Here is a 142,422-nt window from a genome sequence, read left to right as displayed (position 1 = left end):
GCCCTAGCAAACTGATACAGATGGTTTTCAGGACTAGTTCACATTGTGGAGCTTGACAAATTACCTTATAACCCTGACTTGTGACCAAATTATTTGTAATCTCTAGATCTAAGTCTTTTTTTTCCTCAGACAGGAGTGGAAAAACACTCCCCAGCCGGGTGCGGTGGCTCACGCCTGGAATCCCAGCACTTTGGAAGGCCAAGGTGTGTGGATTGCTTGAGATCAGGAGTTCGAGACCAGCCTGGCCAACATGATGAAACCTTGTCTCTACTAAAAATACAAAAAATTAGCTGGGAGTGGTGGCAGCCGCCTTTAATCCCAGCTACATGGGAGGCTGAGACAAAAGAATTGCTTGAACCCGGGAGGCAGAGGTTGCAGTGAGCCAAGATTGCGCCGCTGTACTCCAGCCTGGGCAACAAGAGTGAAACTTTATCTCAAAAAAAAAAACCACTCCTCAAATTTTGGTCTCTGGATTTCCTTTTCCTAAATCCAAGATCTTCCTTTTTCTATATCTACATCCTTTTTTTCTGATGTGCAAACTTTTTTTTTCTTTTTGTGGAGAATGGGGCCTTGCTATGTTGCCCAGGCTGGTCTCAAATTCCTGGGCTCAAGAAATCCCGTCTCCCTAAGTGCTGGGATTACAGGCACAAGCCACAGCTCCTGGCCTCTTCTGATGTGCTAATACCACTTATTATATCTCAGTTCTCTTAGTCATATTCCAGTTATGTCTCACAGCACGTCTGTGTCACTCCTGCCAAGGCTTTGCATACAGTCCAGGACTATTTTCAGTTTTAGTGACTAGAAGAATCACCTGGGGGCTGCTGGTTATAAAAAAGAAAGAAAAGCAGACTTATGACCCCTGTCTCTAGAGATTTTGATTTGTAGGCCTGTGGTATCCAAGGTATCTATGATATCTTGGTATCTTGGATACCTGTGGTATCTTGTGTGATCCAAGAATGATCACATTAACTAAGCACCACAGGTACTATTAACCTCCTGGATTATCTGTTGATTCTTACCAGTTTTTTTTCTTGAGCAGAATCCAAATTCCAAGCTCTGGAGACATCAAGCTTGGTCTTACTTTGGAAACACTCCCAGCATTTCGGATTTAGGCATTTCCTCCCTAAGCATACAGAAATAGAGTGGGTGTCCTGAGCCAGTCTCATTCATTCATTCGACAAAACTTTTTGAGTATCTGCTAGACCCTGTTCTAGGGTCAGGGAAATGTCAATAAAACAAATAGACAAAAATCCCTGCATTCTAGCTGGGAAAAACAGTGAGTTAAATCCATAAACATACTAGGTAAGCAGTACTATGGGGAAAAAATAAGCAAGATAGAAGATGTGAGTGTGGGGAACTGCAGGCGTCACAGTGTTTTATTTTTTAATTTCTTTTTGTAAAGATGAGGTCTTGCTTTGTTGCCAAGGCTGGTCTGGAACTCCTGACTCCAGTGATCCTTCTCAGCCTCCCAAAGTACTGAGATTACAGATGTGAGCCACCACCCTGGGCCAGGTTGCAAATTTTAAATGGGGTGTTCTAAGTAGGCCTCACTGAAAAAGTGACTGAAAAGTGAGCAGCGTGGCTCTCTAGAAAAGTGTCTCATGCATAGGAGACAACTAGTGTAAAGTCCCCAGTCAGAGGGTGAACACACCTGGTATGTTTCCCAGGAACAATTTAGAGGCCAGGATGGTTGAATTGGAGTGAGAGAGGGAGAGGGTGGCTGAGCTAAATTCAGAAAGGTTACAAGGGAGCCACATCATACCCTTGGAGGCCATTGCAAGGTCATTGGCTTTTCCTGAGTGAGATGGGGAGCCACTAGAGGGTTTGAGCAGTAACATGCTCTGACTGACTTTTTTTTTTTTTTTTTAGATTCAGAGCGTACCTGTGCAAGTTTGTTACATGGATATATTGTCTAATATTGTGATCTGAGCTAGTGAAACCGTCACCCAGTGAACATTGTACCCAATAGATAATTTTTCAACCCTCACCACCCCCCACCCTCCTCACTATTGGGCTCCCCAGTGTCTGTCGCTTCCAATCTTTATCTGGCTTACATTTTTGAAGTATGACTCAGGCTGCTGTAAGGGGAACAGGTGTGGAAGCAGGGAGACTGTTTAGGAGGTGACCCACTAAGCCGGGTGGGAGACATTGGTAGCTGGCAGTAGGCTAGTAGCAGCTGACTTGAATGTGAGAGAAAAGGCTAACAGACTTGAATGTGAGAGAAAAGAGATGTCAAGGAGGATCCTCTTCAAGATAAACCTTGGAATTCTGGCTTGGAATGCTGAGCAGAAGCATCCCCAAATGATATAGCATATGGCCTGCAGGTTTCTGGCCACCATCCTACACCCAGAAGCAGAGCCAGCCTGACGGTGGAGCCAGTGCTGCATGTGGCAGGGCAGAGTGGCAGAAACTGGTCCTGAGGACAGCGGTGAGCCGCTGGATCGACACCCGAAGCCTGATCTACCTCTGCACTTTCAGTTACATCACCAAGGAGCTCCCTTGGTTATTTTCTGTTACTTGCATCCAAAAGCATGCTCACTGCTATTCTGATCCGGAGTCGCAGAAGTCTCTCAGATGCAGTTTGCCAGAGAAACTTTTGGAAAGACTTTACTCCTACATACACAGTCTTGATGGACTTGGGCAGATAATTGGGAGAATTCCCCAGGTTACCAGGCAGAGTCTCTTGCTCTCTACCTTCCCTTTCCTTCAGTCAGGAGTCTTTCTCTGTACTGGCCTGCCCAGTGTTGGAGGTGGGTGACACAGGCACTCCTGTAGCCACCACAGTTGCAACTGTGCTGAGTTGCATCTGAAGCCCTGAAGACCAGCACAATATTGGGGCTCACCCAAGGGCCATGGCCAATCTGCGTGACTGCCACTGATGGTTATTCAAGGCCAAAGGCCACTTTAGTTGCCCAGGCGGGAGTGCAGTGGCACGATCTTGGCTCACTGCAACCTCTGCCTCCCAGGTTCAAGCGATTCTCTTGCCTCAGCCTCCTGAGTAGCTAGGATTACAGGTGTGCGTCACCACACGGAGCTAATTTTTGTATTTTTAGTAGAGGTGGGGTTTCACCATGTTGGCCAGGTTGATCTCGAACTCCTCACCTCAAGCGATCCACCTGCCTCAGTCTCCCAAAGTGTTGGGATTACAGGCGTGAGCCACTGTGCCTGGCTAAGACTTTTTAAAGAGCAGTTTTAGGTTCATAGAAAAATTAAGAGGAGAGTACAGATTTTCCATATATCTCCTGCCTCCACACATGCACAGCCTCCCTTACTATCAACATCCCCTACCAGAGTGGTATCTGTTACAGCTGATAAACCTACATTGACACATCACTATCATCCAAAGTGCATAGTTTACATTAGGGCTCACTTATAGTGTTGTACATTCTAGTGGTTTGGACAAGTGTATAATTATATATACTTTGTATATTATTATACAGTAGTATCATACAGAGTATTTTTAGTGTCCTAAAGATCCTTTGTGTTCCCACCTATTATTCCTTCTTCCCTCCAAACCCTAGCAACCACTGATCTTTTTACTCTCTTCAAGTTTTGCCTGTTCCAGAATATCATGTAGTTGGAATCATACAGCATATAGCCTTTTCAAATTGGCTTCTTTCACTTGTTAATATACTTTTAAGGTTCCTCTATGTCTTTTCATAGCTTAATAGTTCATTTCCTTTTAGTGCCGAATAACATTCCATTGTCTGGATATATACCACAACTTATTTATTCATTCACCTACTGAAGGACATCTTGGTGGCTTCTAAGTTTTGGCAATTATGAATAATGCTGCTATAAACATCTGTGCATAGGTTTTTGTGTGGACATAGGTTTTCAACTCTTTTGGGTAGATACCATGGAGTGTGATTGCTGGATCATATGGTAAGAGTATGTTTAGTTTTGTAAGAAACTGCCAAAGTGTCTTCCAAAGTGGTTGTACCATTTTGCATTCCCACAGCAATGAACAAGAGTTCCTGTTGTTTCACATCCTTGCTAGCATTTTATATTTTCAGTGTTCAGGAGTTTGGCCATTCAAATAGATGTGTAGTGGTATCTCTGTTGTTTTAATTTGTGTTTCCCTGATGACATATGTGGAACATCTTTTCGTATACTCATTTGCCATCTGTATGTTTTCCTTGGTGGGTGTCAAAGTCTTTGGTCCATTTTTTAATTTGGTCATTTGTTTCCTTATTGTTGGGTTTTGTGAATTCTTTTTATATTTTGGATAACAATCCTTTATCAGATGTGCCTTTTGCAAATATATTCTCTTTGTCTGTGGCTTGTTTTGTCATTCTTATTTTTTTTTAATTATTGTAATTGAGATGGGGTCTCACTATGTTGCGTAGGCTGGTCCTGAACTCCTGGCCTCAAATAATCCTCTCACCGTGGCCTCCCAAAGTGCTGGGATTACAGGCATGAGCCACTATGCCTGGCTTATTCTGTCGATAGTGTCTTTCACAGAGCAGAAGTTTTAAATTTTGAAGAAGTCCAATTTAGCAATTATTTATTTCATGGATCATGCCTTTGGTGTTGTTTCTAAAAAGTTATTGTCATACCCGAGGTCATGTAGGTTTTCTTCTATGTTATCTTCTAGGAGTTTTATAGTTTTGCATTTTACATTTAGGTCTATGATCCCTATTGAGTTAATTTTTGGTAGGAGTATAAAGTCTGTATCTAGATTAATTTTTTTGCATGTGGATGTTCTGTTGTTCTAGCACCACCTGAAGAAGCTTTTCACAGTTGTACCAGCACTAGACCTCAGACCTCAGACCTCAGACCTCAGAGACGACTTTTCCAAAACATTCTTTCTTATGCCTCTCCCATCTCACTGAATTGGTCTCTTGGCAAATGGCAAACTCCTTAGAGCACTGTAGCAGGAGCAGGGCCAGACCAGCTCAGCATGGCAGAAAGCCTGAAATTATTAGCACAACATCCCCATGTGATAGGTAGTAGTTTATTGCCTGTATTCTACAAAGTTGAAAACAGAGATTAAGGGACTTACTCAGGGTCAGAAAAGTCTTCTATTTCAAATCTAAGATTAGTCTGTCTGATTAACTAATTGCAATCCATCTGTCACATAGAAGAGAGTAGGGCTTTTCAGGAGGAGACAATCTGGCTGGCTGCTTCACTGATTGGCAATTTATTGATACAGACACCACAGATCTGATCCTCAGCTTTACAGATACAATAACTACTGTGCCCTGTGCTCAAGGAGATTAAACTAGAAAGGATCAATTCATCATAGCCAAACTTATAAGAGACTGATGTGTAAATCAGTTTGTCAGATTATTTATAATAGGAAGTGTTTCTCACACGTGAGAATCTGTAAACTCTTGAATATGTTCCAATTTGAGAAACACTGCATTCAAACTTCCATTAGGAGACTTTAGTTTAGATCACTTGACCATAACAGTCATGAATGCAAATCCAGCATGGGCATTGATGTTATGTGGCAATACTCTGTAAAAAGGTGGTGACACTTTTGTTAAAAATTTTATATTATCTTTAAAATGAAAATGCCACATTTAAAAATTCTTCTAAAGAATTCATGGACCTCTGAAAATATTATTTAAGAATCCAATTTTAAAAACAATGCAATAAGACAAAGGCGTTGCTTGAAAACTGTGGCCGTTTATAGATACAGGATGCTCTAAAGCAAGCCCACTCAGGAAACTGAGTTGCAGATTAGAAGGTGGGCTGGTGGGAGTAGAAAAAGAACAGAGGGAGTTTGCTGTCCCCAAGGAATACGGTACTCAGACAAGGGCAGTTACTTATCCTGTCTGCATTTGTGGCACAAGTATTTCTGTTTAAGATTCTACCAGTTGGGCCAGGTGCAGTGGCGCACACCTGTAATCCCAGCACTCTGGGAGGCCTAGGCAGGTGGATCATTTTAGCTCAAGAATTTGAGACCAGCCTGGGCAACATACAAAAATTAGTCAGGTGTGGTGGTGCACGCCTGTCATCCCAGTTACTTGGGGGGCAGAGGTAGGAGGATTGCTTGAGCCTAGAAGGTTGAGGTTGCAGTGAGCCAAGATCATGCTACTGCACTCCAGCCTGGGTGACAGAGTGAGGCCCTGTCACAAAACAAAAAACAAAACAAAACAAACAAAGATTCTACCCATCATGGAGAACAGAGCACCATCTTTCTTGCATTATGGTAAAGAAGCACCAACAAATTATTACTCACTAACTTCCATTTTCCTAGACTTCATTTTGAAGCTGTGAACCCTCCCTGCCATTGCATCATTTCTTGGTAAATAGGATGCCCTTTCACTTGACAAGGAAGAGACTTGGACCAGATCCGTGAACTCCAGAGCCCCTGGCTTTTCCAATTAGCATGTTGCTAGTTTCTCTCATTGAACTAAATCATGAGGGATCCTTAAATACTACAGGAGACAGGAAAAGCAACCTTCTATCTCTTTCTCCATTTTATCCACAACAGTCTGAGAATCACTCATTCTTCTCAAATGACTTCTTCCAGTATTCTCGACTTACCCCTTTTTCGGCATCTGCCTTTGACTGACCCTCCCCTTTCCCATCTACAGGCTCAATGGAGTCAGTGCTAGGAACTAGGGAGCACCCACCGCCCACTGCCACATACTCCCTCCTAGCTCAGGAGCCGGATTGGACTAGAGCCAGACCCAGCACTGGGCTGCCTCCAAGCAGCCTGGGAGAATGCCTGCTGTTCCCAGGCAGTGATTCTGGGCACAGCCTTCAATTGCCAACTCTTCCCAGGCCCCTCAGAGCCCAGAAAGGGCATGTAATCCCTTACACTGCTTGGCAAGTGTCTGTTCTCTAGCCTGGTCAGAACCAGGGAGAAGGGTGCCTGGCTAGTTGTGGAAATGAGAGTACTGCCCAGGAGTGCTGCTGGGGAGCTTGTGGTTGGTGGACCCCACTCTAACCTGTCTGCTATACCTACTCAGTGCTTACACCTGTGCAGGTGCCACCAGTGTGCTCTTCAGTCTAGCCGGGCTGGACTGCTGCTATCACCTTTATCTGCCCTATCACTTCCTACCTGTGTATGCGGCTCATCTTCTTCCCACAGCCTGGACTGCTTGTCCATTTTAGCTCCTCCTCACCAAATCCTCCCCACCCTTGAAGAGCCACAGCTGAAATGAGCCCTCCAGGAAGCCTTCTATGATCTACAACCAGAAAGAATCCTTCTTTTTTTTTTTTTTTTCCAACTGCCATACCCATTTTCCTGGACCTGTCTTCAAAAACAAACAACATTCTATTATAGCTATTTCAATTACAGCTATATTTCAATTATAGCTATAATCTATTTCAATTATAGCTATTGATGTACATTTCTTATCTATTATTACCAGGAAATAAAGTAGGCATAAGGGCATGTCTTACTGACTTTGTTTTTCCCATAAGGTTCTAAACATTGTAGGTACTTAATCAATATTTGCTGAGTGAATAATAAACGAGAAGGGTTGTGCATATGGTGCACAAATGACAAAAGCCTGGGCCCTTCACGAGTTTCCCTTCTGAAGCTGCCTCTAAGCAGGGCTTCCGGGGATTCCTCTGACTTCCCCACACACTTGCAGCTAAGGGGATCCATTGCAGGGGGGAAGGGAGCCTCCAGCTCCTTGATCCAGCAGGAAACCAGTGTTCCTTCCGATTGGTCAGTGCTTAGGCCACCCAAGTTGTGAAATATTTTGAATATCAGCCCTGCATGCAAGGGAAGGCAGCACTCAACCAGATGACATTAAAGAGACACTGGATACAAATGCGTGTTACGGCAGTAAGACATTCTCATTGAAGGAGGTGAGAGAAGATGGGGAAGCCGGGTGTTGGAAGCTGGAAAGCAGGGGAAATCATTTCACCTTTTGTTAATTACTTGTGTAACTTTGGACAAAAGAGTACTAGCCTGGAGCCAGAGACCTGAGTTCTAGTCTGGTACTGACACCTGCACTTGGGTCTTGGGCAAAGTCACTTCATCTTGTCACAGTTAATTAGCCTACACAGTAAAAGAGGATGGTCAAGGTTACGGTGAGATACAGGGCTGCTTGGTGAATGTAGAAAGTCATGAAGCCTGGAGAACGGACAGGTCAAAGGGAAAGTGTTTATATGTTGAGCTTTCCTGTGAAAGAAAGTGTCCATTTTGTGTGTGTGTGCTGTACTTTAACAGGATACGTTGGCTCTCCACCAAGCCTTGGAATTGAGCATCTGCCAAAAGATGGAGAAAATAAACAGGAGTATTCAGTGTTAACCTGACATTTCAATACCTAATGTGCCCAGTGGTCCAAAGTATTTTCGCTTGAAACAAGAAGTACTTCTTGTCAGTTCAAATCACAGTTAAACTATGCTCTTTTTCTTTATAAAGATAGTTTAAAAAAATTTAAGTTCTTTATCATTTCTCCTCTGAAAGGGCTCACAACACATTGCCAAGTGTGCCCGTGAGCACAGAGTAGGTTCTGTAAAAGTTTGCCATCATTTATTTTATTATCATTGTTTTATGCTTTTGCTTAAGAAAATCACTTGTTGATTATATTTTTCTGTGCAAATAGAATTGCTTAATAGAAGAAAAGGAAATAAAGCAACTGTCAGCAAATTACCCAAAAGCAGAAGTTGAGTTTCTTTCACGTGAGTGTTCAAGTGTTTCAGCCACACACTCTAGTCTTGGCAGCTCATGATTGGCAAAGGCCGGAGCTGTGTTGAGCAAAGTCAGAAGTGCAGACAGCTGAGCAGCCAGAAGCATGCAGGCGGTAGACACGTGGGGTGGTGTTGGGGATGAGTCTTCATTTGTTTGTTAAGACAGGATCTGGCTCTGTTGCCCAGGCTGGTGTGCAGTGGTGCGATCTCGGCTCACTGCAATCTCCACCTCCTAGACTCAAGCCATCCTCCTACCTCACTACAGGTGCACACCATCATGCCTGGCTAATTTTTCTATTTTTTTGTAGAGATAGGGTTTCACCATGTTGCCCAGGCTGGTTTTGAACTCCCAAACTCAAGCAATCTGCTCACCTTGGCCTCTCAAAATGTTGGGATTACAGGCATGAGCTACCACACGAGGCCTGGGGCAGAATCTTTGAGCAAGGCCACTTAGTAGCAGTGAACACCAACCACTCACAAACTCAGTTATAATCCATGTAACAGAAACTTGCTGTGGACTTTCTAATTTCTCAGACATGTGTTGTAGTTCAGGAATCTTGAAAGCCCCCCATGGGAACTTTCTCTAAACTGGTTCTGTTCAAGATCAAACCCTGACCTGCTGACTTGTAAGATAATTTTCTGCATTTGAGAAACATTGGAATCTGAAAGTCTTAAAAATAAGTATATGATAATAGCTTACAATCTGGAATAGAGATTTACAGTTTCAACAATATGCACTTAAGCTTGAATTGTTCCCAACTTCTTTTTTTCTAGATAGGAGCCATAAATATAGTACCTAGTAGGAAATAAAGGCTGATAGGTGAGCAGTGAGAGAGTTGATTGTTTTTCTGGCAAAGAGAATTTTTATAACTTATTCATACCCTACTGGATTAATGCTTAGACTAGCTGTTGGCTGTTTATCACCAACAAAAATTTGGTTTCTGTTTTTAATCTTGATAAGAGAGCAGTTGTTATTGTTGTCTTCAGAGAAAGAATGGTACCTGAGAGAGAGTGGCACCAACAAGTAGGGCCAGAGTTTTTACAAGGGGAGCTTTGTTACACCAAAAGGATTTGGGGGTTGGTATTTTAACACATTCTGCCTCAGAAAATTAGGTTTTCTAATGGCTTTTGTTGTTAAATGCAAGTGGATAAAATATGTGTCTGATTAGTTTCATGATAAGAGGGCAAGTCCCCAACTTTGCTTATACCAGATATAAGCTGATGCATTGGTTTTGCCTTAAGTCTGAAGTTTTAGGAAGGACTTTAAATGTAAGTATAAGTAGCAACATAGACACTTGTCTCCTTCAGGTCTTTCATCAATGTCACATCTCAGTCAATGCCTACTTTGACCATCTTATTTAAAATTGTGATATCACACGCAGCCTCTACACTCTATTGCTTTTCTTCATTGCACATATCACTTTCCAACCTATGAATTTACCTATTTGTTACATTTGTTAGCTATTATCTGTCTCCTTCTACTAGAAGGTAACCTCCACAAAGGCAGGGTTGCCTGTGTTATTCACTGACATATTTTTAGTGCCATAAACAGTGCCTGGTTTGTAGTAGGCACACAGTAAACATTTGTTGAATGATTGGATGGACATCTAAATATCTGCACTTTCAAATCCTCTTCAGATCATAGAACACTACCAACATCCAACAACCCTAAGGTGCATTTCCTTTTATTTTTATTATTATTATTTTTAGGTGCATTTCTTAAAGACAAAATCCCTGTGGGTGTATGTGATCAAAGTATAGTCCGAGTACTGATGTTGGAACACAAATGTTTGGAGTTCCAGTCATTCTTTGAGCATTTATGGAAGCAGCTAAGTGTCAACTTGGTTTAGGACATACGGAGGAAGCTCTCTCAGTTACTAGTAAGTCAAGGCAGCATGTATTTGTGAACCACTCATTTCTGTGTACCTGATGCTGAACTCACTGTGGCACTTCCCAAAAAGTAGTGCACTCTGCCATTGTTCTCACCAAAGTTTGCCATGTGGCTGGGGAAGTTTCCATGTAAGGGCTGCCTTACGGATCTTGACTCTTATTAGCAAGAGGATGCACCTAAGTTTGAGAAAGGAACTGCTCTAATTTGAGGGTTTTTTTCTCTAGGCCAATGAAGATCATTAAAAGCATTTGCAATCACTTGCTTAGACCAGTGGCTGGTTCCTTTGACTTGATGACCAAAAATTTTTCAAAGTAATTATTTGTGTAGTGAGACTGAGCTGAATATTTTCAAATTATCTCTGTATCCAGGTGCTCTTGTGAGGAAGATAGCTTGCATGTTTCCCTGCTGTCCTCTACTTGCTGTAAGTGATTCAGTCATAATTGGATGCCCAATTCTCTTGTCTCTTTAACGAAGACACAAGTCTGTGTTTGACTCTTACCCTGGCTTACCAATCAGAGCTCCCCAGGTCCTCCCAGGCATGTTCCCCTGTGCTCTCACCTGATCAATACACTCATTGTCTAGTCCCGTGGTCTCTGGTCCCTCCACTTCTAGCCCCCACTGCATGTCAGAACCAGATTAATCCTTCTAATTCATGGCTTTCACCTTATTGGGCATCTCTTTAGAAATTAACGTGACAACAATCCATAGAACGAAATCCAGACTTCTCACCCTAGTGTCCTAAGCCTTCCATCAAGTGGTCCATCAGGTTTAGGTGACCTGAGCTCCTACTCCCAACCAGAATGAACACTGTGCTTCAAACTGGTCTCTTGACTCCTCTTTCCATTCCAGGTTCTCATTTTCCCTTTCCCGGCCCTTGCTCTCCATCCTGGTCCCATCTCCATGATTCTGACCCCATCTCTATGACTCTATTGATGCTTCTTTTCATCCATCCACCCATTCATTCATTCAGTAGATATAGAGCTCCTACCATATACTAGGCAGTGTTTCAAGCTCTGGGGATATAATCTAGGCAATTTGAATGTCTCTCCTTTTACCTCAATCCAAGGTGATCCAAACCATAGACTGCCTTCAAGAGCCAATTCAAACCTCAACTTCTCAATGGTTCCCTGACTCTGCAAGGCAGCCAAGTGTACTGGTTAAGAGTAAAGGCTTAGGAATCAGATAAATTAGTGTGAGAATTTTGCTCTGCCACCGAATACTTGTGGAATATTGGGCAACGTACCCAATCTTTCTAAGCCTCCCATTACCTCATCTATAAAATCAGGATCATAGGTACCTCATGGATTTGTTGTGAGGATAAAGAGAGATAATCAATAGTGATATTGCTGTTATTAACTTTTCTTTCTCTAAAAACTTACAGCAGAATAAATGATGCCTGGCTAACTAAGAACGAGTGAATTTTGCTTGTGATGTATTTGTGTGTCTCTTGAAACTCCTTCCTTGCTCTGTAGTACTTAACAAATGCATAGTGAATGCATGCCCAGTAAGAGGACACTTCGCTGTCTCATCTCTCCTATTGGATCCCCAATTCCTCAGGGATACCAGCTTCTGGCTGTTCTTTCTATACCCTCTCCCAGGCCAGATGAACTCATTCTGTGAACTGAAAGCCATTAAGATAGAAAAGGAGATGCCTCTATCTAATCTGAGGCTAATAGGAGAGGAAAACTTTTACAAACTGGAGGGGGCATGAATTTCCAGATAACGTTAAGTGGCCATATCAAAGTATAACCCACGGCTTCAATTTGGTCTGTCAAAGATGGAATTAAAAGTAAATTTGAAGTTTCACAACATAGTTCTCTCTATTATGGGTGCTTCTGTGCATTAAAATCATCTGTATGAGGCTCACTGGGATGGGCAGAGATTCAATCACTGCTAATGGCTTAAGGAAATGGGGTGGTGAGAATTAGGGTCACCTATCCCAATTGGGGCAAGAAGGAGAGCTAGAAAATGTGTTTTTCAATCTTGACATCTTGCCAGCTGGAGCTGAAGGGAAATGTTTTTCTGAACTCATTGAGCAGCCTACTCACAAATCATAGAGGTAGCTGCATTCCATGAGAATAGATATGATTTTTATGTGGTCTAGTTAAAGACTTGTACCACCCACTCAGAGTTGTGCAGAGCACTCCTCAGGGACCCTTGAAACTACACCACACCACGAGGTAGAAGCCCACTTTAGCAAATGCCATGGTCATGGGTTTTATGCAGTGAGGCTATTTGCATATCCCCAGTAACAGTTTGGAATATTACAAGAAAAATACAACATGGCAGATGCACCCACCAAATTCCGCATATTTAGTCATCAGTAGATAACTAAGATATTGTCCATAGGTATGATATTTAGGTGTGGTATCTGTTTTGAAATACCTATTTGGTGTTAAGTAGTCTTAATAAGAATAAATATTCTAAATAGGTTACAAATGAACTTTTTCTCTTCAAAAAAACTTTAATCCTACAATCTCGTCCGGTTCATTTTTTTTTTTTTTTTGAGACGGAGTTTCGCTCTTGTTTTTCAGGCTGGAGTGCAGTGGCGCCATCTTGGCTCACTACAACCTCCGCCTCCCAGGTTCCAGTGATTCTCTTGCCTCAGCCTCCCATGTAGCTGGGATTACAGGCACGCGCCACTACACCTGTATTTTTAGTAGAGATGGGTTTTACCATGTTTGCCAGGCTGGTCTCGAACTCCTCAGGTGATCCACCCGCCTCGGCCTCCCAAAGTGCTGGGATTACAGGCGTGAGCCACTGTGCCTGGCCTCGTCCTGTTTGTTCTTAAGACCAGCCTGGGACAAGGGCAGAACAGATAATTATGACAATGTTACGATGTTACAGGTGAACAAAGAGAAAAGGTAAATGACTTGCCCAAGGTCACAAAGCCTATAAGGAGTAGAAGTAGGACAAGAATCCTAGTGGCCATTACTATTATTGTGATGATTATTATATTGACTCCATGACATACTTCTCTGATTGCTCTGCTCTGCTGTCCTGTATGAAGAGATTTCAGTAATGCATGTGCTCCAGAGCGGCTTTAGTCTACCCTGGGCTGAGGAGTAGGGTGGCACTGATTGGGTCCTTGCCTTTGGTGCAGATATGGGCTGAAAACCTGGTCTTACCTTCCTGGCCCATTTCTTAGTTTTGTTTGTGGCCAGGTATGAGTAAGATGGTTAGAACTGGCGCCCTTTTCACATTTCATGTTTTTCTGGTTTCTAAAAATGAAAATGGCAAGAAATCCCTGCAGCAGGAGTATTTGTTCTAGGCAGGGTATTTCCTGCCAGTTTCCTCCAGGAGGAAGATTTACCTTTAGGGCAGTCACGCTCCCCATCCTAGGTATGTGATTGCTCTGACACCTTTTGAAGCTACATCAGATTCAGCCTTTCAGGCGTGTCCTGGTCTGACGATTGGATTGGAGTGCAAATGCAGTAGATTGCATGAATTAATTTTATTTAAAAAAAACAAAACAAAACTGTTCTTAAAGCTGGGAGGTGCACACATTTGCCAATATTATCCTGAAGTTTTAAGGGCCCTCCCAGCCCTAGGGGAGTTGGGCTGGCTGGCTTGACTGCAGTAAGAAGCTGTGGTGACCAGCACGGACTGACGCATGCTGGTTTGACGGTGGGACAGCATCTGGCACAAGCCCTGGCAGTTCATTATCTGAGATCACTCACTTGCATTTGGTCTTTGCTTGAATTTCTTTTGGAAAAAAAGAAGAGAAACACACCCCAAATTCCAGGTAATGGAACATCATTAAATTGGAGGCACCAAGGTTGTGAGAATGGGGAGGATTTTCACTGGACAAGAAAATGTAAAACACCCTTGTTCCTCCATAGCTGGAACTCAGCCATATTGCACGTCTGCATTAATCTGGCTGCTGATGGTTGTTCTGAGGGCAAGGACCTGAGTTTTGGATGCTCACGAATCAGAGAACGGTGCCAGGGGAAACCCAGAGTTGCATTTAGCAACTCTACCCAGAGAATGCAAAATACACCTTCCTGTTCAGTCCCCTTTACACATTACTTAGACGTGGTGGACTCCCAAAGCTGCAGGGGAAGGCATGACTTCGAAAGTCTCTAACAGGCTCTACGAACATGCTTTCCCACATAAACACTGAGACATCTGGGGAGAAAGGGGGGGAATAAAGAGGGGTGGAGGCAGGGAGACCTCTAGACAGAATAAGCCAAGAGCGCAACAGCAGCTGTGAACGTGCCAGAGGCAGGCAGGCAGAGAGCCAGGATTCTCTGAGCAAAAGCTAAGCAGCAGGGCAAGCCACTCTCCCAGCAGAGTCACTGGCCTGGAAGTGTTGGATGGTGCCCACCAGTTGCCTAAGCAACCAGGGGGTGTCTAGAATTTCTGGGGGTTCGTTTAAGCTCTGGACCCCAAGAGGGGACTTCTTTATTCTTTCCTAACTGCATGGAGAACAGTTGGAGGGTCTGAAGGGACCATGTGGGTTGGGCTCTGAGAGCTGCTTCCTCCTCGGCTAGCAGAGTCTCTGGCCGTTGTGGATGCGTCAGTGCAGTAGCTTTGTGGCTCTCAAGCTGGGTTCTGCATGGAAAATCATATTCGTTACTGTATCCTAATAATTTGGCATGGGTGGGACTTAATTTTTTAGTTGTTGACTCAAGGTCTCTGCTGCACAGGCTGGAGTGCAGTGGTTCAATCACACCTCTCTGCAGCCACCAACTCCTGGGCTCAAGCAATCCTCCCACCTCAGTCTCCCAAGTAGCTGTGACTACAGGTGTGCACCACCTTGCCTGGCTAATTTTTATATTCTTTGTAGAGATGAGGTCTTGCTATGTTAGTTGCAGACTCCTGGCCTCAAGCAATCCTCCTGCCTTGGCCTCCCAAAGTGCTGGGATTATAGGTTTGAGCCACCGCACCCAGCTTAATTTTTAAATTGTCCTTTGCTGGCTGGGGATCATGTTCTTCTCCCTAGAGTCTCTGCATCACAGTTCTCGAGTCTCCAGCATCCTCCAGCACTTATGATTTCCCTTTTCCCACCCCAGCAGGAAAGAAACTGAGCATGCTGACACTTACAGTATCTCATCCTCAAATCCTCGGAGGCCCAGTCCTCGAGAGAGGTGGTAGCCTTATCTACACCAGCTGTGTGCAGCCCACATCCACAGAGGGGTAGGGAGAGAGCCACAAACACAGCCTCCTCCACTCCGTGGCACCCCCTCTCTTTTCAACCCTCTTCTTTTCTAAAACTAACTGCATTCCCTAGGCCGCCTTATTTTATTTCCTGGCTCCCAGAAATCTTTAGTGTGAGAACAGGCAGAGGAATCTCCTGGGGTGTATTTGGAAGGAAGAGAGTAAGCTCGGGGTTGGATAACTTCCACAAGCGGAATCTCAATCAGTGGTTCTTAACCCTGCTGCACAATAGAATCATCTGGGAGCTGTTAAAAAAATTGCAACGCTCAGGCCGAGGCCCAGAGATTTGGTTCAATGGGTCTAAATAAAGGTTTTGTTTAAAAATTTTTTTTTGACAAAGATATTTTTAAAAACAACTCTCAGAGATGAGAAGCACCGACCTAAAGGTGAGTAGCTTGGGCATAAGCACAGGAAAGTTTCCTGTGTGCTGTGTGATGGGTCTGAACCTTATTCATCTGCAGGAAGCCTCTCAGTTTGGGCTGGTCAAGCAGCTGTGCTTGTTGGCAGAGACAGCTTGCTTCCTCCCTTTATCTACCAGATACACCCTCTTCCTTGGCCTAAACTTGAGGGAGGTGATGTTGGGTACAAAGACCCCAATTCTGTGGCATCATTACAGCAAGAAAGTTTTTGAGCAGTCGGCAGAGGAGAAATACTACTTCAGAGCACTGGGAGGGAGGGGGATGGCTGACTTTTTTTCTAGGTCTAAAATAAAACCCAGAGGATGGGCGGGATGAAGACAAAAGGAGGGATGAAACAGAAGTGAAACAGCAGATAGAATCATGAACGAAAATGAGAGCATCCAGAAAGACTAAAAATTCTCATACACCTGTTCTTTGAACATCTCAGAAAGTTGGTCTTTTGACTCAAACAATTAAAATTACAAGTGGCCTTCCTTGGAAATCTGTCTCAAATCTCTGAATAGCTATAGCTCTGGCAGCTGCGTTGGGACAGTTATTTCAGTGTCCCAGAGGAAAGATATTTTGGGGTTTAGTCCTTGCCAGAAATAAGAAGCCAAGGGAAAAGGAGAAACATTACAGAATTTCCAAAAATATTTTGATAGCAATGCAAAACTTTGTAGAGGCTTAAAGAAAAACTAGAATACACTCTTATTTTAAGGACGCCTAGTGGACTGGCTCTGTATTTTGGCCAGTAGATTATTATGTTTGTCAGATATTCGGAAGGGCCTGTAAGTTCATGGATATACACATTTGAGTGTGTGTGTATACCGTGTGTGTGTGTATTTGTATGTATGCGTGCATTGGTTTATAATATATGTTCTCAGTCACTGTTGTGATTTGTATATATGGACTAGATTAGTTTTATTTAAGTTTTAAAATAATATAGGCCTTTTCCTATTTAGGAAAATGAGAGCGATAACATCAGGTAAGTCTGGTGGGAAAGTTAAACAGGGAAGTCTTCAGTTAGAGATTTAAAGTTGGACTATACCACTTAAGCATCAAATAAGACCTGACCCATCTGCAGTCATCAAGGCAGTTCTGGCTCATTACCGTACTCAAGAACCTTTTGTAGGTCTGGCTGGGAAATCATTTGTTCCTAAGAAAGCTTGCTGTTTTTCTCCTCCAGCCTTTCTTCCCTGTACCAGCTCCTACGTCCCTTGCATTGCTTAGGAAAAGTCTCTTTCTTTCTCTTCTTTCCTTTTTTTTTTTTTTTTTTTAGAGATGGGGTCTAGCTCTATCACCCAGGCTGAAGTGCAGTGGTACGATCATAGCTCACTGCAGACTCTAACTCCTGGCCTCAAACTATCCTCCCACCTTAGCCTCCTGCACAGCTAAGACTGCAGGCACGCGCCATCCTACCTTGCTTGGAAGAGTTTGTTTCTACTGTGTCCCAGTCTTAGTGGCTAAAGGACTTTGCTTCTCCCCAGCAGTTTGGCAATAAGACTGTTTTATGGGTTCTCATTTTTATTAGCGAAAACTATTATTGTTCTGTAATATTTTATTTGTTACAATGTGTTCATTTTCTCCACTAACACCCAAGGGCGGTGTTGTACAGGGTACAGTTTTGAAAATAAAAAATAAAAATAAAACAACGTTAATTATGCCTTAAAGGTTGGCAGATGTGGATTTAAGAATTATTACATTGTACAGGTATCCCTCAGTCCTGTGCATGTTAATAAATATCTTTCCATCAGTCAACTTGTCTGGGCAGCCAAATCTGTAGAATCAGTTTTTGATTAAAGCTACCAAAAGTGGCAAAGCTTTGCTTATCTCAGCAAAGAAGGTTTTCATGCAATTTGGGACAGAGGAATAAACATTTCCATGGTAAAAAATAAAAGTACAGGGTTTGAAGGAACAAGATTTTCTTAGTCATCCAAGTGTGAGGCCCTGAAGGATAGGTAGCTAATACTGAGTAGAATTCAGATTGGAGTTCTCCTCCAGAACTCAGCAATTGAGTAAACGATACGTTATCTGCTCCATAAAGTGTGTAAAACAAACTCACCCTAGTGGCTCTCTTTTTAACTTTCTCTGTGATAAGGAAAAGAAATTGTATATTTATTTAAAAAGAATGAATGAATGAATGAAAGACTGTTTTCATTCACATGATTATACCTGAAGGAATTTGTTTTGTTTCTTTGAATTTTAAAATATTGACACTGGGGCTGGGCATGGTGGTTCACACCTGTAATCCCGGCACTTTGGGAGGCTGAGGTCAGGAGTTTGAGATCAGCCTGGCCAACATAGTGAAACCCTATCTCTACTAAAAATACAAAAATTAGCTGGGCATGGTGGTGGGCGCCTGTAATCCCAGCTACTTGGGAGGCTGAGGCAGAAGAATTGCTTGAACCCAGGAGGCGGAGGTTGCAGTGAGCCGAGATTGTGCCACTGCACTCCAGCCTGGGCAACTGAGCAAGATTCCATCTCAAAAAAAAAAAAATTGACATTGGTAACATGTAAGCCCCCCAAAGCATAGTTTCAAGTTCATATTGTTACTAAATTTAAAATTGAGCTTAATTAAGGAAGTTTTATAGTTAAATGCTAATTGATAATGATAATTAAAATTTTACAGTGCTGTACAGTTTATAAAAAGTGTTCATATGCTTGCTTATTTAATTTTCACAAACCTAGAGAGGAAGATCAGAGAAGTTTTATTATCTCCACTTCATGGGTAGAAAAGCCTCAGGAAAGTTAAGGAACTTGCCCCAAGCCATAAAACTGGTACCCTGAAGAAATTAAATCTAACACGAAACCCATGGTCTTGTTTAATTGCTAATGGATTCATTGGTAAGGACAGTTAAAAGCTAATGAGTGTCGGTATCTTGGATCATATGGTTTCTTATTAAAGTTTTAAATTTTGTTAAGGTTTTCTCAGATGGTAAGCAAGCTTAAGCTGCCCATGGTTTCAGTTCTCTCTGTCCCATATTCATCAGAACTGTTGGCTCAGGCGGCTGTTGTTCCTGGTCCCAACATTGAATGAGATCTAGAAAAATTCTTTCCTCTTAGCATAGTCCAGCCCAGCTGTGACAACATTGGACCCTTTCGAAATTGGCTCATCCTAGTAAACTGGGTAAACAATTACGAAAACATATAAATGGATGAGTTGATGGAACAAAGTTTTTAAAATTCTAACTTAACTATTGCCTGGCCTATATCTGCAGCAGCTTTCAGGACACCCAACACCAGCTTCCTTGCCTTGATTTCATCCTGTTTGGGGTGATGAAGAAGATGTGATACCAAAGTACTCAAGATTTCCCATCTAACAAGAAATCAGTCCTCTCTATTGTTACTCTTAAGCATGAGCTCTGTCTGACCACGCATCCTGCTGTAGTCACTTCTGTTCTTCAGCCACCTTTGGCACTTCTGTTAGACCTCACAGGGCATGTCATCTAATGTGACAGAAAAGCACTAGGCTGAGAGGAAGGAAGCAGGGGACACATCTACATCTCTCTGTGTGACACTTGCAAGTCACTTTGCATTTCTGGTCTCAGTTTCCTCATCTAGGAAGTAAGTGGGTTAAGCTGGACCCACTCATATTTTCTCAGCCTCTGTCCTAGAAGTCTCTGGGAGAAGTCAGAGATCCCTGAGGGCCAGAGCCTAACAAGCCCCTAAAGGCGGAGGCCTAAGAGCTTAAGAAGCCCCTGAGGTAGTAAGGAAAGGGGCCTCTTTAACACATAAGAGAGGATTGGGTTGGACCTGGGGCCCAGAAATGCAGAGACCCTACTTCTCCAAATACCCAAGGTGCTGAAAACAAAGTCATTTGGGGCCCAGAGATACAAATACCAGGGACAAGCAAGGTAATAACCTCCAAGAATGGAGACTTAGAGAAAATGCAAAACTACCACAGGATTGACAGATGATGCCCATGTGGGACTCTTCTCTGTTGGAATGTAAACTTCATTCTAATAGGTAGGACTTTTGTTCCATTTAATGATGGTTTCCACACATAGGCACTCCATACCTGCTTGTTGAATGACAAATAAATAAACTTGTGATAAGCTAAATGAGCAATGTGAGATTATCTGACTTACCTAACTGCATTCACTCTAAAATCACCCTGAGTCCTAGGGCTGATCTCTGTGTAGTTGTGGTGTATTTAGAATCACTAGCTAAGCTACTATCCATGTAGCCACTAAATGGTGTAGCCTTGTACCACTTGCATTGACCCTTGCCTGTGGAATGGTTGGCCTGACATTTATGACTCTGCCCATTATCAGTTAATCAACATCTTGTGTATAATCATGCTGTAATACAATTCAGTCAGTAAGCTGAAATGGTCGCCAAGCTCATATTGACCTTTGGAGACACTGATTGTACAGAACTAAGGGTGTGTTGATATGTGAGTGGATATGTAAGTAACAAATAGTAAACTGTGAAGAAAAGGAGAAAAAGAGAAGAAAGCCACCCTATCTTTGTGCCTCTGCGGCTTTGATAATCAGGAATGTGCTCGGATCAGTTTAAAAATACTCTGTGTTCTACTTTGAAAACAGAGTACATAAAATGATTTTCTTAACATTTTACATGTAATAGCGGCAGTCAGGTCTTTTTGAACACAGGAAAAGCCTGACACAAATATGGAACAAACCAAATATGGTAATAGGGTTAGAAAAAACCTGGCAGCTCCTGCAAAACCTGCACAGGGCCAATTCCAAAGCTCTGAACTGTTGCTGAGCTCTACCCCCTGAGGCTGGGCTGCCTTATCGGCCCTCTCCTTCAGACAGGTTCAGGCTTCTCTTCATTTGGTTTATCTGCAACCCAGTTCCATAACCTGATGATTTGCCTCTTTTGCTTAATTCCTCCATTAGTAGTTTTTTTTTTTCGTTCCTACCAGCCTCTGTTCTGTCTGTGTTTTATGAAACATTTCCTCGTGGTGTGTCTGTACTGTGAGGCACATACTCCAGGATATCAGACATGTTGGTTAGCCCTGTGCGTTCTTCCCAAGAGGCATGTAGGTTTCCATAGTTTGGGTTATATGGGATCCTGTTCCTCCAAGCAGTGTGCAACTGAGTAAACAGATAAGGCAGGCAAACATTGGACGATGTGTAAATAAGTAAATAAAAGAACTAGGACAATGGAGGTTATAAGGAATATATTTAAAATACATAATTTACAAGGAAATAAGATTTGTTGTTTTTAGGCCAGGCGCAGTAGCTCATGCCTATAATCCTAGCACTCTGGGAGACCGAGGTGGGTAGATTGTCTGAGCGCAGAGGTTCAAGACAAGCCTAGGCAACATGGCAAAACCCCGTCTCTACTAAAAATACAAAAACATAAAAAAAATTAAAAAAATTAGCTAGGCATGGTGGCGCACACCTGTAGTCCCAGCTACTCAGGAGGCTGAGGCAGGAGAATTGCTTGAACTGGGAGGTGGAAGTTGCAGTGAGCAGAGATCTGGGCGACAGAGTGAGACCCTGTCTCAAATAAATAAATAAATAAAATAAAAAGTAAAAATAAATAAATAAGATTAGTTGTTTTTAGTAGAGAGAGTAAAAAGGTCTGGCAGATGGATGGATTTATGACTTGTTCATTCCTCATCCAATGATAACTAAGTAAATGTGCTATGCTAGACACTGTAAGATAGAAAGAAGATGGATAAAACATAATTCCTACTCTTAAAGGTTATACTTTGGCCAGGCCTGGTGGCTCCTATCTATAATCCCAGTACTTTGGGAGGCTGAGATGGGAAAACTGCTTGAGCTCAGGAGTTTGACACCAGCCTGGGCAACATAGTGAAACGCTGTTTCTACAAATAAAATAAAATTAGCTAGGCATGGTGGCACATGCCTGTAGTCCCAGCTACTTAGGACACTGAGGCAGGAGGATTGCTTGAGCCCAGGAGTTCGAGGCTGCAGTGAGTCACAGTCATGCCACTGTACTCCAGTTGAGTGACAGAGTAAAACCCTGTCTCAAAAAAAAAAAGTTATAGTTTGTAGAAGAGAGATGATATATGTACTCATACTAGGTAAAAAGTGTTATTACAAAGGAGATACACAAGGTTAAGGCAAGGAAGCAATGATTTGGGTTAGGGAGGAGGTGGAAGCATTTAAAGTGGGCTTAAAGCGTGGATAAGATGGGTGCGATTTCACGTAATGAATGTTTTGCCAGGTCACTGATGCCTCGAGGTAAAAATAAGTCACATTAGATGAAAAAGCAACATTTTTCTGGCTTTGGCCAAGATTTACCATCATAGCATTCTGAGAATCTTACAAAATCTGCTCTCCCCAGTATGTTTTTGGCAGTTGCCAGGGCAGTAGTTCTCAACCTTTTGAGGATTACATTCTCTTTTGAGAATCTGACAAAACCTATTGAATCTCTTCCCAGAAACACAAACATATACCCAGTAAGTTGATGTAATTTTCCAGAGTTCATGGACCCCTGCAGCCTGTTCTTGAACTCCCAGTGGTCCATGGTTTCTAGTGTAAGCATCCTGGTGCAGACTGTACCTGAGGCCCTGAAGCTATTGGTGTTCACAGCAACGTAGCAAGGTCACACTGCCAGTGGCTTGGGAACGCTTGCTATGCACAGAAGCCACATTGTTTTCTCGGAGCTCTCAGTGCCTCTAGTGCAGACTGATCTGCATAACTCTTAGGGCCAATTTTGGTGCTAAAGCAGGGTTCCTCACTAGAGTGTTCCCACATGTACACACACGACCAGAATGAGGAGTGTAGTTTGTAGGGTACACGCATTTTTTAATGTTTTCCTGGTGATTCTGATACCTGTGATGCATCCCTCCACACCTACTGACTTAGGATGTTATTTTCTATGGGCCTCCTCCATCCCTCATGCTGAGATACTCCTGGCAAGCCCATCAGACATGCCCAGACGAATCTGTATCCTGGCTTGGAGCCCGGCTTTGGCTCAGGCTAGGACATCCCTCCCACTCCCCTTCCGTGCTGCATTTACACTGAAACTGGATGGCAAAATAAGGTCACCAACAAGGAAACTCTAGAAAAAAGGCAGTTTACAAGTGTTAAAGAAAATATTTCTATAACACAGCTGCATTGAACAGGGCTAGGCTGCAGCCTTTTGAAATTAAGGATGTGACCTGGGGTTGCTGACTGAATGTTGAGTTGTTCTGATTTGTAGTTTTAGAATTAGACCAACTTTTGGGAATAGTGAGGAGGTGGGGGTGAAAACCACATCCCTGTTACTATTTTTTATACCATTGAATATCAGTGTGGTAGCTCCCTCAGGACCAAAGCTGGATTACCCAATAGAGAGGGTAAACATGTGTTTAAGGCACCAGCAGCACCTCCTCCCATCATCATCTGCTCCCACCTTAATCAAGGCCATATGGGCTCTCTTCTCTACCAAGACCCCCTTTCTCAACTGGAAAGCGCAATCCAGGCAAAACTATGGGTACCATTTGTTTCCAGAGGATAATCTGTATCTCTGAAGACTTGAGGACAGACATCTAGTTCATACACCTCAGTTCTTTCCAAGAATTATTGCAGTTACTCACACATACCCACTCTACTAGATACTGGGTCAGACACTTCAGAAACAAAACATTTATGGTGAGTTTGTGGAAGGGAGATATTCTGGGGAAAATGTGAGAAGGCGACCTTCCTAAGATCCCTTGATTCATAATACAAAAGCAAGCTATGTTCACACCTGTCAGAATGACTCTTATTCAAAAAGATGAAAGATAACAAGTGTTGGCAAGGATGTGGAGAAAAGGGAACCCTTGTATACTATTGGTGGGAATATAAATTAGTACAGTCATAGTGGAAAACAGTATGGAGGTTCTACAAAAAATTAAAAATAGAACTACCATGTGATCCAGCAATTCCACTTCTGGGTATCTATTCAATGGAAATGAAATCAGTGTGTCAAAGAGATACCTGCACTTCCATGTTCATTGCAACATTGTTAACAACAGCCAAGACTGGAATCAACCTAAGTTCAACCTAAGTGTCCATCAGTGGATGAATGGATAAAGAAAATGTGTGTGTGAGAGATGTATATGTCACATTTCGTTGTGTGTGTATATAAATATACACACATACTGGAATACTATTTTGCCTTAAAAAAGAAGAAAAGTCATTTGTGAAAACATGGATAAACCTGGAGGATATTATGTTAAATAAAATAAGCTAAGCACAGAACAAATACTGCATGATTTCACTTATACGTGCAATCTTAAAAAGTCTAACTTAAAAAGTCTAGAAACAGAATAGAATGGTGGTTACCAGAAGCTTGGTAGTGGGGTGGGAGTGGGGGTTGATTGGGAAGATGTTGGTTAAAGAATACAAAATTTCAGTTCAACAGGAGGAATAAGTTCAAGAGATCTATTGTGCAACATGGTGACTAGTTAATAACAACATATTCTATACTTAAAATTGCCAAGACAGATGTTAAGTGTTCTTATTACACACACACATACATCAAAATAAGTGTGTGTGGTAATGCATATGTTAATTAGCTGGATTTAGCCATTCCACAATGTATACAGATTTCAAAACATCGTGTTTTGTACAGCATAAATGCATACAACTTTTGTCAATTATAAAAAAAAGAACCATACCATCTGTGAACTAGGCCTGCTTTTTGCCTCAAGTTTTATTTATTTATTTATTTTTCCTTGCCTAAATTTAATGTAAAGCTTTTGCTGTCTTAAATGTTTTCATTAAGAGGAGTGGGGGAAAGAGAAGGCACAAGGCTTTTTTAATCTTTTAATGTTTCTGGTTCTTTCTCTTTTTTTTTTGAGACGGAGTCTTGCTCTGTCACCCAGGCTACAGTGCAGTGGCGTGATCTCGGCTCATGCAACCTCCGCCTCCCGGGTTCAAGCGATTCTCCTGCCTCAGCCTCCCAAGTAGCTGGGATTACATGCCTGCCACCGTGCCTGGCTAATTTTTGTATTTTTAGTAGAGAAAGGATTTCACCATCTTGGCCTGGCTGGTCTTGAACTCCTGACCTCATGATCCACCCGCCTCGGCCTCCCAAAGTGTTGGGATTACAGGCGTGAGCCGCCGGTTCTTTCTCTTTTTTTTTGCAGAAAATTATGAAACTTTATTGCAAGACATTATGAAAATCTAAATAATACATACCCTATCTTCATGGCTAGAAATACACAATATAATAAAGACGTGAATTCTTTCAAAATTGATCTATAGATCTAGTAACAATGCTAATGAAAATTCTACATTTTTCATGGAGCCTGACAACTGGCTCTAAAATGTACATGTAAGAGCAAATTTCAAAACAACAACCACCACCCAAGACATTCTTGAATAAAAAGAATAACAGCTGGGTTCAGTGGCTTATGCCTGTAATCCTAGCACTTTGGGAGGCAGAAGTGGGAGGATCACTTGAGCCTAGGAAGTCAAGGCTGCAGTGAGCTGTGATCATGTCACTGCACTCCAGCTTGGACAACAGAAAAAGACTCTGTCTGAAAATAAATTTAAAAAACAGATAAGAAGGGAGGACCTTCTCCACAAGGTATCAAGTCTCACTATAATAAAATACTTAGGAGTAATTTTTTTTTTATTTCTAACTTTTAAGTTCAGGGGTCTATATGCAGGTTTGTTACATAGGTAAACGTGTGTCATGGTGGTTTGCTGCATAGATCATCCCATCACCCAGGTATTAAGCCCAGCATCCATCAGCTATTGTTCCTGATGCTCTCCCTCCTCCCACCCCTTTCTGGTTCTTTCTAATAACTTTCAGTCCTGACATCTGTTCTGAAATTGTCAGGACCTTAAAAGTTCTAAAATGGAGGCAAAGAGAATGGGAAACAGGAAAGAGAAATCCTGGCCTCCCTGAGCAGGACTTAAGAGTCCAGGCTCCTGTTTCCTGTTCAGAGACAGCCGAAGCTGTAGGGAAAGACTCGATGGCAGGGATGCTCACAGAGGATGCTGGGAACCCCTATTCTCTACTGTACCAAAGCCTTTACAACAGACTGTTTTGGGGTTTTGGAGCTGAATTATGTTAAAAAAAAAATATATATATATATATATATTTTTTTTTTACTGTGGTTATTACTATCTTTGGAATTTATTTCCTTGGAGGTCAATGGCAGCCTGAATTTGGCAGCTTTCAGGGCAGTGTGTTTTTGAATTTGTTTTTGTTTCTTTTTTATCTCCTAAAGCTTGGGACTGTGAGGACTCAGGGGTATTGCCTCACTAGGAAGGAGAGCACTGTCCATATGTGATGAGATTGCTGTGCTGCAGGTCTTGAAGACTCATGTGAGCTGCCTGGGAACAAGCAGGATTCAGAACTGAGCTCCATATTAAAATCAAACCAACACCAAATCGAAAAACAAAAACAACATCCAAAGGCAGAAAACAAATGAGAGTGGTTCACACCTCTGAATATCAAGACATTATTAAAACACAAATGAAAATCTGGAAAAAAATTGGAAACCTATTGAGAGAAAATGTTTAACATCATTAATGTGCACTTTCTAATCAAAAGAAAATGATGAATGTCTCAATAGAAAATTGGATAAAGGGTATAAACAAGAAACTCATAGAATAATATGAATGGCACTAACCATGTAAAAATGCTCACTCTCACCAGTAATCAAAGAAATGAAACTTAAAAAAGCATCATAGTTTTGATGATCCAATTGGCAAAGATTAAAAATAAAAATGAAAACTAAGTGTGTGGAGAAATGAGTACTTTTATAAATTGTTTGCGAGTGTATAAACTGGTAAATTTACACACTTACAATAAATACAAAAATTAGCCAGGTGTGGTGGCATGTACCCGTAGTCCCAGCTACCTGGGGGGGTGATGTGGGGGGATCAATTGAGCCTGGGAGGTTGAGGCTGCAGTGAGCCATGATTACACCACTGCACTCCAGCCTGGGCAACAGAGCAAGACCCCATCTCAAAAAAACAAACAAACAAAATAAAAATAAATAAATAAATAAGAGCCTGATGAGGTGGTGGGCACCTGTAGTCCCAGCTATGCAGGAGCATGAAATGGGAGGATGGCTTGAACTCAGAAGTTTTGAAGCTGCTATGTTTGCACCTGTGAATAGCCACTGCACTCCAGCCTGAGCAACATAGCAAGACCTCGGTTCTAAAAGTGAATGAATGAATGAGTAAATACATAAATAAATAAAATTAGGACCTCAAGCCCCATAAGACCAGTCTACATGTCAGAAAAACATCAAACACAAATTGAGGGACATTCCACAAAATACGTTACCAGTACAATAGCACCTCCTTATCAACAGTTTTACTTTCTGTGGTTTTAGTTACCTTCAGCAAATTGTGGCAAAAAATATTAAATGGAAAATTCCAGAAATAAAAAAATTACACATTTTAAATTGTGTGCTGTTCTCAGTAGCTTGATGAAATCTCAGGCCATCCCACACCATCTCACCCAGATGTGAGTCATCCTTTTGTTCAGCAGATCCACACTGTCAATCCTGCCCACCTGTTAGTCACTCAGTAGCCCCTTCATGGATTCTGTCACAGTACCACAGTGCTTGTGTTCAAGTCACTCTTTTTTTTTTTTTTTAGATGGAATCTTGCTCTGTTGCCAGGATGGAGTACAGTGGCGAGATCTCTGCTCACTGCAACCTCTGATTGCCTGGTTCAAGGGATTCTCCTGCCTCAGCTTCCCGAGTAGCTGGAATTACAGGCACGGGCCACCACGCCCAGCTAATTTTTTTTTTTTTTTTTTTTTGTATTTTTAGTAGAGATGGGGTTTCACCATGTTGGCCAGGATGGTCTCGATCTCCTGATCTCGTGATCCACCCACCTTGGCCTCCCAAAGTGCTGGGATTACAGGCGTGAGCCACTGCGCCTGGCCTTCAAGTCACTCTTATTGACCTCATAATGGTCCCAAAGCACCAAGAGTAGTGATGCTGGCAATTCAGATATGCCGAGGAGAAGCCATAAAGTGCCTTCTTTAAATGAAAAGGTGAATCTTCTCAACTCAATAGAAAAAGAAAAAAAATCATATGCTGGGGTTGCTGAGATCTAAGACAAGAACAAACCTTCTATCTGTGAACTTATGATGAAGGAAAAAGAAATTCCTGCTAGTTTTGCCATCACACCTCAGATTGCAAAATTTATGGAGACTGTGCGTGATAAATGCTAGTTAAGATGCAAAAGGCATTAAGTTTGTGGGTGGAAGACATGAACAAAAACGTGTTCCGATTGATGGCAATTGGGTTCAGTACTAGCTGAGGTTTCAGGCACCTACTGGGGGTCTTGGAATGGCCCTCACAGATAAGGGTGGCTACTGTACTCCTTAAAAGAGTTAAAGTCATAAGAAACAAGGAAAGACTGAGAAAGTGTCACAGGCTAGAGAACACTAAGACATGCCGACTAAACACATGAATGTGGTATCCTGAATTAGATCCTATAATAGAAAAAGGATGTTACTGGAAAAACTAATGAAATCCAAATGAAGTCTGGAGTTTAGTAATAATGCACCCTGTTGGTTTCTTAGTTTTGACAAATGTACCATGGTAAGGTAAGATACTAACATTGTAGGGTGACTAACCATTCCAATTTGTGTGGAAGAGGGGTTTCTTGGGATGTGGGACTCTCAGTGCTAAAACCAGGACAGTCTGTGCAAACTGGAATGACTGGCTCTAATCTAACAATTGGATTAGAGGTATATGGGAATTCTATATTATCTTTGTAACTGTTTTTGTAAATCTAAAAGCATTCCAAAATAAAAAGTTTATTAAAAATAATAAGACAAATTAAAAACAAGTTAGGAATAGCTGACTAATAATGAGATAATAGGCCTAAAGAAGTTAAATATCACTTTAGTCAAATAATTTATTAAAGTCCTACTAGATGCAAAGTTTTTTGATGGTTCCTGCTTTCCAGTGTACAAAACAGATATATATATGTGTGTGTGTGTTTATATATACCATTTTTCTTTCTATAATCTTGCTGTTATATTTGCAGAAATATATGTGTTTGTGAGGAACTCTGTGGGTTTATTCATTTGGCCTTTTTATGCATTTACTTTTAGCATACATTAAACACACTTTTAAAAGTGTGCATTTCTTTTCTTTCTGTCTTTTTTTTTGAGACAGAGTGTCGCTCTGTCATCCAGGCTGGAGTGCAGTGGTGTCATCTTGGCTCACTGCAACCTCCACCTCCTGGGTTTAAGCGATTCTTCTGCCTCAGCCTCCCAAGTAGCTGGGATTACAGGCATGCACCACCACACCTGACTAATTTTTGTATTTTTAGTAGAGATAGGGTTTCATCATGTTGGCCAGGCTGGTCTGAACTCCTGACCTCAGGTGATCCGCCCACCTTGGCCTCCCAAAGTGCTGGGATTACAGGTGTCAGCCACTGCGCCCGGCCTAACATGTGCATTTCTTGCCATTCCACTGTTTATCCATGGATTTCTTTCTTTCAAAATATTCATTTCTAAGCCTTTTTTCATATACTTCCATCTCCTCTTCAAAAAAGTTTCCACAATTAAATTAGTCTATGTTAAACCCCCCACGTACAGGAGCCTGGACCATCCCCTGTGCTATTCTCACAGAGTTTCACTTTCCGTATTTACTAGTTTTTTTTTTTTTTTTAAATGAAGCTTCTGGCTAGGCGTGGTGGCTCACACCTGTAATCCCAGCACTTTGGGAGGCCAAGGTGGCTGGATTACCTGAGGTCAGGAGTTCTAGACCAGCCTGGCCAACGTGGCAAAACCCCATCTCTACTAAAAATACAAAAATTAGCCGGGCGTGGTAGTGGGTGCCTGTAATCCCAGCTACTCTGGAGGCTGAGGCAGGAGAAACACTTGAACCCTGGAGGCAGAGGTTGCAGTGAGCCAAGATGGCGCCACTTCACTCCAGCCTGGGTGACAAAGTGAGACACTGTCTCAAACAAAAAACAAAACAAACATAAAATGAAGATTCTATTTACTTTTTTCTATTTATAAAATAAGGTATAATTTACATATAGTAAAATTCACCCTATTTAGGTATACAGTTCTATGAATTTTGACTACTCCGATACATTTTCACTATTGTAATGCGAATAGTTTCTTCTTGATTTTTTTTTTTTTTTTGGTTTGTTTTTTGAGACAAGGTCTTGCTCTGTTGACCAGGCTGGAGTGCAGTGGTTCGATCACGGCTTGCTGCAGTCTTAACCTCCTGGACTCAAGCAATCCTCCTACCTCAGCCTCGAGAGTAGCTAGGATCACAGGTGTATGCCACCACGGGTGCAACCACACCCAGCTAATTTTTTATTTTTTGTAGAGACAGCATCTCCCTATGTTGTCCAGGCTGGTCATGAATTCCTAGACTCAAATGATCCACCCATTTCAGCCTCTCAAAGTGCTGAGATTATAAACATGAGCCACCATGCTTAGCCTGCTTCTTGATTCTTAATAGATGTTTAAATTCATCAATAAGGAGAAAAGTGACTTGAAATACTTTATCTTTGACTAGGTCTATGTCAGTTTTAATAAGTAAAACCCTCATTAAATTATTGTTCATTCCCTAAATATCCCTTTTTCTCTTGAGCATGAGATTCAGAAGTATTAAATTCTGTAGAGAAGATGACATTGGTAAATTTTGTAGGAAATCAGCAAATGGAAATATCAGAAAGTTATGATTTAATTTAAAAAGAGTCAGCATGGATTCACATCTTATCTGCCTCAGTGATATGAAATAACTTCTGGGTCTAATAACAAGTATCAGCTGAGGGAAGCCATGAACCAATTACTTGTATTTTAGGATAAAATACCATGAAAAGAATACCAGACAAACAACTAATCTAGAAGTTAGATAAGTAGTATAGGGATGAACTACTTAAGTAAACAATGACTTTGATATCAAAGTGTGGAATAGTTTGGAATGGATGGGTTACAATGCTCCAGGGATCAATATTAGGACCAACTTTGTTCATTTTTATATGTCAGTGATTTGGAAGAAGTAACATGCAGTAAGCTTGTTATACAAAACTAGAGGGAGGGTCAGTCAATACAAAGAAGGAATGAAATGACTTGAGTAGACTAGGGACATAAGCAGATAAGTGGCTTATTCAATTCAGTGTGGAGGAAATATGAAGTAGAAAGATTATCTCATGGTAGGCTGGGCTCGGTGGCTTACGTCTGTAGTCCTAACACTTTGGGAGGTGGAGGCAGGTGGATTGCTTGAGCTCAGAAGTTCGAGACCAGCCTGAGCAACGATGTGGTGAAACCCCATCTCTACAAAAAATACAAAAATTAGCCAGATATGGTGGCTCATGCTTGTAGTCCCAGCTACTTGGGGGGCTGAAGAAGGAGGATCACTTGAGCTTAGGAGGTGGAGGTTGCAGTGAGCCAAGATGGCACCACTGCACTCTAGCCTGGGAGACAGAGTGAGACCTTGTCTCAAAAGAAAGAAAGAAAGAAAGAAAGATTATCTCAGTAATGTGAAATCAGAATATTCAAAATAGAGTAAAAAAGTACAAACTCATGAGTTAGCAAGCATGCCAGAAACAAAATAATTCCAATGCAATGAGTAAGACAGGAATATTGACTATAGAATTTAAAGAAATGCTTTTTTTTTTGAGACGGAGTTTCACTCTTGTTGCCCAGGCTGGAATGCAATGGGGTGATCTTGGCTCACTGCAACCTCCACCTCCCAGGTTCAAGCAATTCTCCTGCCTCAGCCTCCCGAGTAGCTGAGATTACTGGCGCACACCACCACACCTGGCTCACTTTTGTATTTTCCGTAGAGATAGGGTTTCACCACGTTGGTAAGGCTGGTCTTGAACCCCTGACATCAGGTGATTCACCCACCTCAGCCTTCCAAAGTGCTGAGATTACAGGCGTGAGCCACCGCACCTGGCCAAGAAATGCCACAGTTTTAATATACTAGACTAAGAAAATAACTCAGTGAAATATATGTAATTAGAGCAAAAATAAAGTCATTTGCTGTTAAAGGTAACAGAACCTTTAAATTATGGGTGTTGGCCAGGTGCGGTGGCTCACACCTGTAATCCCAGCACTTTGGGAGGCTGAGGTGGGCAGATCACCTGAGGTCGGGAGTTTGAAACCAGCCTAACCAACATGGAGAAACCCTGTCTCTACTAAAAATACAAAATTAGTCGGGTGTGGTGGCGCATGCCTGTAATCCCAGCTACTCGGGAGGCTGAGGCAGGAGAATCGCTTGAACCTGGGAGGCAGAGGTTGTGGTGAGCCAAGATTGTACCATTGCACTCTAGCCTGGGCAACAAGAGTGAAACTCCGTCTCAAAAAAAAAAAAAAAAATTATAGGTGTTAATCAGTTCCAGAAATCTCTTAAATTAGGTGACTTCACCATCTATTATTGTTTTATACTTTATGTATACATTGTGCACATTTTATATATCAAATGGTTCATAACAAAAACATTCAAACATATCCTTACGTTTTTAATAGTTGGTTCAGCTGGTGAGTACCAGTTTTTTGGCCCCTTTACAATCAGCAGGTCATATTACTAACAGTTTCTCCATTAAAATAAGAAGTCTGAATGTTTAATTCTAAAAGAATCCAAATTCATGGCTTGTTGAAATCAATGTATTGTTCAACAGATATCTATTAATTATCTTCTATTTGCTCAACACTGAAAAATTGTCTCCTTACTCTTTCATTACACAACATGCCTCTTTTGATAAAGCATAAAAGTCTCACATTTTCCTTTAATATTTGAAATTCCAGTAAGTTAAGTGTTATAGCTTTTAAAAACATCCCTATGGGACAAAGAGCTGTTTTGTTTTCAAATGATACCTCTCCTTCCTTGGAAATCACTGCTTAAGAACCATAGAAAGAGTAAGATAATGCTTGTGCACAAAGTGCTTATCATTTAAATCGTGGTGACAATACTAAATCATGAATTAAGAGTAATATTAAGGGGTATACTCTAAGGTTAATGGAAAGTTAGAGATGAGGGAATGACCAATAGCTGGAAGCAGTCGCTTTTTAAATTTTTATTTTTGAGACACGGTCTCTGTCACCAAGGCTGGGGTGCAGTGGCACAATCAAAGCTCACTGCAGCCTTGACCTCCCTGGGCTCAGTTGATCCTCCTGCCTTAACCTCCAGAGTAGCTGGGACTACAGGTGCACACCACTATGCCCAGCTAATTTTTGCATTTTTTGTAGAGATGGGGTTGTGCCACGATGCTAAGGCCGGTCTTGAATTCCAAAGTGTTGAGATTATAGGTGTGAGCCACCACGCCTGGCCAGCAGTGGCTTTATGGAAAGAGGTTAAGACTTGAACTGAAGCATGGGGAGGGGAGAAGGAAAATCCTGGTGGCAGAGGGCCAGTAAACTTTGTGGTTAGAGTGACTACAGGACAGTGAGGAGTTGGGAGAGATGACCTGATATGCATTAGATCATTTGAATCACTCAGGTTTTTTGAGCCAGGTTAAGGAAGATTAATTTGATGGTAGATATAGAACAGAAAGGAGCAGGAAAGTCTGGAGGCCTGTCTAGGGCAGCAGAAGTGGGCCAGGGCAAAGCATGCTCCAGAAGGAGCTGACTGACCCCCCAGTGATTTCTGAATTCGGAAAGCAGTCCTTTGGCAAAGCATCTGATGTATTGTAGGCTTTGTTATTTCTCTTCTCTATTATTTGAATTTGTGTATGTTTACATTTTGCTTCTTGCTCTGTGGCCCAGGATGGAGGGCAGTGGTGCAATCATGGCTCACTGCAGCCTTGACCTCCTGAGCTCAAGGAATCCTCCCATCGCAGCCTCCCAAGTAGCTAGGACTGCAGGCATGCACCCCCATGTCTGGCTAATTAAAAAAAAAATTTTGTAGAGTTGAGGTCTCAGTATGTTGCCTAGGCTAGCCTTGAACTCCTGGGCTCAAGTGTTCCTCCTGCCTTGGCCTCCCAAAGTGCTGGGAGGCATGCATCACTGTGCCTGGCCTATATTTTCTTTTTTTTTTTTTTTTTTTTGAGTCTCGCTCTGTTGCCCAGGCTGGAGTGCAGTGACACGATCTCGGCTCACTGTAGGCTCCGCCTCCCAGGTTCATGCCATTCTCCTGCCTCAGCCTCCTGAGTAGCTGGGACTACAGGCGCCTGCCACCATGCCCAGCTAATTTTTTTGTATTTTTAGTAGAGACGGGGTTTCACTGTGTTAGCCAATACGGTCTCCATCTCCTGACCTCGTGATCCATCTGCCTCGGCCTCCCAATCCACCCGCCTTGGCCTCCCAAGGTGCTGGGATTACCGGTGTGAGCCACCGTGCCCAGCCCTATATTTTGTTTCTTAACTGGATATCCACTCCTTGAGGATAGGGACCATGCAGCATCTTGTAGAGCAGGGTTCAATAAATGTGATTTCAATGAACAGGTAGCTGAGAGTGTCTGCAGGAAAACTGGGCAGCCAGCATCTGGTAAGTGGCTGCCTATGGGAGAGGGAAGGGAGGAGATGTGTCAAAGGTAATATCCCGTACGGGCTTCTGAGAGAATGATGGCCTCACTGTCACAGACAGAAGCATCAGAGGGGAGGAGGAGCTGGTTGTGTAGAGAAAGTTATGAGTTTAGTTTTGAACATTCTGAGTTTGAGGTGAAAGTGAGACATTCAAGAGGAATTCACAGTGCTTAAACATATAGAACATGGCCGGGTGCAGCGGCTCACACCTGTAATCCCAGCACTTTGGGAGGCCGAGGCGGGTGGATCATTTGCAGTCAGGAGTTAGAGACCAGCCTGGGCAACATGACGAAACCCCGTCTCTACTAAAAATGCAAAAAAAAATTAGCTGGGCATGGTGGCGTGCACCTGTGGTCCCAGCTACTCTGGAGGCTGAGGCAGGAGAATCGCTTGAACCCAGGAGGTGGAGGTTGCAGTGAGCTGAGATCATGCCAGTGCACTCCACCCTGGGCGACAAGAGTGAAATTTTGTCTTTAAAAAAAAAAAAAAGGATATAGAACAAGAACTCAGGTGACAGGAGATAGAGATTTGGGAGTGAGTTTGGAGATGAGGGCTGACATTGCAGAATGCTGTGTTTCCAGCTTCTGAAGAAAAGCTCAGGGAACCAAAAACAAAAGAAACCCTAAAGCGGCACTGTCTGATAGCCACTAGCCACATGTGGCCATTCACATTTAACTTTAATTAAAATAAAAAAACCTTCAGTTCTTCAGTCATACTAGCCACATTTCCAAGTTCCTAATGGTCACATGTGGTCAGTGGCTATGGTAATAGGCAGTGCACACATAGAATATTTCCATCACCACAGGTAGCTTTTTATGGGACTGCACTGTAAAGATACAGAGAAATATATATTTGAGAGAAAACCAGAAAGCTGATAATGTTCAAGGGAGGGGAGAGTGTTAAGGAGGAAATATTTACAGTGTCAAATGCTGAAACTGGGTGTAGAATTATATTAGGAAGGCAGTAGGAAGACAGCAAGTTACTGAGACTTTGGACAAGGAAAGGGAGGAAAGAAAAAAGATAGTAGCTAGGGACAACCACAGTCACATGGAGGATTTTTAAAGATAGGAAGGAATGTTTATCTTCAAACATAGCTATGTTTGAAGACAAATGGACAAAGGCCTGTGAAGATGGTAAGAGTCCCCAAACCCAAGCCTGCCCTTGCTTCTCTCTGTGGCTCTAAACTCAATTTGACAACAGTCTGTTGGCTATCCATCTCATGGAAGTCCTGCTAGCACCTCCAGCTCAGCACATCTAAAAACAAACTCATAATGGCCCACCACTTACTCATGCCCTTTTAAGATCCTTTACTTCAGTTCATCTTTCCAGTTACTAAAAGCTGGGAAACTTAGTATATTTGAATCATTCTCTTTTGCCTCCAGCCCTTTGATCAGTTACCTGGGCATACTTACTGCAGTACTTCTCCTGTCAGTTACTTTTTTTTTTTCTAGTTTAAAATAATGCTCATAGTATTTCAGGCAAAGAGAACAATATATAGAATACAATAATAATACACTCAGCCTAGCTTAAGTAAAACTTGCAAATGTAAACAAAGCCCATGGGAAACTCATTCAAATGCCATTCTCCTCTTCATACCAAGGGTAATCACCATTTTAAATTTAGCACACCATTCCTTTGCAATTACAGTGTTACTACATATGTATATATCCATATATAGTATAGAATATAATTTGGTACATTTAAAAACTTTATATAAATACAGTAGTAGCATAACATTTATTCTTCTATAACCAGGCTTTTTTCACACAATATTGAGATTTATCCATGATGGTCATCTCTTTTAATTAATTATGGATTGTTCTGTTTATATATTAATGCATATATTATACATATATACTTATGTGTGTATAGATTGTACATATATATGTGTGTGTATAATTGCATTTTTTATTCCAGCTGTTTGGTTGGAATGGAGTGATGACATGGTGCAGCACTCAGCCATTTTAGGGAGAACTGGAAAAATTCTGTTCCTTAAAGCAGGTAAAAGCTGCCTTCAATATTTTCTACAGTTCTATCCAACCTTCTCCTAACCACATCATTATTTTTTTCCCCTTTCTCTTACCTTCTCTAACTAGGCTTTGGGTATCATTGACTCTTTTGAGATTAGTTGTTGTTTATGTCTGGTTTATATGACCAAAGAAAATAAACAAATTCTATTATCTAATTGAATCATAAAGTATGAATACACTCCATGCTGAAGGTTGTTGCTCCTCATTTAAGGACATCACACTTTAATGGCTTGAGGTTATTTATTACTATTTTTGAGAAAGGAAGAGATGAAATATGAGGGGGTTAAGTGTATTTAATGTAAACTAAAATGTTTCTGAAGTGTGATAGTGATTATGTAGTAGAACAACTTAAGATCCTTGAAATCCAGTGTGAACAGGTTAAAGAGCTCTAGGATGGTTAAAAGTAAGGTCACAATAATAGAAACAAAGGTTATGTTCTTGAGACATTAATTTAGGTTGAATGATATAGAATTGTCACCTTTTAAGATAAAAAACAGTCGAATACTGGCAATTTCATATGGTCCACTTGATAGATGTTCAGGAGGGAAGAAATGCAGAAGTAGGGAGTGTGAAGGAAAGGGCATAGGTCTTCAGGTGTGGTACCGTTAACCAGGGCCATCACTTTTTAATACTGAATGGCTAGGCTATTGCAGATGTAGATCAAACCGTATTTAGTTGTCTCTTCTGTTTGTAGGGAAGAAACGGGTTGCAAAATATTCCATGCCAGCAGGTGTATAGAAGCCTTCAGGGATTTTTCACCGTCATCACATTTCCAAAGGATTTAAGAAAACTTACAAAAACATATGACATTTTAAAAAGTGAGGAAATCGAGGATATGGGAAAAGAAAGTGACATCCAGATCTCCTAATATGATGTAAACAATGGCCAGCACAGTACTTCCTCAAATCGTTTTGGAAGAAAAAGTATAAATAATATCCAGCACTGTGATTCTCTCCCTGCTAAGCAACTGCAATTTTGGGTTACTATGTAAATGTAGCAGTAGGTGCCATTGAGAGGCAGCTTTCTAATAAGAAAATAAGTGTTTTAATTAAATTGTATTTCGGCCAGGCTCATGCCTGTAATCCCAGCACTTTAGGAGGCAGAGGCGGGCGGATCACAAGGTCAGCAGTTCAAGACCATCCTGGCCAACATGGTAAAACCCTGTCTTTACTAAAAATACAAAACTTAGCCAGGCATGCTGGCAGGCGCTACGTGATCCCAGCTACTGGGGAGGCTGAGGCAGGAGAATCACTTGAAGCCGGGAGGTGGAGGTTGCAGTGAGCCGAGACCATGCCATTGAAAAAAAAAAATTGTATTTCAAGATTTGACTACAATACTGAAATAGGTAGGAAAAGGTGTTCTTTCAAGAGACTATCTTCATTTCCAGCCATTTTAAAAAGATATTCCATGACAATAACTCAAGTGTGGTCTAAGAGGGTTCTCTGAATCTGACTAAAGTAGTGAGTGATGCTTTTGGTATATGCATCTTTTGTTAAAAAATTTTAAAAACGGATACATATTTGTACATATTTATGGGGTACATGTGGTATTTTGATACATGCATACAGTGTTGTAATGATCAAATCAGAGTGTTTAGGGTATCTATCACTTTGGACATTTTTTTTCTGCCCCCTCTCCCCTGTCACCTTGAACATTTGTCATTTCTTGTGTTGGGAACATTTCAAATCTTCCCTTCCAGTTATTTTGGAATATAAAATATATTGCTATTTACTACAGTCACCCTACTGTGCTATTGAACACTAGAACTTATTCCTTCTATCTAACTGTATGTTTGTACCAATTAACCAACCTCTCTTTGTCACCCTACCTCCATATGTATCTCTTAAAAGCATCGCATCAAAAGCAGTATAGTTAGTTCAGGGAGGTTTTTTTTTTGGGGACAGTCTCAGTCTTGCTGGAGCGCAGTGGTGCCATCTCGGCTCACTGCAACCTCCACCTCCCAGGTTCAAGTGATTCTCCCGTCTCAGTCTCCTGAGTAGCTGGGATTACACATGTGCGCCACCATGCCTGGCTAATTTTTGTATTTCAAGTAGAGATGGGGTTTCACCATGGCAATCAGGCTGGTCTCGAACTTCTGACCTCAAGTGATCTGCCTGCCTTGGCCTCCCAAAGTGCTGGGATTACAGGTGTGAGCCACCACGCTCAGCTAGGCTATTTTTTTCTTTTTCAGAAGTTTTTTTGCTTGTCAAAATGGTCTGCGGACGTGCCGTCCCCACCCCCCAAAAAAGAAAGAAAAAAGACAATTCGTGTCTCACATCATTTGCCAATTGGTATCAATGAAGAAACGAATTTAACTCCTGTGGCCAAGTACTTTGCTCTCAAGGTGGCTGGACTAACACTTTGCAAAAAGGGTATGGCGATAGCGTAGAACATATCCCCACTCCTGAAAAAAACAAAACAAAACTGAAAATGCCTGAAATATCCTTTCTAGGGAAAGAGCTACCTTCCACCCAAGAGATCCAGGTAGGAACAGAGTGATAATAGTGACTTCCCTTCCTGCCTCCCAGTCCACTTATTTTCACCTGTCCCGCTCTTCAAGGCACCCATCTCTTTTTCCATTTTCCCCACCCCAAATCAGGTTATTTTGTGACTTTTATTTCCTTAAAAGTTTTTGTTGTAAAATAGTACATAGGTTATACCACTCAACTTTGAAAGTGACTTTTCCACTTAAATATGAGACTACAAGGACTTACTATTAGAAGAGATGAACCCTATTCTTGGACTCACAATTTTGAGTCTCGTTTCCGCATGTTTGTGGTTTTTAGGTTAATTCCCTGGAAATTTGATCTTTGTACAATTAAGAGCAAAGTAACCATACAATGTTTCTGATCCTGTCAGCATAGGCGGTTAAGTGCTTTGGAACTGGGATGCAAACTCAGTATCTCACAAATGGATTACCTATTAAGTTAGGACACACAAAATCTGGTTAAAGTGCTTGGACTTCACAACCTCATCCACCAGCACATCACATATCACACATCACACAAAATATAATAATCACAGTAATGGGAAAACTGAATCTTGAGCCAGAGTTCTAAAAAACAGGTATTGTGGACAGTGTTTCCACCTCTTGAATTTAACTTCTTTCTTGGCAACTATACTTGAAGGTAACAGGGAGAGATGTCTCTTAGTTGGCAAAACACACACTTAAAACCTGAGCATTTTCCCCCAGGATGACAGCAAGATATCAAGGATGCCAAAGAAGGAAGGAGTGTTAACCTAATCCAGTAAGTGAAACAAGATTTTAAAATACAACAAAAATGTTCCAATGGGGGAAAAAAGGTAGTCCACCGGTTCACGACTTTAAAAAACGTTGGCAGTAGTTGATGGGCTTGTTTCAGGAGATATCTGACTTGGTACCAAGAGGATAAAGAGGCCGGGAATAATACGTTTGTGCAGCAAAATGATTATGTGACCGATTTTTTAAAACACAGAATTCTGCCCCACTGAATACATACACATACCACAAGTAAAATGAAATATACTTTTAAGTGCCCGTTTTGGTGCCACTGGCCAAAATTAAAACTCTCCTTCCGTATGTGAGGTGACTTGAGATTTCTTTTTTGCTTTAAATGCCTGCCTTCAGGGTACGTGAAAGTGGGAGACCGGTTGGAAAACTGGGGCTAAGGGGGCTGGGAGCGAGATGGCTGTGACTGTGAATCAGGAAGCTGGATGTGAGAGAGAAAAATCCTCCTCCAGCCTCGGAGGGGGTGTCTCCCCTAATACCAGCTCCCTCCCCCCGGGCTCGTGGGGCGGGTCTGGTTTGCTCAGTAGCGGCAGCGGCCGCAGCAGCAGCCCCGGGGCTGAGCAGCGGTGGCCTCCTGGCAGCGCAGGGAAGCGGCGGCTCCAAGAGCGCGAGGCCCTGGGGAGATCCGGCCAAGACTGCTGCCGGGATGGAGGAAGCGTCCAGTGGAGCAGGAGTCACCGGGGACGAATTTCCTCCCCAGCTCAGCTCCCCTACAGCTTGGCTAGGCCTGCTCCGAGCGCCTGCAAGGTGGAGGAGGCCTGCGCCTCGGGCCTGGCAGCGGCAGCCGGCGAGAGAGGCGGGCACAGCGGGATAACCGGCGAGCCGTAGCCGCTCTCGAAAACCTACGCTACCACGGCCGCTCATTGTCTCTCCCCTTCCACCCGGGGGCAAACAGGAAGCGCGCCGCCTGGCAGACCGACGGACAGGCGCCTGGACCAATGAGCACAGCCGACAGAGAGCACGGCAGCGAATGAGTGCCAAGAAGAGGGGCGGGAGTTCCGGGCGGGCTGTCACCCTCTTCCCCCCTTTTGGGCTGGAGGCTCCACCTTTTGTGTTTCCCGCACAGTCAATCAAAATAGGAAAAAAAAATCCCCGGACCGCTCCGGCCGTGTCCGCCGCCGCTTCCCGCATCCTCTCCCGGCGCCGCCGCCTTCGCTCCTCACCATGTGTAAGGCGGCGGGGAGCCCCGCCTGAGGTGCCCTAAACACACTATGACCGGTACGTAAAGCCGAGAGAGAGCAACCCTTGCTGCTGCCGCCGCCGCCGCTGCCGCCGACCACAGCCAGCTCGGGGCCGCTGCCGCCGGTCTCGGCCCCGTGTGTGCGACCGAGTGTCTGTGAGAGGCAGAAAGCTGCACTCCCCTGCGCCTCCCTCCCCTCCCCGCCAGCCACCGTCCACCCCCGAAGCCCCAGCAACGCCGTCTCCCCGCCAGGCCCCGGGGCGGGCGGCCCGGTCCGCCGGGAGCGCATCCCCCTGTGTGCGGGCGCGGGCGGGCGTGTGTGAGTGACTGACGGTGCGAGAGGAGCGAGCGCGAGTGAGAGCGAGCGGCGCGAAGGGAAAGGGGAGGAGAGGAGAGGGGGCAGGGGCAGCGCGGGGAGGAGGAGGAGGAGGGAAAGAGGAGGAGGAGGAGGGTTACAGGCAGCGGCGGGCGGGGGCAGCAGCAGGAGGGGAGGAGGGAGCCGCCGCCGCCGCCGCCGCCGCCGCCGCAGGGGGGCGGGTGGGGGAGGGGAAGGGGCCTGGGTCCGGGCTTTGGGAGTAATTTCGCTTCGGCCCGCGGGCCCCCTCCCTCTCCGCCACCCGCCTTCCTCCCCACCCCCACCCCCCCGCGCTGTGCCTGCAGCTCCCGAAAAGCCCGTGAAACAAGAGGAAATGGCTGCCTTGGACGTGGATAGCGGCGGCGGCGGTGGCGGCGGCGGCGGCCACGGCGAGTATCTGCAGCAGCAGCAACAGCACGGAAACGGTGCGGTGGCGGCGGCGGCGGCGGCCCAGGTGAGGAGCGGCTGAACCCCGGCCCGGCTCCCCCCTCGCGCCGCTTTCTCCTCCCCTCGCCTCTCCCCTCCCTCCTCGCCTCACCCCTCCCTCCTCGTCTCTCCCCTCCTCTCCACTCCCCTCCCCCCGCCCCGGGAGCTGCCCGCCCGAGGCGCCAACGCTCCGACCCCGCCCGCGCCGCCCCGCCTCGCCCGCCTGCCGCCTTTTTGTGCGCGTGTGAGTGTGGGCCCCAGCGTGCCCTCCCGGGGGTGGGTTCCGGGCGGAAGGCGGAGGCCCGGCGCGCAGCCCGCCGCCCGCCTGCCCGCGGACCGGGGAGCCGGGGTGCTTGGAGTGGGGGACGCCAGGCGTGGGCTGGCGGCGGGACCAGGAGAAGAAGGAGGAGGAGAGCGCGGGCTGGCGCTCGCCCGGGCGCAGTCGGCGGGGACCGAGTCGTACTTCCTGTGCGAAAGGCGGCCCGGCCCTAACCGCCACCCCCTCCCCCTGTCTCCCTCTCTGAACCCGCCCATTGGGGGTAGGACACTCAGCCGTCACCGCTCGCTCTGCTGGCCGCTACCTGCAGCAAGATAGGGCCGCCATCGCCGGGCGACGACGAGGAGGAGGCGGCCGCCGCAGCCGGGGCCCCCGCCGCCGCCGGAGCGGTAAGTCCCGCGCGCGGCCCGCCCCCGCCGAGGCCGGGCGCCCGCCATCCCGGACCCGTGGCGCGCCCGCCCGAAAGGCCTCCCCGGCGCCCGCGCTTCCCCCGACCCGCACGGGCCGCTGGGCTCCAGGGCGCCCTTTCCTGCTCTTTCGCATCCCGGTTTGGATCTGAAGCCAGCCCAGGCTTTCTCGAAATTGTCACTGCAGCACCTCGCGCAAAATCTTCACAAAATGAAGTCTGAGAGGGCGGGGGTAGAGGACTCCAAAATGGATGTTTGAGCAATTCATATCAGTGCTGAAAACTCCTTCGCTTAACACTACAAAATTTTCAAGCACAGCCTATCGGCCATAGATAGTATCAACTAGAGGCAGTGTCTTTAGTTTTTAGTATTTTTGAACCTGGAGCATTTTCTGTTGGACGTTACAGGATCTTACTGCTTTAAATCATACATTATTTTAAAAAATGAGGGTTTATTCTTTGAATTACCCTTTTGTATGCAGGAGTGAAGACTGCTTTTTTAGTTGACCATTCAAAATCGTTGAATTTTAGTTTTTGCAGACTACTAAAATTTGCAGTGACTTTTTTTTTTTGTAAGGGGGTAAATGAAACATTTAGCAGCCTTTGAAATCAGCAAGTTGCTTAGATAGTACTTTAGGTTTTGAAACTGAATATAACAGTGTTAGAAAAGTATGTGTAAGGAATTGTATTTACATGCATACTAGTAGTACAATACTTATAGCTGAATTTGGTTGGCAAAAGTATGTTTTCATTTTATTACGACTGCTAGTCAGGTAAGATATGGTGGGATTCTTTCTGTAGTGTTTTCAGTGTCTGGGGCAAGGGGAGGAGCTCGCCTGTGTTATATGAGGGGTTAATACAAATAGGATAGGAACAGTTTTTAGACTGTTAATTGTGAATTTTACATTTGGGTCATCACTGTTGTGTAGATTTGTTCACCTATTAAAATAATGAAAACCCTCTCATTTGAGTGTGTGTGTGTGGTGGATCATAGGAATTGATTTGTGGAGTGATACTTTGAATAGTCACTGAAGACAGAAGTTTGGTATTTGGTATAGTCTACAACAAATGCTTAGTATGTCCAGGTATTTTTTTTTTTTTTTAAGTTAAACCAATGTTAAGCTATTACTTGTAAATAACTTGTAATTTTAGTGCTTCGTTATAGGGGATGTGAATAGTTTTAATGTCTTGTTGTTTCATAAGCAGATTAAGATGTAAAAATGTAAAATTATATTAGGCTTTGTTATTTTTAAATACATTTATGGATTGGTACGCCTTCTGTTCACCTCATTTCAGCTTCGCTGAGGGTTGGTAGGTTTTTTTATGAACTGTATCCCTCTAGTTCCAAAGTGCCAAAACAAATTGACTGTATCTTAAAAAACTACTGCATAAGTAAAATTAAAAAGCAGATTGCTTCTCCTGATCTTTTTTGTATTTCAAATGGAACAAAACTTTTCTTGTAACTGTAATTTATAAAGTTTAGATATCAGTTTACAGATGGGGGAGGGGAGAAGGAAGGAAATATGGGTGAATAATACGTGTATGTACATACATATGTGAGTCTGAGGCCCAAGGATAGAATACTGTCTCCAACCTTAGCCAGCTGTGGCCATATACTTGTAGGGAAGTTTCCATGCTTCTTCAGCTGCTTCTCTGAATTACCAAATCACTCCTGACAACACATATTCTGCCACATGAACACGAACTAGAATCAATCTGATAAATCTGAGATTTATCCATCAAATACATCATAATTTGCCAATCATAGTAAAATGAAAATAGTTTTGCCTAAAAAACAAAAAACAAAAAACCCAAACCATATATTTATGATGTCTGGTACCTGCACCCAAGATTTTTCACTTTGAGTAAAATTGGTAAGACTGGCTTGTGTGTATTTGCCTTAGCAAATAGAAAATTTGCTAAAAATTTATTTTTCCAGTGCAAATATGAACTTAAGACATCTTTTCAGCACATCTTAGAAAAGGAAATTCACATGAGTTCATGGGCTTAGATAATCTTTTATTACTCAAATGACTGGGAATTATGAGAGGTTATAGCTGTGTTTTTAAATAATTGTATTTTGGAATAATTTTAAATTTATAGAAAAGTTGGAAATACAGAACTGAGTCATCTCATACCCTTCATCCAGCTTCCCCTAATGTTAGGATAATGATGATACATTTGTCCAAATTAAGAAATGAACATTGGTATGACATTACTAACCAGAGTTTGTTTGCGTTTCACCAGCTTTTCCACTAATGTCCATTTTCTCTTCTGGGATCCAGTCCAGGATTCCACATTGCATATATATTGTTGTGTTTAAACAAGTGGAAATATACACATACAGATGAACTTTATGCCAGTTTAGCTTGGTATTTTGAGATTAAAAGGGCCTTGAAAAGCCAATCAACTGTGCTGAAGATTGCTTTTAATATTTGGATTTTGAATTTGGAATTTGTCATAAAAGAGGATCCTAGCCAAGGGTGTTTGGTTACCCACAGTACATTGCTGAAGAAGTCTAGTCACAAAGCAGTCTCGTATATAATGTCGTACAACATGGACTCTGAAAGATGGTTTTATAGCAACGCTCCTTTGTACTTGTGGCTAATTTTAGTAGTAAACCAGGAAATAGAAAAAAGTAGACCTTTGTGCAAGTATTAACTTTGACCAGTTTGCATTTATGTGAGCTTGTGGATTATTAATTTACTTCATTTTTACTTTAGTGGAATAAAATAAGTGACTATTTTATTTTTATTTTTATTTTTTTGAGACAGAGTCTCACTCTGTCGCCCAGACTGGAGTGCAGTGGCGCGATCTCGGCTCACTGCAAGCTCTGCTTCCTGGGTTCACAGCATTCTCCTGCCTCAGCCTCCCGAGTAACTGGGACGACAGGCGTGTGCCACCATGCCCGGCTAATTTTTTTTTTGTATTTTTAGTAGAGACAGAGTTTCACCGTGTTAGCCAGGATGGTCTCGATCTCCTGACCTCATGATCTGCCCACCTTGGCCTCCCAAAGTGCTGGGATTACAGGCATAAGCCACTGCGCCTGGCCTAAAATAAGTGACTATTATGAAAGTGATTGCTTGATCTTTGGTTTAGGTTGTAAATTTAGTGTTCCTTAATTTGGCACATAAATGTTGAGCTAAAAAATAAGTAATAGCTTACTTCAAAAAAGTTATTTTGCCATTATTTAAAATAAGACCTGTGCTGTCATTGTAACTAATTCATTGGGTAGGGTAATTCTATTTGAAGTCTGTTTGAGTTCTTTTAGTGCTCTTTGAAGATTTTAAGAAACTTGAATATTTGCCTAAGTTCTTAATTTGTTTCCACCTCAGCTTCACACCTGTTCTTGTTTCCAGTTATACTCCTTCCTTTCCTATTTCTGGCTTTTGTAAAGGCATTCGTGGGAACTAAGTTAATAATCATTTCCAAATGCTATGCAATAGGTGGTGTGAATTTTTTCTTTTTCCGTTTCCACAGGTATATTTGTATGTAGAGAGACTTAGAGTGCCTTAGTTACAACTTTTTACTGTACTAATGCCAACATTCATGTTAGATGGTGTTTTGTTTGTTTTTTGAGAAAGGCTCGCTTTGTCTCCCAGGCTGGAATGGAGGTGTGTGATTACAACTCACTGCAGCCTCAACCACTGGGGCTCAGTTGATCCTCCCACCTCAGCCTCCCTAGTAGCTGAGACTACAGGCACGTGCCACCACGCCTGGCTAATTTTTGTATTTTTTGTAGAGATGGGGCTTCGCCATGTTGCCTAGGCTGGTCTTGAACTCCTAGACTCAAAGGATCCACCTGCCTAGGTTTTGTTTGTTAATTGTCCGGTAAGAAAGGTACTGAGAGAAACACTGGTGGATTTTTAATTTGGTTTGTAAACTTACGTAGACATAGGTTATGTAGAGGATTATCTTGCTTCTAAACCAAATACTAGTTCTCGTCTAGGTTGCCTGTTTTAATTTTTTTTATTTTTATTTTTTTGAGACTGAGTCTCGCCCTGTCACTCAGGCTGGAGTGCGGTGGCGGAATCTCGGCTCACTGCAATCTCTGCCTTCCAGGCCCAAGCCATTCTTCCGCCTCAGCCCACAGAGTAGCTGGGACTACAGCCCCAGAGTCCCAGAGTAGCTGGGACTACAGATGTACACCATGCCCGGCTAATTTTTGTCTTTTTAGTAGAGGCGGGGTTTCATCATGTTGGTCAGGCTGGTCTCAAACTCCTGACCTCAAGTGATCTGCCCGCCTCAGCCTCCCACAGTGCTAGGATTACAGGCGTGAGCCACCGGCCCTGTCACGGTTGTACGTTTTTAAATCTCCTTTTATTCTTTTGTTTCTGTAGTGTTTCCAGTAGTCTAACATCAAACATTTTTCAAACTTTTTTTTTTTTTTTTTTGGTCTCAGATGATTTTCTAATTTATTCCTCTCCCATTTGGTATTTAGTGTACTTTATCTCTTTTAGTGGTATATTGCTGATAAAATTTCTTTTACAAAGAAATTTGATTGTGCTTTACAAGGCTTTGTAGTTTTGAAATATTTGGAGCTGATTCATTGTGGAATTGTGGAAATAAATAGGCTTAAAATTGGTTTAGACTTTTTCATAGAAGGCTCTTAATACCTCAAAATTTGTTTTGATCCATTCTGTCATTGTGTTTGCAATGATTTTAAAGTAAAATAACTTTTCATTCAGTAAATATATATTGATCTTACTGAGTGCCAGGAATTGTGCTAGGCTAATTTTAATGGATGTTTTTCAAACCTATTCTCATAATCTTAGCACTCACAATGATCTTGGGATTGCACAGTGCTCAATAGTTTATAAAATTTAATATTTTTCTTCTGATTCTTATGACCCTGCAAGGTAATGTTTTTCCGGTTGTTGACATGAGAAAATTGAGTTGCTGTAACTCACACAATTCCACAGTGTAGCCAGAACTAGAACTCAGTTCTGAGCTTTTTTTTTTTTTTCTTGTGTAATATATTGTCGAGTGTAGTTTTAGCATAAATCATCTAGTAGTTTTCTGATTCAATGTGTTTTTTCCATTCCATTTAGAAAATAGGGTATTCAGCAATTTTTTTTTAAACTGCAAATTTATTAAATTAAAAAAGTCCCTTTTCTTGCTTGATTCTTTTCCTTAAATTACCTGTTGCTTTTTTTTTTTTTTCCCCATCGTTGTGCTTCACAGGTATTTTAATAATGCTTTTCATTTCAGGCTTATTCAGAAAAGTTCGGAATACATCACTTTGCTCTAGGTTTAGAGATTTTCCTTCAATTAATGGCCTGAATTGCTGAGAAAAATGGCACTACAGTTTATTTTTATCTAGCTTCTGGAGAGGGGATGACTTGGGCAATATTTACTCAGATTTGTCATTTGCGTTAGCTGTATTTATTTTCAAGGAATTTCTTGACTAGAAAGCTGTTCAGTGATGGTTGAATATCTGCCTTTATTACTATTTTGTAAAAAAAAAAAAAAACACTTTAGGTGCTGTAAATTTGACTTTGTTTTTTTTAAAGAAAGGAAAAGGGACAAAATGCCAGTATTATAAAATTAATTTGTGTCTGAGTTACTATATTCTTTGATAAAAGTTCAATACCTGTAAATTTTATGCTGGTCAGAAAAAATTTCAGTGGATCCTCCAGGTGAGCAATAACCTTAAGAAGATAAAGGTTAGATTTTAGACACACTTTAGTGTAGATTTTAGTATATAGATTTAAATATTTGTAGTTTACTTAAAATGCCAAGAGACCGAAATGAAACATTTGTCACTGTAATGTTAGGAAAGGTGACTTAACATTGTAATTTCTATACCAGATTGAAGTTGCAGAGTGACATGTGACTTTAATGTCTGATGCTTCATTTTAAAATTGTTTAGTAAATATAATTTAAGTGTATTTAAGACAGATCGCTATTTTATAGTTCAGGCCTAGAGATTTGTATTGGGTTCCACAATTTCTCAGCCTTTAGTCTCTTCTCCCTTTCTTTCAGTCTCCTTCATTGAGCCTTAGTTTATCTTTATAAGACACAGATGTGATTGCACCACTCACTTGCTTATAAACCTTTTATAAACCTTTTATAGCTTTCACTCACTATCTACAGGATAAAGTCCGAACAATTTAGTGGGATCTGTGAAGCCATTTACAAGCGTTGATAAAAATATCTAGTCCTGTTTCCCATTACTTTCCTCTATGAATATGAGCCTTTTTGGGATCTTTTCTTCAACTCCAAACTGCGTATTATTATTTAGCGTTTCTTTTTGTGATTTTATTGTTTCTATGCTTTTATTAGTGCCTCTTTTTTAACTGACTACAGGAAAATCTTATATTCTAATACTACTTTATCTCTGTATGAAATCTTTTTTTTCAATCTTGTGTCTTCCACAGAGTGTTTTGATCATATGACTAGTCTATGCTACTTTTCACATTGTATTAGCATGGATGTGTGTATGTCTGCTTGGATTGACAGTGAACCGTTTGAAGATTGGGATTGTATGTCATGGGTTTACTCACGTGTGTATTTCATCTTGGTAAATTACGTTCAAATGTTTGAATTCAGTCATTTAACTGTGGTTCATCCACTGAAATAACTGTATATATTTCTCAACTGTGTCTTCATGAAAATTAGGTAGTGAGTTTCTTTAAGAAACTTAAGATTTTTTTGTTTATCATATTTGCATTAAGTTTTATAGAATGGTTTATGTTGAGAGAACTGTGTATGTCTCAACTGATTTTTATGGTCCCATTGAGATTCCCATTGAGAATATAATGAAACCCTAGATTATCTTTCTCTCTGGTGTATTAATACACCAGAATACAAAAGGTATATGCCAGACATTCTACTGAAAACTTAGACTAGTAAGTAAAGTCACAGTGTGTATCCTCCAGCTTCTGATCCTAGAGAAACCTTTCAAATGGGGCCACGTTGTCATGTGGTCACGGGGCAATGACTTTTTCTCATTAAGTTTTTTTAAGGTCTTTGTTTTTCATTAGTTCATGGAAAAAGTAGAGTTTGATAGCTTAATGGAATAGCCCTAGCCATGAGTTTACTTTAGAGTATGTTAATAGATGCCACAAAAGAGTAGATTTCATTGTTTGATTTTAGGTTTATAGCAATAAATCTTTTCTAAGTCAGATGACTTAATACACTATGCATATGTTTCCTTTTTATACACAAATATAATGCACCTGATTTGGTCATAGCCATCTCCACTGTTTTGTTTTGTGTTTTAACTGTGTAGTGTTAGAGATCATAGATGCAGGATTAGAAGATTGGTCTGTGGTTGTGATGAACATTCTGAGAATTTTTTTTATCCCACTCAAATAGGATGAATTGTCTTTGCAGTAACAAAACTGGAAGTGATAATTATTGTAGTTCATATAGTACTGCTCCTGTATTTGAACTCTATTGTGTTTTAAGATAAGTTGAATTTTCAGGTAGTAGGATTTATACCAGTTTTTAGAATTTTTTGAGGGTTGATTTAAATATACCAAAAATATATCACCTTTTTGTTTTCTTCATCCAGACAGGTGATTTGGCTTCTGCACAGTTAGGAGGAGCACCAAACCGATGGGAGGTTTTGTCAGCCACACCTACAACTATAAAAGATGAAGCTGGTAATCTAGTCCAGATTCCAAGTGCTGCTACTTCAAGTGGGCAGTATGTTCTTCCCCTTCAGAATTTGCAGAATCAACAAATATTTTCCGTTGCACCAGGATCAGATTCATCAAATGGTACAGTGTCCAATGTTCAATATCAAGTGATACCACAGATCCAGTCAGCAGATGGTCAGCAGGTTCAAATTGGTTTCACAGGCTCTTCAGATAATGGGGGTATAAATCAAGAAAGCAGTCAAATTCAGATCATTCCTGGCTCTAATCAAACCTTACTTGCCTCTGGAACACCTTCTGCTAACATCCAGAATCTCATACCACAGACTGGTCAAGTCCAGGTTCAGGGAGTTGCAATTGGTGGTTCATCTTTTCCTGGTCAAACCCAAGTAGTTGCTAATGTGCCTCTTGGTCTGCCAGGAAATATTACGTTTGTACCAATCAATAGTGTCGATCTAGATTCTTTGGGACTCTCGGGCAGTTCTCAGACAATGACTGCAGGCATTAATGCTGACGGACATTTGATAAACACAGGACAAGCTATGGATAGTTCAGACAATTCAGAAAGGACTGGTGAGCGGGTTTCTCCTGATATTAATGAAACTAATACTGATACAGATTTATTTGTGCCAACATCCTCTTCATCACAGTTGCCTGTTACGATAGATAGTACAGGTATATTACAACAAAACACAAATAGCTTGACTGCATCTAGTGGGCAAGTTCATTCTTCAGATCTTCAGGGAAATTATATCCAGTCGCCTGTTTCTGAAGAGACACAGGCACAGAATATTCAGGTTTCTACAGCACAGCCTGTTGTACAGCATCTACAACTTCAAGAGTCTCAGCAGCCAACCAGTCAAGCCCAAATTGTGCAAGGTATTACACCACAGACAATCCATGGTGTGCAAGCCAGTGGTCAAAATATATCACAACAGGCTTTGCAAAATCTTCAGTTGCAGCTGAATCCTGGAACCTTTTTAATTCAGGCACAGACAGTGACCCCTTCTGGACAGGTAACTTGGCAAACGTTTCAAGTACAAGGGGTCCAGAACTTGCAGAATTTGCAAATACAGAATACTGCTGCCCAACAAATAACTTTGACGCCTGTTCAAACCCTCACACTTGGTCAAGTTGCGGCAGGTGGAGCCTTCACTTCAACTCCAGTTAGTCTAAGCACTGGTCAGTTGCCAAATCTACAAACAGTTACAGTGAACTCTATAGATTCTGCTGGTATACAGCTACATCCAGGAGAGAATGCTGACAGTCCTGCAGGTGAGTCTTAAGTTATGTCATGCCATAAATAAGTTCAGTGATAATACATAGAGGGAAATTTTTTGTTTTAGGTATTTATCAGCATCAGACTCACATTAGAAGTAATGATCAATGTTTGTATGAAAATATGTTTGTATGAAAGTAGACATCAAAGTATCTTCCAAATTATTCTTTGAAAGTTTGTAGTTTTTGGAGTTAGGGATTCATGTTTCTATTATGCCAATTAACATTTATAGTTTTTTCTTAATTTTATATTTGTTTTGACATCTGATTGATATTGTCAGGCATTATAAAATTTTTATTTGGCAGGTAGGGTGTCTTGGTTGGCCTTAGTGTGATGTGAATTAAAATTTTTATGCATTATATTTGGTTGAGGAGTCAGGTTGGTATAGTGAAAACATGGTACAGGGAGTAAATATGCCTCAGCCACTTGCTAGGTGTGTGATTTTGACCAAGTTATTTTTCTTTTGCAAACTCAGTTTCCTTGTTGTGTAAAATGGAGGTGTTGGACTAGGTAACTGTCTAGGTGACCTTCCAGACCAAAAATTCTTTGATTCTGTGATAGTGGGCATTAAACTTAGCTGTGCTAGAAATAGTTGTCAATAGTATGGGTAGACATTTCTGAAGTCTACTCTTTGAATGTTGTGTAAGAATTAAATAATAAAGTTTAAAAAGAGATAGTGTCATTTTTACCCTATTAATGTTGTCTGTCTAGATAACATTTGATTGAATGTTTTGTTGTGCAGTAAATCCTGAACTTATTACTTTAATTCTGTTTTGTATTTGGATTTCTGTGGAGATTGTACTACTAACATTCTTTCACCAGGTCAGTGATTCTAAACTCTTAAATTGGGACACTTTAACTGAACTGATTCACATAACTCCCATCACCATTTAAAGATTACCTTTTTTCTTTTGATAAATTTGTGATACATGCTTAGAAAATTGGAATGGTCTTAGAACCTCAGATCCGTATTTGGAAATCCTTTAATTGCATTTGAGCCTTCTGAAGCTGTGATTATTTTTTTTTAGGGGTTGGGATTAGGATTTCTGAAACTGGTTTAGAGCAGTAGTTTTTTGTTTGTTTGTTTTGAGATGGAGTCTCGCTCTGTCACACAGGCTGGAGTGCAGTGGTGTGATCTTGGTTCACTGCAACCTCTGCCTTCTGGGTTCAAGCAATTCTCGTGCCTCAGCCTCTCGAGTAACTGGGATTAGCTCCTGAATAACTGGGATTACAGGTGCACACCACCACATCCGGCTAATTTTTGTATTTTTAGTAAAGATGAGGTTTAGTAAAGATGTTGGCCAGGCTGGTCACAAACTCCTGACCTCAAGTGATCTGCCTGTCTTGGCCTCCCAAAGTGCTGGGATTACAGGTGTGGGCCTCCCAAAGTGCTGGGATTACAGGTGTGGGTCTCCCAAAGTGCTGGGATTACAGGCGTGAGCCACCGCTCTGCTCCTGGCCTAGAACAGTAGTTCTTAAAATGTGATCTGTGGACCATTGGATATCCCTGAGACCCTCTCAGAGGTCCTTCACATCAAGCTGCACTAAGAAATTGTTTGCCTTGTTCTCTGTGTTGACACTTTCAGTGGTGGTGGATAAAACTGCTTGTGTCTTAGCATAAATCAAGGCAGTGACAGCAAACTGTAATAGTTGTTGCTGTATTCTTCATGACCATACACTTGCAGTTAAAGAAAAATCCCAGTTTCACTCAAGAATGACCTTGATGAACCAGTAAGAAAAGATATTTACTAAATCTTGACCCTTGAGGGCTGCATGTCTTTTAAAAAATAATAGCTTTATTGGGATATAACTCACATAGCGTAAAACTCACTCTTTATACAATTCACTGGTTGTAACTATGGTCATGGAGTTGTACAACCATCATCACTATCTAATTTCAGAGCATTTTTATTACCTCAAAAGGAAACCCATACCCTTTAGCAGTCACTCGTCATTCAGTTCCCCTCAGACCCTGACAAGCACTACGCTACTTTCTGTCCCTTCAGATTTGCCAGTTATTTCATATCAGTGTAATTGTACAATATGTGGCCTTTGGTGTTTGGTTTCTTTCATTTAGCATGATGTTTTCAAGGTTCATCTGTGTCATGGTATGTGTCATTACCTCATTTCTTTATATATGGCTGAATACTGTTTCACTGTATGGATATACCACATTTTATTTATCTACTGATGGACATTTAGGTTGTTTACACTTTTTGGCTATTATGAATATTGCTGCTGTGAACATTTGTGTAGGTAGTATTTTGTGTGGAAATGTTTTCTTTTGGGTATGTACCTGGGACTGGATTGCTGGGTTATATGGCAATTGGGTTTAACCGGTTTTCCAAAGAGACCATACCGTTTTACATTCTCATCAGCAATGTGTTGAGAGTCCCAATTTCTCTCTAGCGCCACCAACCTTATTATTGCCCATCTTTCTGATTACAGCCATCCTAGTGGGTGTGAAGTGGTATCTTTTTATGGTTTTGGTTTGTAGTTCCTACTGCATATCTTTGTAGTATTCTTTATGATGAAATGGGAAGTATGCCTTAATAAAGCATTTTTGCTGCATATCAAAATAAGAATTGTCTTTAAAAAACCACTTTTTTCCGTCAGTTATGCAGTTCTGTGAGTTGCAAGCTGAACTAGATGCTATTTTCATCAAATACTGTTTTTACTTGAAAGAATGATAAACTGTGGTCTTGAGATTAATGTAGTTAAGTGACAGATATTTCCTCAAAAAAAAAAAATGAAGTGAGCCTGTCATGTGAAGGAAAAAAACTGGAAAGCATTTGCTGCTGCAGATGACAAAATTTGTGCTTTCCAGTGAAAATTAGAATTTTAGAAAACTCAAATCTATTATGAGCTTGATACCTTCTTAATATTTTTCTGATGAGATGGATAGTGATACTAACAAAGCTTTTTTGATACTGTATTTTAATGAAATGTGCTAACACTTGGAAGATCTGTATGATAGTTCAGTGAACCGGCAGTTTTCAGATGACCAACTCATTGTATTATAAAATCATGCATGAGTAAAAGATCCATTCAAAGTGCGAGATAGACCAATAACAGTATAGAAAGTTTACAGGTAGTGTCAGATTCCACATTTGGACTGAACTTTAAGAAACTGCCACCAGTTAAGTTTAGTGTAGTATTCAAAGAAAACCCACAATTGGCTGAAAGGATATTAAGTTATTCTTGCCCTTTCCAGGTAGATATCTGTGAGTAGATACTCTTCATATGGTTCAGCCCGAACCATATTGCAAGAGATTGAATGCAGGAGCAGATCTGAGACTTTAAATGTCTTCTTTTATTCACTCTAGACATTACAGAGATTTGTGAAAATGTAAAACATGGTTTTCTCATTAAACTTTTTTTGTTGTTTTGAAAAATGTTTTTCATAAAATGTTAATTTAACGTGTAATGGATTTATTTTTAAATGAACTAAATTTAAATTTCTGTTTATGATATGGTAAGTATCAGTATACACATATACTACATGAACAGAAGTTTTTTGTGAACGTCAGTAATATGTAAGTTTGGAAAGGAGTTCTGAGACTAAAAGGTTTGAGTTAAGTGACAGACTACTGAAGACATAAAAGATAGTTTTTAGAAACTAGTTTTTAATGTGTGTACAAAATTAATGTTACAGCGTTCTATAGGTGTTAGAAAAGAAATCTAGAAACTTTGATTTTTGTGGATTTATGTTGGTCATGAAATGAAGTTGGTATAAAGCACCAAGTTCTTCAGTAAAGTAATTTCTTTTCAAATGTTATCAGAATAGAAACACTGTGTATATTGAATACAAAGTGGAATTTTAGTTTATTGAATGTTGCCCAGGAAGGGTAAAATAAATACTCCAGAAAGCCATTAAATTTGAATTTTGTCCTGATTTTAAAGGAACGGGGAAATTATTTGAGAAAGTAAAAGTTAAAGCAAGTGAGAATAAAAATGCTGGATAAGACATAGCATATTTAGTAATAAATTCATTTTGAGGATATAAACTTTCTCTTGGTATACTATCTTTCTAATTGGCAAGAAGGGAGATACGTTAAGATGCTTTTTCTCCCTAGAAAATCAGAGCAAAACATTTTTGTTTCAGTGTTATGTGTAGTATGCCCAGATGAAAATGCTGAAAACTTTGACATCCTTGGTTTGCCTTTTTTTCTTTCTTTTTTTTTTTTTTTTTTAAGAGACAGGGTCTCTGTTTTCTAGGCTGGAGTGCAGTGGCATGATTATAACGCATTGTGATCTCAAACTCCTGGCCTGAGCCTCCTGAATGTGTAGAACTACAGGCTAGCGCCACCATGCCCAGCTAAGTTTTAAATTTTTTGTAGAGATGGCATCTTGCTATGTTGCCCAAGTTGGTCTTGAACTGCTAGGCACAAGCAGTCCTTTTGCCTTGGCCTCCCAAAGTGTTGGAATTATAGGCATGAGCCACTGTGCCTAGCCTGCACTTTACTTTTGATAAGCATGACATTAATGTAACAATTTCCCAAAATAAAGGAGAAAGTACTTTTTTTTTTTTTAAACCAGGGCTCTGGAACTTGCCTTTTTGTTTGTTTTTGTTAAGTTTAAAGGACCCCTTTAACAAAAATGACCTCTACTCCAGCCTGTATTAAGCAGTAAGTCTGACTTTGTTCCCTTCTTTTTTGGGGTACTTTTACTACTCCTTATCCTTTAGAAGGCAAATCTCCATCTTCCTGGAAACATCAGGCGCCAAGCTGAAACCCTACTAATCTTACATATTTCTGTCCATTTGTGGCCCACTGAGAAATGCATGCTGTTTTAGGAAACTTCATTGTTGTCTCATTTTTACTTTATCGTTGCTGTGTATTTGAAACTGGGTAAGAGGAGGCAAAGTATGAATTTATGTATCTTTCCAATGTCAAAATTTCCCCCAAATTTAAGCCAAGACTTAATTCAGTCTCTCAAATTTTAGTCCTCTGTCAGATTTTGTTTTATCTAAAATACAGTTAATCTTTCAAGACTGGGCACATTTAAAATGGAGTCAGGTGTTTGAAGTTGGAAGAAGAGTTTATAGAAGTCATTTCTTCTTAAAAGCAAACAACTTAATGTTTAGAATTCCCCATTATTCATGAAAAACTGGATAGTTGCAGGTTAACTGGTAGCTATCTTTTTTTGAGAAAATAGAAGCCTTATAAAAGGCAGGATTTTTTAACTTAATATTTAAGTATTTAAAGATTGACAGGCAAAAGAGAGGGATGGATCTCTTATGGGCTCCTACTCTATCGGGTACTGTTTAGGTGTTTTTAGGTGTATTATCTCATATAATTCTTTCTTACATTAATCTATTTACTGTTCTCACGGTTGGATAGGAAAGTAACTGGCCCAAGGCTTCACAACTAGGCTTTGTTCTTTTCACTATCCTATAGTGTCTTGGCAGTGTGCTCTTTAATTTATATCAGTATTGTATTTTTCTTCCCTTTTTTTGGTTATTTTTATTTCAGATTTTTTTTTTTTTTTTCCTTTTTGAGGGTAAAGATACTAGCCTTGAATAAAGTATTTTCTACATGGTAAGTGGAGGAAATGTCTTCTGAAACATTTTTATTTGTGATTCTAACAAGGTGAAAGATAAATCCTTACTGATTTTACCTAAGGGATCACTGTCAGAACTGGTTGATTATAGAAATGCACAAATACTGCTAAAAGGCCAACCCTATTGCTTGAAAAGTAGAGTGTATGATGGAAATGTGGTCTTTTTAGAGTTACAGAAAGAACAGACAAAATGTGATGACTATGATCTGTGCTGATTTTAAGTAATTGGTAGACCTCCTTTTGCCCCTCTTACACAACATAAAAGGTTGTTGTGTAAGACTTTTACACTGTTGCTTTCTGTAGACTTTAAAGTTGTCTTATCAAAAATAACCTGAGGATGGTTTATTTAGGTATCATACCACTTAGCTTGGTTATGTCTGAGTTCCTCTTCATTTGTGAATCATGTATGTATTGCATGCTATGGTCTTTAAATTTTAGAAATTAAGATTTTTATTTTAATGCTTGGGGAAAACCTATTCATATTCTGATTTTCCAACGATTTTTTTGGTTTATTAATTTTGAGACTTATAATTATGTATTTTCTGTACTTAAAGTTGATTTGCTTACAAAAGTAATACATGGTTTGATATGGAAAACAAAAACATTACGGAAATATTTAATGTAGAAAGTGAAATTTTCTCTTATCTCTTAGGAATAAGACTTAGTGTCATATATTTTAAAATATTGTCATAATTATACTGCATATACACTTTTTACAATATTGCTTAATTTTTAGTTTTAGGAGGATGAAAATAGAATAGTTGCCCCCCTTATCACTGAGGGATGGTTCAAAGACCCCCAGTGGATGCCTGAAACCTCAGGGAGTACCAAACCCTATATACACTATGATTTTTACTATATGGTAATGAGTGGGTAGCATGTATAGTGGATAGGCTGGACAAAGGAATGATTCACGTCCCAGGTGGGATGGAATGAGACAGCATGAGATTTCTTAGTGCAAAGAATGGCATGTAATTTAAAACTTGCGAAGTCTTTATTTCTGGAATTTTTAATTTCATGTTTTCAGACTGTGATTGACTATGGGTAACAAACCATTGTGGAAAGCAAAACCTTGGATAAGGGTATAAGGACTTCCTATACTTGCTAAGTATTTAGGTCAAGAATTACATCCTATTTAATTAGCTATTAATATAGATAAAAGTACCCTACATGCAGAAAAACCCAGAGTTAGATTCATTGCTGAAAACAAGAGCCTGGAGTAGGGCTCTTTTTTGTTAAAGGGGAGCTACAAAAAGTTGTTGCTGTTTGTTATCCTGAGGTATGACTTAAATGAAGATTTACGGAGATGAGACGATGATGCAGGAAAATAGGAGGACATCAGCACAGTCTTAACGACCACCACATCTGAACCAATCTGAACCATTGAACTGTTAGCTGAGTGTTTGGATTTGTGATATAGCCAGTATTACTGCTTACAAGAGTTATATATGAGTTCTGGGGCTTGCAGAAATGCCAGACCCAAAATTGTAATACTGAGAAAGAAAGAAAAAAATTGTATTCAAGATGATCCTGCAAACCTAAATTCCAAAATACATGAAGACAAAATCTGTGAAAGATAGCTGATAAAATCAACAATTAGGAGATGAATTCATGTCAGATTAAAGAAAATAAAACATTCTGTTGAAGACTTTGAAAATCAGTATGCTTGCAATTGTCAGTGAGATAAAAGAAGCAATAGCATCTATAGAAAAGAAGTGAAACAAAAACAATAGATACGGAAAAACAACCAAATCCTGTACATGAGAAACCCATTTCATTGATTCTAAGACAAATTTTTGAAATCGGAGTGCATCTTGCTATTCAAGGCATGTCAGTGTTTCTCTCTCTCTCTCTTTTTTTTTTTTTTTTAAAACTGGTAGTGCTTTTTCTTAGATGAAACATAAAAGTTTTTCGGGGAGAAAAAAGACAACCTTTAGAATGGATTGAGCAAATAGTAATATGCTTAGGAATTTACCCAGACTACCACACAGAGATAATGAACGAGCAGTTAAGACATGGAGGATAGATTGAGAACCACCAGTGTAGGAATTTCAGAAAAAAAGAATGAATGGCAAGAGAAGCAATGTTTGATGAAATAATGGCTAAGAATTTTCTTGTGTTGAAGAAGTACAATCTACAGATCAAGTTTTATTTCAAGTATGTTGATAAGTAGAAATAAGTTCATCTCTGACTTGAACTAAAATCACAGACATTACAGAGATGTTACATTAACATCTTAAATGTTAACAGAGAGAAGACATATTACAAGGAATGATAGCCCAGCCAGGTATGGTGGCTCATGCCTCTAATCCCACCACCTTAGGAAGCCAATGCAGGAGGATCACTTGAACCCAGGAGTTAGTTTGAGACCAGCCAGGGCAACATAGTAAGACCCTCCGTCTACCTTAAAAAAAAAAAAAAAGCCAGGCGTGGTGGTACACACCTGTAGTCGCAGCTACTGGGGAGGCTAAGTTGGGAGGATTGCTTGAGCCTGGCAGGTTGAGGCTACAGTGAGCTGTGATTGTGCCACTGCACTCCACACTGGTGACAGACCGAGGCCCTGTCTTAAAAAAAAAAAAAAAAAAAGGCAGATCTTTCTTTTTAGCCACACAGATGTCAGAAGATCGTGGAGTAACATTCAGAGTGCTGAGAGAAAATAACCAGCAGCCCAGAATTCAGTGGGCAATTAAACTACTATTCAAGATTCAGAGTTTAGTGAAGATATTTAAAATACTATTATTCAAAGACCTTTATTGAACTGACTACTGTAGGATTAAGTAGGAAAAATGGATCCTGAGGAAATGAGTTGGAAATGAGGAAATAACAGTAATTACAGAAATGGATTTAAAAAATTGATGATTTGAATCCCAGTGTGGTGGTACATGCCTTTAGTTCCAGCTACTCCGGAGGTTGAGGTGGGAGAATTGCTTGAGGCCAGGAGTTTAAGACCAGCTTGGGCAAGATAGACCCCCATCTCTTTAAAAAAAAAAAATCAGTAATATTGGTAACTTAGAAATATAAAAAATTTCAAAAGTACACAAAAACAATATATAATGAACCTTCCATGTACCCCTTTCCCAGCTTTAGCAATTATGAACACCCTGCTATTCTTGTTTCCATTATTTCTACCATTTAAAGTTTTATTTTTGCTGGGTTATTTAATCAATTTATTATTATTTTTGAGACCGTATCTTGCTCTGTCACCCAGGCTGGAGTGCAGTGGTGTGATCTTGGCTCAGTGCACCCTCCACCTCCTGGGTTCAAGTGATTCTCCTGCCTCAGCCTCTAGAGTAGCTGGGATTACAGGAGCCTGCCACCATGCCTGGCTAATTTTTGTGTTTTTTAGTAGAGATGGGATTTCACCACGTTGGCCAGGCTGGTCTTGAACTCCTGACCTCAAATGATCCATCCACATCAGCCTCGTAAAGTGCTGGGATTAAGGCATAAGCCACCAGGCCTGACGTTTGCTGGGTTATTTTAAAGCAAATCTGACATCATATAATATTATCCCAAAATACTAATGGAGTGGTTCTCAGTGTGTGGTCTGAGACCCCTGGGGGAGGTGTCCCCGTGATCCTTTAATGGGAGAGTGAAGTCAAAGCTATTTTCATAATATTAAGATGTTATTTACCGTTTTCACCTCACAAGTAGTGTACAGGGGAGTTTTTATTAGGGAAGTTGAACATTTGTGCATGTTCATTGGCTATTTGTGTTTTTTTGTTAAATTGCCTTTTATGTTTTTTGCTTATTTTCCCCCACTAGTATAGCATACTTCTTGTATACTGTATACATAAAGATGTTGTAAACGTCTTTATCTGTCTGGCATATTAATCTTTTGTCCCACACTACAAATAATGTCATCATTTTTTTGCCTTCAGGTTTAGTCATGTTGAGTTGAGGTATACATAAGTTCTTACTAGACTTTTTTTAGTATAACAATTTAGAAACTTTGAGGTGTAGTTTTTGAATTTAGTTTGTATGGATTTACAAGTCTTCTGATGTAGTGGGAACAGTATGTGGAAGAAATTGGGAATTTTAAATTATACTTTCTTAGACTAGAAGATCTAAAATGCATTGTGTGACCTTTAAAATAAAGTAATTTTAAATATATGGTTTTGGTCACACTTTGGTTTCTTAGTATTGTATGGAAAAATAGTGTTCATAGTTCCATGAGACCCATCCTTAAGGATGATACTTTCATCAACCTGAAGTGTATTTAATTTAACATTAGTAAATATTATAACCATTTACTTGTTCTGATATAGCTATGTGATTTAAACCATAGAATTTTAGAGAGCTCAACTAATTCACCTTATTAAATCCATCTTGAACAAATGGCTGCTCAGTGTTTGTTTTTCGTAGAGACGGGGTTTCACCATGTTGGCCAGGCTGGTCTCAAACTCCTAGCTTCAAGTGATCCAGCTGCCTTGGCCTCCCAAAGTGCTGGGATTACAGGCATGAACCACCGTCCCACCATTGGTGGTTTTTTTTTTGGTTTGTTTTGTTTTTTAGTACTTTTCTCTTTAATTTTTTTGGAATAGTATATTTAGTTTAATAACCAAATTTACCCCATAATTTAGTCAGCAACAATAATGCAAATAAGGATTCTGGATGAACATAAAAGAATGGAAATCACCTGATGTGTGCTCTTCATTAGAGTGTTGATATATTTTTCAGTAATGCCGTATTTTATTCCAAGGGAAGAACTTTATTACAGCTTGTTCTCTAAACTGCCTCATCATTTTAGTGGTTCTTGGGGACAATTTTTGTATTCAACTTAACAGTTTTTTTGAGACAAGGTCTAGCTCTGTCACCCAGGCTGGAGTGCAGTGGTGCAGTTTTGGCTCACTGCAATCTCCAGCTCCCAGGCTCAAGCAATCCTCCTGAGTTAGCTGGGACTACAGGTGTGTGCCACCACACCTGGCTAATCTTGTGTATTTTTTCTAGAGATGGGGTTTTGCCATGTTGCCCAGGGTGGCCTCGAACTCCTGAGCTCAAGCAGTCCGCCTGCCTTGGCCTCCCAAAGTGTTGGGATTATAGGCGTGAGCCACCATGCCTGGCCTTCAGCTTTATTTTATGAAGGTACTTAACATGTGATGTTGTTTTCATAAATCTCATAAATTCTCTGATGAAAATAGGACCATCATTCTCCCAGCAACCTAGGTTAGTCAGTCATTGATTCAGTCAACAAATGTTTGAGGTTATAGTCACATGCTGCATAATGATGTTTCAGTCAGCAACAAACCACATATATGATGGTGGTCCCATAAGATGTAAGACTTTTATTTTTACGATTCCTTTTCTGTTATGTTTAGATATACAGATACATACCATCATGTTTACAGTTGCCTATAGTACTCAGTAGAGTAACTTGCTATACAGGTTCTTAGCCTGTGAACAATAGACTATACCTATAGCCTAGATATGTAGTAGACTATACCACTAGGTTTGTGTAAGAAAGACTGTGATGTTTGTACAGTGATGAAATCGCCTAATGATGTATTTCTCAGAATGTATCCCAGTCATTAAGTGACAAATGGTTGTATATTACACTATTCTAGGTAATGTTCTTTGCAGCAGTGAAAAAGACTAAGTCCCTCTTCTCATGAATCTTGTATTCTAGTGGATGAAGACAAATAAGCAAATACAATACTTTTAAATAATTAGTGTTACGAAGAAAATAAAGCAGCGCAGGGAGCAGTGGTTCACGCCTTTAATTCCAGCACATTGGGATACCGAAGTGGGAGGTTCACTTAAGCCCAGGAGTTCGAGACCAGCCTGGGCAACATAGTGAGACCCCCATCTCATAAAAAAGAAAATTAAAAAGGAAAATAAAGCAGAGTTATGGAATAACCATGGAGTATGGTGGTTATTTTAAATATGATGGTTAGGAAATCCCGCCTTATGAGAAAATGAAATTGAACTACAGATCTGAACATTGATAAAGGAGCCTGTCACATTGACATTTGGAGGAAAGAGTATTCCAGGAAGAGGGAATGAGCAAGGTGGCTGGAATTTCATGAATGAGGAGTGTTAGAAAATAAGATTGGGATCAGTCAGGGGCCAGATAATATACGCCATGGTAGGGAAATTGGATTTATTTCATGTCTTATAGGAAAACATTGGCAGGTTTTTAATAGGGAACTGATATAATTTATATATTTAAAAGATCACGCTAGCAGGTCCCTGCCTCAGAGTAAGCATAAGGCTGATGGAGCAATAGAGTCATCCCTCAATATCCATTGGGCATTGGTTCTAGGATACTCCCTACACCCCCTAGAATATCAAAGTCCCCAGATGCTCTAGTCTCTTGTAGTATTTGCATATAACCTACACACATCCTCCCACAAGCTTTAAATCATCTCTTAGTTACTTATAATACCTAATATAATGTAAATGCTATATATATAGTTGTACTGTATTTTAAATTTTGTATTTTTATTTTTGTGTTTTTAAAAAAAACATTTTTGATTTACAGTTAATTGGATCCATAGATATAGAACCTGTGGAGGGCTGACTGTACAAGCAAAAGATGATAGTTTGGCTAGGCTAGTAATGAAGAAAATCTGGGGAAGGGTGGAGTAAAGTGGGAATTAAGTCTGTTATGGCTTTGTTAAATCTGAAATGACTATTAGATCTACAAGTGGATGGTTCCAGTAAACAGTGGAATATCAGAATCTAGTGGTCAGGTTGGGCTGGAGGTAGAATTTAGGGTGTCATTAGTGTATACAGATATGACTTGATGAAATATTCAGGTCATAGTTTCTTTTCCAGTCACCCAGACTGGAGTGCAGTGGCATGATCTTGGCTGACTGTAACTTCCGCCTCCTGGGTTCAAGTGTTTCTCCTGCCTCAGCCTCCCAAGTAGCTGGGATTACAGGCATGCGCCACCACGCTCGGCTAGTTTTTGTATTTTTCATAGAGATGGGGTTTCACCATGCTGGCCAGGCTGGTCTTGAACTTCTGACCTCAAGTGATCCACCTGCCTCGGCCTCCCAAAGTGCTGGGATTACAGGCTTACAGGCCTCGTGAGCCACTGCTCCCGGCCCCAACTTTTGACTGCATTGTAGGATCTCACAGAGAACTTTCTAGAAATGCCAACAACTTGTGTTCATCCTCCTCCCAATTCTAGTTTAATTGCTCTGCATGAAACCAGGAAAGTTGTGTTGTAAAAGTCCCAAAGTGATTTTGAAGTGCAGCTGGTTTAAGAATTTCTAACTTAGTAGAGAAAGAATATACATAGAGAAGAGCTTGGGAAATCATATTCTGAGCCTCAAGTTATTACTCTAGACTTTTTAAATGCAGGGTCTGGCACAGAATCAAATGTAACCCACCAGGCATATGAGAAGGTAAGATACCATGAATGAGAACCAGCAGAAACAATGGAAATAGACTAAAAACTACTTACTGTGGTCTAGGGAATACAAGCCAAGCTTGAAAAAATTTTAACACAGTTGGAGACTGTAACAGAAATGACACTGCAGATTTGTAAAATAACCAAATAGAAATTCAGGAACTGAAACTTAAGTATCCAAAATTGAGGGAAAGCCTTAGGAATGAGTCCTAGGGCATTCCCAACATATAGAGGGTGAGAAGTAGAGGAAGAGCTAGCAAAGGAAACAGAAGGAGCTTCCGTGAAAGCCAAGTATATTCTGGAAGCCAAGTGTGTAAATTACTTAAGAAAGGAGGAGGGAATGCTTATCCCTTTCTTTTCTTTTTTTTAGGCAGGGTCTCACTATCACCCAGGCTGGAGTGCAGTGGCATGATCACTGGCCTCGACCTTCCGGGCTCAGGTGACCTTACCACCACAGCTTCCCAAGTAGCTGGGACTGCACATGTGTGCTGCCATGTCTGGCAAATTTTTTGTAATTTTTAGAAGAGATGGGGTTTTGCCACGTTGACCAGGCTGGTCTCGAACTCCTGGTCTCACGTTATCCACCTGCCTTAGCCTCCCAAAGTGCTGGGATTACAGGCATGAGCCACCATGCCTAGCATTATCTATTCATATATTGTGGAGGGTACATAAGATGAGAGAGAACAGGATATTGGATTTAGTAAGATAATGATTGTTGGTGACTTTTAACAAGTGGTTTCATTAGAGTGCCGGGGAGGAAAGCATGAGTAGAATGATTTAAAAGGTGAAGAGGATTTAGTGAGAGTAATTACAGACTTTTTTTTTTTTTTTTTTTTTTTTTTTTTACTTGTGAGCAACATTGAAATAGATGGTAGCTGGAGGTGGACCTGGTTGAGGAGGTTGGTTTTCTAAGAATCTCGCCACAAATTAATGATAGAGGAGAGAAAGTATGAAAGAGGATGAGAGAGGGATGTTTTAAGAAAACAAGCAAGGTGAAATACAGGACACAGGTTTAAGGGGTTGGACACAGGAGTAGGGGTCATTATAACAGGGAAAGGGCATTGGATAGACATTCAGAGATATAGATACGTTGATTGGAAGATAAGATAATTCTTGTCAGATTGTTCCTTATTTCCTTTTGTGATAAGAAACAAGCTAAGATGGGTGAGAGGGCCAGGTGTTAGGAAGTTTGAGAAGGAAGAAGGTATGAAGTGGTCATCTGAGAATCGGAAAGTGAAATGTGAGATGTAGAATTGCAGCAGTACTGGGTGCCTGCTTGAATAATTAGCACAGTTGTGTTTTTTCTCCAGCTACCTTTAGCTGCTGGGCACACATGCAAACTTCAATCTTCTGTTTCCTGGTGGAAAGTTCCAAGTCCTTTTTGTTCTGTTTCTGCCATATTTTTGTTGTCTGTTCATCCTCTCCATTCTCAGTTTGTTAGTTTGGCTCTTACTGGTCTCCTAGACCAGGGGTCTCGAACCCCCGGGTGCCAAGGCCACAGTGCAAAAAGTAAGCGGTGGGCGATAAGCATGACTGGCTGAGCTCCGCCTCCTGTCACATCAACAGCAGCATTAGATTCTCATAGGAGCCCGAACCCTATTGTGAATTGCACATGCGAGGGATCTAGGTTGCAAGCTCCTTATGAAAATCTAATGCCTAATGATCTGAGTGAGTGGAACAGTTTCACCCTGAAACCATCTCCCTTGTCAGCAGTAAAATTGTCTTCCATGAAACTGGTCCCTGGTGCCGAAAAGGTTGGGGACCGCTGTCCTAGACTACTATTAAGACATCTAATCTAGGCTGAGTGTGGTGGCATAATCCCAGCACTTTGGGAGGCCGAGGCTGGGAGAATTGCTTGAAGCCAGGAAGTTGAAACCAGTCTGGGCAACCAAGCAACACCTTGCCTCTACCAAAAAACAAAAAAAAATTAGCTGGTCACAGTAATGTGTGCCCATAGTCCTGTCTGCTCAGAGAGGCTGAGATGGGAGGATTGATTGAACCCAGGAGGTCAAGCCTACAGTGAGTTATGATTGAGTCATTGCACTCCAGCCTGGGTGACTCTCTCTTAAAAAACAACTTTCATTTTCCATGCCCCCTCCTTTCTGGTGCATTAACAAAAATTTATTTTTTAAAAAAATTTTTACATTTTTTATCTTTTTAATTCCTCCCCCAAAATCAGTGTAACTTTTTTTTTTTTTTTTTTTTTTTTGAGTTGGAGTCTTGCTCTGTTGCTCAGGCTGGAGTGCAGTGGCACAATCTTGGCTCACTACAACTTCCGCCTCTCTGGCTCAAGTGATCTTCCTGCCTCAGCCTCCTGAGTAGCTGGGACTACAGGCCCATGCCACCACACCTGGCTAATTTTTTGTATTTTTAGTAGAGACAGTGTTTCACCATGTTGGCCAGGCTGTTATCAAACTCCTGACCTCAGGTGATCTACCTGCCTCGGCCTCCGAAAGTGCTGGGATTACAGGCATGAGCCACCGTGCCTGGCCAGATGTCACAAAAATTTTTAATCTTATTTCAAAAATGCTGCAGTAGATATCCTTATACAGATGTGGCATTTCTTTTGTTAAAGTATGCATATCTGAAGCATATACATCTGAAAGCAAAATCCCAAGGTTGGAGAATATGTGCATTTTAAATTTTGTAAGATACTAGAAACTGTTCCAATACATCATTTTGGTATCAGTCATTTTCCCTAAATACAGATCATGTTGCTTTCTGTAAAGTCTTTACTGGCTCTTCCATTACCTTTAAATTGAGGTCTGTTGAGTCTACAAATAACTTACAGCGCTCTTGCTGTGCATGCCAGATACTGGAATTACAAAGATGAATATGATAATTCTTGCACTAAAGGTGCTCATAATCTAACAAGTTAGACTATGATTTCTCAACCTCTGCACTGTTGATATTTTGGGCCTGATGATTCTTTGTTGTGGGGCTGTCCTCTGCATTGTAGGATGTTGAGGAGCATTCCTGACTTACCCAGTAGTTGCTGGTAGCACTCTGTACCCCAGGCAGTTGTGATAATAAAAAAAATGGCTTCACACATTGCCAGATGTCCCCTGGAGGACAGTTCTTCATCTCCCCCTTAAGAATCATTGGGTTAGACAGACATGCACATGATTCTAGTATAATGTGATAAATGGTATATTAACATTGAACCCCACAGCACTGTAGAAACAGGAATAGTGGAGTAACCTTCAGGTTGACATCTTTCAAGACTTAGCCCAGATACTGCGTTATCCCGCAGCCTTCCCTTCTTCTTGCCACCTTTGAATTACCGCTTGTTTAATAGCACTTGTCCTTTGTCTTGTATTATAGCTAACATGTATTTCTTGTTTTGGGATTGGGCAGTCATTGCTTACTCATCTTTTTTTTTTTTGCATTCTTTTTTTTGATGGATAAAATGAAGAGATGCCAATAATAGATACAGAATAAACGTAGATTTGTGTGGAAATGTGTAACGTAAATTTTACCTGTTTGGTTCCTTTTTTTTTTTTTTTTTTTTTTTTGAGGCAAAGTTTCGCTCTTGTTGCCCAGATGGGAGCACAGTGGCACTATCTCGGCTCACTGCAACCTCTGCCTCTTAGGTTCAAGTGATTCTCCTGCCTCAGCCTCTCCCGAGTAGCTGGGATTACAGGCGCCCACCACCACGCCCGGCTAATTTTTGTATATTTAGCAGAGACAGGGTTTCACCATGTTGACTAGGCTGGTCTTGAACTTCTGACCTCAGGTGATCCACCCTCCTTGGCCTCCCAAAGTGCTGGGATTATAACTTTGTTCAGATGTGATAGTTGCATTCTGTGTTTCATACCTCTACCAATTCTGTAATTGTGTTAAATTTGTAGCTTTTTAAAAACTCTTGACATTAAGAATTATGTTTTAGAAGCCAACATATAAACCTGTGGGGGAAGAAACTAAGAGAAGCAAGAGGAACGTTAGGTTTAGTCTTAACGTGCATATGAGAGAATTTAGGAGAATTAAATGACTTGCCCTAAAGTCATTTTTTAACACTGTAGATTTAGTGTATTTTTATTCTGAGAATAACATGATGAGAGATTTTTTGTAAGTTCTTTATCTTTGAGCAGTACATAATGAAATATTTGCAGATGAAATGTTATATCTCAGATTTGTTTCAAAATGAGGTAGTTTGGGTTATACATGAAATAGAATTGTCCCAGAGTTTGTGGAATTTGGGTGTTGGGTACATGAGAGTTTGTTATGCTTTCCTACTTTGGTATATATTGGAGATTTTCTAGAGTAAAAAGGTTTTGAGAATGTGAGTTTTAGCCTCATGTTTTTAATGAGTAGAAAATTTGGATTAAAACATATTTTAAAACTTCTTTTTAAACATTTTTTTCTCAGACTTTAGTGAGCATCAGAATTATTTAAAATTTTTTTTTCAAGAAATTTAACATAAAGTAAGATTGGACTTTAATTTTGGTTCCAACATCTCCTGTGATGTTTGAGTTAGTAAGCTTTGTTCATAGTAACAGCTTAGGCAGGGTTTGAATACTTACTTGATTCACAAGTGGAAGAGGATTTTATGGTTCTGTTGTGAAAGCCTTGAAGATGAAGTTTTGACTGTTTAGGCTATTTCCCTGCATTATCTCTTGTGTTAATGAAGAAGGTAGTTGATAAATGTCAGGGGATAACCAGTCACACTAAACTGCAGTGGAAGTGTTCTTGGTTTTTCTTGCATATGAAGGGGAAAGTCAGATACATTTTTTAATAAATGTCTTTGCTGCTTTCATTTGGCAGCCTTGTTTGGGCACAGGGTTAATAAAGGCTCAAGAACTTGAGAGAGCGGGTGAACAAGTTTCTTACTGTGAAAATGTATATAGTCAACTGTGTACTTTTTTTGTATTGTCTGTAGAAGTATGTATGTGTTCATTTTCTCAAGAAGCTTACAGATTTATTGGAGTATTTAAGATAGATACATGGAGTAGTAATCAACAATATAAATCAGTGTGTGATCTGCAATATAAATCAATATAGTAAGTCACTAAATTGCATGATACAGATAACTGTGTAGAAGTTCAGAGGAACAGAAAATCAAAAAAGGCTCCAGGAGACGTAATAGAGAAGAGAGAAGTTTAATGGGGAATCTAGATTTGTATAGGTAGAGAGATGAGAGGAAGATGTTTACTAACAAGGTTTAAAAAAAAAAAAGGTAAGAATAGAGGCAAGGCAAAGCGTTTCTCCAAAAATGGTTCGTAAGATATTAATAGGTATTATTAAATGTTATAAAAATGCTTATTAGCATGTTAAAGTTTCTGAGAAATCCTGTGGGAAATAAACCTATTTAAGGAAAGGAAGCAGCATTTTTTTTCTTTTTTAGATTATGCATCTGTATTGATTAGTATTTCATTGGGTTACTTGTGAGGAACTACTTTGGGAAATGCTGTTATAGCATGAATAGAAATCTGGGCAGTTTGGTGACTAGTGGCTGATAGGACACATTTGAATAAGTATGGTGAGAGAATGAAAAGCACTGAATACTATTGGTGAGGGTTGCACTATTTTTAACCTTACTTAAGGAGCCTTTGAAAGTTTTTGAACAGAGGAATAACGTGAATAAATCAATGCTTGGAAGACGTAACCTCCAAAACAGAGTGGAATGGGAAGAAACTAGCACTAAAGAAGGTAGGAGCGGGGCCAGGCATGGTGGTTCACACCTGTAATCCCAGCACCTTAGGAGGCCAAGGCAGGTGGATCACCTGAGGTCAAGAGCAGCCTGACCAATATGGTGAAACCCTGTCTCTACTAAAAATAGAAAAAAATTAGCCAGGTGTGGTGGCGTGTGCTTGTAGTCCGAGCAACTCAGGAGGCTGAGACAGAATTGCTTGAACCCAGGAGGCATAGGTTGCAGTGAGCTGACATTGTGCCACTGCTCTCCAGCCTGGGTGACAGAGCGGGACTCCGTCTCAAAAGAAAACCAAAAAAACAAAAAAGGTAAAAGGGGCTACTTTAGTTAAACAGGGAGAAAGGAAGGAAGGAAGGAAGGAAGAATGCCAGACATTTCAAAATATGAATTTATAGGATTGGTGATTAGCTATCAGGAATACAAGAGATGAATCCGTTGTTTTAAAGTTATATCATTGGCACATTTGTGAGGGGAAAACTGATCTGGGGACTCCAAGGTGACACTAGTTGGAATGGATTGAATTTGTGGTTGAAATAATTGTTGCTAGTAGAGATGGAGGGCTGAGCCTAGGACAAAGGAATGGAATTCTGTAGGAGATGGTTGATAGACACAGTTGAAGTCAGGAGAATTGATAAAACTGAGCAGGGGAATTATAAAAAGGAAGATGTTTTGGGAAATTTTGGGGATGGTGGAGTGTGGACCATAAAACTATTACGTTAGCATCAGTAAAACGTGCAGGAAGTGTGTACATTTTCTACCATTTCTGAGATACTCTTTTAGGATAATAAAGTTTTAGTGGGTAATATATTTCTTTGGGTGACAGGAAAACAGGATTTCTCTTTCCCCTGACATTTGGCCTTGTAAAGTTTAGTTTGCACTCAGATAGTTTGGTTTTGATTGTTTTGTTGGTTGGGTTTTGGTTTTGTCTTACTATTTTCCATCAGGAAAGCATCTACATGGATTGTCAGTTCTAGATAGTTCTAGCAGAGGTGATAACCTCTGCTTTATTTAAAAGTTAGCTTCTTTTAACCTGGACTGATCGTTAATAAGTTAGAACACCCAGCTTTATGATTTTTGGAAAGAGGGTCTCACTGTCTCACCCAGGCTGGAGTACAGTGGCATAATCATAGCTTACTGCAGCCCTGAACCTCCTGGGCTCAATCAGTTCTCCCGCCTCGGCCTCCAATTACAGGCATGAGTCACTGCACCTGGCCTAGAACATCGACTTTAAAACAGGTTTTGGAAGAAAGAATTAATTGCTGATATCTGATACCAGTCGACATATCAGTACACTTATTCCCTAAGCAAAATTTGCTGCTATATTTACATAAGACCTTCTTTGTGATGCTTTTTTATTTTCTACCACTTAAAGTATTTAATTCCCATTACTTCATGTAATTCAGCCATTCATTACCTTGGATCCTCTTATATGCCAAAATTCTTTCTTGAATGTTTAAGTGAAGATGGAATAGAATGTATTTATTTTTAGAAGAAAGGAGTTTCAGCCTTAGAACTGTAAAAGCAAAGCTTTTGACCTTGAAGGTAATACCTTATATTTGTTGATAAATAAGTAGAGAGCTGATTAAATTTTTTTTTTTTTTTTTTTTTTTTACTTTTTATGTTTTATAGTGATAGGGTCTTGCTGTGTTGCTCAGGCTGGTCTTGAACCCCTGGCCTTGGGTAATCCTCCTGTCTCCCTCCTGAAGTGCCGGAGTTACAGGCCTGGCAATTGACTTTTTTGTTACAGTGTTAATAAATGGCAGAAAGTTAACTTTAAAGGGTGTAAGGAAATCTTTTTGAAAATTGGTGAAAATATCTTTAGTTTTGATTAACATTATGTCATTTATTTCCTGCTTTCTCCCTACTTTTTATAAATAAATTGGTTTTTTCACTCCTATTTAATTTTCTTTCAGCCTATACTTGTTTCAACAGCAGTAACCACTCAAAAAGACTTGGTAAGAAAGTTTTAAAGAGGATTTGAAGTACTTGATGGCCAAAATGAATTTAAAAAATGGTATTTGATGTCTGTTTCCATTTTTGCTTTTTTTCCCATTCTAATCAATTAAGTGTTTGCTCTTTTTTTTTTTAGAGACAAGTTCTCTCTCACTCAGACTGGAGTACAGGGGTATGATTATAGCTCACTGCAGCCTCAAACTCCTGGGCTCATGTGATCCTACTGTGTTAGCCACCTGAGTAGGTGGGACTACAGGTGCCCCGCACTGTGCCTTGCTAATTTTTTTATGTTTTAATTTTTTGTAATGATGGGGTCTCACTATGATGCCTAGGCTGGTCTTGAACACCTGGGCTCAAGCTATCCTCCCACCTCTGCTTCCCAAGTAACTGGGACTACAGATGTACACCACCACATCCAACTCTTATTTCCGCTTTTCATGTGCTTTTATTAAATCTTCAGGAATTTCGTTGAAGGGCAAATGATGTTCCATGGTAAAGAAATTTTATTTGTCTTAGATTTACTGTTTTATCTAGTTAATGGAAGTAGTGTATTCAAGTAGTATAGCTCTACCACTTTATCATTTCATTTGCTTTTTGAAGCAGGCTTATATCAGAGCAAAAGGAAAATAAAGGTAGAATTTATTGAAAACAGTTTGAAAGTTTTAAATTGTGATTTTATAAATGTTACTTTATAACTTACATATATATATATATATAAAGTTTTATAAATGTTAGTCATTTGTACTGTCTTCCTAATATTTCTGGTTCTCTTCATGGGCACACCGAAGTTGGGTGTAGCCATGGAGCTTGCTTTGGCCAATGAAATACGTCATGGTGATTGATCCATTAACATTGATCCATAAGTCAGGAAAGCAGCATCAGCTGACTTATGATGGATGTGAATAAAAAATAGACCTTTGTTTTAAGCCACTGTGATTTGAGGGGTTGTTACTGCAACTTAATTTTGCCCTGCTCTGTTATATAGGGGAGCCATTAGCCCTGTGATGCTATTAAGCACTCGAAATGTGGCTAGACTGAATTGAGATGTGCTGTAAGTGTAATAAAATACAAATTGAATTTTCAAGTTTTAGTATAAAAAATAGAATGTAAAACATTTCATGAATAATTTTTATTATTGATAAAAGATTGAAATTTAATTCTTTGGATATATAGGCATGCTTTATCTTATTGTGCTTCACAGATACTACTTAAAAAAAAAAGAATGTGGCAACCTCGCATTTGAGCAAGTCTGTTGACCCCATTTTTCCATCAGAATGTGATCACTTTGTGTCCCTGTGTCACATTTTGGCAATTCTTGGAATATTTCAAACCTTTTCATTATTATTTTTTATTTTTGTTTTTGAGACAGTCTCGTACTGTCGCCCAGGCCTGGAGTGCAGTGGTGCTATCTTGGCTCACTGCAAGCTCTGCCTCTGGGATTCAGGCCATTCTCCTGCCTCAGCCTCCCGAGTAGCTGGGACTACAGGACCCCACCGCCACGCCTGGCTAATGTTTTGTATTTTTAGTAGAGACGGGGTTTCACCGTGTCAGCCAGGATGGTCTCAATCTCCTGACCTCGTGATCCACCTGCCTTGGCCTCCCAAAGTGCTGGGATTACAGGCGTGAGCCACTGCGCCCGACCTTCATTATTATTATACTTCTTAACAGTGATCTGTAATCAGTGGTCTTTGATGTTACTGTTGTAATTGTCTTGGGGCACAACAGACCATGCACCCATAGAAGGTGAACTTAATTGATATAAAGGTTGTATGTTCTGACTGTTGCAACGACCAGCTGTTTCCTCATCTTTCTCCTCGGGCCTCCCTCCTCCCTGAGACACAACAGTATTGAAACTAGGCCAATTCCGGGCACGGTGGCTCACTCCTGTAATCCCAGCACTTTGGGAGGCCGAGATTGGCGGATCAGTTGAGGTCAGGGGTTCAAGTGCAGCCTGGCCAACATGGTGAAACCCATCTCTACTGAAAATACAAAAATTAGCCGGGCGTGGTGGCAGGCGCCTGTAATCCCAGCCACTTGGGAGGCTGAGGCAGAACAATTGCTTGAACCCAGGAGGCAGACGTTGCAGTGAGCTGAGATCACGCCATTGTACTCCAGCCTGGGCAAAAGAGCAAAAATTTGTCTCAAGAAAAAGAAAAAACTAGGCAAATTGATAGTAACCCTACAGTAGCCTCTAAGTGTTCCAGTGAAAGGAAGAATTGCACATATCTCACTTTAAGTCAGAAGCTTAGAAATAATTAAGCTTAGTGAGGAAAGCATATTGAAAGCCCAGATAGACCAAAAGCTGGGCCTCTTGTGCCACACAGCCAAGTTGTGAATGCAAAGGAAAAGTTCTTGAAGGAAATTAAAAGTCCTATTCCAGTGAACACGTGATAAGAAAGCAAAACAGTCTCATTGCTGATATGGAGAAAATTTTAGTGGTCTGGCCAGATATACCAGCCACAACATTCCTTTAAACCAAAGCCTAATCCAGAGCAAGGCCCCTAACTCTTCAATTCTGTGAATGCTGATAGTGGTGAGGAAGCTGCAGAAAGAGTTGGAAGTTAGCAGAATACTGGTCCATGAGGTTTAAGGAAAGAAACTTTCCATAACATAAAGACAAGGCTGCAAGTGCTGATGTAGAAGCTGCAAGAAGTTATCCGGAAGCTAAGATCATTGATGAAAATGGCCACACTAAACAACAGATTTTCCGGCTGGGCGTGGTGGCTCACACCTGTAACCCCAGCACTTTGGGAGGCCGAGGTGGGAGGATCACGTGGTCAGGAGTTGAAGACCAGCCTGGCCAATATGGTGAAACCCCATCTCTACTGAAAATACAAAAATTAGCCGGGCATGATGGCGCACACCTGTAGTCCCAGCTACTCGGGAGGCTGAGGCAGAAGAATCGCTTGAACCTGGGAGGTGGAGGTTGCAGTGAGCCGAGATTGCACCACTGCACTCCAGCCTGGGAAACAGAGCGAGACTCCATCTCAAAAACAACAACAACAACAACAACAAAAATGCCAGACTGGTCTCGAACTCCTGACCTCAAGTGATCTGCTCGCCTTGGCACCCCAAAGTGCTGGAATTACAGATGTGAACCACCGCGCCTAGCCAGCAACCACCATCTTGATCAGTCAGCAGCAATCGACTTTGAGGCAAGACCCTCCACCAGCAAAAAGATTACGATTTACTGAAGGCTCAGATGATTGTTAGCATTTTTTAGCTGTAAAGTTTTTTTAAATTAATGTACTTTTTGTTTTTTTAGACATAATGCTGTTGCACACTTAATAGACTGCAGTATAGTATAAACATATGTACTGGGAAACCAAAAAAATGTGTGGCTTGGTTAATTGCAATATTAGCTTTATTGTACTTGTCTGGAATCAAATCTGTAGTGTTTCTGAGGTATGTCTATATTAGGTTAAATGAAATATATTAAAGTTAATTTTACCTTTGAGTTTTACTTTTTTAATGTGGCTGTTAGAAAATTTGAAGTTATGTATGTGGCTTGCATTGTATTTCTATTAGACAGCACCTATATTATTACAGCCTATCATCACTTAAGTCAAAATTTATACAAGGAATAGTATGCTCTAACAAAAAACTTCAACTGTGGCATTGGCCTGAGGATCAGGCAGCAAGGAAACTGATGTTAGATGCTAGAAACATGACGATGCAGAGAACAATATTATTATATAAAACTTACATGCAATAACTTGGAAGGCAAGTAATATATTTAATGCATTTGAAGCTTTTGGGACAAGGTTGGAAAACAAATTGTATTTTAACTGGTACTGGTTTCATTCGACAAGGTGTTATAAGAAAGAGATGAGCTAGAAAATAATTGGTTAGTTTGCAAGTATGAATGAAAAGCAATACAGAGTCCAGAAATTTGGGAATTTGTAGGATTAGAAGAAGCAATTACTGCTGCTCCTTTTTTTTTTTTTCTTTTTAATTAAATTAGAGGCAGTCTCCCTGTGTTACCCAGGCTAGTCTCAAATTCCTGGGCTCAAGCAATCCTCCCACCTTGGCCTCCCAAAGTACTGGGATGAGCGACTGTGCCTGACCAGTAGTTGCTTCTTACCTCCAATCAGTAGGAGACACAACTGAAAAGGCTTTTGAGTAGATAATTAAAATTCATCCTTTTGGCAGGATCCAGTCAGGGTTATGACCATCACTTCCATTGTTAAAATGTCTGAAAGGATTAAGGTAATTCAGAGTAAAGGCCAACTTGAGAGGGAATTGCTTTTCAGTTGGGTTAGGGAAAAGAGACTAAAGGTATGGAATCCCTGCTAAAGCCAGGTAAACTCAAGGTACCCATAGTTAGAGAGAAATAGACACACTGTCTCATGGGGCAAGAAAGCAAAGAAAAGTAGTAAATCTAAGAGGCATATCTTAGAAAAAAGCTTTGGTTCTGGACATTGGCGCTTGGAATTGGATAGAATGAAATAGATAAGCCTTCTAATTTTTTCAGGGAGAGGCATAGACAAAAGTCTGAATAAAGTATAACTGCTTGATACATAATGATCTTGCTCTCTGCCCCATACCTCCCTGACTTATCTGCCTGCTGAGAATTCTGCTCTGCTAAGGAGTCACACTCTCTGATGCTCACTTCACTTGTAGCGGTAGAAGATAACAGACCAGGAAAAACCTTCCAGAAGGCAGAACCTAGAGGCACAGAGAACAGCAGACTTAGAAACTCCTCCCAAGGGTCAGTCAGAGCATTCCCCACCTTCCAGGACAGAGAGCCCTTGCACAATCTGTTCAGCCTGGCTTATGAATTGCTATGAACTACTGACTGTTGTCTTCTTTTCTTCTTTTGAACTGGAGCATTTTTTATATTCTGTCAGTGTGTATTGTGTGTGTGAAGGGAAGTAGATAACTTGTTTTAATAAATAGGTCTCTGTGAAGAGGGGCTGCATCTGGACTTGATATAGAGGTGATTTCCCCATCAGCGCAGATCCTGTCCTTTGATCTTGATGCTGAGACTGGATGGGATATTTGGGTTACCTTCTGAATGGAGGGACAGGTGTATTTTTTCATGTGGGAAGAATAAATATTTGACAGCAGGGGACTAGGGAGTCATGATTCTTCATAAAAATCATTGAATTGCCCTTTCCTTTAATTCTTAATGTCGGGCATGGCCATGTGCCTTTTTGTAACCAGTAAAATGTGAGTGGAAGTTAAAGAGCAGAATGTGATTTGCCACGTTTTCTTTCACCTTTGGCAAGGCAACCATGCTTCCACTTGGAAGCATGTATCAAGTGGAGCCTGGAAGCATGTATCAAGGGGAGCCTGGACTCCTGAGGCACTGTCATGATCACATCTCCCTTACCAACCTGAATTGGACATTTGAAATTAGTGAAAAATAAATTTTTGTTGTATCAAAGCCATTGAGCTTTTGTGATTGATGTTACTGTAGCACAGCTTCACTGATTCTGATTAATGTGTTAGATTATAATTTTGGTCAACAAATGTTCGCTCAATATAGTTGTTCAATAAATGTTTGAATCAAATATGTAAAAATTTGAGGGCAAAAGAAAAATGTACAAATTCTAAAACTGCCAAGATCCAGGTCTTTGGCTTTTATTCTTTGTGAAAGCCAACCCACATGGTGACTAAGGGTCCTCTAATTATATAGGTAATATGGCAGAGATGATTTAGGTAGCAGACACGGGAAAATAGAAAACAATGAAGCTTGTAAATAACTAGGGGTTCAAAGCAATAGATAGGTGTCGTTTAGTGCATCATTTAAAGCATTTTTTCTTCTATTTATATTGATACCAACTCAGGATTGTTTACAGTCTGCAGAAAGTGTTGGAACGGAATCATTTTATTTAAAGGCAGTTCTGTTTTTTTTTTTTTTTTTAATGAAGGAAGAAAACCCCAAACCATGTGTTTTTATTGTTGTTGGTTGTTTGTTTTCCCCCTAGCCATTGCAGCAGTGGCAGAAACATCAGTTTTAGTCCAGTGCTAGAGCAGAGACTTTTCCTCAAATGACATCTTAGGCAGAACTCCAGTGTATAAAACTAATATTAATGGGGCTGCTCTGACTTACATGAGGGCCTGGGGCCCTCTTCTCTGCTGACACTTAACAGTTTGAAATTTCCTGTACTGAAGCAGATATACCTGCCGTGGCCATCTTCATTTTGAAGGGTTTGAGTTTCTTAAGAGTAGCCTTAGATCCTTTCTTTAGTCCTAATTTATTTAATGTTTATATACAGTTTTAACAATTCCGACTGATTTCCAAATTTAAAACTGGCTTAGAAAATGTACGGTAGAAGGGATGATGGGTACGGTAACCTGGGAGGTGGAGGATGGAGAGTTGATATCACCAGAGTTGGGAAGAAGGCAGGAAAAACAAGTAGAAGAAATCAAAAACTATAATTATGAATGTTTTTAGTTCAGTGTTCTAGGGCCTATTTGATACCATAAATTACTTTTAATAATGAATTGGAATAATTAGACAAAGATTAAATAACGTTCTGAGCTTCCTGCCAAGGAAAGTAGGTAAATGTGTAATTGATTCTGGAGAAATTTTTGTTCAAGATATCATAACTATCTTAAATAACTGATGCCCTGAAGGTTTTGAATTTTAGAAGTTTTTGATGTATTTTTAAAGCGATACACAAATAATTGAAAGTTGAAATAGTAAATAATACTGTTTTCCAAAGTTTAATTAAAATATTTTATAATTAAAGCTTAAAAGGATCTCAAGCTACTTAAATTTGAGAAAATGAATTTATATTGTGATATATGCCATTACCATTGCATTTCAACAAGTTATAAGAATGATATAGGTTGGGCGGGGTGGCTCATTCCTGTAATCCCAGCACTTTGGGAGACCGAGGCCGGCAGATCACCTGAGGTCAGGAGTTCGAGACCAGCCTGGCCAACGTGGTGAAACCCAGTCTCTACTAAAAAATACAAAAATTAGCCGGGCGTGGTGGCGGACACCTGTAGTCCCAGATACTCGGGAGGCTGAAATAGGAGAATTGCTTGAACCCTGGGAAGTGGAAGTTGCAGTGAGCGGAGTTCACACCACTGTACCCCACCCTGGGCGACAGAGTGAGAACCCTGTCTTAAAAAAAAAAAAAAAGATATATAGTTGATATGGTTTGGAAGTCCCACCCAAATCTCATGTTCAATTGTAATCCCCAATGTGGGAGGAAGGACTTGATGGAAGGTGATTTGATCATGGGGGTGGTTTCCCATGGCTTACCACCATCCTCCTTGGTGTTGTCTTGGTGATAGTGAGTTCTTGTGAGATCTAGTTAAGAGTGTGTGGCACCTCTTGCCACCCTCTTGCTGCCCTGGTCGTGTGACTTGCCAGCTCTCCTTTTGCCTTCTGCCATGATTGTAAGTTTCCTGAGGCCTCCCCAGAAGCAGAGCAGATGCCAGAATCATGCTTCCTATACAGCCTGCAGAACCATGAGCCAATTAAACCTTTTAAAAAAATAAATTACTTAGTCTCAGGTATCTCTTCATAGCAGTGGGAGAACGGACTAATACAATACTATCTAAAAAGCATAACCAACTCTGTTCTGTCATGGCTATTTTTTAAAGAATATTTTAAGAAACGACTTCAAGCCATTCAATTTAAGTTTTATTGCAATATGCAATTGGAATGACTTAGTTAATAGAATTAATGTGGAAGCCATTTTTACATTCTTAAAATTTTTTTTAATTATTTAAAAATAATTTTAAAATTATTTGGGCATTGTGGCCCAATTTATTTTTGGTAGAGACAGGTCTTGCTGTGTTGCCCAGGCCAGTCTCAAACACTTGGACTCAAGTGACCCTCCCTCCTTGGCCTCCTAAAGTGCTGGGATTACAGGCGTGAGCCACCATGCCCAGCCTCTGGTGCGTTCTACAGGATGCTTGGCACTTGTCCTGTTGAAAGACAGGGCTTTTCTGGGGACCACCTGCCTCATTTTTGTATTCTTGGTGAGTAGCATAAATACATACATAGAACCTGGAAGAAAATATATATCTATTTGGTAGAAGGCATGAAAACCGAGAATAAGATTATAATAGGTACATCTATTAAATACCAAGAGATGAGATTAAAAAATAATGTATATTATTGCTATTTTGTATGTTTCCTTCATTGGTCTTACTAAAGAAGGAGGCTTGAAAAACAGTGTATTTTGTCCTCAAGTAGTTAGACTAAGACTAGACATTGTGATACAATGTTTAGATTAGGTGATTGGGAGGTGGGAAAGGAGGTAAACTACATTAAGATCCAATTTCTGTTGTAGTCATAGTTTGTTTTGAATCAAGAGCAGTTTGAATACTTAACCTTATTCTTAATAGACAGCTTCAGATCTTTAGTTGTCCCTAAAAATTCAGTCTACCTTTAAGATGAACATTTAGTACATTTTAGTACATTTGATTTGAGAGTTGTGAGTTACAGCTGCTTATAGCAGATCACTTTCCTGCTGTTTCTTGGATAGCAGTTAGGAATTACTGAGAACTTTATCTTTTTGTGTGTGTACTATTTTAACCTGGTAGAACAGCTTTTAAAAAAACCTTTATAGTAAATTTAAAGTAGTCTTTTTTTTAATCTGAAGGGGAGAGGAAAACTAGTCCCTAAAGCTTATGGGGACAAGGCAGAGCCTTAGGAAAGAGTATTGTGTGTTACAATAACTTGTGATATTGCTGTGTATCCTTCATAGTTTCTCTGACCTTCTTACCTGTGACATTGAGGATTTTATCCATTAGGTTCCTAAAATAAGTCCTCTATGGGAGTGGGACAACAGGGAAGATTTGCCAGATTTTAAAAAAAGTTGTAAAAAACACATAACATTAAATTTACCATCTAAACAATTTTTAAGTGTACAGTTCAGTAACGTTAAGTGTATTCACATTGTTGTGTAACACATCTCTAGAATTTTCCATCTTGCAAAATTGAAACTCTTTACCTTTTAAATACCAACTTCCCTTTTCATCTCTCCCCCATTTGGCAACTACCTTTTTTCTTGCTGTTTGTATGATTTTGACTACTTTAAGTACTTCATATTCATGGAATCATAGCTGTCTTGTGACTCGTTTATTTCACTTAACATAATGTCCTTGAGGTTCATCCGTGTTGTAGTGTGTGACAGGATTTCACATGCTACATACACATACTATATACATACAATAGAATATTTCACATATAATAGCATATGTGGCTGAGCGTGGTGGCTCACGCCTGTAATCCCAGCACTTTGGGTGGGCGGATCACGCCAAGGTGGGCGGATCACCTGAGGTCAGGAGTTTGAGACCAGCCTGACCAACATGGCGAAACTCGGTCTCTACTAAAAATACAGAAATTAGCCGGGTGTGGTGTTGCATGCCTGTAATCCCAGCTACTCAGGTGGCTGAGGCAGGAGAATAGTTTGAACCTGGGAGGTGGAGGTTGCAGTGAGCTGAGATCACGCCACTGCACTCCAGCCTGGGCGACGTGACACTCTGTCTCAAACAAAGAAAAAATAGTCTATGTATGTACTAAAGTTTCTTTATCTTTCCTAGATTTTTAAACTCACTTTGATTTGATTTAATGAAACTAAAACTAATTACAATTGCATATATTTATATACAGGGAAGCTAACTTAAAGCTGCTGTTCCTATGAATGAACTGGCCCTGGTAGGGAGTTGATCTTTAGCAATATCTGCAATATGGTTTTGCACAGTTTTCATCTTACATCCTGGCTCCATCCATTTTCAACTGTGTGACTTCAGGCAAACTACATAACCTCTTTGTTTTCTCATCTAGAAAGGAGGGGGAAAATAATATTAAACTCAGCGTAGTTGGGACCATGACATGAGTTAATATATGTAAGCACTTAGAATAGTGCTCTACAAGTAGTAAATCCTTATCTTATGTGTTTAGCCATCATATTCATCATTGGAGAGAGTAGGAGTCCCCTTAACAGGGGCTTAACTAGTACTTCAGATTTAATAAGGTGAAGTGAATATCTCGCTAGTCAGTGTACTAATTACAGGTCACATCATCTTTTTCTCACATATTTGTGGTAAGACTATAAAATGAGATCTTCTGTAATACATATTAGAAAATCAGTCATTTCTGGTTATGTTCATATGTATGTGTATATAAAATAATTTGGAAAACTGCTATAAAAATGAAAGGTTAATAAAAGATTAATTTCTAATGGGAGGAAAGGAGCAGTTTATAGAAGAGTAATGATCCAAATCTAAGGAGATGGCATTTGGGGGAAGAGATTGCTTGATGTTAAAGCAGAGATGGTGATTAACCATCCATCTATATTTTTAAAATTATTATTATATTTGGTAAGGGGATAACATTTAGTTTTAAAAACCTAACCCCTAAAGTGTTAACTTCTTTTAGCATTAGTGAAGTTATATTTTTAGGAATTCATATCTATAATTTAGAACTATCCCCTTAGAAGAAAAGTTGAAAAAAAACTTGGTACCTCTGAAATATCCATAGGAATCTGAGGAATAATGAAACTTTATAATACATGAGATATTGTAGGATTATCCGGTGGTTCTGTTAGATGATTTTTATGGCAGGTGAAGCTGATTAAAGGGAAAATGTAAATAAAATAAACTTTTAGAATCAAATGAAGTAATTTGATTCTAAATCAAATTTGATTTAGAATCAAATTACTTCAGTGCTTAAAAAAGTTGAAGGCAGAGAATATGAAAGACTTTGATAAGAACAACAAAATCTTAATGGCACACTATTGATAAAAGATAATGTCTCATTTTATCAACCATACTGTAATTCATATTTATCTAATGTTAGCTATTTAAATATAAGTATGCGTGTTCCAGACTTGATAAGTTGGTTAAGAATTTATCTTAAATGTTCTGTTAGCTCTATTGATAAATAATTAGCAGTTAATTTTAGGAAGAGGTATTTAGGATTTTCTTGTAATATTTTTAATAGAAATCTAGGCATGCCCTGAGTTATTGATACTTAACTAATATTGAAAATTAGCCTTATCTTTGTAACCATATTGTGTGTGTGGGTGTATGTGTATATTTCATTATTTAAATTTTCTGTTTTTTTCTCTTCAATTCTTGCCCAGGTATGCAGAATTTTTTTTTTCTTTTGTACATACCCCTTTCGCAAGCTTGTTTTATTGGTAGGCCTTGAAAACAGCCATAATCACAGGACAGAGATACTGTCAGTGCAATACCTCGTCAAATGAAAAGGAAACTTAAACATTTTGAGGTGGAGAATTGACATAATAAAAAAACAGTGCTGTTTATAAAGTTCTTAAATGTGTCATACACATTTCCTTGAATTTCTGTTTTCATTGCTTAAATTTTTTGCATACTTTTCCTCAAATATTAATCAAATTTTAGTCAGCACATTCATTTCTTTATACTGCTAGCATGCACTATTGCTACAGAATATAAAGGCTGATTTACAGATACTTCAGGTACCCTTATGTGTCAAATCTACCCTTGTGGGCTAACCTAGGAACTGTACTGCCAATTTTATAATGCTTGCTTTTATAGCAAAACCCTTGGAAAGAGTTAACCTGTACTTGTTTACAATTCATCTCCTTCCACTCTCTGGAGTCTATACTAGGCAGGGTTTTGTGCTCACAGTTCTTGTCAAGATCACCAGTGATTACCACAATGTTATATCCAAGGATCATTTCTTAGTCTTTATTTTACTTGACTTTTTAAGTATTTGACACAGTTAAGTTCTTCCTGAAATGATTTCTTCAGTTTGGTTTCTGGACACCAGTTTCCTCATATCTCACTGGCACTCTCAGTCCCCTTTGCTGGTTCTTTTTAATCTCTGCTTGTTAATTTTGGAGTGCTGCAGGGTTTCCTCCTGTCTACATTATATTCCAGATGACTCTCAATGCCTAATGTATATGCTGATATTGGCAGGCCAGATTTCTACCTGAACTCCAAACCCATTGACTGTCTGATGAACACCTTCATCTGGATATTCAATAGGCATTCAGAACTTTCATATTTCAAAATAGGCCCCTGACTGGCACCCCTCCCCTGCAATCTTGTCTACCTTCAGTTTACCATATCTCAGTTAATGGCAACTCCATCTTTCTAGTTGCTCAGGATTTACAAAAAAAAAAACCTTGGGAGTGTTTTTAACTTCTTTCTGTTCTTGCTCCTCACATGATAACCTGTTATCAATCTGTTAGCAGATGTCTTTGACTCTACTTTAAACATATTTTCTGACTGAACAATTCTACCCCTCCTCATCAATACCTTAGCTTCAGGCCACTATCATCTCTTTTTAAGACTGTGTCAGGCCATTCCTGTATTACTGTATAGAAATATCTGGGACTGGGTAATTTGTAAGAGGTTTAATTGACTCAGTTCTGCAGGCTGTACCGGAAGCATAGTGCTGGCATCTGGGTCTGGGAAGGCCTCAAGAAGCTTTTACTCATGGCAGAAGGCAAAGGGGGAATGGGCACGTCACATGGTAGAAGTAGAGGGAGGTGAGAGACAGAGAAAGAGTAGGAGGGAAGGTGCCACACACTTAAACCAGATCTCTTAACTATTGCAAGGACAGTGCCAAGACAGTGCCGCTAAACCATTTATGAGAAATCCGCCCCCATGATCCAATCACCTCCTACCAGGCTCCACCTCCACCTTTGGGGATTGCATTTCAACATAAGATTTGGATGGGGACAAATATCTAAACTGTGTCAGGGTCTTTCTTTGTTGCCCAGGCTGGAGGGCAGTGATGTGATCATGGCTCACTGCAACTTGAACCTCCTGGGCTCAAGTGATTCTCCCACTTCAGTCTCCTGAGTAGCTGGGACCACAAGGCATGTGCCACCATGCCTGCCTGGCCTGTTTGTTTGTTTGTTTTTGGATAGTGACGGGACCTCTCTCTGTTGGCTCAGGCTGGTCTTGAACTCCTAGGTTCAATCGTTTCTCCCGCTTCGGTCTCCCAAAGTGCTGATATTACAGGCATGAGCCACCCTGCCCAGTCAGCATGAACTTTTAACTTGCTAACTGCCTTATCCTTAGAACCTAGAACAGTGACTCGCACATCGTAGCCATACATATAGTTGTTGAGTGAATAAAATTATATTCTAAATTTCATATTATGAATTTAATCTGTGGGACACACTCATTTTAAGTTTATTATTTGTATAAAAATGGGGGAAGGTTTAGTCAACTATGTGGGAACTAGAGGTAAAGCAAAAAAAATTGTCTTTAACAGTTCCTAAGTAATCACCTATAAATTACGTTAAAATATTTAATTTATAATAATCTTTATATTGAAGTATAATATGCATTCAGAAAATGTACAGATCAAATGTATATAACTTGATGAAATTTTACAAAATGAACATAGGAAAACTACCACCCAGATCAAGAAATAGGATATTACCAGCAACCCTGAAATCTCCCGTACTCAGTCATATATGTCCCTCAAAAGTAGGCAGTCACCACTCTTCTATCCCCATGGAGCACCTACTCCCTTCACATTTAAATAATTATTTTTAAACTGGGCTCAGTGGCTCATGCCTGTAATCCCAGCATTTTGGGAGGCTGAGGTGGGTGGATCACTTGAGGTCAGGAGTTCGAGACCAGCCTGGCCAACATGGTGAAATCCTGTCTCTACTAAAAATACAAAAATTAGCCGGGCATGGTGGTGGGCACCTGTAATCCCAGCTACTCGGGAGGCTGAGGCAGGAGAATCACTTGAATCCGGGAGGCAGAGGTTGCAGTGAGCCGAGGTCACGCCACCACAGAGCAAGACTCTGCTTAAAAATAAATAAATAAATAAATAAATTTTTAAAGAGCAGTTGAGATGCTTAGTAAAAATGAAAGGAAGTATAGAGATATACCTTACCCCCCGCCCCTGCACATGCATACCCTTCCCTATGTCAACATCACACATCATTCAGAGTGGTTCATTTGTTAACAGTTGATGAATTTGCTTGATGTATTATCACCCAAAGTCCATACTCTACATTAGGGTTCCCTCTTCGTGTTTATACATTCTGTAAGTTTGAACAAATGTATGCCATGCATCCACCTATATTACATCATACATAGTATTTTCAGTACTCTGAAATGAAAATACGTCTGTGCTGTGCCTATTCATCCCTCCCTCCCCTTTAATTCCTGGCAACCACTGATCTTTTTTAATGTCTTCACAGTTTTGCCTTTTCCAACGTGTCATATGGTTGGAATCATTGCCAATTGTTATGAATCTTATATAAATGAAAATTTCTTTATATAAATATCATACACGATCCCATTCCCTGTATATAAAGGGAATACATAGGGGGTGCGGGGGGGCTTCTTTTGTTCGAAATGCTTTGAGAGATTCATTTCTGTTGCATGTAAGTTGTTGTTAATGTTCATTGTTTTAACATGTTCCATTATATGAACAAATATGATTTGTTTTTCCATTCCAATACTAGGGGATATGTGAGTTTTTCTAGTTTAGGGTGATTACAAATAACATTGCTGTAAATTTTGTACTTGTATTTTGGTGTTAAGTGTATGCATTTCTGTAGGTTGTGTACCTAGGGGGAAATTGTTTGAGCTATAGGGTATATATAGGTTCACTTTTAGAAGATATAGATGAAAGAGTTTCCAAAGTGGTTGTACTGATCTGCACACCTGCCATCACCGTGGGAGTTTCAGTTGTTCCACTTCTTTGCCAACAGTCTGTACGGTCTGTTTTAAAATTTCTCGTCATTTCTGTGGGTGTGTAATGATACCTCATTGTGAATTAAATTTTTATTTCCCTGATATTTAACAATGTTGAATACCTTTTCTTACTTTTATGGGTCATTTTGATGGATTATTACTTTCGTTTCTCCTGAGCCTTATAAATAGTGGATTTCTAAGAATAACTAGCCACCATGTAGGACACTAATACAGCACAGTAAAAAAAAGTGTTTTCCTGTCATCTATACTGAGATACCAAGGAAGATGTAAACTTAAGTGCCTGGTACTGAAGACTTATTTTTAAGGTATCTGTATTAAGTTGGTATGCAAAGGAGAATTATTTAGGGCTTACTACATTAATTGATTTTATGGTGAGAATTTGAAAGTATACCCAGATGTGTATGAATGAGTGCAGTGATTAGAAATTGGGTATAACACTTTTTGGGCAATTAATTTATTGTCTTTAGTGAGCACTTTGTGGTCTCATCTATATGAACTGACTTAATCTTGTAACATCTCTTTATGTATTATTTGCACATAAAAGGCATAGAAAAGTAGAGGAGAAAGTTTTTCCAGGTAGATTATTACCTATATTGGAAGTTCCTTCTTACAGAAGACTTGTTCATTTAGGGAGATTGTATTTTCCGAGAACTTTGAGTGAAGCATTTATTATCTAAAGGGACATATGAACTAATTAATGTTATTAATTCTACTATAAGCATTTATACAGGAGATTACTCTCCAACTAGTCTTGAAGAATAGAGGTTAGTTAGATAAGGAACAAAATAACTGGAAAACAGTCTAGGCAAGAGAAGTAGTGCTTGCAAGGTTGTAACATTGGGAGAAGACATGTAATTTCATGCTGTCTTTTTGGGCCATTTGGTTGCTTCTCATCTGTATTTGGTTTTTTTTTCCCTTTAGATATTAGGATCAAGGAAGAAGAACCTGATCCTGAAGAGTGGCAGCTCAGTGGTGATTCTACCTTGAATACCAATGACCTAACACACTTAAGAGTACAGGTGGTAGATGAAGAAGGGGACCAACAACATCAAGAAGGAAAAAGACTTCGGAGGGTAGCTTGCACCTGTCCCAACTGTAAAGAAGGTGGTGGAAGGTATGCATACATGAAACACATATATATTTTTAAGAGTGCTAATATCATTCTGATTTTTGAAATACTGCATGCTATGTCATTTAATTATGAGAAATTATTACATGATCATTTTTGGTGTGTGTGTATGCGTGTGGCAGAAGTTAGAGAACAAAATATATGGAATTGGATTTTCAGTTCTCAATGTTTTTTAAACTAAAATTATTAGTTTGCTGTTTCAAAAATAGTAGAGCAGATGCCATTTAACAGGCCCACACTGATCAGAAATTAGCCTGTTTGCAAACCAGCAATGGAATTTGCCTAAATATAGATAAAAAGTTGATTTTTTAGGTTGAGAATAGTAGTTACGTAAAAATTAAGTTCAGGAATGGCTGATAAGCATAAGTATTTCCATTTTCAATAGAAGTGAAAAATAAGCCTTAATAGATTGAATTTTTTAAAAAATGGGATTGTATTTCAGTTCAGTCTTTTTAAAGGTAAACATTAAGACAGAATAACATGACTGGAGTAAACTCAAAATGATCAGAAATTATGTTAAATATGGATGTACTAAGCTTAATAATGAAGAGATTGAGACTCAGATCATATTTAAAAAAAAAAAACAACAAGATCCAGACTGATGTTAATTATAAAGAACACCTCAAATAATTGGCACAGGAATATTGAAGATGAGGGATGGAAAAAGATTTATCAGGCAAGTATTAACAAAAGGAAAACTTGGATAGCAGTGTTAATATATCACACGAGACGGGATTGAGGTGAAAGCCCCAAATAAGACAGAGATGTATTTCTTGTTAATAATATTAAATTTCCACCAAGAGGATTTAATAGCCACGGTCCCTTTTTTGTGCAGCTTTGAAATATATAGAGCAAAAATGGATAGAACTCTAAAGCCATACTTAACCAAATCCCTTGTCATGGTGAAAATTAACATACCTTTCTTAGAAATGCACTGTTTAAGTAGATAAAATGTACTTTTAATAGAGTTAACAAACTTGATCTAATAGAGCATTTCTATCTGCCTTTGAGTTGCACGTTGGCCAGCCCTTTCCAGTAGTAATAATTGCTAACAACTGGTAACATTGAGAGTTTACCGTATTCCCAGTGGTGTTAGAAGTGAGACATAGAGAGGTTGAGTGACTCCTAAGAGCACACACAACAGGGATTCGGACCTAGTTTTACTCCAGAGCCTTAACCATTAAACTATACTGCCTCCCAAGTGACTCTCCTTCTACATCTGATCCTTAGGTATTCATGTTTATTGTAATTAGTTTAAAATTTTGTTTTTTGACATATTTTGGTCAATTAAAATTGTGAATTCTAACTAGGCAGTAACTTTTCTGAAACTCATTTTAGAGGGGCTTTTAAGATAAATTATTCACAAAAGTCAAATCTAACGGAGGCCTGGCCTTTGTTTCACTTTATTTTAAAATGAAAATGTTGTAATTAGTTTATGTTTATTAAACTAAAACATGCTCATAAAAATGTAGACACATAGGACATTTAAAAACACCAAAATCCCACCCCTCTTCAAGTTAAGCTAGTAACGTGTTTGTATATGTCCTTTAAGATGTTACATGTATTTTAAAGTAGAATCATCTTATTCTCACTGTTTTATATGTCTGTTCTTGTTTTGAGAATTTTTGTGACCATATTTTCAAGTCTATATAGTCTGAATCATTTTTATGGCTGTATAGTATTCTGTTGTATTCTATTGTATGGTTGTAGAGTGATTTAACATCTTTTGTTGGGAATTTATTGTCATAATCTTACACGTATGTCTTTGCACATTTGTCTGATTATTTTATTTGTATAAGTTGGCAGAAGTGAAATTGCTGGGTTAAAGGGAATTGTCTGCTAGAAAGGCTAGTTTATACTCTAACCAGCAGTGTGTGAAAGTATCTAGTTTCCCACACCTTTGCCAACAATGAATTTTACAATTATTTTTAACCTTTGAAAGTCTGACAGATGAAAAATACCTTAATATTGTCTTAGTATATTTTTAAATTACTTGGTGAGGTTGAGCATTTTTGGGGATGTTATTTTGCCATTTTAAAATTTATTTTTTGAATTGTTTCTTTCTTTTTTTTGTAAATCTGTTAATTTATGTAACTCTGTCACGTGCAAATGTTTTTTCCCAGTTTTACATTGCCTTTGTCAGTGGTTTATAGAATGCATTGTTATTACACAAGTAAAGAAACAGTTCCATCACTTACACCTTGCAAACATTTTAAGCACAAAAAATTAAAGTTGGTCAGCCTTTCCTTTATTAGATGCCTTGTTACCATGCTATTACAAGTTTTCCGTATTCTGAGAATTATAAAAATGTTCATTTATATTTTTTCTAGAACTTTTGTGACTTCATTCTTTAATAGCTCACTTATTCTAAGCAATAAAAACTGAGATTCCTAAGAAAAGAAACTATATTGTTTCTTAGAGCTTGTTTGAACACAATTCAAGCAGTATATGTGTGATAGACACACTTGTATAAATGACAATTGTACCTAATTGATAGAAGCATAACATAGGTAGTAAATCCAAACTATTCTAAAGTATTCTGCAAGTTGATACAGATAGTAATTTAAAAAGTTTTTTAGAATATTTGTCTTTTTTTGCAACCATTATTTTTTTAAAGAATATGGGCAAGATGGCATTTTTAGAGAACTGATTTTATTCATCTTTAGAGAAGTAAATTTTATTTGTTTACCTTTTAAAGTAAGGTGTAAAATATAAAATATTTAAAAGTCGTAATTATTTAGCAAATATTTATTGAGCAGAACCAGCTTTCAGAGACTGTTTAAACTAGTGAGAGATAACCTAGTGAGAGACAAATAATTGTAAGTAAAATACATTCTAGAGGCACGATTGTTATATAGGTTTTGTATGGATTAAACATCAGTCCATATTTTTAAAATTGTGCACAATCTGTTTTCTTTGTCAGCATTTCAGTTTATGTCCTGTTTTTCCCACCCTGAGCAGAAGAGAGTGTATTTACTTAACTTTTCTTAACTCCTCTACCCACAGTTTAGCTTCCACTCTATCTTAGCATTATTAAATTATTGGGAACAAGTTTAGACACTCAAGAATAAAAACATAAAATTATTAGTTTTTCCTATATTATAGGCATTAGTGGTGTGGATATTAATCAAGAAGAAAACTTTAAATCTTTTCTTACCTGAACTTTGTTGAGAAATTCACTTCAGTTCTCTCCCTTCAAGCCTTGGTATGACATGCCGTAAATCCACATCTACCATATCTATATCTTACTTTGAATGAAATTTTCTTTTTAAATAGAATTTTGGGCCTGGATGTTGAGCTTTTTCCTTAAATATGTGTGCAACCCCGCCCCTATGTTTTTTCTTTCTTAGATGCCTGTCCCATTTTCAAATAATATTTCTTATTTCCTAATAATTCAGTTAAAAATACCTTCCCTAGCTTCTTGCTTCTTTGAGAACCCAGATCTGTTGCTGTTAATTTGTTAGTCTTGTGCTTTGTTAGTGTTCCCATGCTAAATTTTGCTAAGTTTGTGAAATGCACTTTTGAGTTTGTAAAAGCGCGTTGATTATTGACCTGAGTGGTAGGCTTAGAGGAGAGGCATGAAATAATGAGTACACGAGTGAACTGAATTGGGTTCTCTGTGAAATTGCTATGGTGAACACGATATGTAAAATTGGTTTGTACACCAGTAGCCACAAACATTGCTGTTTTTCTTAGGGATTTTTAAATAATAAAATAAATTTAAAAATCTAAATTAAATGGAATCAATATTGGCTTTGGTTAATAAGACTTTGGCATTGCAAGGGAGCCAGAAAAACCTGTTTCACTCAACTCAGCTCTTTGAAGAGAGTTGTAGAAATTGGGGGTGGACTGGAGCAGAAACTAGAATTGTGTTAGATTATGACATCCTTGCCCTTGAGACAACAGCATGACTCCTCCTTGTCTTTACTTATGCTATTCCTCTGCCTGGAATGCCTTCCCTCCTTTCTATCTAAATCCTACCCACCTCCTCCACGAAGCCTTCTCTAACTACTGGAGCCCACATTGATGTCTCCCTGTTCAGAACACCTATGGCATCTAACAGCCAGCACTGCACCGTTTAGCACTGTTTGTCCTATGGCAATTTCACATGCTACTGAGTGTGAGTACATTAAAATATAAATGTGGGGAAATATGCATTTTTCCAGTAAATTTGAAAAACGATAGGTGTATTGTATACAGGAGGATTTACAGGCTATAGAAAGTGTTACAGGATATGCCTAAACTGTGAGGTTGGGGGAGGAGGGGAGTTGGGGAGGGGGCTAAATGTACTTTTTAAAAAAAACTCAGAAACATTGTAAAGTTTATACAAATTGTTTTGTCCAAAGTGTCATGTTTTTTAAAAACTAATTTATTTTTATTCAGTAACAAGCCTAATTTTTTTTTTTATTTTAAAAGGTTGAGAAATAACATTTTCTGTAGTGTTTAATACTATTCAAATGATCAATTCTGGGATCAAAAAAGTTTTCTTCTTGCTTAGGCTAAGATACCTCTGTTCACCCATCTAATCTCATATCTTCTAAACCCTGCTCTTGGTATCAAATACTGAAATGTAATAAATGTCCAATTTTGTGATGTGGAGAAAACTGTATTTTATTATATCTCTTGTGTCTTAATTTTGGGTATCTTTTACATGGTTAATATGAAGGGAATTTTAAATGTAAAGATAATTTTGATTTGTATTTATCTCATCTAATGCTAAGGGAGTTCAGACCATTGCTTTAGCTAGATTTAAAAAAAAGCTTTCTCCAAGTCAGTGTATATTCAGAGTGTGGCCACACAAATATGAACAAATATTCTTAAATCATATTAAAGTCTGCTAAAGCTGCCTATATCTTTTAATTGTACCTGTGATCAGTTACGTATTCATTCTTTGGTTTAAATATATTTTTGATTATCTGACGACTTTTGAATACAGACCACATTTAGTTTCCTATATAATTAAGTGGATCAGGCTTATGCGTAGAATTTGTGAATGGTTCTGATAGAAGAATAAATAGCTTTATTGTACATTCTTTACATATGAAATGTCCTTTTACGTAATTCTTGAGCATATTTACATTTGGACAACAATCACATTAATTCTGGAGTAAGGTTAATATATAAAATGTATATGCTTGAAATACATAAATTTTCATTTAAACTGATTTTAAATGGTTTTGGTTTCTGATTGACTTTGTAATGATAATGTCTTCTATTTAAAATTCAACATGGGGATATATGATGTAAATGGTAATGTCCATTTGAATATTTTCATATAAGTATATATTATTCTGTGTGTGTTTTTTAGAGGTACCAATCTTGGGAAAAAGAAGCAACACATTTGTCATATACCAGGATGTGGTAAAGTCTATGGGAAGACCTCACATCTGAGAGCTCATCTGCGTTGGCATTCTGGAGAACGCCCTTTTGTTTGTAACTGGATGTACTGTGGTAAAAGATTTACTCGAAGTGATGAATTACAGAGGCACAGAAGAACACATACAGGTTACTAATACTTACTTTTAACAGACAAAAATGAATTATAGGGCTACATAACTGCCTTGATTTCTTTTTTATTAGCATTCCTTACTGAACTGAATCTTTAAAATACAATGAATTACATCCAATTTTTACCTTTAGTAACACCATCTTAATAACATAAATTCCAAAGAACAAGTCAGTCTGGCTTATCTTCTAAAATAAAGTTATATTTAAGTAGACTTTGGGTGGCTTTTGTTGACATTATTGAATGCTTTAAACCACATTTATACTATTTTTATTCTGTTAACATTTTTAATTAGTTGTCAGCTTTTACTCTTGATCTATCCTATTTTTTTTCTTTCCCCTTAACACTGTAACAAAAAATACTCCTGTTTCTTCTGACATATTTGGGCATTTCACCTTTTCTTTTGTTTTTAGTGTCTCTGAGGTAAGGGAAAGGTATTTCACTGAGGAATAACCAAGGCAATGTTGATGTGAAGACTTTCTCTGATTATATTATTTTTACATAGTGTTGTGTGGTTGTTAAATGAAATGGACCTGTGACTGATCTACACTGAAACCTAACAGTATTAACTTAGAGATAGTTTTTTCCTACTACCATGTAAATGATTAAAGTGTTCATCAGTCTATGCTCAACACTGGAGAATTGAAAAATATGTATTTACAATCCCTAGAGAGCTTGGAAGAAGCATGGTAAAATGGAGAACAACATGGATTTTGAAGTCATCTGGATTCCAATCCAAGTTCCCTATTAGGTTAAGCGAATAAACTATCTCTGACGTTGCTTCACATATCCTACTTTGGCCTTCAGTATTGTATAAAATTACCTATGAGGTCTGTAGTAGTATACAGATGCTCTAATTGTTTTAGTTCCTGTCTCTCATTGGGTGGGTAGACAGATGAGATTAACCTACATGAAACTGCAACAGACAATTAAGAAAGTAGATAAGGCTGCAGGGTATGCTGGCCCATGCCTGTAATCCCGGCACTTTGGGAGGCCAAGGAAGGCAGATTGCTTGAGCCTCAGGAGTTTGAGACCAGCCTGGGCAACATGGTGAAACCGTGTCTCTCCTAGAAAGACAAAGAATAGCCGGGCGGATGGTGTGTACCTGTAGTCCCAGCTGCTCAGGAGGCTGAGGTGGGAGGATTGCTTGAGCCCATGGGGCGGCGGTTGCAGTGAGCCAAGGTCATGCCACTGTACTGCAGCCTGGGTGACAAAGTGAGATCCTGTCTCAAAAAAAAAAAAAAAAAAAAAAAAGGTAGATAAAAGATTTTGCGTTGCAGTCTGCTGTTGAAAAGGCTCAGAAACAGAGATAATTACTGCTTGGGATAGTAAAGTATGGGATAATAGACCTTACGATGGCCCTGTTAACAGAATTTTCCTCAGTAGGATTTTATCAGCAGGTTGTAAAAAGGAATAATGTAAAAGGGAGAAAAAGATCAATGATCAAATAAGTGTAGGAAATAGTGGGCCAAAGAGGGTATAAGTACCTTCAAGGCAGTACCTCTTAGGACCTTTAAATTAAATGCTAGATGGACAGCTTGCATCTATAAGTTAGTGATGTAATGTGTGTGTAGCATTTCCTAACCTTGTGCCGTTTGCCATGGAGTACCTCTCAGGACTAATGTTACAAGAGAAACTGGGAAATACTTTAGTAGAAAAATGGTGGTATGTTAATAGAAGAAGTGAGAGACCTTTTTTTTTTTGTAGTGGTGAATGAGGATGAGATTTTACATAACATTTCTGTTAAGTAGGATTGAGGCACATTTTAAAGGTCCTTGTAAATTAGGCAGTGGAGCATCTAAACTGTTACTTCATCTGCAAGTTACCCTTGCATTTCCATATCACTTAATATAATCTTGAAGTTTTCTGATGTAATAAAATTTGGTCTTTAAGGAAGATAGTCTGGAGAGAGAGAGAGACTAGGATGTGACTGCAGTATAGTTCAAGCATGAGGTCTGATAAAGACCTATGTAGAGTAGAGGTGCTAGAACAAAGGATACAGGCTAAGACATTTTTGAAGAAAGGAATTAAGAAAATATTTACTAGATTTATTGATTGATTTTTATTGATTTCTTTCTGAATTCCTTTTAGGTTGGCCTTTTGTCTTCTCTTTTGGTAATCTTGCAGAGTCGGTCTTCAACATAATAGAAGTTCAGTCTGTCTTTTGTATTTAAACTTACTTTATTCATGCTGGGAAATAAATTTAGGCATCAGGATTTTAACAGCTTTGACATCTTGACATATTAGGCTTGTTCTTGATTGTTGTAGCTGAAGTCAAGTCAGCTAGCCAGATTCATTTTTCTAAGGATTACTCATTCTTTTTGGATCTCAAGCTTGTGGTGTCATTTCTTTAATCTAGAAGTACCCTGTTGCTTTAATTCATATTTAAGAGTTGAAGGTTTAGTATCATGAACATGGCATGTTAGTATTTTAATTATAGCGTGAAAGAATATACTTTTATTTAGACTTTAAAGTGTGTCATAGATGCTTATTTTTTAGCTGGCATCTTAACACAGGTATTTCAAACAAACTCTTAGCGTAGTTGAGATATTAAAGTCTTATTTTGAATATCCATCTATTATATAATACATGTTTGAAGATTGCTATTCATCAAAAAGTAAAGATGAAAGATTTAAGGAGAAATATTCTGTAAGAGAAATCTGGCAGGGGTAGCTCGTAAAATGAATACAATTTTAATAGACCCCTGCTCCCATCCTCACCTGTCAGCGTTGACTTACTTTCTGTTTTGGGGGAGATGATTGAGCTATTAAAGTTGAATTTTTAAAACCAAGTAACTTAATTTTTTTCTTAACAGGTGAGAAGAAATTTGTTTGTCCAGAATGTTCAAAACGCTTTATGAGAAGTGACCACCTTGCCAAACATATTAAAACACACCAGAATAAAAAAGGTATTCACTCTAGCAGTACAGTGCTGGCATCTGTGGAAGCTGCGCGAGATGATACTTTGATTACTGCAGGAGGAACAACGCTTATCCTTGCAAATATTCAACAAGGTTCTGTTTCAGGGATAGGAACTGTTAATACTTCCGCCACCAGCAATCAAGATATCCTTACCAACACTGAAATACCTTTACAGCTTGTCACAGTTTCTGGAAATGAGACAATGGAGTAAATATTACACAAATACTTATTCATTGTGGTTATTTTTATACAGTAGTGAGAAGAATATTGTTCCTAAGTTCTTAGATATCTTTTTATTGATGTGCAAAAATTTTTGGATTGACAGTAACTTGGTTATACATGACACTGAAATGCCTTACTTTGTATGATATTCCATAGTATATTAAAAATGGTAAAATTGCATGGGTTTTGTAGGTACTTTTGGAATCTAGAAGAAATGAAATTTTACCAAGTTATATAAAGAGAAAATTGAATTTAACAATGCGAATGGTAGTCTAACCAAATGCATCAATCCTGTGTGGTTTAGTGTAAAAATGAGAACATGTTGGTATTTATCTATTGTAAGATAAAAGAGCTGGTGGGTGAAAGAAATCATGTTATGATAAAAAATTTTGTAATTTTCTTGATGACTGGAATTTTTATTATGCATAACTGACAAATCAAGTTTCCAAGCAAATGTTACATAGTGTAGGCTTTACTTAGCTTATCAATTTGTCATTTTGAAGCTAATTATTTTAATTAGGTTAACTATGTACAATATTTTAAGCATTACTCTTGTAAGATTTTGAAAACTACATTTTAACATGGAACTCTAGGGATAGTCACCTTTTAAATCCTGTTGAAAAGCCATGTTTAAGATTTAATTTGCCAAAATAATGTCTTGTTAATATTCTTTCAATAACGAAGTTGGGCAATATAACCAATGTTTAAAAAAGTTTAAAATGTATAAGTTGAGGCATTTGGGTGGTAAGAGAATGTTATAGTGAATTATCCCTTTTCTTGACTATTGGAGGACCAAAAAAATAAGGTGTATTGCGTCTTAGCAGTGATTTTTATCCAATCTTGTTTCCAAAAACCATGTCTCCCAGGGCCTTAAAAGCCATCATGTAAATTACCAGTAAAGTATAACATATGCAAACATAACAAAATCACTTCCATAGTGACGATACTCCAACCATATGGATATTAGTCATAGAAGAACTAGAGGTTTTATGATATTTTTTTAAGTCTTTTTTTTTTGTCTAGGTAGTCAGTCTGCACTTAAATATCAATCATTTTCCTTTTTTGCTTCTTCCCTTAAAATTTATATGTATCCAGTACATTTAATTGAGAAACGTATGTTTTTTATTATGCTGTATTTTCTTTTTATTTTTTAATTATTGTTTATATTTTCAATTCAAAAATGTACAAAATAAAGTTACATTGCTGGTCTTGTAAGAGCTATACAGTTTTCCTAAATGTATACCTGTAACTGCAGCAGTTCACCTATTTCAAAAATTTGGAATTCTGTTCATTTGTTATTCTTAAGACCACCTCAAATTTAAAGGCTACCTTATTGTACGTTTAAAGTGTATTATAACAGTGTGGTAGTTAATAAAACACTATTTTTTTTTCTTTTGAGTTTGTTGTATTCCTATGCATAAAAAATATTGCAGTGGTATGGGGTAAGAATTGGTGGTTTATTTTTCTTCAACTTGGCTTTTTATTTTTAGATTCTTGATTTTAGACACTGAATTGTAAACAGGCATTTATTTGAAGAAGAGATATATAGAGACACTGGTCATTTACTAATTTTTTACCTAGAGTAAATAAGAATGAGCTTATTAAATACAATTTTTGAAAAAAAGTCTTAGCCCTTAGCCCACATTGATTCATATCAGTTTTATCAGTACCATTTTGCAATTTTTTTGTTTTCCGTTTTAAAGCAATGCAGAATATTTTGATTTATCGAAAACCTGAATTTACATTAAGACTCCTGAAAATGATAAGACAAGCGTTGGTAACCATGGCAGGAGTTACTTGAAAAAGTTGCCTTTTGAATTTGCATGTGTTTCATCATGATAAAGGCAGAGCAGGAGGAAAGAGTATTAATGTGATTGTGTATTGTAGATGTTTTAAAGTAAAAGTCAAGTTTCTTAACACATGTATACAGTGGGGGTAAAGATGTCCATTTTCTGTTTTCCAGGCCCAGTCTGACTCTGTCTGTAATATCTGATTGCATTGGAGAACTCTAGACACGCATAAACGTGGACAGTTTTTCTAAATGTGAGACTTAAGCTTGTGATGTAAAATAGGAAGTTCTACTTGGAATAATATAAAGGAACCACTAGAATTTACAATTATTTTGAAGTTACAGGGATTAGATTTTGAATCTTAAAATCCTTTAGGTAATTTTTAGAATTTTTAAATTAAGATTAATGTGAAGAGAATTAAGTGAGCAGCAGGTGGTTCACTTGAGCAAACTGCCCATTAAGTCAGATTAAACCATTTGAATGATAGTAGAGATGTTTTAAGTAATACTGGATTTTTACAGTAAGTTTATGGTGTACTTTGAATCGATAGGTGTCCATGCATATTTTATGAATTCGTGGAGAATGAATGCAATGAAGAAAATAAGTAGTCTTGAAAATTATTTAAATAAAGTTGTAGATTTTTTTAGTGCCCACTAGGAATATATTAGTGAACTTTGGAACTTTTACCAAAGTTATGTAACCTCAGTGTAGATAATTTTAAATATTTCTATTTTTATATTTTAAAATGTTGAATATACTCTGGAAACAACATTTGAAGATTTGCTCTGATGTCAACTTTTTCTGGTTATAAAACCTATTAGTATTGTGTATGAGTATAATTCTCAGGGTAGGTATACTCTAATACGTGTTTTGTCAATTGCTTTATTTTTGTAAAGGCTAGAGTTAGTGCATATTGAATATATTTATGTACAAATAATTCCTGTTGTAACATTTAGTGGACTCGATTATCTGTATACCTCAAATTTTAATTTAAGAAAATACCACTTAAAGAGCATCTCATTTTCTATAGATTGAGGCTTAATTACTGAAAAGTGACTCAACCAAAAAGCACATAACCTTTTAAAGGAGCTACACCTACCGCAGAAAGTCAGATGCCCTGTAAATAACTTTGGTCTTTCAAAATAGTGGCAATGCTTAAGATACTTAAAAATACACATAAGCTGAAAGCATGTCAAGCCTATTTCATAGAAAATAGTTCTTAAACAGTATTGTTCATTAGAAATTGCTGGGGAGCGTTTTAGAGATTCCATAGGCCTGGTAGCCACCTCAGCTTACTAAATCAACATCTCTGGAGATGGAGTGTATATGTGTTTTGAAACAGCTGCTCAAGTGGTTCTGTTAAACACTCCTGCGTTACAATCACTTAAAATAGAGCAAGCATCCCCTTAGGCTCTTAATTGTAGTTTAAATTCCAGTACTGCCTACTCAGACCCAAAAGTTTTGTTTTATGAAAAATTTGTATTGTGTTCAATATTGTTTGAAATTTGGGGTTGTTGCATAAATGATTATGGAATAACATTTGGTTTTAAAATATATAAACTGACATGTTATGCTACCTGTTACACAATTTGGTTTTCAGTTTTAATTATATGAAGCTGGTAACAATCGTTTTTGTTGTAAAAGAATTATTTTTCACTAAACAGTATGTTTAAAACTGACTGCCATGAATGAGTACTAAGTCTTTTGTTGTCTGACAATAAGCACAAAACAAATTAATTGATATCTTTGGTACAAATTTGATATTTTTGTGAAATCACCTCATAATTTTATTTAGTGTTGAAGAAACAACATTGGCCCCTTGCCTTGTTCAGACAGATTTGCGTATAATGTAAATATAAGTGGCAGAAACAAAGTACTGTAGAAACCTAGAAGAGGGAGAATTCTGCATGAAGTCTGGGAAACTCAGCAGAAATGGCGTTTGCAAAGGTACAGTGTGGTGTGTTGGGTGATGGGGGACTTAGTGAGGGACAGAGTGGAAAAAATTTTAAGAGGGGCTGCCAGATTGCAAAAGAGAAGAATTTTTTGTCAGTGATTCCTAGTCTTTTTGGGATCCTACACCTTCTCCCCAGAAAAATTCATTCTAGTCCAGGGTTTATTGTTTGTTTTTTTCCTATATTTGACAGGGTCTGTCTCTGTCACACAGTGCAGTGGTGCAATCATGGCTTACTTCAGACTCCACTTACTGGTCTCAAGCAATCCTCCCCACTTCGGCCTCTTAAGTAGCTTGGACCACAGGTGCACACCACCATGCTCAGTTAATTTTAATTTGTTTTGTAGAGATGGGGTCTCACTATATTGCCTAGGCTGGTCTTGAATTCCTGGGCTCAAGTGATCCTTCCACCTCTGCCTCCCAAAGTGTTGGGATTATAGGCGTGAGCCACCACGCCTGGCCAAATCTGGAGTCTAAAGGGTATACAAGGTTTTTTTTTTTTTTTTTTTCCCCTGTTGGCTTTTATTTGATGTTATAAGGTCTTCATGATATGAATATATTTTTTAAAAAGGTGTCATGTATATTGTCATGTAACATGATTCATGCCACTTCATTGTTGTATTAAATACGTTTAAGATATAGTTTTTGATGTTAAGCATGATATCCTGAGAAGGCCTGTCTCCTTCAGTCCTTTTCCCCATTTTTCACCTTTTAACTGTTGCTTCTGAATCTATGCTAAGCTACTTACTAGATGTGTGATATTGGTAGTTTTCTTACCTTAAAACCTCATTTTCATCATCCATGAAGAGGCTAACAATAGTACTCCCTGTTTATAGGATTGTTGTATTAAAATATAAGCATTTAGCATAGTGCCTGACTTACGGTAGAGATTCAAATGGTAACCTCCTTCCAATACCTTCCTCCCCCCTTAACTCTGGAGATTCCATTTTTCTGTAGTGAAGTGTTTTAGAATTTTCATTGTTTGACTATGGTTCATACATTGATTTTTCCAAAATGAGAAGAAGTCTTATTTCTAATGCAAAAATGTGAAAAGAACAGTTGGAACCTAAAGTGATAGTGGATGAAGTGTCTGAAGTGACTGCCCTATCAGAAAAGGATGGAATAAGAAGAAAAGACTGGAGCACCTAAATGTGTATTTTCTTGAGGAAATTACACCCCTGTGTAAGAGTCTATCCTATTTGAACATTTCTAAAAACCAGCCGAAGAATCTTCAGGTTCATTGCGACTGAAAGATAAAGTCTAGCACTGAAGTGGTTTTTAAGATTAGGAAAGGCCATCAGAGAAATGCAGTTATTTCTCCCCTCCATCCTTCCCCCACAAAAAAAAGTCTAAGCCTCCGATTAATCGACAACAGGGAAATACAGGAAGTATTGGCTTAGTGACCTTTTAGGATATCTGTCCAACTTACATCCCTTTTCTGAGCATTACTTTCTGCCACCTTCCGTGAGGAGCTGTTCAGAAATCAGACAAGGAGTGGACATCTGGTCAAAGTTGAGCCAATTAGATGATTTCTCCTGAGAATTTGGAATTGGAAAACTGATGTCTTGGGAGGTCACATCTGGAACATACATGGGAGGCAGAGAAAGCAAAGATGACATTCAACCCCAGAAGAAAAAGAAAATGGCTTTCTTGATTCCTGATAACTTGGCAGTGTTTGTTCCAGTGTCTTGCATTTCACTATCTGCGTTTCATCCTCCTGGGGTTCCACAAGATAGCCTTAAAACCTTACAGAGAGACTCCCCAACTTAGTTTTTTCTTAAGTCAGAAGGCTGTTACTTGCTACCAAATAATGCCAACTAAGACAACTGAGGTACAGTATATTCTCTCGTAAAACACCATAGAGTTGATGACTTGATCCTATAGAAAAGGGTCCCCAACCCCTGGGCCACAGACTGGTACTGGTCCCTGGTCTGTGAGGAACCAGGCCATACAGCAGGAGGTAAGCGAGCATTCCTGCCTGAGCTCTGCCTCCTGTCAGATGAGCCACAACATTAGATTCTCATAGGAGTGCGAACCCCGTTGTGAACCCCGCATGCGAGGGATCTAGGTAGTGCCCTCCTTAAGAGAATCTAATGTCTGATGATCTGAGGTAGAGCAGTTTCATCCTACAACCATCCCCACCCCCCGACCACCATCCATGAAAAAATTGTCTTCCTCAAAACTAGTCCCTGGTGCCAAAAAGTTTGGGGACCGCCGTCCTAGGAAATACCAACAAAAAGTCACGTTTATTGCCTGCCAAGTGAGTCAGGTTTAGACAAGGCAGAACTTAGTATATAGCTTGGATGAATCAGAAAGGGTGGGCCTTGAAAGACTGGTAGAATGTGTCCAAGAAAACTGATTAAAAGGCTTAGAAGTCCCTCTACAGTTTCAGGACGCCCTCTTAACAGATGGCTGTATCTTTATCTGTGGTTGGTCTTGTGGAATACTGACTTTCTGCCAGCATTAGCCTGTGTTTCTATGTCACACCAAGTCACGTATATTTTCATTGTGTGTTAGGACTCAGAGTAGGTTTGGGTCTTTCTTTTAATTATGTATACCCAATTACTTAGTCCTCCTCACACCCTGATCCTTTAAAAATTCTTAAGTTGTGTTAATTGCATTTTTCTCAATTCTACTCCTAGTAACTCTGTGTGGTTTTTTCCATCTTTATTCATTTAGTAAAGTTGAAACCTTTCATAGCATAATATAGTGATTAAGTGCATAGGTTTGGGACTTAGACACACATGGGCTTGCTTGTCTCCCAGTTCTGCTGCTTACCACCTATGTGACCTTTCACTCTTTACCTTTCCACTCTTAGCCTGTTCTCTAACTATAAAATGAGAATGATGCTAGCATCATCTTCATAGAGTGATTATGGAGATAAATAAGTTAATGCATGTAAACCACTTTCCATAATGCCTGGCACATATTATATTATGTATTAGTAAATGTAAGCACTGGAAGAATCAGTATTCTTCCTACACTTGAAAATAGTTGTCTTCAACTATTGTTGTATTAGTGAGTTAATTCACCTTGTTAAGTCACCTTGATCCACCTAGTTGTCAGCCAACATTTATTAACGAAACTGCTAGTATTCGTATTGTGCCTTTTTTATTATGAAACATTTCAAGAATACAGAAAAATGCAGAAAACAATGTAACAAATACCTAAGTATCTATCACCCAACTTTTATAATCTTATTTTTACCTATATATTTTTTCTTTTAGAAAGGAATGATTACAGTTGTGCTTGAAATCTGTATAGCCCTGTCTCATTTCATTTGTCTCCCTTTACCCACATAAGTAATTGCAGCTCTGAATTTGATGTTTATCAGAATGATACCATGAGTGGTTTTATATCCTTATTATATGTATGCATACCTAGGATTGTTTTTCTGATTTTGAAACTTTATATAAATGGTATCATTCTGTACAAAACCTTCTGGGACTTGTTTTACCACTCATGTTTTTGAGATGTATCCACACTACCATGTTTCTCTAAATCATTCATTTAAATGCTGTAGTTCATTGAATAAGTTTATCACAATGTATCCATTTTCTTCTTGATGAGCATCTCAGTTATTTCCAATTTTTGACTTATAAACAATGCTGCAATGAAATAATTGACATATTTCCTTGTGTACATGTGAGCATTTCTTGAGATATGTATCTAGAACTTGAATCACTGGCCAACAGGATATTCTTAATCTTCAGTTTCACCAGATACTTCCAAATTGATCTCCATAACATGCATACCAAATTATATTCCTACCAGCCATTTATAGGAGTTCACATTTTTTCCATACCCTCCCAATCCTGCCTTGGCAGATATGTTTTTTCCAATGAATAACAATGAAATTTTGTTTTGGGATTTGACAAAATGATTCTAGATTCATCTGGAAGAAAAGAAAGTATAAGTAAGAAATTTAAAAGGGACCTGAAAAACTAAGCAGTGGATATATTTAAAAATTGGTGCCAGTAGGGATAACCAAATATTTGTTAACTGTAGCAGAAACAATGCATGTTTTTCTCACTGGTTCCACCTTCTATCTCTCAGTCAAGCCCTGCCCAGGTGTGGTAGTCCTCATAGTCTCTCTCTGTAGGGGTCTTCTCACATAGTAGACCACTCTCTTGAGTTGAATATTGAAAAGAAGGCTTGGCCGGGGGCAGTGGCTCATGCCTGTGGTCCCAGCACTTTGGGAAGCTGAGTCGAGCGGATTGCTTGAGGTCAGCAGTTCGAGACCAGCCTGACTAACATGGTGATGAAAAGTACAAAATTAGCTGGGGGTGGTGGCGCATGCCTGTAATCCCAGCTACTCGGGAGGCTGAGGCACGAGAATTGCTTGAACGCAGGAGGCATAGGTTGCAGTGAGCCGAGATCGCACCACTGCACTCCATCCTGGGCGACAGAGCAAGATTTCGTCTCAAAAAAAAAAAAAAAAAAAAAAAAAAAAAAAAGGCTTAAGTCCAACTAACTGTTTCCCTGCTGTTCATTTTATCCAAGGGCTGGGGATATAGGCTACTGCACATGATGGGTTGACGGATGTGAAATGATAACTCATGACTTTAATTCTAATTTTTCTATATTCTGGTGAGGTTGAGCATATTTTTACAAGTTCATAATCCATTTTCCTCTGATGGGAGTTGCCTGTTTGAATCCTTTGCCCACTTGCTTTTTGGGGTTATTTGCAATTTTTTGCATTGATCTTCAAACATTCTTAATTAATCCCAGGTACATATTATTTTATATATAAAATATATTTTAGAGATATATAGGCTGATAGTATCTTTTCTCAGTCTAAGGCTTATCTTTTAATTTTGTTTATGGTGTTTTGTGTGTGTTGTTTTGCAGAAGTTTTATTGTATCTGAATTGTGGCTTTTGTGTCTTTCTGAAGAAATTCTTTACCTACTGTCATAAAAATTTTTCTCTAAAAATTTTATGATTTTGCCTTTCCATTTATCTTGTTAATTCACTTTGAAATTACTTTTGTTTATGGCGTAAAGTCCATTATTTTCCATATGGATAATCAGTTGTCTTAGCAGTTTATTGAATGGTCCAACGTTTCCCTGCTGATTATAATGCCCTCTCTGTTGTTTATCCTAAATTCTTGACATCCGGTAAGGAAGTCTCCTCTGCCCACCCTTCTCTGTATTTCAAAATGGTTTTGACTGTTCTTGACCCCTTGCTCTTTCTGTGAACTTTAGGATTAAATGATTATGTAGAATTAAACAATCGGGTTAAGGTTTTTTATTAGAATTACATTGAATCTATAGATTAATTTGGGGAAAGAATGTTACCTTTCTATCCATGATCATTCTGTATCTCTCCATTAATTCAAGTCTTTAATGGTTTTTAAAAATAAATTATTGTCTCTTTGAAAATCCTTACACATCCTTTATTGCACTGATTCGTATGTAGTTTATGTTTTTGTTGTTGCTTTGGAGAATAGGCTTCTTAAAATTAAATGTTTAAATTGATCAATGCTGGAGTATATAAATGCTATTGATATTTGTAAAATGATTTTGTCTAATAATCTTACATAATTCTTTTGCTGTTCTAATAGTTTGCCTGTAGATCCTATACGATTTTCTGTGGAGACAGTCATATTGTCCTCAAAGAAGAAAATGTTTGTCTCTTCATTTCCAAGTCTTGTGCCTCTACTTTTAATCAACAGCTTAATGTTAAACAGAAGTGGTGGTGCCAGACATCTCTGTCCTGATTCTGACTACTATTTACTTTTCTTTCTCACATGTAACTATAACATTATTCAGTTCTTATAACATGGTAAGATAGGTGGAATAGGCATTATCTCCATTTCTAGTTAAAGCTTAGTGGGCCAGAGTATCACTCAAAAACACACAGCTAGTAGATGTCAGAATATGTACTCCAGACTTTCTGACTTCAAATCCTGTGTGATTATCTCAAGTATCACAGCTGTCTTCATATAACCTAAAACAGGATTGATGGCATTTATTTCTTCAACAAACATTTGAGTGCATGTTATATACCCGATATTCAGGATGAAATTATCATTTCATAATTTCTACCCTGAAGGTTATAGTAAGAGAAGCTGATAACATTCTGACTATAATCACCTTCCTGACTTAAAAAAAAAATCCATTTGGTTTCTCTAGTTTCCTGTACTTTTTTCATTATAACAACATATTCCCTTTATTTCAATGTTAGGGAAGGGCTACTTTTTTGGTTTTTGTTTTTCCTTAAACATGATCCTCTAAGAGCTACAGTATAACTCTGCTAAATATCCACAGATGTGACATCTGGAGCACTGTGCCCCAAGCCTGGGAGAGCCTGCGTGTAGGCCTTGTCTACTTGGCACGTTTAGATTCATGAGGGGACCTAATAAACCTTTTATGACTTTCAAGGAAAGAACATAGGGCCTTACTTGCTCAGGCTCTAGTGTTAAACTTGAGGCTCACTTGATAAGCCAAATTCAGGGCAGCAAAAAACTAAGAAAAGTTGATGATGGGAATGTATCTTTCTAACCAAAGTGTTCCTCAAATCTACTCCAATATTGGAGACAGTGAGTCAACCCTGAAATGGAGACTAGAAACTATAAGGCAGCAACATATGCACAAAACCAACTTTTTTTTTTTTTTTTTTTTTTTTTTTTTGAGATGGAGTCTCATTCTGTCACCCAGGCTGGAGTGCAGTGGTGCAATCTCGGCTCACTGCAACCTCCACCTCCCGGATTCAAGCAATTCTTTTGCCTCAGCCTCCCCAGTAGCTGGGACTGCAGGCACATGCCACCACGCCCAGGTAATTTTTTGTATTTTTAGTAGAGACGGGATTTCACCGTGTTTCGATCTCCTGACCTCGTGATCCACCCACCTCGGCCTCCCAAAGTGCTGGGATTACAGGCGAGAACCAACGCGCCTGGCCAAAACCAACTTTTTAAAGCAATATTCTGCCCTAGAAGTCATTATTTGACTGATGACGCACAGCAAAAGCGACAGTAGGTGTGAACACCATCCAGAACCAAGGTCTTGTGTTACCTAGTCTCCTCTCTGCTGGGCTGGTTTCTTTGTCAATTGGCAAAGGATAAAGGGACAGTTTTTTGAGATATTTCTCATGTCCTAGAATTTAAACTTAGGACACAGAGGGCAAAGGCTCGGAGGAAAGAAGTTAGCCGTTAACAGCTATGGCTGTGGAGAAAGAAGGTGTCCTAGAATGTGCGGTATCATCATGGGGCCGGACTCAGCCTGCAGCGCCAGTGCTGAGCGACCTCTTTTAACACTCTGTACTTAAAGAACCACCAAAGGTGGTATACAGTCTTAACATTATTTGAAGGTGGCTTTTTGGACTCTGACTCAGTGTGATCGCAGCTTCTTTGTTCTTGAGGACTTTATCTCATCACAACTGTGAGATCTGGTGGGGAGCAAGCTGCAAACTTAAATTCCTCCCTGGTTTTGCTCTACAAGGGCAGAGAAAACTGTCCCTTTGCAAACAGTCATAAAATTAACAGGGTCACGGCATGGGTTCTATCAACTTGCTAGACTGTCAGGCAACCAGCTGCAGAAGGACCTAGGCCTTGCTCGTCATTGACCTCTAAGAATGAGCAGCACCAGGTTGCTAACTCCTTTGCTTTTGGCAGTTACTTCTGTCTTAGTTTCCCTATTGCCCCATGGGCAGGCAGCTAGGTGAGTGAAGTCGGGGTTCGGCTTGTCTCATTGTCACCTACTCCTCACTCACAATCAGGTTCTTGAAAGAGTTGCCCACACACTTTTCACTTCCTTTTCCCCTGCTCTCTTCTCAGATAACTCCCATCTGGTTTCTGTTCCTTCACCTCACTAAAGATGGTCTTGAAAAGGTCAACAGTGACCTCCCTGTCACTAACGCATGTAACATTGAAACATTCACATACTGCCTGACCTCAGTGTTCACATCAGTTGGCTGTTCTCCATTTGTTGAAGTAGATTCTTTCCTAATATCTACCCATGGCCCAGCTGTTTCCTTCTTCCTCTTTCCGCTTCTCTCTCTCCTTTGCTACCTTTTCTTCTTGTACCTGGCAGTTAAATGTCGAATTTTCCCCAGGCTTGATCCTGAGCTGATTTCTCTTCTCAATCCGCACTCTTTTACTGGATGATCTCATTTGTTCTTGGGATTTCCTTTTACTGCAGACGTGGGCAACTCCCAAGTTTTCCATCTTCACTCCACTCCTCAACTGAGTTGCAGGTAAAATATTGAATTACCTATTTGGCCCCTGTTTTGGAACTTTCACAGGTACCTCAAACTTTATGTGTTCAGAATTCAGTTTCTGAATGTCTACTCCTAAACCTGGACCTTCAGTATTTATCTCAATGAATAACGTCATATGCTTCTCGATGCTCATGCCAGAAAGGGGAAGGTTAACGTTGACACCATCTCCTTCCCATTCCCCATATTGATCTTGTTGATTGTCCAAGTGTCTCAAAGCCATGCATCTCTCTGCATCTCCTCTACCAGCATCCGAGCAAGAGCCATCATTTTTTGCTTGGATTACAGCAGTATCCTGGAATCTGGGCTCCTCGTAACCACTCTTCCTGACTCCGACTAGTCCACACTCCAATCAGCAGCCCAGAGTGATCTTTGAAAATGTCAGTCTCCTTAAAACTCTTTATTGGCACTTCACCTAGCATCCCGAGGCTTTGCCATGCCTGGCTGGGCCTCTGCCGGCTTCCCCAGCCTCCGCACACGTGAGCCTGTCCCTTACTTGCTGTGCTCTGACCAACTACCCTTTCTCACTCAGATGGCTCAGGTTCCTTCCACTTGTCTCTGCATCCTGTGCAGTTGGTTAGGGCTGCATTATGACTTTCATAGGTCCTAGGCACTTTTGCCTTATAGACTCCTTCATAAATATATATTTTAAATTATGACTATATTGGTACAAAGATGAATATAATCTAGGTTGGATTCATTTTTTATTGAGATAAATGTACATAAACAAATGAACCATTAGCATTAAAAAATTTTAATTGACAAAAATTTTACATAATTATGATATACAGCATATTTTGAAATGTATACTTATACATTGTGTAATGGCTAAATCACGCCAATGAACATATGCATTACTTCACATGCTTATTTATTATGTGTCAAGAACACTTAAAATCTACTCTCTTAGAAATTTTCAAGTATACAATACATTGTTATTAACCATAGTCACCATGCTGTACACTAACCATCTTAAAGCGTACAATTGAGTGGCATTTCATACACTGACAATATTGTGCAATCACTATCTCTACCTACTTCCAAAACATTACCTCAAAGAAAATCCTGTGCCCATTAAGCAGACATGTCCCCATAAGCCCCTCCTCCCAGCCCCTCAGAACCATTAATCTGTCTTCTGTCTCTATGGATTTACTTGTTCTAGATGTTTCATATAAATAGAATCATACAATATGTAGCCTTTTGTGTCTGGAATCTTAGTGTAATGTTTTCAAGGTTCATCCACATTGTAACATGTACTAGTAATTCATTCCTTCTTATGGTTGAATAATATTCCACTGTATGTATTTACCACATTTTGTTTATCCACTCATCAATGATGGACATTTGTGTTTTTTTCCCACCTTTTTGCTATTATGAATAGTGCTGATATGGTTTGGTTATGTCCCCACCCAAATCTCATCTTGAATTGTAACTCCCATAATTCCCACATGTTGTGGGTAGGACTCTGTGGGAGGTAATTGAATCATGGGGGTGGGTCTTTCCTGTGCTGTTCTCATGGTACTGAATACGTCTCACGAGCTCCCCTGAAAAAGCTCTCTCTTTTTTTTTTTGGCCAACCACCACGTAAGACGTCCCTTTGTTTTTCCTTCATCTTCCACTTTCATTGTGAGGCCTCCCCAGCCATGTGGAACTGTGAGTCAATTAAACCTCTGTCCTTTATAAATTACCCAGTCTCGGGTATGTCTTTATCAGCAGCATGAGAACAGACTAATACAGTGCTGCTGTGAACATTTGTGTACAAATGCTTGTTTGAATGCCTGTTTTCAATTCTTTTGGGTATATACCTAGGAATGTGATTGCTGGATTCATTATTCTCCTGATCTTAAAAGAAATTAAAAACATGTTCATGGACCCCTAAATGTGTTGTGAGCCTAGGCACTGCACCTACTATTCCTGATGGCTACGTTGACGCTTCATCCTATTCCTTCTGCCTCAACTGCTTCTAGTGCACCTTTGGTACACCAGGAGAGGGGTAGCCCTACCTAGCAAAATGTCCACTGGGAAGACAAACTATGCCTCGTAGAGCAGAAAGGGCCCCCAGTAGGATAGACAGTGGATCTATTCTCAGTTCCCATCCCGGAAGAAACATGAGAGAAACATGAATTGGTTGCAATAGTCAACCTGAGCTCAAAGCAAAGAACCATTCTGCACATATGCACAATCAGCTCAGTATCCCACTTGCTCCTGACTTGCATGTAGGCAACCAGGGCCTTTTTGAGATGGGCCTTCGCTCTGTTGGCCAGACTGGAGTGCAGTGGTGTGATTAAAGCTCACTGCAGCCTCGAACTCCTGAGCTCAAGCTAGGACTGTAGGTGCACACCACTGCACCTGGGTAGCCAGGGCCCCCTTGGTTCTTATATACTTTCCACCTCACTTACCTCCTCTTGGGGAGCCTGACCTTAAAAAAAGAAAGATAATTGATTCCCCCAGTTTTGAGTACAGCAGTGGTGGTGGTAGACAGTAAAATACAAACAAGTATTACTTGTTATGCTGACCTAATTATTATTTTTTTCAAGACCTTGGGATTATATTCTTGGGTATTCTTGGGTAAGTGTTAGGTACATTTTGAACTTTAGGAAGAAAGAAATTCCAAGTAGAATAAATTATAGTACAGGGGCTGGGTGCAGTGGCTTATGCCCATAATCCTAACATTTTGGGAGGCTGAGATGGGAGGATTGCTTGAGCCCAGAAGTTCAAGACCAGCTTGGGCAATATAGCAAAACCCCATCTCTACTAAAAAAACAAAACAAAAAACAAAAAACCCCAAGAAATTAGCTGGGCATGGTGGCAAGTGCCTGTAGTCCCACCCTCTTGGGAGGCTGAGGTGGGAGGATCACCTGAGCACAGGAGGTGGAGGCTGCAGTGAGCCATGATCACACCACTGCACTCCAGCCTGGGCCACCGCACTCAAGCCAGGGCAACAGGAGTGAGACCTTGTCTCAAAAAAGAAAAAAAAAAATTAAACTAGAGGGTATGAGGCTTTCTCTAGCACTCTACCATATATCTCCTCTGCTATTTTTCTAGCAACCCAATGGTAGCAGAAAAGGAAGAGGAGTATTGTGTTTTGTTTGACACTATTCTTTCTTTTTTAATGTTAACCTCAAAAGTCTTTACTTTTCTTCTTTTTCTTGCATGTTAAATCACAGAATCTAGTATGACGTTTTCTTAAAAAGGAACCTAAATGTACCAGCCTTATGTTCTAGACTTACCTCTGTCTTTCTTATTATTTGTCTGCATACCAGGTGGTTAAAAGGAAGGGTTTGGACGGATCGTGTTCTTTGCATCAATGCTTCCCTATGCTTACATTTGTAACAAGAGAAGATTATAGTCAGAAAAAGTTCCTAGTTCCTAACCAATTTTTTTTAGTCAAACCCACAATATTTTCCATTCCCCCTTTTAATTACATTTGCTCTGTGGTTTGGGTAAGCAGACCACATTGCTTGCTGCCTAAATTATTTTCCAACTACCAAATTGCTATGTCCCTGAAGATGTCCCAAATCATCTCCTACATGTTTTCAGGCAAGCTGTCTTCTAGGACATTGAATTATATTCTTTATTATGATGTATAATTATAGCATCAATGTCTACACACCTTTTGTTACAAGTATATGCTAGTTATTTTTCCTGTTTCAAGATTATTAAAGCAGTTCTTAGGCATTAAAAGATACTGTCAACAGAATAAGTATTGAAAAGAAGATAAGGGGAAAATCCAGAGAAAGCAAAGTTTCCATAGATTCACCTGCTAACTTTACACTGGCTATAATGACTCTTAATATGTTTTTGTTTGTTTGTTTCTTTAATCTTTTTTTAAAAAAATTCTCTCCATGAGTTGAATATAATATATTTTTGTTAGTAATTGGTGAATTTATCTACCTTCCTTTGTAATAGTTTGTGAAATCAAGTGGGTCATTATGAAGCCTACATACTCAGTTATTTTATCTTGTCAAAATTAGCTCCATTTGGAGATATGCAAATGGTATTTGTCATTACTTAGCAAGTGTTTTGCCATGTTGAATATTTGCCTCTCTACTTTTGTCATGAGCTCAAGATGATAATAAATGCCAAGATAATACAGAATGGCTAATGGGTCTGGGAAACCTGGGAACATGGGCCAAGTCCATCAGGGTTTTTTGTTGTTGTTGTTTTGTTTTTTTAATGCAAAGAACAGAAAGAGCATAAAAGGCTTTCTGGGCCAGGCATGGTGGCTCATGCCTGTAATCCCAGCACTTTGGGAGGCCAAGGCAGGAGGATCTCTTGAGCTCAGGAGTTCAAGACCAGCCTGCACAACATGGAGAAACCCTGTCTCTCAAAAAAAATTGTTAGAAATTAGCTGGGCATGGCCGGGTGCGGTGGCTCACTCCTGTAATCCCAGCACTTTGGGAGGCTGAGGCGGGCGGATTACCTGAGGTCAGGAGTTCGAGACCAGCCTGGCCAACATGGTGCAACCCCGTCTCTACTAAAAATACAAAAATTAGCTGGGCGTGGTGGCATATGCCTTTAATCCCAGCTACTTGGGAGGCTGAGGCAGGAGAATTGCTTGAGTCTGGGAGTTGGAGGTTGCAGTGAACCAAGATTGTGCCACTGCACTCCAGCCTGGCCAAAGGAGCGAGACTGTCTCAAAAAAACAAAACAAAACAAAAAACAAAAAATTAGCGGCATGGTGTTGCATGCCTGTAGTCCCAGCTACTTGGCAGGCTAAGGTGGGAGGATGTGGCTTGAGCCCAGAAGGTGGAGATTGCAGTGAGCCAAGATCACACGACTGCATTCTAGCCTGGGTGATACAGCAAGACCGTGACTCAAAAAAAAAAAAAAAAAAAAAGGATTCCGAACCCAAGATACTGTGATTTTCCCAAAACTAACTCTCTCTCTCTCTCTCTCTCTCTATATATATATATATATATATATATTTTTTTTTTTTTTTTTTGAGACGGAGTCTCTCTCTGTCACCCAGGCTGGAGTGCAGTGGCGCAATCTCGGCTCACTGAAAGCTCTGCCTCCCAGGTTCATGTCATTCTCCTGCCTCAGCCTCCCGAGTAGCTGGGACTACAGGCACCCACCACCATGCCCAGCTAATTTTTTCGTATTTTTAGTGGAGACAGGGTTTCACCATGTTAGCCAGGATAGTCTCGATCTCCTGACCTCGTGATCTACCCGCCTCGGCCTCCCAAAGTGCTGGGATTACAGGTGTGAGCCACTGCGCCCAGCCTAAAACTCTATATTTTATGAGAGAAACTAAACATGAAAAGGTTTTCTTAGTCTGTTTGATAATTCTTCCCCCCTCTACATTAGTTTCACTTTGGTTTTACATTTTTCACTATGATTGTTAGGTCTGGTTTTAATTTAAAATTTTGAACATGGGACTTGGCCCCTTCACATTCTTAATTCTCAATGATAGGACCTGCTTACCAAAATCATTCTACTGGTGGCCCAGGAACAGGCAGGAAGTTGTAAGAAGGTACATTGTAAAACTCAAAGACAAAATCTGGGCTATTAAAGTCTGGTGGCAGGAAGAGCTCTAGGTCTTTGCCTGTCGGGAGCAGAAAGCTGGGTGAAGAAGACAACTGTGTCTGTGCTGTGAGGACAGTGTTCATGATATTCCTAATTAAGATAATAAAGCAGAACCTATCAAGGCTTTGCCAGAGTTAATTAGCTGCTGTTTCATTACCTTCTAAGGTTTCCTATGGAAAGTCTCGCAAGAGGTGTTTTATGAGCAAGTTATCACTGTTTTTATGGATTTTGGTGATTTAGATCAGATTCATGACCCACAACCACATTTACCATTATGAGTAGTATAGACTTTATTTTTCCAGATTTTGTGCACTGCATATCAATTTTTCTCTCCTTTGAGTAGTGCTTAACAATGATGTTTTGAGAGTTATTTTATGTGATCTTTTACAACTGAAATGAAAATGACAGGAGATTTTGAGATGGGTAAACTAATCTTTGTCCTCCTTTGAAATCCTGGGAACTCTGAGTTCCTTTTGAGTGCTAAGTGCCATGGCTTATGTACTGAATGTTACAGGAGAATAGAAGAGGAGTTCTCAAGCCAGAGGTAGGGCTCATGGAAGACTTCCCAGGGGGGTGATAAAAACCAAAGATGAAGAGTTGGTTAGGCAAGAATGGCAGACTAGACAGGAAACTCCATGTCTCTATTTTGCCTAGCACTAATTCCTCAGGCTTGGCAGAGAGAACCTGTTTCAGTAGAGTGGGTAGTCCGTAAGTATTTGTTGAATGATTGAAGGAAGGGCTAACAGTGTGCTGTTCCTCTAAAGTAACATGCTTGCATCAGACCCTCTGGAGACATGATACCTTCATCCAAATCAAACATTTTGGGCAGCAGCAGACTTTGGGAGGCAGAGCTAAGAGCAGATGGTGCCTCAAGTTAAAGTCCCCTATGTGGCTGCCTTATCTATATTTAACACCTGTGTTATGTCTTTGGGAAAACTGGAAGAAAAAACCAAGGAGATAAGTGCTTGTCAAGGTTGCTAAGCTTCCTCTGAAGCTTAGCCAAGAGGAAATTGGGCTCTCATCTGGGCTTACTACAAGTGCATGGTGCTCTTTGGGGGTGGCAGTAATCTCGGGAGGACACCAGATAACCACTGACCTAAACTAAGTCTCAGCTTCAACTATTAGCCAGAGAAAAGCTGCAGAAAAGAGGTCGGGAAAAACCAAAACAAGCATTTGCTGGTTATCATCCCCAGGTAATGTTCTCTAAGGCCCGGTGGGATTTTCTTTGAGCCTCTGTGTTAGTGAAATGATAGGAGGAACTAATATATCCACACTGCTCTAAAGAGAAAAATGTGCTAATTTACTACTTTCTCCTGGTCAAAATATGCCAGAAGCAGTTAACACCATCCTGAAAGCAACAGGAAGAAATACCTTATTTTAATTTCCCTAACTTTGACTCTAGCCTTTCTTGCAATAAGTAACTTAGCAGAAAAGGGAGGGGACAATGATGTTTTAGTTTTGATTTTTTTATTGAGTAGTATTCCAGCCAGATTCTTTCTTACATTGTCCTTTACTTTTAACCACCCTAAACAATATATCAAGATGCACAAAAATTATCAGTACAGTGTGTACCAGTAGCTCCGTCATTGGAGATAATTTGATGACTGCTTTAAAGCTCTTTCCTCAGCTAGAGAGCCTCCTGTCCTCTGCATTCTGCTACCTTCAAAACAGGCCTGAGTACCAAGAGGGTGATGGGGTGATGGTAGCCTGGATATACAGTTAAGATGTGTATTAGTCCATTTTCATACTGCTATGAAGAAATACCCAAGACTGGGTAATTTATAAAGAAAAAGATGTTTAATGGACTCACAATTCCACATGGCTGGGGAGGCCTCACAATCTTGGTGGAAGGTGAAGGAGGAGCAAAGGCACATCTTACATGGTGGCAGGCAAGAGAGCATATGCAGGAGAACTACCCTGTATAAAACCATCAGATCTCATGAGACTTCTTCACTATCATGAGAACAGAAGGAGAAAAACCCACCACCATGATTCAATTACCTCCCACTGAGTCCCTCCCATGACATGTGGGGATTATGGCAGCTGCAATTCAAACTGAGATTTGGGTGGGGACACAGCCAAACCATATCATTCCACCCCTGGCACCTCCCAAATCTCATGTTCTCACATTTCAAAACCAATTAAGCCTTCCCCAAAGTCCCCCAAAGTCCTAACTCATTTCAGCATTAACTCAAAAGTCCATAGTTCAAAGTCTCATCTGAGACTAGGCAAATCCCTTCCACCTATGAGCCTGTAAAATCAAAAGCAAATTAGTTATTTCCTAGATACAATGAGGGTACAGGCATTGGGTAAATATTCCCATTCCAAATGGGATAAATTGGCCAAAATGGAGGGGCTATAGACCCCATGACAGTCAGTCCTAAACCCAGCGGGGAAGTCAAATCTTAAAGCTCTGAAATGATCTCCTTTGACTTCATGTCTCATATCCAGGTCACACAGATGTAAGAGGTGGGTTCCTGTGGTCTTGGACAGCTCTGCCACTGTGGCTTTGCAAGGTACAGCCCCACACCTGGCTGCTTTCATGGGCTGGCCATTGAGTATCTCTGGCTTTTCCAGGCACATGGAGCAAGCTGTTGGTAGATCTACCATTCTGGGGTCTGGAAGATGGTGGCCCTCTTCTCATAGCTCTACTAGGCAGTGCCCCATGGGGACTCTGTGTGGGGGCTCCCACCCCACATTTCCCTTCAGCACTGCCCTAGCAGAGGTTCTCCAAGAGGGCTTCACCCCTGCAGCACACCTCTGCCTGGACATCCAGGCATTTCCATACACCCTCTAAAATCTAGGTGGAGGTTCTCAAACCTCAGTTCTTGACTTCTGTGCACCTGCAGGCTGAACACCATGTGGAAACTGCAAGGCTTGGGGCTTGCACCCTCTGAAGCAATGTCCCAAGCTGTACGTTGGCCCCTTTTAGCCACAGCTAGGATACAAAACCAAGTCCTGAAACTGCACAAAGCAGCAAGACCCCTGGCCTGACCCACAAAACCATTTTTTCCTCGTAGGCCTCTGGGTTTGTGATGGGAGGGGCTGCTGACATGCCCTAGAGACATTTTCCCCATTGTCTTGGCGATTAACAGCTGGCCCCTCATTACTTATGAAAATTTCTGCATCAGGCTTAAATTTCTCCTCAGAAAATGGGCTTTTCTTTGCTATTGCATTGTCAGGCTGCACATTTTCCGAACTTTTATGCTCTGTTTCCCTTTTAAAAATAAGTTCCAATTCCAAACCATATCTTTGTGAATGAAAAAACCGATTGCTTTTAAGAGCACCCAAGTCACTTCTTGAATGCTTTGCTGCTTAGAAATTTCTTCTGCCAGATACCCTAAATCATCTCCCTCAAGTTCAAAGTTTAATGGATCTCTAGGGCGGGGGCAAAATGCTGCCAGTCTCTTTGCTAAATTAGGATAGCAAGAATCACCTTGCTCCAGTTCCCAATAAGTTCCTCAACTCCATCTGAGACCACATCAGCCTGGACTTTATTGTCCATATCACTATCAGCATTTTGGTCAAAACCATTCAACAAGTCTCTAGGAAGCTTCAGACTTTCCCACATCTTTCTGTCTTCTGAGCTCTCCAAGTCTCTAGGAAGTTCTAAACTTTCCTACATTTTCCTGTCTTCTTCTGAGCCCCCCAGTCTGTTCCAACCTCTGGCTGTTACCCAGTTCCAAAGTTGTTTCCACATTTTTGGGTATCTTTATAGCAGTGCCCCACTACCTGGTACCAATTTACTGTATTAGTCTGTTCTCATGCTGTTAATGAAGACATATTCAAGACTGGGTAATTTATAAAGAAAAAAACATTTAATGGACTCAGTCCCACATGGCTGGGGAGGCCTCACAATCATGGCCAAAGGCAAAGAGGAGCCAAGGCATGTCTTACATAGTGGCAAGCAAGAGAGCATGTGCAGGGGAACTGCCCTTTATAAAACCATCAGATCTCATAAGAACAGCATGGGAAAAACTCCCCAACATGATTCAGTTACCTTCCATGGGGTTCCTCTCATGACGCATGGGGATTAGAGCTACAAATCAAGCTCAGATTTGGGTGGGGACACAGCCAAACCATATCAAGGAGGAAGGCAATGAGATTTCTTGTCACAGTCTCCAAAGTGGAAGAGGATTGTGCAACCAGAAAATGTCAACATGCCCTTTTCCTCCTTGGGTGAAAAAGCCTTAAAAATGATTTTTGTGTAGGGCTGCCCTTGCAGAACTTTTGCATGAATTAGAGAAAGGCATTGCTCTGGGCAGCCGCAGGCCCCTGCAGGACTTGCAGCTTGGCAAAGGGAGCTTGGGCTGGATTTGGCCATTACTTGAAACAGGTTGTCCAGGAACAACCTGAATAACTGAGTGATGGACCTGATCTGTGTGTCCCTTAAAGAATGCTTATATTATTCCTGAAAATGGTGGCTATGGACAGGAATTGTTGGCAGGGTTGCTGTTGACACTGTGCTGTTTTTCCTCTGTTCCTTTTCTCTCTGCTCCTCTTTTTTCCCCTAGTACCTCTGAATGGGATCCCCAGAGTCAGCACATGTCTCTCAGACTTCAAATCCTTTCTTCTAGTCATTCATTAAAAATTACTCACTCTATGTTCCATTCCTCCAAGACCCTACCATGGGACATAAATTAATCTGATTAATAAATTGGGGCTAAGTTGCTAATGATTAATAATATATTAATAGTATATTACTCCTTCAGAGAGCGCTGAGATAAATATTTATAGATTGGGCCATAGCATTTACATTTTAAGAGAGACCTTCGAGGCCTTAACCCAAAATTAGATGAATGAGGTGAATTTCATGTTCTGTGGCATGGCCAATAGAATGATGTTTTAGAGCTGAGTTTTCTTACATTTCTCAGGAACACTATTTAGGTAGGTGGTCTACTTATGGAAGAAAAAGTGAATTCAGTTGATAACCCAAAGTGGCATTCAAAAGTATTGGGCAAATTGAAGAGGCATATTTACAAACATTTCAAACTTTCATTTAAAAAAAATACTAATGGCAGTATTTTAACATTTTGTAAATTGCAGCTCTTATTTGCTTTCCTGGCTGAACACTTTTCCCCTTCTTTCTTTTCAATGGCCTGTGAATTTACTATACTTATCTAAATTTAGTATTGTGTTAAATGTAGTGAATTTATTTGCACACTTGTCCAGGAACTACCAGAAAGCCCTGGAGTAAATTAGCTTCCATCATAGCGTGGCTCAGAAGCTCACATGATGTCATCAGGTCCTCCGGTTCCTTTCCTCCTTTTCTTGCCCTTTAATCTTCAGTGACCCTCTACTTTCACCCGCTACGTCAAAAAAAAAAAAAAAAAAACTCTTTTGGAGTAATTTAAAACTTATAGAGAAGCTTCAAAATAGTAAAGAAAGTTTCTGCATACCCTGCGCCCAGTCTCCTCTCACATTAACGTCATGCATGACAATAAAACAGTGACCAAAACCAAGAACTTAACACTGGTACAATACAATAAAACCAGAGACTAAATTTCACCAGTTTTTCCATTAAAGTCTGTTCCAGCATCTAGTCGAGGGTCTCATGTCACCGCTAGTGGTCATGCCTCCTTAGTGGCCTCCATTTTATGACATTTCCTCAATCTTTGCCACCTTTCATGACCTGGACATTTCTAAAAAGCAGTGGCCAGTTATTTTGCAGAATGTCCTTCAAGTTGGGCTTGTCCACTCTTTTCTTATGATTAGCCTGAGGTTATGCATTTGTGGTAAGAATGTCTTAGGAATTATTACAGGCTTCTGAGGCCATCAAATTAGTTGTACACGATGTCAACATATCATATTACAGAGAACGTTAACCTTAAGTGATGTCTGCTGGGTTTCTCCAATGGAACGTTATTATACCCTTTGTCATTACTAAATACCTGGAATGAGATACTTTGAGACTATGCAACTATCTTATTTCTCCTCAAAATTTTCCCCACTAATTTTAGAGACCATTGGTGGACTTTCCTGCAAAATTTCTTACTATATTTTTCTAATAGTAATTTTCTATTTCCCTCATTTCTTCTACATTTGTTGGATTTTTTCTGTATCTTTTCTGTTGATTTGTTCACTTATTTGTTGAAAAAATAAAATTTATTGATATCATAAATATTTATTTTATTCAAGTATTATAATCCAATACTTATTTTGTTGCTCAAATGGTTCCAGGTTTTGCTTTGGGGAACTCTTTCATGCTCTCTGATATGCCTTCATCATTTTTTTGAGCTCTTGCCTACTTTCCAGCACCAACAGATATTACAGGCTCATTTTATATTTTCTCTACCCCAGCCATGGATTCATTCACTTCTCCAAGGAGTCCCAGTTCCTTTTATTGGAGAATGGTATTTAGAACCCAAGATCTGGGTGGTAGGTGTGCTCATCATTACTGGGATGTTATTGCATCTATGCCTGCTTAGCAGATACGGCTAGCAAATATATGTATTTTCCCATGCATACATGCACACGTACATATATCTGTATTTATTTCTGTATTATCTATCTGGATATATATTGGGGGAAAAACCATGAGTTCACACTAGTACCTCCAATTCTAATCCCAGAATCTCAAGGTTCATTCTAGACTTTTCCCCTTTCCTGATTTTAATTTCTTTCTTTGACAGTGAGAAACCTGGCTTTCTTTACCTACAATATGTTTACCTATTTACTCAACCCTAGTACAAATATATAAAGCACTTTTCCAATTGTTAATCTATGCACCTATGAGGAACTCCTCTACCTTGACTCTGCTTTGTCCCGTGAAAGCCTGTCTCTCATCAGGTTCTACCCATGTGATGGCCTAGCATCTCCAAGCTTACATTCTCCCCACCTTAAAGAAAGAGTGCTTCCTTTCTCTTTCCCAGGAGTTTCAGAAAAAGCTGTAAGGTGGGTTCTTATGGGACTGACTGGGTTCTGTGCTTATCTCTAATATATTAACTGTGGCCTGAGGAATGGAATAACCTGACTGGTTGGACCTGAGATACATGCCCAGCTCTGAGCCTCAGAGGTGGTGATTGGCCCACCCAACCCATAGAGAAGAGTGTAGGTGAGGAGTGGTTATCTAAAGAAAATAAGAATCCTTTTATCAGAAGAAAGGAAAAAATTCTGTGCAGTGTAAACCCACACAGATCCACTGCATCCTCAAACGGGACAGTAGCACAGCAATGCTAATTGAGGGGTAGCAATATTGCGGAGGCATCAGGAGCAGAGAGTCAGAGAAGTGTAGGTAATACTGCATAGATGCAACTCCCACAAAAGAGCAATTTAAAAAGATGTATGGGCCAGGTGCGGTGGCTCACGCCTGTAATCCCAGCACTTTGGGAGGCTGAGGCGAGCAGATCATGAGGTCAGGAGGTCGAGACCAGCCTGGCCAATATGGTGAAACCCCATCTCTACTAAAAAAAAAAAATATATGAAAATTAGCCTGGCATGGTGGCATGCACCTGTAAGTCCCAGCTACTTGGGAGGCTGAGGCAGGAGAATCACTTGAACCTGGGAGGCAGAGGTTACAGTGAGCAGAGATCGCGCCACTGCACTCCAGCCTGGGCGACAGCATGAGACTCCATCTCAAAAAAAAAAAACAAAAACGTTCAGTTGATATGAAAAGGAATCTTGCTCCAATTTAACAAGAATTACTGCCAGGGTTGTTAAGAGGAAATAGCTGCTTGAATAAGCTGATAACTGGAATGCTTTTCATCCAAATTTATGTTAAAAGTCTATGACATGTCTTCTAGACTCTTTAGTTCCAACAGGTCACTTTGCCTAAGATTTGGGCAACTGCCACCTTGTGGCCAGGACTGCCCTGTGGATTAGGAGGGGCCAGCTTGGGCTTCTGGCTTTGTTGCCAGCAGATGTCCAAGATCACTTTTCTATTGCTAATAAAATGACTACAGCTTAAAGCTTCTATACAGTGGAACAACTTAGAAATCCAATCTGTTTTTTTCAAGATTTGAAGCCATAGAAAACTTTTAAGTAAGATATAGTAGAGGGTTTTGTTTTGTTTTTATATGTAGAGTTAATAAATGCTATTTAGTCTTGGACTGTGAACTTATTCTAAACCTTTCCTTCAGGCTAAACTTGTGGGATTTTACTTGCTCTGGTCTCCAGTCCTAAAAAGAAACCAGCTGTATCCTGTAGTTGGCCACCTGTCCTGAATTTGAGAGAGTCAGTTCCAAGGACAAGCCTGGGGTCTCTGTCAGCCTCATTCTAGGCAGGAGGAATGTTTTCCTTGATGTGCCTGGTAACCTCGCTGCTGACGATTGCTCCCTCTTTTACTGACATTTGTGTAATTAATACTTCATTTACATAGAAAGGAATTTCTCTAATTAAATGTTACATTTCATTAATCTATAATTCTGCTGAAAATTATATTTTAACAAGACTTTGTGACTCCCAGCCTCTTTTAAAAATCGTCTGTATCTTTAATGGGGCTTGGCCCTTTTTTTCTTCTGAGATGTTAGAATGTATCTGTAATAGATGACAACAGTTTTTATGCAGCTACCCAGTGGTTTAATCACAATGCAAAAACAACACTGCTAATCTGAACAATCTACATGGATGACAACTCATTGAAATAACTATCAATTAACAACATAATTGTCAGTTATAAGTTGCCAACATTAAAATAAGCAATTGTTACTTCTATGAGGCTTTTGTGCTTTTTTTTTCTCCCCCTCTGCAGGGTGTGGATATAGGGCAGGGGCCTGGGTTGAAAAGTTTAAACTGATGACCAAGTTACTTGTTGTTTTAATCACTGGATCCTCTTCCTTATAGTTTACTCTGAAGTGAAAATAGTGGTACTAGTCATAAAATTCCACTCCAGGCTTGGCAGGTCAACCTGGCCTTGGTTTTGAAATCTCTGTAGCATCAAATGTGATGCCAGGTCTCTATTCCCTTTAATCAGGGCCTGCTGTAGACAGAGCATGACATGTGAGTTCTCTCCTATTCTGTTCGATCAAGATCATGTCAAAGAAAACCCAGCCTCTGTGTGAAGGCAGGGTCCACTTTTGCTAGAGCAGCTGAAAAGAATTTAACCCAGTACTGTCAGGATAATGGCCTCAATGTCTCCTCTCTACACGATTTCAGCTGAGAGACCCCGCACCCCAAGCCTCTGTGGGTGAGTGAGCAAAACGTGTAGCAGAAAAAGACTCAGGACTTGGTGGAGGAGGGCACTGTGAAAGTCAAAACTGCCACAACCACCTTTTGTGTTTCTGTCTCTCTCACTTGGTAGAAGACAGGTAGCCAGGTGGACCCAGGTTCCTGGTCATACAGGAACACCTTCAGGAGGAACTACCTCAAGGTAGGACTCCAGCTTGTGCTTGGGCACACAACACTTCAAGGTGCAAAATCATGCACCACGAGCCAACAGCTGGAGCTAGCTGAAATAGGAATTATGACTGAACTACAACCGGCCCTTTTGCATTAGGCCAATCAATCTGCATCATCAGGTGGTACTTCTCCATCTGAAGACAGTTTGACTTGGAACTTGCAGCAAATAGCCACCTCCCGCTTTGTGGGGCATGGTGATGGAATGGAGAAAAAGTAGGCATTTGAACTAGATCCCTGGAATTAGAGTAGTGGTGCTGTGAGTTACTGTCAGAGCATGGCCAGGCTCTTTTCTTGGGTCTTTAATTTCTTACCTCTAAAATGATGACAATAAATCCATCTTGCAGTGTTGTTTAGAGGATTAAGTCAGCTGACACAGGTGAAGTGCTTCGGGCATTGTTGGTGTTTACAAGTGGCTGGTCATGATTAATTTAGAGAGACAGCAACAAAGACTCTTGTTTTTCTGAGATGGAGTCTTGCTCTGTCACCCAGGCAGGAGTGCAGTGGCACAATCTCAGCTCACTGCAACCTCTGCCTCCTGGGTTCAAGTGATTCTCGTGCCTCAGTCTCCCAAGTAGCTGGGATTACAGGCATGTGTTACCACGCCTAGCAAATTTTTGTATTTTTAGTAGAGATGGGGTTTCATCATGTTGCACAGGCTGGTCTCATATTCCTGGGCTCAAGCAATCCACCTGCCTCCACCTCCCAAAGTGCTGGGATTACAGGCGTGAGCACCAAGCCCAGCCCAAAGACACTTTTATTGGCCTAAAAATATTTACGTTAATGAAGTAGCTTTGCTTCTTTGATCATAATGAAAGGAAATTTAAGTTAAAAATTGTTAAAATAGTCATCAGTATTTTCATTTTAAAACTTAAGATTCAGTGGACTGTTATTGTTCCTATGCATACTAACTTTATGAATCATTCACTCCTGAATCAAGCTTTTCTGTGCAACCGAGTAGGTGCTATTTATAAGTGAATGAGTTTTGCAAATAGACTGTGACATGCACAGGTGACGTTTAATAATAGTATAGCAAATATCCTTTGTGTTCTTCCCATGGTTATATCATTTGACTGTACGTAGCACAGTCAGCATTCCAAAGAAGTCAAGAACTCTCTGTTATCCTAATATCATGCTTGGAGAAGATATGACTCTGCTTTTTATGCTCATCAGCTTAGGGTGGGGGGCACTTTTTAGGCATCAAAGAACAAGGTTTCCAGTTATTTGATATTTTGCATATTTTTCTTTTCTAAATGCTTCTCCTAAGGCAGCCCACTGTTGTGCTTGTCGTGTCACTTGGGTGCCTCTAGACATCTGTACGCTTCTCCAGCTGCATGGGAGACACACTTCACCTTGTGGCTCCTCCTTTCAAAGGTTGCCTGTTCTGCATGGAAGAACAGTTGACTTTGCTGATAGGAAACGTCTCATTGCACCCTCTTTCCACACCATCTGTCTGACCTGGACCCATTCCAAACACTACGGCTTTGCTGGCAGAATGGTCTTCCTGCTACAGAAGTTTTGTAATCTGCTAATTGACAGGGTAAGGAAAATTTATATTTGGGTTACAGCTGAAAAGTTGGATGTTTCTTTGATGGGGCTTTAAATACTGACATATGCTGCCTTGGTTTTTGATTTTAGGCATCCACGTCTGAGCACAATCACGCGCTCTCCCCTGTGTTCTCTGCCTCATTGAGAATATGGCAGCCTTTGGAGAAGAACACCAATATGATCTACTAGGGAATTATCATCTACTTAGTTTACTCATTAAGCAATGATTTTATTATTATTATCTCTTTGTAGTATGAGACAGATGGCAAAGAAGGAGTTTGCTTTATTGAACAAGATGCAGTACTGGGCATGGCAGATCTCCCTGAATGGTTAACATCTTCCACAGTCACTCAGTCTAATAAGCACCTTTGCTTTTGTACAGGGTCTGATTCTACACTCAGTTGTTAATTTAAGTGCAAAGCTGTTATCAAGTCTTCTTCTTTTTTTTTTTCAGGGACATCGTCTCACTATATTGCCCCAGGCTGGAGCAAAGTGGGGCTATTCACAGGTGTGATCACAGCGTACTACAGCCTCTAACTCCTGGGCTCAAACGATTCTCTGCCTCAGCCTCCCGAGTAGTCAATTATTTTTTTCTACAGGTGGGCTGAGGACAGAAAAATCCTAAAGATGGAAGTATCATTAAAATCGTGCTGATCCAGTTGACGTTTGTGGTTGCCCTCATCTTGCAATTGTGCTTTAAAACTCAATGTGAGCAACCCCCACTGAAGTGAGTACGGTCATGCTTACTGATCCAGACCTGAGTCCTTCAAGTGGTGTCCTCTGTGCACGAAAGCTACATGCACATACTGCAGGCAGTGCATGAGTGTGGTATGACATTGTGCCTCTGGACTCCTGGGGCCCCTCTCTCAGTTGCAGCCCCTTCAACCTGCCCTCGAACAATGATCGGCAGAAAGATGAGAATGAAAGAGAAGAAAGAGAATTTCTTCCATACCTTTCAAAACTTCAAAGAAGTTGTCCCCAGTCTGGTTCTGATGATTCATGTCTCAGTGCAAAGCACATATAAATATCTGAAATCTGCACACTGATCGGAAATAGTTTTTGGGAAGTTGGATTTAATCCCATGAGCCAAATGATCACTACCAACAGCAATCAGGGAAAACCAAAGTCCACAGCAAATTTTAATTTGGCAAATGCATAAAATGTTCAAAAGAGCAGAGGTCTCATTTACATTCCTCCCTCTTATATGGGATTTTCTTCTATATTAGTAATTAAAGGGTGCAGGCTATCGAGCGCAACTATATCACATAATAGCCATCGGGGGACATGCTAACAACTTCCTTGAAGTAACGCACACTAGGGTGTTTATGGTTCAGTGTCACATAGACTCTCTTTGATCTAAATTAGGATTCATTGGCAAACTCACAATAGGCTCCACATGTACCCCTCTCAACCTCTTTCTTTTAATCATGGAAATTAGAGATGGAAAATACCTATTAAGTCACTTAGTCCATTTCCCTGTTAGGGCGAAATTGTTGCCTGTGATACACGGGTAGTGTTTGGTCCAGCTTAAATGTAAATGTCTCAGGCAGTGTGCAGCCTCCTAATTTTATCATTTTCTTCTTTCCCTTCAGCGGGGAATTCAGAGGGGAATAAATATAAAACAGAGAGGGAGGTTTCCTCCCTTCTTTATGGATTGGAGGTAACGGTCGTGGGATGGGCAAATGTGCTCAGATGCTGTCAGCTTTCTGGAAACCACGCCTCTTGCTATGGCAATTCCATCACTCGTGAAGTACACAGATAATTCAATCCTCATCTTCAACATGTTTTACTCTTCAGCTCAATGGAACAATTCCGATTCCTCAACTATTCCTGTAAACCTGAGTGAGCAGGTATGGTGAGGGAGCACGAGGCCCAGGAAAGGAGAACCTGTCTCTTTTAGGCTCCCTCTTTGATTAGTTTTAAACGACACAGCCCTCCCGATTGGAGTGCGAAGTCATGGGTGCAGTGTGAGCTCACGATTGGGCCACTGTCTACCTTATTCTGTGGAGTGGCCAGTGGAGGTATTTTAATCCTTTGAACATTTGGCACCTGAAAGATGCGAACTGTGTGTCATTGCACAGCGAATTCCCTCCCTGACTCATGTTCCGCAATGGAAGGAAAATTGTTACTCAGCATCTGCCCACATCTCTAGCTGTTGAAGTGAGGTCTATGGGAAAGTTGCAAAAACCCAGTGACCAACTCTCCAGTGAGATCTCTAGGGGACACATAGCAGTGGCTGAGATGAGACTTCAAAAGGGAAATCATGAGCCATTATTAGGTTTGCATTTGGGTTTGTTTTAGAGATTTTCTTTTAGTCTGCTAAAATCACTAGTGAAATTGTGCTGCCTTAGGAAAATTGAATAAGTGAACATTTCCAATTCTGATCCAGATGTGCTAGAGTGTGATTGTTCACATTACAAGATGGAAGTCTTACCTCCAAAATTCACTGTGGGTTTCACTCAGTGGGCTTCCCTCATGCCTCTGAAGGAGGATCAGGTTTGCAAAACCTGATGTACTTATTGAGAAGGCTTCTGATTGTCTAAAGCAATGGCAGGGTTCTATTAGACAGAAAAAGTGCTTTCAGTCATGTCCAAACACCATGGCTAATACTAACTGTACATTCACAGAGAGATAATGTTCAGGGCCTCTATCCTGTGTAATGTATTCCCAAGACATTTCTTATTTTAAATACCCCTGGGTGGTAATATATAATGAATCTTTGAATGGATACACACATACAAAATCGGAATCAGTTCTAACTTGATGGTCTAGAGTCAGAATCTACTAAATGCAATTCTAATATGGGATCCTATCCTTTGCTAATGAAAATCTCAAGTTTTAAGGCAGATGTGGCAGAGACTGCTTGTTGTTCTCCCAGTAACCATTCTGCCTGATTTTTACTGCCTGCATTTCCTACCCACCAGTATGGCTGGATAACTGTATTCTGGCCAATGAGATGTAGGGGGAAGTGGCGTGGGGCATTCCTGGATGGTATCCTTACAGAGCATCATCGTATCCCCTGCTCCCCTTCTCTGTCATCTGGAAAGCGGTCATGGTGGTTGGAGCTCTAGCTGCCACCTTAAATCCCAGGGATGAGGATCACATCCTGGGAAAAACTGGAAGGTGCTTGCACCCCACATAATTTCATGGAGTGTCCAGACTAACCCTAGAGACCCTTCCTCTGGACATTTTTGTACAAGTATGAATAAAACCAGGTACATTAAAGTCACTGTTTTCTAAGGGTTTTCGTCACCCAAATCTAATCCTAATCCTAATTTTGTCCCTGGTCTTAATCCTTATTTTGTTTTTTGCACTTTTTTTTTTTTGAGATGGGGTCTCACTCTGTTGCCCAGGCTGGAGTGCAGTGGCATGATCTCGGCTCACTGCCATCTCCATCACCTGGGCTCAAGCCATCTTCCCACCTCAGCCTCCTGAGTAGCTGGGACTACAGGCACATGCCACCATGCCCGGCTAATTTTTGTAATTTTTGAAGAGACGGGGGTCTCCCTCTATTGCCCAGGCTGGTCTCAAACTCCTGAGCTCAAGCTATATGCCTGCCTGGGCCTCTCAAATTGCTGGTGTTACAAGTGGGAGCCACTGCACCTGGCCTTAATCTTTGTTTTGATACATACTTAACATCTTGTTAAAGTCTAGGTATTTCAGTTTCAGTTGATAATCAATGCTGGTTGATAATCATGTTACATTTATTCCTCAGTTGATAATCACGTTGCAGTGGATAATCGTGTTTCATTTATTCCTCTGAACATGACCTTGAAATGTTTGCAGATAAAGGCTCATGGAAGAATCCCAAACTTACAGATTCCCAAATGTGTGATTAGGCAAGATAACAAGATGGACATTGAGAATGGGAGGCCTCATTCAGTTTCTTGCATCCATTCTGTTCACAACATGTAGAAATATGTACTTCTATCCCATAAAGGGTTTAATGAGAACCCAGGCAAAAATAATGGTTACTATAAATAAAATTCAAGAGTGAGGGCAAGGAAAAAAACACAAGTCAGGACCAGGAAAAGGTAAAAATGGATAGAGGGACAAATAGGTGAGTTCCAAAGTAGTGTGTATCCTCAGAATCAACTGTGGTATGGGAAAAAACATATGCTTATACTAGAATGTTTAGGTATGTTTAGCCAGTCACTCTTCATCCTAAAAGGAGAGGCATGAAGATTTAGTCATATTTAACATGGAAACTGGCATATGCTTCACTCTACCAGCCCACGACACCAAGGGAAGCCACAGGGCCCTGAGGAACGCGGGGCAGGAGCTCCACACCACAGGGAGGCAGGCAGGGCCACCTCCCTGGTTTGGCTGCTCTCGGCAGGCTGTGGTATCCTGCAGTACACTCATGCTTGCCTTCTCACTCATAGCCAAAGCAAAAATCTTTACGATGGTCTGTGAGGCCCAGCGGGATCTGGACTTGCGTGAAGTCTCTGAGCTCCTCTCTGACTCCTCTCGTTCATTTCTCTCCAGCCACTTGGGGCTCCTTGTTCCTTGCACAAGCCAGGCACACTCCTGCCCCAGGGCTTTTCCACTGTTGACTCTGCCTGCAACGCTCTTCCCCTAGATAACTGTCTAGCTGGCTCCGTCACTTCCTTTGGGTCTTGATTTAATGTCACCTGTGTCTGGTTCCATGGGTTTGCAGCTTATACTCTTCATGTTTATGTGAATCCTCACAGAAGGAGGATAGCGGCTGAAACTTATACTTCTGCACAGAAACTGCTTCTTTTACTTCACATGCTAGCATTATATTCAAGCAAATGAGAAAATAGCAAAGCTGGTGCTTCTCCTACTACTCAGACAAGTTCTTTGTTAGCCTCATTAGAAGTAAAAGCAATGACAGTCCAAACTAGCTGGGTGTGAAAGAAGAAATTAAAACAATTTGAAATTATTAGAAGATGCTTTTTTTTTTCTTTTTTTTGAGATAGTTTCACTCTTGTTGCCCAGGCTGGAGTGCAATGGCATGATCTTGGCTCACTGCAACCCCTGCCTCCCGGGTTCAAACGATTCTCCTACCTCAGCCTCCTGAGTAACTAGGACTACAGGAATCTGCCACCACGCCCGGCTAATTTTTGTATTTTTAGTAGAGACAGGGTTCGCCATGTTGGCCAGGCTGGTCTCGAACTCCTCACCTCAGGTGATCCACCCACCTCGGCCTCCCAAAGTGCTGGGATTACAGGCGTGAGCCACCATGCCCGGCCCCTAGAAGACCCTTTGAAATATGGATTTATATCCTCAGTCATTGACAACAAGCCTTGGCCTCTGTGTATATTACACTTTAAAATATTGGGTAATAATAGATGTACATGTATTTCATTTATTTATTTATTTATTTAGGGACAAGGTCTCACTCTGCAGTGGCACAATCATAGCTCATTGCAGCCTCAACCTCTCAGGCTCAAGTGATGCTCCCTCCTCAGCCTCTCAAATAGCTGAGACTACAGGCATGTGCCACCATGCCCAGCTAATTTTTAATTTTTTTTGTAGAGATGGGATCTTGTTATGTTACCCAGGCTGGTGTCAAACTTCTGGATGCGAGGGATCCGCCTGCTTCAGCCTCCCAAAGTGCCGCCATTACAGGCATGAGCCACCATGCCTGACCATGTATATGATTTATAAATAAATAAATAAATATACATCTAGTAGGGAGTTATCCTTAAATTTTTCCCTATGGGGATGGTGAGATTAAAAAATGGTTTTGAGATGAGTGGTATAGGCGATCAAGACCTCTGCTATATTTGAATTTTGAGTTTGTGAGCTACCTGAAGCTTTAAAAAATGAGAGACAGAGAGAGAGAGAGAGAGAGAGAGAGGCAGGGCGTGGTGGCTCATGCCTGTAATCCCAGCACTTTAGGAGGCTGAGGTGGGCGGATCATGAAGTCATGAGTTCGAGACCAGCCTGGCCAATATGGTGAAACCCCATCTCTACTAAAAATACAAAAATTAGCTGGGCATGGTGGTGCAAGTCTGTAGCCCCAGCTACTCAGGAGGCTGAGGCAGAAGAATCGCTTGAACCCGGGAGGCAGAGGTTGCGGTGAGCCAAGATTGCACCACTGCACTCCAGCCTGGGCGACAGAGTGAGACTCCGTTTCAAAAAAAAAAAAAGAGAAATGAACAGTTAGGACATCATTTTCGTGCTCAGGAATGACAAAACAGACCAGACTGTTTCCTCAAGGGAAGTAAAGCTCGTCTCAGCTTTCAATAAAAAAAAAAAAGAAGAAATTTTTTAATGGGGTCTTTCCTGTGGGGACCTGGGTGGTACAGTGGACAATATCCTCAACATTTTTCCCACAGCAGATGCTGTGAGTTTCATTTGACTGCTTCTCAAAGGACTTTCGAGCATTCTGTAATTGTTGGCTGTTATTACTGTAAATGCTGTGTCAGTGATTGGGATCTGTGTAGTGCTAGGTCCATTCCACAACCAAACAGCTTAGTTTTCACTTTACCCTGTAACTATGAACTGGTGGTTGGATGCTTGGCTGATCATTCTTCACCCTTTGCCTGGCATAGGCAGGCATTGGCTTGGGTGCTTCCCCTTTCTTGTGCTCTGATTTCCTTAAATCTGTGCAAAATGCTTGTCATAATATTGCCTGACAGTATATATCAGTCCATATTTTTCTTTATGAAAGTTTATTCCACAATTCAATTTACATCATTGAAGCAGCAACCTTGTGATTTCTTTTCACTGTATTCTCCTGAGACTCCCAGCCAGGTCCCAATCTTCTGACCTTGTGGGCCTCTTCACTGAATGAGGTTTGCTCTCAAGTTGCCTAAGCTGAGACTTTCCTGTCTAACTGAAAACTTGCAACATTGAAGCAAAGAGCTGCTCCTGTGGGTTATATTTTGGGGCATTTCTTCCAGCTCAGATGGGAAATTTGAGATAAATTTGTGTAATGTTTTAGGAATTTCTCCCCTGCTCTCCCTACCACGGTACCCATCAGGTTCTTCCTATGCAACAATTATATGCACTGGCTTTCGAAAAGAGCCCCCAGGATGGGCCCTCTTGTGGAGGGGAGGGGGACCCACCTTCACGGATGCAGTTAGACATGCTAGTGCTTGTGGCCCAGTTGAGACATCTGGGACCTCATTAAGAACGAGGCTTAAGGAAGATGCCAAAGGGCTTTTAAAAGATATGAATCTCCGAAACCACAAAAAACTTTCTGCTCTATATCCGCACCAGGTGAAACCAGGGCTCACCTTTCGCTGACACACACTGATGTAGCTACATTGGTTGTGTGGATGTGGAAATCCATCCATGTACGTCAGTACGTGGCCACTGCCACAGGCCCGCTTCCCGTGCGCTCTCCCTCACCCCAGCTGCTCTGGATGCCACAGGAAGCCTCCATTCCTTCCGCACGATCCAGAACCTCACCCCTGGATTAAAGTAGATGGTAAAGCTGACTTCTGCACGGTCTCCCTATGCTGTGGGCCCCGCCCAGGGGCCTCATGTGTCTCCCCTCTCAGAGTCTCTTTCCTGCTTGCCCCCTACATCCTTGATTCCTTTGAGGCTTCATTGTCTCTATTGGAGAGTGCTTTTGTCACTCACAGAAATGACCTGGGGCAAGTCCTCTGGCCTCAGATCATCCACTGCCAAATGGAGATGCTGTGTGAAGTTAAAGAAGAAAATGACTGAGGCCCTGGGCTTAGCATATGGGAACCTCACAGGAAGGTGAGCTCCCTCCTCTTCCTTCTCCTCTTCCTTCCCCTTCCCCCACTGTCTTTCTCACTATCATCTTCATGATCATCCTGCAACCTGGGACCCAGTTGTGCTCTCAGCCACTGTTTGCCAATCTCCATTAGGGCAGGAGAAATGAATTAAAGGGCTGGTAGTGCTCAAGTGTGTTCAGGAAGGGTCAGGAGGGGCAGGTGAGAACTTTTATCCTTCCTGCTCCAACCTATCCACTTCTTGAGTCTTGGGGCATGTTCAGGAGAATGAGGGCGTGTTCCAAATTCCCCAGTGACTTCCGGGAAACCTTTCTAGTCTTTTTATCCTGTAAAAGATAGCTTCCTACACGCCTTCCCTTGCTTCTAAACACTTCTTTTGAAGCACAGTAGTGAATAAATGAAGGAAGCTCCCTGCTGGGCCTTCTCTATGCTCTCCTACCCCCTTACTTGTCTGTGTCTTGTAATTGTTATCTTTTCTGGCAAGTCTGATTTCAGAGGCTTTGTTAGGTGCTCTGACAGTGGTTCCCAAACTGGTCTGCACATCGGAATCACCTGGGTAGCTTAAGCAAGTGCAGATGCCTGGTTCTCACGCTCAGAGGTTCTGATTTGATGGGTGTGGGGTGCTGTCTGGGCAGCAGGAGCATTAAAAGCTCCCCAGGTGATTCTAAATGTGTGGCTGAGTCTAGAACCATGGTCACAGCCACCTAATACCAGAGGGGCACCAGGACACTGGAGAGATTCTTGCTGAGTCTTTTGGTGTGGGTGGGCTGTGGACCGATGAATGAATGGTTTAAGTTAATAAATTGTTATTTACTGCCTGTTTATCATTTCCTGAAGGCAGTGGTTCTCAAACTTTAAAGCATGTAAGAATTCCCTGAAAGGCTTGTGTAAACCCAGGTTACTGAGTCCCACGCCCAGATTTTCTGGTTTAACAGGTTTGAGGTGGTGCATTTGTAAGCAGTTCCCTGGAAATGTTGTTGCTGTGGGCCCAAGGACCACACTTTGAGAACCACCACCTTAAAGCGGTGTTTCTCAACCCTCCCTGGGCACTTGCTAATAACCCAAGATTCTTGGGTCCCACTCTAGCCTGCTGAATTGGCCTCTCCAAGAAAGGCGCCTGGACTATCTGGTCACCAGGCATCTTTTGGTTCTTATTGTCAGGGGGCCTGGAACCAATACCTTAAAACAATACCAAGTGAGGAACCAGACACACAAGCCTAGGTTAGAAAAACAAATGTTCGTATTTAGAGTTGACAGTGGTTTAGATGGTAATTCAAAGGAAAAAAAGCTCCCCACAACACCCCTAGTGATATTGGGCCTGCAGGTCTGTGTCGAGCTTCAGACATAGGTCTCTGTTCCTCAGGATGGCATTTGGTACAGTTGTCAGGAATAGGCCTACTTTAAATGATACCAAGTGAAATTTAGTAGGTGAGGGGGTAAAACTGATTACTATGCTTGGAAACGCTTGGTAATACAGGATAAAAATAAGTACACGTCCAAATCCAGGATGATAGTTCACGTAACTCCTAACAGAGTTATCATTTGTCAGATTGCTTATGCCTGTATGCAAGGGGATATGAATGTCCGTGCACCTTATGCACACAAAGTACCAAAATATGGTGTGAAGGCTGGCCTGACAAATTATGCTTCAGCACGTCGTCCTGGCCTGCAGGCTTCTCCACACGTTTGGCATGGACGCCATCTAGGAAGGCCAAGAGGAGGTGACTGGGGATGAATACGATGTGGAGAGCATTGATGGTCAGCCTGATGCCTTCACCTATTATTTGGATGCAGGCCTTGCCAGAACCACCACTGACAGTAAAGTTTTTGGGGCCGTGGAAGCTGTGGATGGAGGCTTGTCTATCCCACAAAGTACCAAACAATTCCCTGGATATGATTCTGAAAGCAAGGAATTTAATGCACAAGTGCATTAGAAGCACATCACAGGCCAGAATGTTGCAGATTATAGGCATCACCTAATAGAAGATGAAGATGCTTACAGGAAACGGTTCTCAAAATACATAAAGAACTGCATAACTCCAGACTTGGTGGAGGAGCTCATGCTGCTGTAGGAGAGACTTCACTCTCTGAGAAGCCCAAGAAAGAGGCTAAAAAGAAGAGGTGGGACCTGTCTCCCAAACTGTCCCCTGCCCAGAAGAATGATCAGGTAGCTCAAAAGCAGGCAGGCTTCCTTAGAGCTCAGGAGCTCTGAGATCTGCTGAGTGCTAAACTTAACAATTTTCTATGAGGATTTTTCAGATAAGACAATAAACGTATTGAGGAAGCAGAGAAAAACAAAAGGCTAAAGTGAATATATTAGTAGAGCAATGCTGAAAGTGTTCTCTCCTCATATCATAGGACTTTCCCTTCTTTTCATCCCAAACTCAAGCTCTAGACATTACTATTGGGTCTTCCAGTGGATGGCATGAAATGAGTTAGGCAAAGCAATAAATCTCTTGCTGAATATTGGCCAGTATTGTAGGCCTTTAAAAAAACAGAATGTAATTGATCTCAACTTATTTTTGAACCCTATTCAACAAATGGTTTGGAGGCTGGGGAAGAATTTATATTTGAAAGCTAAAGACATATACCTCAATATTTTCTGGTTTAAAGCAGTTAGCTCAGGCACTTATTGGTCAATATTCAATCTTTGGGAGTTTCTCCCTCTTCCACCTTCTTCTAGTCAAGCTGGTTTCTGGAATAGGGAATGCTTAGGTGTCCAATGTGTCAAGGGAGAGGGGATAGCTGGTCCCTAATTCTGAGGGTCACCTGCCAGTGGTCTTGATGGCCCTGGCCACATTGCTCTGATTATTCCAGCAGCCCTCAGGCCTGCAGGTGATTTTTCTCCTGGGTTGGGAAGTCTTGTGCTAGGCTGAAAATAGGTCTGTTTCTTAGACCTTCAAATAGATGCTTTCTAACCCCTGCAGGAAATGTTCTGCTGATGGAGAGGTGGGAATCTGTATACACATTGGTAGATGTCTATGAATTTTCTTGGGCTTGGGAATTTAGATGACTTTCACTGTATTACAGAACCTGCTTTTTAGTGATTGACCAGGGACAGAATTCTGGTCACTGGCTTCCTGGAGCAGGATTTGGGATGCTGGCTCATCTCCTTTCTCTGTCCCCACCCTATGCCTGGCCATAACTCCATGCCATCTCTACATGGGGTTTCTTTCTATCTCCATATGCTGATCTTAGCTTCTCCAGATCCAAGAGACAATTTGTTATAGGAAGAACCAACAGAGTTGAGCCAAAATCTGCTGTCTTTAGACTCAGGTCTGACATACACCTCAATTCCTGAAGACTAGAAATGCCAACCCATGTAGAAAGCATTCTGTTCATGTATGCATTCATGCATCATGTATTTATGGAGCCTCTGCTGTGCCTTGGCATTGTGCTAGGCATTGTGTGGGGTACTGCTGACCACAGAAAGGTCCCAGACATAGGCATGCAAAAATTAAATTGCAATATCAGGCAGCCTTTGATTAAGATCAAAGTACTGGTGCTCTAAGTAAGTGTTAGATAAGAATGTGACTGTGCACTGGAATAGTAAGAGAAGACTTCTTTGAAACAGTAGGTCTGGGTCAAGCCAAAGCTCAAGGAGGGGAATGAAGTTGACAAAGTGGTGAGACAACTGGATAAGACTCTACACCCCACACTGATGAAGCAGTGGCCGTTGTCCTCAGTAGCCCACGAGTGCCCAGGGAAATGAAAGGCTGGGGCAGGTGAATTCTAGTGAGTTGTTAGATGTCACACTCAGTTACAAACTGGAGGAGAAGATGATGTGGGGAATACCAAAGAAAGGGATGTGAAACAAGAGGGCAGTGGAGTTTGATTCTGTGCCACCATTAAGATATTACATTTCATGTTATTTTATCAAGAACAGATGTTGGTGTGAGTCAAATTGATTCAAATGCAGAAAGGCCAAAACATAGATGCACTAAACTTGCAAAGCTGTGGAGAAACTGCAAATTTTATAATCCACTGATTTTAATACTCCACCAGTGTAGTATTCTTACCTAAGAAATGCATAATATGAAGTCTATTTTTCCTTTCATAAAACTTAAGGATGAAATGTATGAGGGAAGACAACATAGGGAATATTTTTGTAGAACTAGTAGTAAATTCAAGTTATCTGACTGCGCAGCTGGGTATGCTCATTGGACTGACTCCAAAAAGTTATAAAGGGAATATGAGAAAATGCAGCTTTTGCTCCTCAGCGTTCATCAAAATCCATATCTTTTACAATTCTTTTTTATGTTGGCCCTAAAATGCTACTTGACTGAAATAATCTTCCCCTCAATAGCAAAGAATGTCTTATAAGCTACAGATTAATTGGTCAACTTGACATTCCATGTTCCCAATAGCTAATGCTAGTGCCCCTTTTCCTAGAACACAGATCTTGTGGATGATTTATGGGTGGGAATGACTTAAGGCTCAATTACCCTCCATTTAACAACTCCTGTAGTGCCTCTTACTCGGAATTGTATCGCATTTCCCATTCCGTTCCCTGTGCTTCAAATAATTTTCCTCTCCATTTTAACGTGCTGACTTCTTCCTTGACTTTAAGATTCACCTTGGAAGAAAAATGAACATTTATTGATGCTTCATATATCAATCCAGCCCAAGGCTTTGACATTAGTTATCTATGTAAAATGATCAACAGCTCTTTGAAGAAGGTATTATTTTTGTCCCCACTCACTCACTTTTTCATTTTACAATGGAGAAACCAAGGCTCAAAGGAGTGAAGGAACTTGCCCATTGCCACATATTGGGGTGGATGTAAACTGAAGTGACTGTGGGGCTCAATGATCTCCCCTCATCTGAGCAAGGCCCTCAATACCCAGGAGTGGGCATAGGCACCTGACTCTTGTCAGTCCAACCAAATCATTTCTCAGGGGAATTGCAACTGAAACGGCAGAAAAAGGGTTAATCCTACTCTGATGGTTAAGCTGGGGAATGAAGACTGGCTCATAGTTTCACTACATAGGCAAAGCCAGTCTGGTGGAAATAAAGCTAAATCACAGAGAAATGCAGAGGGGAGGAGAGAGAGACAGAGAGACAGAGAAAGAGAGAGAGAGGGAGAGAGAGAGAGTGCATGTGAGCATGTGAGCATGATGCGTGCTGGGGCTTGCGAGTCTCTGATCCCGTCTCTGATGTCCAGTGCCACCTCCTCCTTCCAGATGGGTATGTGAGCCTTCTAATAAGTTTCCCTTTTTGCTCAAGCAACTAGCTTAGGTTGAGTTTCTGTCTTTTACAGTCAAGTGTCCTAATTTTGCTGGTGAGCAGGACAGAGTTTCCAGATCACATGTTTTTTTCTGTCTGCCATATGACGTGCATTGAGTTTATCATCATCAGGACTTCCCTGGCTTAGTTCCACTGACAATTTGTAATCAATTCATTTGGTCACTTCCACCCCATGACCTTCTTACATTTGGGGGAGCAAGGAAGAAAGGCAAGAGTTTGACAGTATAAAACTGTATTCCATGCTAGTGCCACAACAAATGCTGTGTTCCATTCAGAGTGTGAATTACCTGAGAGCAGACACGGGACTTTTGAATTATTATATGTACTTGCAGAACACTCTAATTGTAAGCATATTTAATAATATGACTTTGAAGACTGAAACTAAATGAAGTCTTGTAAGAAAATCTGGAATTATACTGTCTTAGAGTTAACAAAAAGGCATGTAAATAAACTGTCCAAGCTCATAAAGTATGCACAGGGCTACATTTGGTTGAGAGAGAGAAAAACAAGCAGAAAGTGTTTAGAAAGAAGGTGAACAACAGCAAGATGGTATGGGAGGATGAGTGAAAGCCCAGTGGTCCTCTGACTGTTTATCTGCACATGCAACGCTGCTCTGGTTTGTTAGGACTTGGGAAATAGACCATACAAGGAAGAGGTTCCTCGCTTGAAGGAACTTTTGTCTGTTTTAAATATTAGGTCAGCTGAGAAGTGTGGATTCAAAAGACAGGCTCAGTATTTGGAAGGGGGCACTAGAGACTTCAATAGGCTGGACCATCTCAGTCACTCCCTTAACCTCCCTTGGTGCCGGACCCCTCCCTGCTAATATGAAGATAGTCATGGACGTTCCCTTCTGGCTTTACAAAACAACTGACCTATGAGGATGAATGGAAAGGGAAGGATTCCAATTCTGTTGGAATCCCTGTAGATATCTCAGATAACGTGTATCTTCTGGAAAAGGCAGAGGACACTTGATTAGCTTTGTTGCTGCTCTGCTCAGTTGTGGCTGATGGAGGAGATGCAGCAGTAGGAGCTAGAGGCCGTTCGACTCAACCATTTTCCACGACTGAGTTGTCTTTGTCAGCTGCTTGTAATTAAAAAGACAAAAACAATTCTTTTCTTCCATCCCCACAAAAACTCCCCACCCCTGGCCTTTTACAAGGAGTAAAATCAAATCTAAAAATAACAGGAGGGGGTAGGCTTAAACTAACAGACAAGGAAATTCTGGAAAATCAGAAGTGGAGCATGGAAGCATTTTAGCTGAAAGCATCTGTGCAGAAATTGCCCGAGTTGGAATAGATGAGACAATCTGTGAGATCGTCCTTTGTAACCTCAGGGCTGAATTTCAGATTTCAGCTTCTGGATCCCAGTGGAAAGTGGCTGATTCTTTCTACCAGACGGGGAAGAGAAAAATGCAGAAACATGAGTCTTTACTTATGAACAGAGGGAGAAGGTGGCATCTCTGATAGGTAGGGAGGCAAGTTTTCGTGGGCTTTTCAGAAAAGCTGGCAGTGAACTGAATTCAGTGAGGGGCTGGAAAGGAGCCAGGGGGACAGCTGAGGGCAGGAGAACTTCCTGCGGGAGCTGGTGTCTGGGCCTGGGCTTTCTGGGAGGCAGGTCCTGGAAGTGAATCCTGGCTGCACAGAGATTACCAGCAATTGTCTTCCAAGAATGCCCACCAATGTGTTTGGAAAGAGGAGAGGAGCGCTGAGGCGGGGCTAGAGGAAGGTGGAGTTTCTGGAGGTTGAAGGCACCTCCTGGGGAATCCTGGATCTGTGCAACTAAATTTGTGTGACCTGCTCCAGGGCGGGAAAGTAGGCTTGCTGGAGAGTGGGCAGAACGTTTACAGGGGAAATACCTGGTCCAGGTGACTCAGGAGCAACGCCAACTCATTGCATTCGTCAGAATACTGTAGAAACAAACAGCCCTACAGCTGCCTTCACTCCTAGCTCTGCTGCCTGTTCCACTGAAGCTGGCAGGGGGCTGTGCTCCACACAGTCCTGGACAGAGACCCCCACGATAACTGAGGCCCCATTATCTTGTAGCTGCACTGTCTGGGGTGTGTTGCCTCCCCATCGCCCTGAGGGAGCCCACATGGACTTTTCTGAGCTTTATCCCATCAATGGCACTCCCTTTTCCTTGAGGCTCATTGGGTAGGACTAGCCCCATGCCCTGCCCAACTGCAAGAGGGCTGAGATGGGGAGTTCGCCATGTGCCCCAGTTAAGCACTAGTGAGGCTTCACGGGCCACGCAGCACTGGCCACGGGCAGTGCTGAAGGGGTGACTTATTAAAGAACAGTTTAGCACGACCCCTGACAATACAGAAGAGATAGAGGGGTAGAGAAGCACCAGAAATGTGTGTACTTATAAGTACAGCACAGTCTTCCTAGAAGTTCATTGTCTGGCATGAAACTGGCCCTTTGCCAGGTGGGACAAAACAGTTGTGTGTTAAAGGGGCTGGAATCCAGGCCGGCGTAATTCCTACAGTATTGTTTTGGTGAATACTCTGGAAACTGACAGAGTTAATTTGTAGGGTGTCAGAGTATTTGTCTTTTGTGTGTGTGTGACTGCTTACTCACAGTATGAAAAGTAATGAAGGCCTGTTTTTTATGAAGAACATATTGTTTAAGCTATTCGGGATTAATATTGATTGTGTATCCATATGAAGTCAGACATAGTACTTTGTGTAACCCCCTACCAACCACACACAAAAACAGGTAGAGGAGAGCTGAAATATAAGAGTGGAGATGAAACTTTCATTTAAGCATCTCTTCCAAAGAAATTAAGTACTCTGCATACAATCAAAATCCCACAAGAGTGCACAGTGGCACAAAGTATTAAACTCATCTAATTTATGGCTGCATATTTCTAGATAGAAGGCTTTTTCAGTGTTCCAAATGCTTTTGTCATTTCAATGTATTTACATCATCCTTGAATAAAGAAATAAAGCAGTGGGCTGGGCATGGTGGCTCACACCTGTAATCCCAGCATTTTGGGAGGCTGAGGCTGGTGGATCACCTGAGGTCAGGAGTTCAAGACCAGCCTGGCCAACATGGTGAAACCCCATCTCTAGTAAAAAATACAAAAAATTAGCTGGGTGCAGTTGTGTGCACCTGTAATCCCAGCTACACAGGAGGCTGAGGCAGGAGAATCGCTTGAACCCAGGAGACGGAGGTTGTGGTGAGCTGAGATGGTGCCACTGCACTCCAGCGTGGGTGACAGAGCGAGACTTTGACTCAAAATAAATAAATAAATAAAGCAGTGATTAGAACACTTTACCATTTTATTTGTTTTGGGTTGTCCTGTGGATTATTAAGCAAATACTCTACATATCACATGACGCCATTCTGATGTTAATACATTGATGGTACCTGCTGAATTTAGTCTCAATGAGTCTATTTTTTGAGAAAGATAACTGCTTAACAAATATGTCCTGGTTTATTTTGCTGAATGAACCCATTACTATTGTTCTTACTACTTAAAAAATTCCTCCGTAGCATTCAGTGTCATATAGCTTTTAAAACTTTAACTACAGTAATTCATCCAATGCACACTTATTGAGCACGTTCTTCATGCCAAGTTCATACACATCTAATTCTTAAGATCATTTTAAAAAACTGGATCTAGAAGACTTAAAAAATGGAGCTAGAAGTGAGGAAGGAAAGATTGTTGAGAGACAATACAAATATTTCAGAGCTTCAGAACAACGTTAAAACCTTGATACAAGGAAACCAGCCACAGTCTAACAGAGTAAAGTTGCCACCTTCCTTCCTAAACCTGAGTACTCCTGATGGGGTCCAGTCACCGTAGGGTGGATGCTGAGTGAGAGGATGTTCTTCTTCCAACATAGAATGTCCTCTGGGCTCTTTGCCTGCCACATAGAGTATCTTTCCTTTAGCACTGAAGTGTACATTCTCTGTTCCAAGATGACTCTGCCAAGCTCTCCAAGAAACAAGAAAGATTGCCAGGGGGTTGAAGTGCTGGAAAGTAGTGGTCACCAACGTTGATATATTCTAAGGTTATTACAAAAAATAATAGCAAATATAATAATGGGAAGTTTCCTGACCCTTCTTGTATCATGGCACAAACATTTCAGCAGCACCTGGGGGAAGTGCTGTGACATGTGGCTGCTCGAGATCATGTTCTGAGGAAGATGCTATCCCAAAGTCTCACGGATCAAAAGAATTAGGATCTTCGGATGTTTCCAGAGAGAGCCATACAAATCCTGTTCGCATACAATTTCAACTCTCCCTGTTTTTAAGAGGTTTCAGAGCTGTCTTTATAAGAACAGTTTGGCATGGCCACTTCTTGGCACACTTCTGCACCACAGAGAGCTGCACTTCATGTATTGGAGGCACCACTGTGATGGGATCGGAGGGCAGGGTCTTTGTCTAGGCTCTGCCGCTAACCAGCTGTGTACCTCCAGCTGATCTATAGACTCTTTTTCATGACCTGTAAAATCATGAAACCGATGCTTCTTAAGGATCCCAGCACTGCAAGTATAGGATACAGCCAACTACTCTTCAGACAACTGAGTATACATTCATGCATTTTTAAAAAGAAGATGACCAGCTTTTGCATTCGGGTGGTCCTGTCATATTTTTGTCGATTTTCACAAAGGTTAGTTCCAAGGGTCTCAGAAGTTGACCCAGCAAGGTCTCCAACAGCTCTTTGAGCCTGGCTGCGTTGTGCCCTGGGCAGGTCCCCTGGCCATGCTGGTGACCCTATAAGCAGAGAAAGGCTCTTCACCACTAGGACGGAAGAAGCCAAGCACCAAATGGTATTAAAAGTTCATTCTGAGAGGCTGGGCATGTTGGTTCAAGCCTGTAATCCCAGCACTTTGGGAAGCTGAGGTGAGTGGATCCCTTGAGGTCAGGAGTTTGAGACCATCCTGGCCAACATGGTGAAACCCCGTCTCTA

At 40.3% G+C, this 142,422-nt stretch overlaps 1 protein-coding gene and 1 long non-coding RNA gene across 5 annotated transcripts in view; both read left to right on the top strand.

Annotated features, from left to right (window-relative positions):
• The window catches only part of LOC134728700 (uncharacterized), a 4,361-nt gene extending 2,481 nt beyond the window's left edge, over positions 1-1,880 (top strand). The window contains exons 2-3 of the long non-coding RNA XR_010109397.1: positions 130-203; positions 1,870-1,880. This is a non-coding gene — a long non-coding RNA (uncharacterized LOC134728700). The remainder of the gene's footprint in view (positions 1-129; positions 204-1,869) is intronic.
• A 38,182-nt stretch (positions 1,881-40,062) lies between these two features.
• On the top strand, positions 40,063-97,611 carry SP3 (Sp3 transcription factor). 4 transcript variants are annotated; one of them, XR_004670208.3, is made up of 7 exons: positions 40,063-40,952; positions 41,575-41,723; positions 42,239-42,361; positions 49,898-51,257; positions 87,357-87,549; positions 91,563-91,684; positions 92,873-93,012. XR_004670208.3 is itself a non-coding variant. In XM_034954524.4 (7 exons), the coding sequence occupies exons 1-7, from the start codon at positions 40,946-40,948 to the stop codon at positions 96,200-96,202; spliced, it is 2,337 nt and encodes a 778-aa protein (XP_034810415.1). In that variant the 5' UTR covers positions 40,063-40,945; the 3' UTR covers positions 96,203-97,611. The 4 variants fall into 4 exon arrangements, 3 of the variants coding, with proteins under 3 accessions (XP_034810415.1, XP_034810413.1, XP_034810417.1); XM_034954524.4 differs by lacking the exon at positions 91,563-91,684 and adding an exon at positions 95,886-97,611 and having other exon boundaries at positions 42,248-42,361; positions 92,873-93,069; XM_034954522.3 differs by lacking the exon at positions 91,563-91,684 and adding an exon at positions 95,886-97,611 and having other exon boundaries at positions 92,873-93,069.
• Positions 97,612-142,422: the final 44,811 nt, after the last annotated feature.

This window comes from Pan paniscus, chromosome 13 (genome assembly GCF_029289425.2).
Source record: "Pan paniscus chromosome 13, NHGRI_mPanPan1-v2.0_pri, whole genome shotgun sequence".
Taxonomy (NCBI): domain Eukaryota; kingdom Metazoa; phylum Chordata; class Mammalia; order Primates; family Hominidae; genus Pan; species Pan paniscus.
This window is presented reverse-complemented; position numbering and strand designations above follow the sequence as displayed.

Bases quoted from the DNA above. Each gene is read 5' to 3' on its own strand.
- SP3 (XM_034954522.3), top strand. The intron at 41,724-42,238 runs GTGAGGAGCGGC...CATTGGGGGTAG, and splicing joins CGGCGGCGGCGGCGGCCCAG to GACACTCAGCCGTCACCGCT. The intron at 87,550-92,872 runs GTATGCATACAT...TGTGTTTTTTAG, and splicing joins TGTAAAGAAGGTGGTGGAAG to AGGTACCAATCTTGGGAAAA.